The 144,179-nt window shown below is 42.0% G+C and overlaps 3 protein-coding genes and 1 long non-coding RNA gene across 5 annotated transcripts; all 4 read right to left on the minus strand.

The window, feature by feature from the left end:
- Positions 1-4,194: 4,194 nt before the first annotated feature.
- matn3a (matrilin 3a) lies at positions 4,195-39,256 on the minus strand. Of its 2 annotated transcripts, XM_062468328.1 has the most exons (7): positions 39,024-39,256; positions 37,939-38,418; positions 36,841-37,416; positions 35,398-35,523; positions 6,470-6,566; positions 6,155-6,223; positions 4,195-6,079 (listed from the first exon to the last, which is right to left on the minus strand). In XM_062468328.1, the coding sequence occupies exons 1-6, from the start codon at positions 39,181-39,183 to the stop codon at positions 6,166-6,168; spliced, it is 1,497 nt and encodes a 498-aa protein (XP_062324312.1). In that variant the 5' UTR covers positions 39,184-39,256; the 3' UTR covers positions 4,195-6,079; positions 6,155-6,165. The 2 variants fall into 2 exon arrangements, with proteins under 2 accessions (XP_062324312.1, XP_062324313.1); XM_062468329.1 differs by lacking the exon at positions 37,939-38,418 and having other exon boundaries at positions 4,197-6,079; positions 39,024-39,253.
- Positions 39,257-40,215: 959 nt separating this feature from the next.
- Positions 40,216-52,876, minus strand: laptm4a (lysosomal protein transmembrane 4 alpha). The gene is made up of 7 exons (XM_062468309.1): positions 52,676-52,876; positions 51,335-51,455; positions 47,363-47,439; positions 46,030-46,152; positions 44,050-44,145; positions 43,806-43,904; positions 40,216-41,303 (listed from the first exon to the last, which is right to left on the minus strand). The coding sequence occupies exons 1-7, from the start codon at positions 52,802-52,804 to the stop codon at positions 41,229-41,231; spliced, it is 720 nt and encodes a 239-aa protein (XP_062324293.1). The 5' UTR covers positions 52,805-52,876; the 3' UTR covers positions 40,216-41,228.
- Positions 52,877-56,977: 4,101 nt separating this feature from the next.
- Positions 56,978-60,309, minus strand: LOC134025017 (uncharacterized). Its single transcript, XR_009930963.1, has 3 exons — positions 59,897-60,309; positions 59,752-59,863; positions 56,978-57,022 (listed from the first exon to the last, which is right to left on the minus strand). It is a non-coding gene; the product is annotated as an uncharacterized LOC134025017 (long non-coding RNA).
- Positions 60,310-91,833: 31,524 nt separating this feature from the next.
- Positions 91,834-141,280, minus strand: enpp1 (ectonucleotide pyrophosphatase/phosphodiesterase 1). Its single transcript, XM_062468318.1, has 25 exons — positions 140,988-141,280; positions 138,955-139,030; positions 138,478-138,603; positions 137,243-137,368; positions 136,580-136,643; positions 135,404-135,501; positions 135,212-135,291; positions 134,558-134,677; positions 133,695-133,804; positions 133,454-133,519; positions 133,297-133,369; positions 132,875-132,983; positions 131,019-131,150; positions 130,863-130,894; positions 130,558-130,685; positions 130,053-130,122; positions 128,821-128,908; positions 128,432-128,616; positions 97,739-97,778; positions 97,447-97,604; positions 96,876-97,011; positions 96,495-96,569; positions 94,904-95,036; positions 94,642-94,777; positions 91,834-94,307 (listed from the first exon to the last, which is right to left on the minus strand). The coding sequence occupies exons 1-25, from the start codon at positions 141,120-141,122 to the stop codon at positions 94,155-94,157; spliced, it is 2,649 nt and encodes an 882-aa protein (XP_062324302.1). The 5' UTR covers positions 141,123-141,280; the 3' UTR covers positions 91,834-94,154.
- Between the last annotated feature and the right edge of the window lie 2,899 nt (positions 141,281-144,179).

Raw genomic sequence — 144,179 nt, forward strand, 5'->3', positions numbered from 1 at the left:
GTCCACCTCCTCGCTTGTCGAAAGGTCTAGACCTCTGATGGCTGAGTCTGGGGATCTGCAGGTTGACTGTGCAGTCCTGGGTCAGACCGTTGTCAGTTTGGAAAGACCTGAGTGGAGATAGCTGTGCGTTTGGAGTCTGAAGACAGAACCACGGGTTCAGGCTTGTGTGCATGGGGTTTATTAATATGGGGTGTTAACCATGTAATAGTACTGTCATTAGTGTGTGGTGAAGATGGGCCTTTGACACCATCAGGCGGCATAGGGATGATATGAAGCTTAGCTTGTTCTTGAACATACTCCCTCGTGCGTTCTGAGATATCTTTCTGAGATACAGATTTATTGTCTTTATTGTAAGGGACTCCACCTTCAAATTCCACCGCTGCCTCTAAGGCTTCTGCCTGGGCTATAGCTGCGGCTGCTTCTCTATGCAGCGTCAATGCTCCTAGTTCAGCATCCAGTTTAGCCTTTTCCATCTTTAACTTAACTTCCTTTTCAGCAAATGAGGCGCATGCACGTGCTGCTTCTGCCCTAGCAGGGCCCTTGCAGCTGCGCTAGCCGTTGATGAAGATCTTGAGCTAGCCTGAGAGACACTGATGTTGTCTCTGCTTTCTTCCATCGTGAAATTTCGGTTGAGTTCCAACGATGTTAATTAACCAGCTGGTCACTTGCTTTTTCACTGTATTGTCCTCCTTAAGGTGTATGTAACCAGAATTAGACAGCCAGCCAAACTCCTATCACTGACGACATGGGAGTCAGGAATTAGCCTTCTAGCTCCAGATTTATTTAGTTTGGTGTTCAAAATGATAAAGGAGTGAAAAAGCAATGCTTACGCACGGCAAAACAAGCTTTGGAACTCGACCTGTATGTTACGTGAGGCGAACTTCCAACTGAAACTAAATAGCTGCCTGGTAAATAAACCACTGGCCAGCAGGGGGAACTAGAAACTTACATTTACAGGTAAGGCAGAACATTGGGTATAAAAGGAATTGTGAAGCATGTGTGGATTCTTGATCTCCTGAGACCTTCTCCTCAGCTCTGGCTTGTCAGAATCAGAATCAGAATTCGGTTTATTCGCCATGTATGTTATACAAACACGGAATTTACTGTGGCAGGGAGGTGCAAAACACTAAACATATACAAATCTTAAATTAAGTAAAAGTACAAAAGTTTAACTTACGTTTGTCCTACTCCTTCTTCCTCACCTCTTGCTTTCTATCTCTGGTTTACAATAATCATGGTAGAGTACGTAAGAGGTAAGCTTAATTTATTTCATTCATTTGCAATATGATTAAATGATTATATTATTTAACTTTACGTTGACCATTCTTGCTCTGATTTAACCCATAGAGTCAAATAACTGTAATTCCATTGGTATTGGAATTATTTGGTTAGTGTTAATACACTGTTCAGTTTCCCATCTTCCTTCAAACCATAGGGGAGTTAGTTTTGGTTGTTTGGTCAATATTTCCCCCCTACAATCTTGAAATAGATTTGCTGAAACACCAGTTACAGGACGGTACATGGTCACAGGTGAATCATGTAAATTGTAGGAACCATAGCTGATAAACATACTCATTGTTAGATTTCTATTTGTAGGCAATGAAGAAGACCAAATACAATTTCAATTATTTGTCTTTATTTCAGTGCCAAAAAGCATTTGGTCAGTTCTGAGTGCACGTCCACGGCGAGTAACATCAGCGATGTAGGCCTAAGGGCTGAGAATGTTGCTAAAATAAATTACAGATTGTGACGGGAAACGGTAACGTTAACCTAGGTATTCATCAGGGAATTAAAGCACATCGAATCGCAGTCTTAAGATCCTCTCCCTGCGTATAACTAAGCAAATTACATTTTGTTCGAGATCGGTCTGCTGAACAAGGAAAGGATATCCCATGTCTGCCAATGCTATCAGGCTCAGAAAGTGGGAGGGGGTGGGTAGAAACGCAGAGTTTGGCATGGAAAACCTGCTAGTGAGCAGGTTAGTTTCACAGAGTAAGTTACCATGGAAATTTACCAAAAGGTTTTGTTACCTCTCATTCTGGAAAGGGAAACCCGAAGTATGCCACTTTTGAGGGTTAACCAACTCAGGGCCTCATGTACTAACGCTTTTGCGCCCACTTCAGGCGTATTTGTTTCGCAATTTGCGCGTAAAAGCAAGGCGAGGTATGTACAAACATGCCGCACTGAGGTAAAAGCGCAGAGTGCCTGTCGCGGGAACTGAAAATGGCAATTTGCGCTTTTCCGTGTCATGCATATGCATTCACGGGAGGGTCAAGGGGAAAGTGTGAGTTTCCCATAAAGAGATGGGAGGGGATGCGTAAAATGCGCCTAATTATGTATTCCGCGGTATGTACAAAACCCGCTTGTGAAAGCGCAACTCTATTTTGCGGTGAAAATTCTCCGCCTGTTAAAAGCAGGCGTAAACCAGGATGCGCATATGCCTCCTAGTGAAATGGCAGCCGTAACCCGAGCAAGACGAAGACATAGGAAAAATAATTTTTGCCACAAGGATCACACTTTTTGAGTTGAGCGAACACGAAATCATTACGCGTTACAGATTAAGCAGCCATGCAATATTACAGTTACTGGAAGACATCAAAGATTACATCGAATCTCCGACTCAGCGTTCACATTCCATTCCAGCAGTTGTTAAACTCTTAGCTACATTACAAATATTGGCATCAGGATCACTTCAAACAGTCATTGCTGTTTTGACTTTGGTGGCTGATCCATGATAGAGAGAAAGAAGGAGGCCCATTCAATTGCGCGTTTAAATGCTCGCAATGTACGCTATAGTGGGCGGAGAAAGGCACTGATTACCTGATGACCTGCAGGTTTCGTAAATACGACGTAAACTGAAGTATCACAGAGTGCGCAATCTGCGGGTTGGCCATGGCGCTAATAACGCTACGTTTGCGAATGTACGTACATGAGGCCCTCAGAGTTTTCACTAAACCCGCTACCTGGAATACCCCCCAGAGGGTTTTTACCCCGTTTTTCCTTTGTTTTTTGTTGACAGTACTAAGTTGTGATGGTTACTGTAATATTTTCAAATCAAATCCAAAGTACAGTATTTGTATAGCCCTTTTCACAAGCAATGTCACAGAGGGATTCACATACATCCATAGAACTGCCCCTCAGGCAACCTCAACCCTAAAGGAAGAGAGGGAGTCAGGTGGCTGAGCAGTGAGGGAGTCAGGCTAGTAATCTGAAGGTTGCCAGTTTGATTCCCAGCCGTGTCAAAATGACGTTGTGTCCTTGGGCAAGGCACTTCACCCTACTTGCCTCGGGGGGAATGTCCCTGTACTTACTGTAAGTCGCTCTGGATAAGAGCGTCTGCTAAATGACTAAAATGTAAATGACAAGGAAAAACTCCCAGAAAAACTCACTAGAGGAGAAAAAATGGAAGAAACCTTGAGAGGAGCAATTCAGTAAGGGATCCCCTCCTCCAGACACGGTTGGTGAAAGAGAGGTGCAGAACACAGGCTTAACATAGTCATACAGGAGGGAAGTGTCAATGGGTGTTGAAACACCAAAATCCAATGTTTCAAAATCCATTTTCTTTATTGCTAAATGCATTTTCTGTGTATACATAAACACATTTGTCTTTACATGTAACTACATGCCCTGGATGCTGTTTTCTCATTTTTTTTTGTGTTGTGTCTAATGATTGCTCCATAGTGTTTATGTATTAATTTGCTGTGTTTATGATCAGAAAGCATTGTTTGATTTTGAGCACAGGTTAAATGGTTTAGGGGCGAGTGTTTAATTTTGCCAGAAGAGTCAGAGGTTTTTGAAATTTAGTTTGAGATTTGGTTTTGTGTTTAAAGTTTTGAGAAAAGGGGTGACTGTTTCAAGAAATGTTTTTTAACAATTGTGGAAAAACTGTAATCTCTCACTTCCTATATATGGGTTTAGACGGCTAAGCGGTTAGGGAATCGGCGGTTATGGAATCGGGCTATTAATCAAAAGGTTGCCGGTTCGATTCCCAGGCGTGCAAATGACGTGTCCTTGGGCAAGGCACTTCGCCCTACTTGCCTCGGGGGGAATGTCCCTGTACTTACTGTAAGTCACTCTGGAAAAGAGTATCTGCTAAATGACTACAATTTCATTTAAATGTAAAATGTAAATATGCTCCATTCACACCTTGAATGTGTGATTGCCTTGCTGATCAAAGAGAAAACTCACCTAGAAGAAGAGACCAGAGAACTGGCTGTTGCCTAGGTTTGGGGGCTGCTTTATTTCTGGCAGACCAGGAGTGGACATTGACACTCTATGTTAATTCTCTCAGCAAACGACAATATTTGGGGTACTGAAAAAAACTCCCTTCACAAGACACACAAACCCTTGCCTATGGTGTGGAGGTCAACCTGCCTGAAGGCATTGCCAAATATGTGGAGTCTAAAGTAACTTGGATGAGCATGAAGATATTTAAAATCATTTTAATCTGCAAAACAATGTAGTAGTGAAGATGCCAGAATGTCTGTCTTGAAGCCAGTTGAGATTTGTTATTGATGTGCTTCATTGTATGTTATTCCTGACATCTAAAAATTGCCTAATAAATTGTTTAAAAATTGTTTACAACCTCTGGTGTCCTTTATGCTGTCTTGTATTGAAATTAAGCATTGCTGTGTGTTTTTGTGTGATAATGTGTGTGTGAGAATGTGAGTGTATGTGAATGAAAAGGCGCTAAAGCTGGTATTGTTGTGTTGGGGTCATGTGTTTATATTTTGGGATTTGCTGCTCTCCTTATTTGTTGTAGAGATTTTACCAGATGACATGCAACATCTGTTTTTGGTTGTGAGGCATGTGTTGGAGTTGTGAAGGAAAGAGTAAAGGTGAGACTCGCCTGTGAACCATAACAGTTATGTCATGGTTCCCCATGAATTTTGAGAGATGGATGCCAAATCCCTACTTGAATTGCTGTAGACTTTATACGCCATGTAACACTTTGTATTACAAGGTCAAACTATCAGCAATTTTTTTTCCGTCTCAGTGGAGTATGACATACATAATGATTTATAATGGACGGAGAAAGACAAAAATATAACTATATGAAGCCCCTGACATTTTGAGCAAAAGGGAATCTGATGGTCAGTGAGAGGACTCAGACGGATCCAAAGCAGACTTAAGGTAAACGTTAGAGTATTGACCTAGTACCTCACACAGACATAACAGACAGAATAACCACTGTCCAGTGGGTGTCTGACAAATGAGAAAATATTCATTCTGGAGAGAACATGTGAACCGTTCTCATGTTTTTTCGCAACAACCAAGATGTTAAAAGGACATTTAGTTTTTATCCATTTCAGTATTGCTGGTTGGTACACTGGTTGGTACACTGCCAAGATTAATATATCACATTAACTGAGTTGTGGACACCTGCAAAGCATGATTTAACAGGATGCGATTGTCGTAAATGCTAATGAATAGTGAATATTATGTACATAGATGATGGTATTTGACTAGCTTTTCTACAATCAGAGCCAAAGGTTTCTGAAAGGATACACAGTTCAGTCATATATCCAGAGTACATTTTAACATAGCATTAACAGAAATATCATTTCTAGAGGAAGATATTTGACTTTCTATATTGACAGAGAAGCATACTGTAGGTCCTGAAATACACAGTAATGCTGCTATTACATATGAATGAAAACAGTTATAAAGGCAGATCAAACTGTACCTCCCTTGTATATTCTTTACTCTTAGATGTACAATGTGTACAATGTAAACAAACAATATATTTTATTACTTTTTATACAGTGTGTACTTCAGGTTTCCCGAAAACAGCATTCAAACATAATTCCCTATGCACCTATGTAGCTTATAGAAATCAATTAGACAATCAACTAAATTATATCTTTTACAACCACAAATACAAGTTAACTGCTAAACATATACAGTAAATAATTAACAAACAAGCATTATAGATTTTCTGGTGGGAATCAAGAGCCCAAGACACATAAGGAGATGGGAAGACTTCTACATGACGGGTGGGGTGGGAGGTTAAATGCTTGTGTTGCAACGGTCCATGGCTGTGACGCTAACAGGAAGGTCTCAGGCGTTCCTGACCCAGCTGAAGATAAAAGAGCAGAGGTCAGTCTCAAATATGGGAGAATTTTCCTTCTAAACGTGTATCATGAGTACTTACCCCTGTGTCTTCTATGCACGACCCATCATCCCCTCCAGCTGTTCCACTCTGCCTGTCATGTCAGCTAGTGAAAACAGTCAAGGCAATACTATTCCATCGAACATGACAATTATAGTAGTTGACAAAATCCCATATAATTGTAATGTAACTCAATTATTCTTAATATGTCTGATCTTTAACATCAGTTGTTGAAAAAGTAGCATATATTCCCTGAAGCATTGAAAAAAAACAGCCCATGCCTTAAGCAAACTGAGACTAGGGAAAGTTTGTTTTTGATTGACCTCCACCTATGGTGGAATAACAGAAAGGATATGCCTGGCATTGAGTTCTTGGAGGGCAGCCTGCGTCTGTCTCTGGATGGCCAGTCTGGCTTCACACTTACAGGGGTCCTCAACGACCTCCACTTTCACCTCTTTACACCAGTGAGAGGCCACATTTTACAATAATGTAACAGGTTACCCACTCCCTTTACCGATCATAATATAACATAACTAGTGCACAGTGCCCGTGATGCAGTTGGTAAGAGGCCAGTGAAACACACAAATACAGTTTAACTATAGATAGTGCCCGTGATAAAATTGGTGGGACACACACAGATTCCTGGAATTATAGATAGGGCACATTGCCCGTGATGATGTCGGTGACACACATATTTCTGTAATTATAGATAGATAGTGCAGTGCCCGTGATGCCGCTGGTGATGATGGTTCTTCTCAGTGGCTTTGGTAGGCCACCTATATTTCTCAGATCACAATTTTAATTCTCTGTCATCTCTGAAGTATTGCGTAAACCTCCACATCAGGGGCATTGTTAGACCCTTTTTACTGGGGCACGTGCCCCAGTAAAATGTAAAGTTTGAGTTTTAACAATTTACTTTATTAGTCAGTGCATTCATTTAGATTGATAATCCCGGAAATTTATGCAGTATCCCAATCAACGGTTGTAAAATCAAAGCAGTTTAACCGAAAACACAAACCGATGCCAGCAGAATTCCATGTCAAGTGGTAGGAATAGTGCCCATGTTGGTGATGTGCGCTGGTGATTATGATGTTGTAGTTATGTGCGCTGGTGATTATGATGTTGTAGTTATGTGCGCTGGTGATTATGATGTTGTAGTTATGTGCGCTGGTGATTATGATGTTGTAGTTATGTGCGCTGGTGATTATGATGTTGTAGTTATGTGCGCTGGTGATTATGATGTTGTAGTTATGTGCGCTGGTGATTATGATGTTGTAGTTATGTGCGCTGGTGATTATGATGTTGTAGTTATGTGCGCTGGTGATTATGATGTTGTAGTTGATTTGGTGTTAAGAGTTTTGTGCATATTTGCAATGTGCAGGTAGTTTTGACATCAGTAAACACATTCATTTATGTAACATAATTCACGGATCTATCGGCTACTGAAAGTATCCACTTTATATTGTCGTTCTGTTAGCTATCCAGCATTTAATCCATAAAGGGAACCCTTGGAAAGCAGCTGATTCAATGTTATGCTAACAGTCAGCACTGCTAACTAATTGTAGCTAATAACTTTCCAGCTATACATACTAAAATAAACCATCCACTTTAAATATAGTATATCTCTTAGTTAGCTAGCCAGTATTTCAGGGGCGTCGCTAGACCCTTTTTACTGGGGCACGTGCCCCTGTAAAGGGCTTAAAGTATGGCTTAAAGTATTCCGGCACCGTGCCGGATGTCCGGCGTGCGGCCGTGAGGAATCAAATCATAAAAAATTGGGGAGCTTGCATGCGACTTAATATTTTTTTGTCAATTGATTTCACCTACCAATCATATGAGGAACGCAGCCCTAACTAACGTTACAAGCCTATCAGATGCAGAGCGTGGGCGGATCCTGGCAACACAGTGTGATTGAGATCCATACGTCATGTTAACGTTGTCAGTGAAAGCATGGAGCGCAAGTTCATGAAGCCTGGGGATGATGTCCTACCCATAGATAAAGGACTCAAAAATAAATGGTGCTGGGCGTGGATAGAAGAAGTTAGAGTCTTTTGGCAGTTGGTGCCAGAAACTGAGAGCCTCATGCTTGTTTCTGCACGTTTTGCTCGAGGAAGCTACTATATGCTAACAGCGGTAAGAAAGTGCTTGCTCATCATGAGTTAGACCCATAGACTTATATACAGTAGACACAGCAAGCCTGGCGAGGTATCGCAAGCTTCACCCACCCCAGGCGAGTTTACACGGCTGTTTGCGCGTCAATGATGCTTCACTCCGTTAACCTGCGCCTCGTCCGTTACTGTTTACAACGTTAGCTTGGCTACTTGTTTGGCGTTGCCTTTTCAGCGTGAGATATACAATGTGTGGCGTGAGAGCGTGAGAAATGGTTGAAATGCGTGTCACACGGCGAAACAGTGAGAGTTGGCAGCTCTGAACTGAGCTATCATTGCAGCACGTCCAGTCTGAAATACCCCTTGATGGCCAAGCACACAGCTGATGTTTTTAGTAATAGAAGTTCCACATACTGCTTAAGTATTGACTGCTTAAGTATTGTGCCGGATTAAAGAAACTGTAAACTTGAATATCTGGCTCCTCGTTGTTCTAGCTCGGCAAAGAAAGCTAAGTTAAATAGGCATATTATGATGATGATGGGTGTTGCTTTACTATTTCTAGCTTACTGTTATTGTTAATGCCTTGTGGTGTTAACTGACATAACGTTGCATAACCATAACAATATTGTGTCAGACATGATTTATTCATCTTCGTCTTTGCTCCAGAAGAACGTGTCAACAATTTATAATGACGCCTTAACATGCCACAATATCACTAATTATATTTGGCTATTTTTACGTTTGTCATGACATGAACATAATAACGTTCATTACAACATTGTTAAATCTGCTTTAAAATAATGGAAATAAACAACCGTCATGTATGTATGGGAGTCAGGTGGCTGAGCGGTTAGGGAATCGGGCTACATTTACATTTAGTCATTTAGCAGACGCTCTTATCCAGAGCGACTTACAGTAAGTACAGGGACATTCCCCCCGAGGCAAGTAGGGTGAAGTGCCTTGCCCAAGGACACAATGTCAGTTGGCATGACCGGGAATCGAACGGATTACTAGCCCGATTCCCCCACCGCTCAGCCACCTGACTCCCCTGTGCTAGTAATCTGAAGGTTGCCAGTTCGATTCCTGGCCGTGCCAAATGACGTTGTGTCCTTGGGCAAGGCACTTCACCCTACTTGCCTCGGGGGAATGTCCCTGTACTTACTGTAAGTCGCTCTGGATAAGAGCGTCTGCTAAATGACTAAATGTAATGTGTGCAACCATTTGTAAAACTGGCTACAGCAAGGCAGGCGAACTGTAGATTATCAAGCCCTTTCTCCTTGTGCTCATTCAGCTCAGCTAAATCAGCGATCGTCTATCATTCCCTTTTGTGCTTGTGCCCTGTTCGTATCCGCAAGCACATTTCCAGGCACCTTTTCTTGACACAAGCAAATAAATGGGGTGCCCATTTCGGATTGGTTTCAAAAATGATTCTATGAAACAGCTAGTAGTATGAGCCAGGTTCGAGAATCTAACAAAAATTATTGGGGGAGATAGTTTTGGATAAGTTGACTGGAGTTGATAGAATAAAAACGACCGGACGAGTCGGGTAGCAAATCAGAAATGCAATACCACCTACATCCACCGGGGCCGTTGCCTCAAGCCAAGAGAAGGGTCCAATTGCAGCGCTCCCTCTCCAGGCCCCTCTAAACCGGAACTCTCTCCTCAGGCCCCTGAAGCCGGAACTCTCTCCTCAGGCCCCTCTTTACATGTGTATCCAAGGAATTAGCGCCACCGCTGGTCGGAGGATACTGTAGGCTATTTATATTAACAGGCTGACTTACATTGAACTTCGGTTTTAGCATAAGTCAATAGTGTTTAACATAGCGGAAATTAGCATTGTGGCTAGTGTTACGTATGGCGAACATCAGAATCAGAATCACGTTTATTGGCCAAGTACATTTTCACATACAAGGATTTTTTTTCTGGGTTTGGTTACTCTCAATGAACTTAAACTGAAAATATGCAGTATAACACAACAGTTTAGGATAAAATAAATAAATATAACATATAATAATAAAATATAATAATTTGTCAACTGTTCATTAGAGTGACGGCAAGGCGGAAAAAACTGTTCCTGTGTCTGGTGATTTTGGTGTACAGAGATCTGTAGCGCCTGCCAGAGGGGAGGAGTTGGAACAGATTATGTCCAGGGTGTGAGGGGTCTGCAATGATTTTACCTGCCCGTTTCCTGGCTCTGGAGGTGTACAGGTCCTGGATGGTGGGCAGGTCGGCACCGATAATCATTTCTGCAGACCTGACTGTCCGTTGTAGTCTGTTCCTGTCCAGTTTAGTGGCCGATCCAAACCAGACAGTGATGGATGTGCAGAGAACAGACTCAATGACTGCAGTGTAAAACTGGATCAGCAGGTCCTGAGGCAGGCAAGTACATCCTCTGCTGGGCCTTTGTGATGTTTGGCTCCCACTTCAGGTTCTGTGAGATTGTGGAACCCAGAAACCTGAAGGATTCCACAGCAGACACAGTGCTGGGCTGTGTTTCCCGATAACGATGGATCGTAGCTGTTACGAGGGTTCTCTACGATCAAAATAACGATCCATCGTTATTTCTTACGTGCGTTTCCTGAACATGCTCTTAAGGAGAACCATCGTACGTGTCTCTTAAGTTGCACTTAACAAGACGCTGTCCATTGTACTGAAATGTGATTCTTCTGGCGCAACTTTAAGACTTTAAAATGTAAACGTTAACCAAAATATTTGACGAATTACGGTACACAAAAAATATTTTCTGTCGCTACAGAAAACTTTACATTCATTATAGGCTACTTATTTTAGTACTTTTCAATGTACATTGTATGATGCTACATGAAGGCAAAGACAATAAAGTGAACGTGCAAACTATGCTGCATCTGAGTTTTACACCGGTGTTAGGACCCTGCAATCAGCGACACAGGATGCTAAATACCAATAGGAGGTCTTGGAAATTAAGTGGGCTTGTCTCCAAATTGAGGTGAGGAAGCTCTTGTTTGAAGAGATGAAGTTCACAAGGCCCTCCATTTCTGTGCCTATTCGTATTCCCAATTAACAAGGTAGTGTCAAATTTAGGTTACCTTATAGCCTAATCATACAATGTTTATTTAAATTAAGTAAAGGCTGAATTGTGTATTGTATCATATATTCAGTGTTGCCTGTCCAATCCTTACATGTTTACCTTATAGATCCATGTGAGGAGCAGGAAGAACAAACTCCACTAAAACAACTATTTCTCAAATTACTTGTGCCTTGGTTTTTAACTCTTCTTGGTAGGCTACTCCACTTTCCATAGGCAAATATATATATATATATATGAGTCCTATATTTACTATTTGATTGAACTACAAGGTTAAAAACCATGCATATAAATGGTATCACACATGGCATGTCCCAGCTAGCAGCTGGGACATGCCATGTGTGATACACATATTGGCCACAAATGACATTGTGACAAATGACAAACACATAAGTAATGAATACCCCGTCTTCAACATGGAATCATTGTTTCTGACATTAATAATCAACTCTACTTTAATTGATGGTTGATCAATTATACTCATTATGAGTGTAAGATATGTCATGTCTTCAATGGCTTTTATGATTTTTGTACGAGTTTTCACTCCCTCCCAGCCCCTTCACCCTGTGTGACTTCCCAGTCAACCCTGTGGAGTCTTTCCATTTCCTGGGCGCCACCATCTCCTAACATCAGGCTCGGCTCTGCCACCAGCCTCTTCATCCACCGGGCTTGGCGTGCTACCAGCCCTATAATTCTAATAAACATCTTCAATGTTCAATTGTTGTTGTGTTATTGTACTTGTAAAAGCGTTACGTTAATGCCTTTCTAGTTACTATTGCACATTACAACAGCCATATTTCAATTTTAGACTGACATTTGTTTTTTAAATACCTTCATTGCATGCGCCAAACCCACCAAATCAAATTATTTTGTGTAACCTAAATTTACTTGAGAATAAACCGGATTCTGATATTTTTTCGGCACTTAAACTTGTATGGTTCACTAAGAAATATCCCAGTTCCATTGGAAGTAACTTTCAGCATTAGTCTAATGTAGTTTTCATGGTCAGCCTACGTGTGTCTCCACTGAGTCTCTGTGCTACGATGCACTTAGCGATCTACGACTGGTCTGGAGCTCTCGTTAATCTACGAGGATTTTCAAGTGCCTCTTTAGCTACGATGGTTTCGGGAAACGGCCCGTACAACTAAGATCCATCGTACGATGGACGCTTTCGGGAAACGCAGCCCTGTTCAGTATGGTGAGGGAGGGCAGTGAAGGTGTCGTCTGCAAATTTCAGGAGCTGAACAGACGGGTCTCCTGAGGTGCAGTCGTTTGTGTACAGAGAGAAGAGCAGTGGGGAGAGCACACATCCCTGGGGGGCACCAGTGCTGACTGTCCGAGTGCTGGATGTAATTTCTCCCAGCCTCACCTGCTGCTTCCTGTCTGTCAGGAAGTTTGTAATCCACTGACAGGTGGAGGCAGGCACAGTGAGCTGGGTGAGTTTGGTGAGGAGGACTTCTGGGATGATGGTGTTGAACGCCGAGCTGAAGTCCACAAACAGCATCCTTGCATACGTCCCTGAGCAGGGGGCCTGTGATGACCTTCAGGTGGGACAACACCCGTCTCTCAAAGGACTTCATGACCACAGACATCAGGGCCTGTAGTCATTCAGTCCAGTGATGGAGGGTTTCTTGGGAACCGGGATGATGGTGAAGCAATTGAAGCAGGAGGGGACTTCACACAGCTCCAGAGATCTGTTGAAGATCCGTGTGAAGATGGCGGCCAGCTGGTCAGCACAGACTTTCAGACAGGAGGGTGACACACTGTCTGGGCCTGGAGCCTCCCTGATCTTCTGTCTCTGAAAGAGCTGACACACATCTTCTTCACAGACCGTCAGTGCCAAGGGGGAGTTAGGAGGGAGGGGGGAGGTTATAGCAGGGGGTGCAGTTTGTTGGGTGAAGTCTGAGTTGGAGCGGGGTGTGGATGTGGGGTTATCAAACCTGCAGTAAAACTCATTCAGATCGTTGGCTAGTTGAGGGTTCTCTGCAGTGTGGGGGGACGGTTTCCTGTAGTTGGTGATATCCTGCAGGCCTCTCCACACTGACGCAGGATTGTTGGATGAGAACCATTTTTTACGTTTTTCAGAGTTAGGTGGTGATTGATGAAGCAGCATTGGATTAGCAGTATAGATATCCAATGTTTTTTTATGGTATGATAAAGTTGTTTGCGACTATTGGCCTACTGTGTTTGGATCAGTCATACAATCGTTGCCTGTGACTGGAAGTTGAAATCTGCGTCTCTATCCAAAAGTCTGCTAAATGAAACCTAAAATCCTCTCGCCTTTATTTGTATGTTTATGATATAAATGTGGTTCTAGACAGCTAATTTAATCATTTTAAAATAATATTTTGTGATAATGTTCGTAATGTTCGCCATACGTAACGCTAGCCGCAATGCTAATTTCCGCTATGTTAACACTATTGACTTATGCTAAAACTGAAGTTCAATGTAAGTTAGCCTATTAATATAAATAGCCTACAGTATCCTCCGACCAGCAGTGGCGCTAATACATCGGACACACATGAAAAGAGGGGCCTGAGGAGAGAGGGGCCTGAGGAGAGAGTTCCGGTTTAGTTCCGCTGCAATTGGACCCTATTGCAAGCCGAGGTGCGAGGGGTGGGGGTCTGGTGGGGGTCTAGAGCCGCTGCTCGTGCACTCAAACTTACCACAACGTTGCTGGAAGCAACTGTTACAGCTGACACACCGTTGTCTATGACTGACTGTGCCTGCAACTCGTTTGTGCACATTTATTTCTGAACATTTAGTCATTTAGCAGACGCTCTTATCCAGAGAGACATGACTTGTCATTCACAATTTCGCAGCCACTGGTAACCCTACGTAGAAAACTAGCAGAAGACAAAAAAGCAATAACTAGACGTTGGTTTCAAATCAACATGCGAGTTAGCCTACATGAACACCCATGGCATCACACTACATTTTTTTTTGTCTGAGAAGCAAAAAAATGCATGTTCTCACTCAATGTTGAGTGCAGTTTCTCTCCACCCCCCACCCCTCTCCCCCCCCCCCCCAAAAGGTTCTGGCTCAGGAATTTTTTCACTTTGACCCCTGCATTTATATTGATAATCCCGGAAAAAGAAACGCAGAATCCAAATAAACACTTGTAACATCAACGCAGTTTGATCAAAAACACAAACTGAATTCCATGTCCGTGTGCACTTGCTATAGCCACTGCAGTGCGCACACAGAAGTCCAGGGGCCTCATGTATAAAAGATTGCACAGCTTATCAGAAGATGGCGTACGGCCAAAACTTGAAAAGTATACCTATGCACAGAAATATTCACAACATATATGCGTATAAAACCGGTCATACGCCAGGTCCTGCGCACCTTTCCTTTATAAATCATAATCAACGTGAGATTGACCGCATGTGAACGAGCCATTGACCCTTGCCTCCTCCCATAAATTAATATGCAGATGGCCTATAAATGCGTCCCTGAGGTAATTTCTTTGTCTGAATTAAAATGGCTAAACACGCAAAAAATAAATATTTTACAGGCTGTGAGATCGAGGTTCTAACAACAGAGGTGGAGGCGAGGAAATGTGTCCTGTTGTTTGGCGTCTTGTCATCCTATTAGCAAACCCAAAATATTTTGTTCACATTTTCTGCGATCGCAGATGTTCCACAACAGTTTGACGCCGAATATGGTTGATTGAATGTTGACAGACTTTGCAAAAAAGTATTGACCATCTTCAGAAAGATCGCCTGAAAACTCCCTGGCCCTGTCTATTGCTGTAATTTTGGTTGATAAGTGTTTCCGTGTCAATTATCACAGACCTACACTGGTGGCTCTGTTTACAAGTTAAATATTTCGAAAGAATAGAGACGTAATATGAGTCGACAAGTTTATTTACATTTTGCCTCAGACCAATGCATTCTATTTGGAGTTCCGCGGGTTTTCGTCGGAATTCTGCTGGCGCAAATTACGTTTGGGCCTGGGTATAGACCAATTATTTGTTTGTAAACATTCGGGTTGCACGCTCAACATGGTGGCAGAAAACCGGGAAATTATAGCTTTTATAACGGCTAGACTAGAGGATTACATGGATAATACAAATAGTTAAATTTAAAAAGACCAAAAAGTTCGAGAGTTAAGTTAAGTTAAGAGAGAAAGCGATTCCCTATAGAGCTCCGGATGTCACGTGACTTTACTGTTTACGTCGCAATTTTGGCAGGAAAGTAGTGGCTAAAATGAACGGCGCCAGCACGGATTTCAACCTGTCCGAGTTCACTGCCCAATTTAATTCAAAAGACATAGGCGGGTATAAAGCAAAACTTAATTAAACATCGATTAAACATTAGTGATCCATATAATGCTCACGGAGCTATTTTTACGACCTTTACGAGTGAAATGGAAGGCTTCCCTGACCTTCTGTATCCAGATATTAACAACTCTCTATCAACTTTCATTCGTCCTACTCTGGAGTCTTTGAAAGCCTACAAAAGCCTGGAGGGATATAAATGGACGCAATCAGCTGGATTAGTGATGAATATTCAGTTTTGAAGTCTACCGGCTACAAATTGCTATGTGTAGCTAACGTTAATGCAGTCAGTTTTATAACTTGTATAGCTAGCTAGGGTTAGCAATGTTCGTTAACGGTTAGCTACTAACGTTGGCTAACGTAGCTACATTATATCGGTGCACTTTTCATCACAAAAAATGCCATTACATATTTATTACAAATAAGTCATTCCAAGAGACTGAATGATCCTCAGTTGAAGCCATGGGTGGTTGTCAGGAATTATAGGAATTATAATAGATCCAAGATGGCGCCGATGATGGCTGCCTCGGTTGCTAGGTGCGCTCTGTTTTGTCTTGTTTTGTCTGTTAATTCAGTGTTCTGCCAAGATTTCCGGGGTTCTCTAACAAGAGAAGTACTTCTAAACATCAGGACTACAACTCCTGTGGATTTGTTTCCCACTTTTCTGCTTCCAGCGGCAGATTTAGTGGGAATTCTAGCCAGTGCCGCGCCAGGCTTTGCTCATGCAGTGAAACGCCGTAGAAGGGGAAAGCGAGCGGGAGTGTTAGTTCGGCTTCGCAGACGTGGAATCCGAACAGTGCTTCCAAGTTTTTTCCTCTCCAACGTACGTTCACTGTGCAATAAAATGGACGAACTTCAGCTACTGATGGTGAAAAACAGAGACTTTCTTTCATCTTCGGTTTTGTGCTTCACGGAGACATGGCTGTGCGATTTGATCCCGGACACTGCATTACATCTGGCAGGCTTTCAACTCGTGAGAGCTGACCGGGACATTGCACTCTCCGGCAAAACCAAAGGCGGTGGTATTTGTTTCTACATCAACAGTGGCTGGTGTGTAGATGTGACAGTGATTCTGCAACATTGTTCTCCGGATCTGGAATAATTTTTTATAAACTGTCAACCTTTTTACTCGCAACGAGAATAATGCGTCACTCATTTTGGTCGGCGTTTACATGGCACCGGGTCCACAGGTTAAAGAGGCCCAACGCATGCTCGCCGACCAGATTCTGAGTGTGGAGCGAGCAAACCCGGATTCCCTTGTTATCGTACTTGGCGACTTTAACAAAGGTAATCTCAGCCACAAACTCCCTAAATACAGACAATTCATCAAATGCCCAACCAGAGAAGTGAATACTCTGGATCACTGCTACACTACAGTCAGTAGAGCCTACCATGCCGTCCCTCGTGCAGCACTGGGTCACTCTGACCATACCATGGTCCATCTGATTCCTGCATACAGGCAGAAATTAAAGCTCTGTAAACCTGTTGTGAGGACATCAAAACAGTGGACCAGTGAGGCTATGGAGGATCTGCGGGCGTGCTTGGACTGTACTGACTGGGATATGTTCACGACTGCTACCAATAATCTGGATGAACTCACAGAGGCTGTGACATCATACATCAGCTTCTGTGAGGACTGCTGTATTCCAACACGCACCAGGGTGAACTTCAACAACGACAAGCCCTGGTTCTCAGCAGAGCTCAGAAGGTTGAGGTCAGAGAAGGAGGAAGCATTTCGGAGTGGGAATAGAGACAGATTCAAGGAGTCGAAGAACAGGTTTAGCAAGGCGGCAAGAGAGGCTAAACGACTGTACTCAGAGAGACTGAAGCGTCAGTTCTCTGCTAACGACTCTGCTTCTGTCTGGAGAGGGCTCAGGCAGATCACCAACTACAAGCCCAGAGCCCCCCACTCCACTAACGACTCCCGCCTGGCCAACGACCTGAATGAGTTCTACTGTAGATTTGAAAGACAATTGGACTGCCCTGAACTACCCCTTCCCACCCACGGGCCCTCCTCCCTCACCCCCTCTACAGTGACAACTCTCTCCATTCAGGAGGGTGACGTTAACAGACTTTTCAAGAGGCAGAACCCCCGCAAAGCAGCTGGGCCGGACTCTGTCTCTCCTGCCACCCTCAAGCACTGCACTGACCAGCTGTCTCCGGTGTTCACCTACATCTTTAACACCTCCCTGGAGACATGCCATGTGCCAGCCTGTCTCAAGTCCTCCACCATCATCCCTGTGCCCAAAAAGCCAAGGCCAACAGGACTCAATGACTACAGACCCGTCGCCCTGACCTCTGTGGTAATGAAGTCTTTTGAGCGCCTTGTGCTGGCACACCTCAAAGCCATCACAGACCCTTTCCTGGACCCACTGCAGTTTGCCTACAGAGCCAACAGATCTGTGGATGACGCCGTTAACATGGCCCTCCACTTCACCCTACAGCACCTGGACTCCCCAGCATCCTATGCCAGGATCCTGTTTGTGGACTTCAGCTCTGCCTTCAACACCATCATCCCTGCCCTGCTTCAGGACAAGCTCTCCCAGCTGAACGTGCCCGACTCCACCTGCAGGTGGATCACAGACTTCCTGTCTGACAGGAAGCAGTGCGTTAAGCTGGGAACACAAGTCTCTGACTCTTGGTCCATCAGCACCGGATCTCCTCAGGGCTGCGTCCTTTCCCCTCTGCTCTTCTCCCTGTACACCAACAGCTGCACCTCCAGTCATCCGTCTGTCAAACTTCTGAAGTTTGCGGACGACACCACCCTCATTGGGCTCATCTCTGACGGGGATGAGTCTGACTATAGGTGGGAAGCTGACAACCTGGTGACCTGGTGTAGCCAGAACAACTTGGAGCTCAATGCTCTTAAGACAGTGGAGATGGTTGTGGACTTCAGGAAGAATACAGCCCCACTCACCCCCATCACCCTGTGCGACTCCCCAGTCAACACTGTGGAGTCCTTCCGCTTCCTGGGCACCATCCTCTCCCAGGACTTCAAGTGGGAACTGAACATTAGCTCCCTCACCAAAAAAGCACAACAGAGGATGTACTTCCTACGGCAGCTGAAGAAATTCAACCTGCCAAAGACAATGATGGTGCACTTCTACACAGCCATCATTGAGTCCATCCTCACCTCTTCCATCACCGTCTGGTACGCTGCTGCCACTGCCAAGGACAAGAGCAGACTGCAGCGTATCATCCGCACTGCTGAGAAGGTGATCGGCTGCAATCTGCCTACCCTCGAGGACCTGCACACCTCGAGGACCCTGAGGCGTGCGAGGAAGATTGTGGCCGACCCCTCCCACCCTGGTCACTCCCTGTTCCAGCTACTCCCCTCTGGCAGAAGGCTGTGGTCCATCAGGACCAAAACCTCACGCCATAAGAACAGTTTCTTTCCATCTGCTACTGGCCTCTTCAACAAGGCCAAGGACTCCCATTGACATTCATTCACTTATTTAACTATTATAAGTCCATCTAATGGCAATTCAGTATGCATAAGCCACTTTATCTCAGTATCTGATTGCACTATGTTGACCATTCACGCTGCTCATTATTCTTATTTTTATATATATTTTATTTTATATTTAAATTGTTGTATTCTTAGATTGTTTAGTTCTTAGAAATAGTTAAACTTTTGTACTTTTACTTAATTTAAGATCTGTATATGTTTAGTGTTTTGCACCTCCCTGCCACAGTAAATTCCGTGTTTGTATAACATACATGGCGAATAAACCGAATTCTGATTCTGATTATAGTGTTTTTCTCTTTGGATCTTGGGAATCCTATAAAATGCTCTCCCATAATATTTTCCCCGGTGGTTCAGGCATCCCGGCGCACAGCAGCTATCCACCATGTTGAATCAACGTTTATTGAAATAGGCAGCAAATTAAACTATGTATAATATGTATGTAAGTATATATGTATGTACACTGGTGCTCCACTTGGCTCTACACTTTCCTGCCAAAATGGCGATGACGGTGCATGCTGGGAGCTCTATTGATCTGTCACACCAGAATTTTGATTTGGGTCACGAAAGTCTTGAAATTTGAGTGAGAATGTCGCCCGGTAGACCACAGTCTTACAGTGCGTTCACACTGCAGCGGAGCGGGCGGCGCGTGGTGTCGGCTTCCAATTCATTTTCAATGAAACCAGGCGTTGACGCTCGCGTAGGGCATTGTGGGAAGGCGAGCGGAGCGGAGCGGAGCGGAGCGGAGCGTTGCAAGTTGGATTTTCTCAACTTTATGTAAATGAGGAGCGTGAAAACGCTAGCGTTGGCCAATCGGATTGTTTTCTTGTTTCTTGTAACGTAGCAACCTTTGGTCATGATAAACATTTCTAGGTTTCACAATTTCAAGATGGAGGAGAAACTTTTCGTATGTGTCTGCACACCCAGTTCTGTTCAGAACAAAGTTACTAATGTGACGAGCCTGAATTTAAAGATTACATTAAACTAATAATGCATGGTGCATGGTTGCCGATGTCGTCATTGTTCCTAGTGTGTTTTTATAGCCTACTTTTAAATTCAGTCTCGTCACATTACGTGACTGTTCTGTGCCACTGCTAGCCCACCCTACAAACGACTGGTTGAGTGACCGGTGGCGTAACATGTATTCTACTGTAATCTTGCACTAGTAAAATCTTGCACTTACATAAATGTTGTGTAAAAGTGGTATTTTGATCGATATTGTGAGTACATGAACCCAAATCTGCACGCTTGGCCATGACTACAACAGTGACCTTAGAGAACTACAACTCTGTATTAACTTGTCTAACACGCCCCCGAGCGTGGTGTACTGTGGGAAGGCAAGCGATGCAGAGCGTTAAAAAACGCTGCAGTGTCGGCTTCCAATTCATTTTCAATGAAACCAGGCGTTGACGCTCGCGTAGGGCATTGTGGGAAGGCGAGCGGATAATATGGCGTGAAATTAGTGCCAGGAGAGCGAGCTCTGTAAAAACGATTTGTAACTTGCAAAAAGATTTGTGTCTCTGTAGAAAATGATTTGTGTACTTGCAAAAAAAAGTTTTATGTCTCCGTAGAAGAAGGCAAGATTTGTGTACTTGCAAAAAAGATTTGTAACTTGCAAAAAAGATTTGTGTACTTGTAAAAAAAAGTTTTGTGTCTCCGTAGAAGAAAAATATTTGTGTACTTGTAAAAAAAAGTTTCAACGTAGCAACCGTTGGTCATGATAAACATTTCTAGGTTTCACAATTTCAAGATGGAGGAAAAACTTTTCGTATGTGTCTGCACACCCAGTTCTGTTCAGAACAAAGTTACTAATGTGACGAGCCTGAATTTAAAGATTACATTAAACTAATAATGCATGGTGCATGGTTGCCGATGTCGTCACTGTTCCTAGTGTGTTTTTATAGCCTACTTTTAAATTCAGTCTCGTCACATTACGTGACTGTTCTGTGCCACTGCTAGCTCGCTAGCCCAGCCTACAAACGACTGGTTGAGTGACCGGTGGCGTAACATGTATTCTACTGTAATCTTGCACTAGTAAAATCTTGCACTTACATAAATGTTATGTAAAAGTGGTATTTTGATCGATATTGTGAGTACATGAACGCAAATCTGCACGCTTGGCCATGACTACAACAGTGACCTTAGAGAACTACAACTCTGTATTAACTTGTCTAACACGCCCCCCGAGCGTGGTGTACTGTGGGAAGGCAAGCGATGCAGAGCGTTAAAAAACGCTACAGTGTGAACCAAGCCCCCACCCCTCGCCCCTCGGCTTGAAGCAACGGCCCCGGTGGATGTAGGTGGTATTGCATTTCGTCTTTGACTTCCGACTCTTCCGGTCGTTTTTATTCTATTAACTCCAGTCAACATTTGCAAAGCTATCTCCCCCAATAATTTTTGTTCGATTCTCGAACCTGGCTCATACTACTAGCTTTTTCATAGAATAATTTTTCCTGATTTTTGCTAAGTTTGAAACCAATCCGAAATGGGTAAACTAGCACCCCATTTATTTGCTTACGTCAATAAAAGTTGCCTGCAAATGTGCTCGCGGATACTAACAGGGCACGAGCACAAAAGTTCACATTGGCCGATAGCCGATTTACCTGGAGCTGAAAGAAATGGCTTGAGTTGCCTGCCCTTGTAGCAAGTTTAGCAAATGGTTGTCACACATACATGAAATGTTGTTAATATAGTTTATTCCCGTTATTTTAAAATAGATTTTATTTTTCGTAAAAACGTTCATGACATGATGGCAAATATTATATTATGTTAAGCGTGAGCATAGATTGTTGACATGTCTATCTGGAGCAAAGACGAAGATTAATAGTACTTTAACTGATAACCACAATAGGAAATGATATATATATATATTTAAATAATATTAGTCTTGCCTTCAGAAGCTTTTGTTAACACACTCATTATTCGTTTTTTGATCGTGTCAAAGCCAGACTGCTTTTGTGGGACAATGAAGGTCCCCAGTGACTCTATGTTTCACCCCCACTTATATCTGATGGAAACGTCTTGTATATAGTTCTGTTAATATGCCCCTTTCAAAGGCACGTTCAATAAAGTAGATTATATTTTAGACACACTTATCAATTTATTACATTATTACCAAGTCTTGTTAGATCACGTTATATCCATTAATAGGCGTTTGGGTTAGGGTTAACCCTACAAAACCAATTGGTTTTTTAGGTTGAACATATAAAACACAAGCCACATTTCTACACTGATGTTAAATTGAAGGCAGTGTGATTTTCGTGGCATTTCGTTTGTATATAAAGTTGACAGTAAGGTATGGTAAATCTGCATTATGGAAGATTTCTGTTACAAAAATAACTATTAAGCTTTCTTTGCCTGGCGAGAACAACGACGGAGCTAAGTGTTCATGTTAACAGTTTATTTAATCCGATACAATGCGTTGGAAATCATACTCAAATCACGAAGAAAAAAAACAACATATGTGATGAGTTCCATCTAGAATAGCCCTATATTTAGCCCTATAGCCTATTTCTAAAAAACAAGTGAACGGAACACTATACAGTGACAGCATACATTTCCGTAAAGTTTGCATCATGTCTCTGATTCTTATCGGACTTGTACCCCATTCTGCCACTGCAATGCCTTAGCTCACACGCTCGCAACCATATAAATCTATGCTCGCGACTGGTTGTCGCAAAGTATGACGTGTACAGCTAGTTGCAAGCGTGCACAAGGTCTCGGAGCTAGCCGCCATTCTGTTATTGGGAGGGGACTTTAACAACATTTTACATTGTCATATGGATAAATGGCCTCCTGGTAAGCCAAATAGAAACAATACTAGTCTCATAGCTTTTATGGATAGATTTGATCTCATAGACATATGGAGAAAAAAATATCCTGATGATAAATCATTCACGTGGAGTAATAGTACAGGTTCGAGTCAGTCTAGAATTGATTTTTGGTTCATCTCTGGGAGTCTTAACAAAGATGCTATAGAGGTGGGTATATGCCCAACTCCTCTTACAGATCATAAGGCGATATGTTTTTGTTTAAAGTTATCCAATTTGAAAAGTGGGACTGCTCAGTCAAGGTATTGGAAACTCAATTGCTCACTATTACAAGATGATGATGTTAGAACAGAAGTTTTAAATCAGATTTCTTATTTTTGGTCAAAAGCTAAAGAAGAAGAACGATTTAGTAGTAATTGGGAGCTATTTAAATTTGAGGTGGGATTTCTTTTTTTTTGAAAATATGGCTCTATGAAGTCCACATCTCAAAGATCTGCAGAATTAAGGGTAATAACAAGGATGACCTTTTTGTCAAATAAAAGCCCAAATACATTATTAGACGAGGAAAAAGTTGAGTTAGTTAATCTACAAGCTAAATTAGATGTCTTGTATAATCAGAAGGCAAGGGGTGCTTTTATTAGATCGAGAGCTAAATGGTTGGAAGAGGGGGAACAAAATTCACACTATTTCTTTAATTTGGAAAGAGCTCATTCCAATAACCAGAGTATTAATAAGTTGAATATTGATGGGGTTATTACAGATGACTTCAAAGTGATATCCAATTATTATAGCAATTTTTATAAAAAAATTATATAGCTCTAAGTTTTGCCATAGAACTGCGGATAATTACCTGGACTCTCTGAATGTTAAAACTATTGATAAGAGACAAATGGAGATGTGCGATAAGATTATCTCTCTACAGGAGATTAACCCTCGTGCTGCCTTCGGGTCACATGACCCAAAGGTTCATAACGAACCATCGTTGTGTTTACCCAATTTTACCCAATACAAAAACAAATTAAAATAATTTTCTTTTAACCTTTGCAATGTGGGGGGTCTGAGACAGCCTAGCTGTTAAAAGAAAATGCTTCACTTTGTATGCGGTAAATTTGTCGCAATACGACGGTGGGTCACAATGACTGATGGGTCAGAATGACCCGAAGATAACACAAGGGTTAAGAATAATTTGAATCTGCTAAAAAACAACAAGTCACCTGGTACTGATGGGCTGACGTCAGAATTTTACAAGGCATTTGCCGATGAACTAGCTCCGTTTTACGGAATCCTTAAAGAAAAATTGCCTCCCAACTACTATGACTCAAGGGGTGACTGTTTTAATTCCCAAACACAAAGACAAACTGCTAATTGACAATTGGCGCCCAATTTTCTTGCTTAACAATGATTATATAATTCTAGCGATACTTTTGGCTAAAAGACTCAAGATGGTGTTGACTTCTATTATTGATGAAACACAATCTGGTTTCATGGCAAAAAGACATATTACAAATAATATTAGGCTGGTTTTGGACATTTTGGATTATTCAGATGTGATTGATGATAATGGCTTTATTTTGTTTTGGGATTTTTACAAGGCCTTTGATACTGTGGAGCATCAGTTTATTTTGCATTCTTTGAGAAAGTTTGGATTTGGTAATTACTTTTCTACGGCTATTAAAACTTTGTATATGCATAGTAATAGTTCTATTCAGTTAATAGGCGGCACATCCCCTAGATTCAAGGTGTCTAGAGGTATACGGCAGGGATGCCCTACCTCCCCCTATCTCTTCCTTTTAGTGGCTCAGTTGTTGGCTGACCATATTAAAGCTAGTGCTGTGAAAGGTATCTCTCTACTTGGCAGTGAATTACTATTGACACAGCTGGCAGACGATACCACACTATTTCTGAAGAATCAGTTTCAAATTCCTGTTGCTATAAAAGCAATTAAAGAATTTTCAGAGGCATCTGGTCTACATTTGAATGTTAATAAGTGTGAACTTCCGTCTATTAACCCTTGTGTTATCTTCGGGTCATTCTGACCCATCAGTCATTGTGACCCACCGTCGTATTGCGACAGATTTACCGCATACAAAGACAAAGTGAAGCATTTTCTTTTAACAGCTAGGCTGTCTCAGACCCCCCACATTGCAAAGGTTAAAAGAAAATTATTTTAATTTGTTTTTGTATTGGGTAAAATTGGGTTATTATGAACCTTTGGGTCATGTGACCCGAAGGCAGCACGAGGGTTAAGGAGTGCACTTCCTCTTCTCTTTACAATATTCCAATTAAAGATGAAGTTCTCTATTTGGGTATTGTAGTTACCAAAGACCAACATAAGAGAAGTCATTCCAATTTTTCTCCTGTCATTAAAAAATCTCAAAAAAGATTTAATCAATGGCTATTAACCCTCGTGCTGCCTTCGGGTCACATGACCCAAAGGTTCATAACGAACCATCATTGTGTTTACCCAATTTTACCCAATACAAAAACAAATAAAAATACTTTTCTTTTAACCTTCGCAATGTGGGGGGTCTGAGACAGCCCGACGGTTAAAAGAAAATGCTTCACTTTGTTTTTGTATGCGGTAAAGTTGTCGCAATACGACGGTGGGTCACAATGACTGATGGGTCAGAACGACCCGAGGAGAACACAAGGGTTAAGAGATTTATCATTGAGAGGTAGAGTGTTGATTACTAAGGCAGAGGGTCTCTCTCGTTTGACTTATGCGGCTTTGGCCCTGCATCTGGATAATAAGCTACTAAAGGAGATAGACAAAATGATATTCAATTTCATCTGGAAAAATAAGACACATTATATAAGAAAGACTGTTCTTATGGATTCCTATGAAAATGGTGGACTAAATGTATTGGATTTTGGTACTGTAAATAATACTTTTAAGTTAAATTGGCTGAAACAGTTTTTTGGAAACCCCTCTTCAGTTTGGAATATGATACCTCTCCATGTGTTGTCTAATCTTGGTGGCTTAAACTTTTTTCTTGCTTGTGACTATGACATTGACAAAATTCCCGTGAAATTATCTGCGCATCATCGACAGTTTTTTTTTGGCTTGGTCTCTCATATACAAACACAATTTTACTATTTGATCTGGAATAACAAGAACATTTTATATAAAAACAAATCTCTCTTTTTGGAAAATTGGGTCTGTAATAATATCTTGCTGGTAGATCAGTTATTTAATGAGAAGGGTCGTCCTTTCACTTATGAGGAGTGTCTTGCTAAATACAGGATTCCAGTGACACCTGGGGATTATGCAAAAGTCTTTGGTGCAATACCTTCTGGTATTTGTATGCTTTTTAAATCTCAGCCAAGGGTTACTCTCCAAAATTGTCCCCTTGTGCATAATCTGGTTACAGACTCCCCTATAGGCAAAACCTGCTTTTCCAATACTGGTAGAAATAATAATAGATCTATTCGAACTTTGTTTCAGAGAGATATAACTACGGTGTCCTATGTTATTCCTTACTGGAATCGTTTTGTCAATGATATTGTTTGGAAGAATGTCTGGCTTTTACCTAATGTATATTTAGTCACAAATAAAGTGAAGGAAATTTCATTTAAACGTATCCATAAATGTTATCCAGCAAAAAGCTATATTAAGAAAAGATTTAAGAAAGACATTGATGTTGTTTGCACTTTTTGTAATGAATGTGAAGAAACGGTTGTGCATTTATTCTGGTATTGTCCAATTGTAAAATAATTTTGGCAAAATCTTTGTAAGTTTATTACTGAAAATATTGAGGCTGATTTTTGTTTATTTTGGAAGGATGTATTGTTTGGGCTTTTTGACGGTTCCAGGAAAAACACCTGTGTATATATAATTAATCTTATTATTATTATGGCCAAGTATCATATTCATAGATGCAAATTCATGGGAAGAAAACCTTGCTTTATTGCCTTGAACGGAGAGCTCAGACAGTATATTTTTTCAATAAAAAATTCTCTTAAACAAAAGGCCATTAAAACAGTAACAATCTGTAATAATTTAAATATATTTATGTAAAGGTTTATATCCCCTAGCGTTAATTTTTTTGTTATTGGGTGTGCTCAAGCCTTCAGCGAGAGCACAACCTTTGTTCCCACATATATATTATTATTATTATTGTGAGAATGCTGTTAAGCATTCTCACTATTGTTTTCCTGTTTCTCTTTATTATTATTATTATATCAACTTCTTAGTTCTTCCGCCGTTTTTTGGCCTTTAACTCGTTCTGCATACTTTAACCGATTCCTACAACTTTTGTATCAAAACGTTCAGCTCCTTCAGGAGATGATGGCTATGACTTTTGGTATTTCTCACTTTTATACTTTTTAAGACATTAAGGTTTTTGTGCAAATTATTCTCCCATTAAAAGTAATGGTAAATCCTTTCAAATCATTAAAAAGCTTCCTCCTCTTTCAAACGTAACTACTTCAGCTTACTTTCAGCTAGAGACACCATTCAACCTTTAAAATGTTCACAAGACATTCAGCTATTCCCAAATGATTCAGCTTTTTCAAATGTTCAGCCAATTTTGAATTATGACAGTTTGAAATACATTAAAATGTTTGCTCCTTCTTGATTTTTATGAATGAGCAGCAAGCAGAGTGTGCCACTCTGCTTGCTGCTCTTTTTCTGATATTCAACTAATTTGTCAAACAAATTCCTCTAACGTTCATATAGTTTAACTTACAGAAACAAGTTATACCTTAAAATGTAGGAAAGATTGTCCTCTTTCAGCCAATGTAACTACTAAAGAGCTCACATTTACAGATTTTCAGCTATGAGCCTTGAAGCGAGAGCAGCCTTTCAAATTCTCTCACTAACTTCAATGGAGAGGTGAGTAAAATCAGTCAGAGAAAGCAAGAAGGAACAAGATTTTGAAACTGCAGATAGAGTCGTATTTCTGACCGCACAGACATATAAAGGACATCTCTGGTTTCGGCAGAGTCTTGGGTCTCGGAAAATATCCTTATATTTTGGATTGGACGTATAGTTTTGCGTCTAGGTCAACTTGTTTGAGGTGTGGATGCTAGGTAAATGTTCGTTTTTCTCTCTGCCTAGCTCGTTAGCTATCACAGCTGCGCCATCACCGTGGCAACCAAACAAACAAGCACCAGGAAAGCAAAAGGAACACGTTTTTGAAACTGCAGGTAGAGTCGTATTTCTGACTGCACATACATATAAAGAATATCTCTGGTTTCGGCAGAGTCTTGGGTCTCGGAAAATATCATTAGATTTTGGATTGGACGTACAGTTTTGCGTCTAGGTTAACTTGTTTGAGGTGTGGATTCTAGCTACATTAGTTATTCTCTCTGCCCAGCTCGTTAGCGATCACAGCTGCTCCATCGCCGTGGCAACCAAACTAACACGCACCAGGAAAGCAGAAGGAACACGTTTTTGAAACTGCAGGTAGAGTCGTATTTCTGACTACACATACATATAAAGAATATCTCTGGTTTCGGAAGAGTCTTGGGTCTCGGAAAATATCATTAGATTTTGGATTGGACGTACAGTTTTGCGTCTAGGTTATCTTGTTTGAGGTGTGGATTCTAGCTACATTTCTCTTATGCTGTGCCCTCACCGCGTTAGCAATCATAGCTGCACCATCACCTTAACGACAGACACGCACCACTCAGTCTCTCACACAGGTGATTGGTACATTTACTTGACCATGAGAAACACGATTACTAGCTATTGTCGGTTTATACCAATAATACGATTACTCCGTTTACATGTGTAATTAGTTATGCGATTACTCAATAAACGCGTCTACATGATTCTTTTTTATTAATCGTTGTATGCTCCACGGACAAAACTTGCACCATCATCCTTCTGCAACAAAGTGTCGCCGTGTCTTCCTGTATCGGCCCTACTGCTGTATGTTTCATTCCATCAACACATTGAATCCAACTAAGAAAGCCGAGTAAACGCATAGGCTACATCTGCTACTGCTAATACTATCCCAACTATAATTTCATCTGTTAAAACGATAATATTCTTGTTACGACTAGCTAGCCTACTTCTTCTGTTTAACAGTTCAGCTTTCAGCTTCTCCCACATTGTAGGCTATTTTAGCTCTTAGCTTTGTTAAGATGATGCAGTTCAGCTTCCACACTGCCTCTTTTGTGTGACTCACACATTTTTGAAATTCATTTCAGCTTGCGGGTATTTTCTCATTTCTCACTTTTATACTTTTTAAAATATTAAGGTTTTTGTGCAAATTATTCTCCCTTTAAAAGTAATGGTAAATCCTTTCAAATCATTGTTGGAATGCTGCTCCAGCCCCTTTCAAAAATACCTTTCGGTTGCTTTGAAGCTTCAGCTTATAACTTTCTACTAAATTTTCACTATTTTCAGCTTTTTTAGCATGGTCAGCTATCCCCATTCAGGTTTTCAGCATTCTCACTGCTGTTTCGCAGGAACAGCCGTTTCTAGTTATTATTATTTTTGCCCCCCTAAAACTCAGTCAATATTTGGCCTACATAGACAAAGTAGGTGTCAAAAGTTTCGTCTTGGTAGCGATTGAGTTGCTTCTATTGGAATTTACGTTCCGTTGCATGGTTTAGGCTGAAGTTAAGTTTTTGTGGCGAAAAGTGAAGCTAACGGTGGCTAATTTGCTAGCCACAGTCACTGACGTTACTAACGTCACTACGTCACTAACGTCACGAAAACACGCGTGACTACCTTTGGCAGAACATTCGTTTCGCATCTGTTAACTTGGGGGATAGCTAGGCTAACTATAGCTTTACTGCAAGGCAGCTGCAGAAACGCCACAAGCAAAGAGGCCAGGGTGATAACTATTTACTCATTTTACTTTGTGATATGACACACAATTGTGATGTGTAATGTACAATATAAGCTGATATTATTAAGGAAGTACATCTACTTTCGGAAACAGTAGTCTACTATTTCACTGAAGTATTAGCATCATGACGTTAGCCTGTGTTGCCCGGGCAACACATACTACAGTGGTCTATGATGTATCTGTTTTCAATCGTTAAAATAAACATTCCTCACATATACATTTTCGTTGTAGGATTTATTATGACATTAGATTACAAGTAAACGATTTGTGGGTGAAATTATCATTACCTGTGGTTTCAATCCAGTGTATCACTGCAACGCTGTAGCCTACGCGAGACACTACAAAAACATCTACACAGCTGTAGGAAGTCAAACGGCGACAGAACATGTTCGGCACTCCCCTTACTTAAATCAAAAGTCTATATAACTACTAACCTGAACTTCATTGCCACAGCCTAAACTTTGTCAATCTGTTCATGAAAATAATTAATTTCAGCCTAAACCATACAACGGAACGTTAAATCCAATTCAACCAACGCAATCGCTACCGAGACGAACACAGCAGTAACGCTAGTCTAGTACTGTACCGTAGTAGTACAATTTACCGGGGCAGCTTCTCCACACAGGGCTATATCGCATTTTGCGTTGTTACTGACAATGATCGCTACCAGTGAGCTTTTTATGAATGAGCGATTTTCCACTAAATACATGTCAAGCTTATTTACGTTTTGGGGTGCATATTTTCAGTTAGCAGATGGTACTGTTTGAATCGCGATTCCATCTTCTACTGCCGGTAACGTCGTAGAATAATCTTCAAAGGGGGTCCTTTATTAATGAATGAATGCAATGAGTAGGCTAAATGCATGAAAATATCACGAGAAGGGAAAAACTTAAAAGGACGTTTAAGTCATAGAGATTAGGTCAATTTGTACACCGGTCTGCCAAATTTATTCGTTTTGATTCAACGATGAGGCTGCCTCTTGCAGGGGAAATGAAAAGACATCCATTTCATTCTACACTTCACTCGTATTTTCAGTTGTAAATGAGCAGCAAAAAAAAATGCTTTTAAATCTATGTAATCTTTATAAATAATAAGTATGCATTTTTATATAAAATACAGAAATATCAGTTGTAAAAATGTCATTAAAAAACGGACCCCTGTGCAACCGACGCAAGCAAGCACACCCTACAATTTCCCCTGAAATTGTACCCTCTCTAGTTTTAATTTGTATTGATACATGTTTACTCTGAATGTAAATGATGTTTTTCTTACTTTATGTATCTTGTAAACTCAAATGCATTTGATTGTGCATTTATTAGCAATTGTTGAAATTGCTAATAAAATTTAAAAAAATAAATAATTAAAAAAAAAAAAAAAGGTCTCGGAGCTAGGGGAAAAAAGAGCCACTGTTTAAAGCTAGACCGGAAGAGTCGGAAGTGGAAAGATGCGCGGTCCAGTTTCGTACTCTCGCTGGCCTCACTGCTCCACTGAGCACTTTTCATAGAAATGAATGGGGACGCCATCTTGGAAGACAAAAGTTGCTTCCTCTAGTTATTTTAACTCTATGGTGTGAACGCAGCGTCAGGCGGCAGCCATGTCTCTTCTCTTGGTCGCGTCATGTCACAAAGTTCATAATTTTACAGTTCGGTAAATTCTACACCAAAAATGTAGAGCAGGGCAGCTTTCAAGAGATATGGGAATTCTGCTTTTAACCAGCTTGTACACTTATTTATGTGATTTGTGTACAGTAAAACTGGCAATCTGAGTGAGACTGCGTCCCCCGAGGTGTAGCTACTGTTTTGACGTTATAGCCTCAGAGTCAGACTCGGGTAGCTCACTGGCAGTGTGCCACTCCATTCTACACCAAACACGTCAAGGTGGACTCCCTTTTGTAGATACGAGCCTGCTGAAGATAGCCAGCATTTCTATAACCAAGCCTTACTCAGGCATTTGCCTGAGTAAGCGACCTCCGTTAGCCAGGCTAGTTTTGGTTGTTGCAACCATGTGAAACTTGTTGCCTCAAAAAGTTAATGTCAAGCCCTGCAATCCAGTGGCCAGATATATATGATGACCTGATCGACACTCCAAGTGTATTATAGCCTGGAGAAGTTCGTCTTTTGCCTCCGACATGCGCAGTTGAGCCTGCTTGACAATCGTGTGACGTAGGGTGATAATTGGTCTATAAACTTGGAGTGTCGGTCAGGTAATTATATATCTCTGGCCACTGGATTGCAGGGCTTGAAATGAACTTTTTGAGGCACTTGTCCTTTGGAGTCTCTTGACCTCGATACCTTTAAATAGCCTGACCAAGTGATCGGGCAAAACTAGCCTGGCTAACGGAGGTCGCTTTACCACTGCGTTTACCACTGCGTTGTAGCAACATTGCTGGTGGATTAATTTACCCGTTTATGTTGCATAACCTGCTTTCTGGAATACTCCCCAGGACTTCTGTGTCCGTGCTGCAGTGGTTATTTGGCAAGCTCAGAAGAGCATGCTTACATGGAATTCTGCATGCATATAGGTTTGTGTTTTCGGTTGAACACTTTCACAAGCGTTAATTGGGATACTGTGTTAATTTTTTCCGGGATTATCAATCTAAATTAACGCACTGACTAATGAAGTAAATTGTTGAAACGCAAACTTTTGATTTTACTGGGGCACAGCAGATTTATACTGGGGCACGTGCCCCAGTAAAAAGGGTCTAACGATGCCCCTGGGCTGGTGTCTCTATTGTTTCACAACAAACTCCGAAGCTTCATTTGATTGAACTGCCATTATCAATTATTTCTCTGTAGGTATGTTTCTGTTTCGATGTAGTTCAATATTACGTATTGATTATCTTACTATTTAGATAATAAACCTTGTAACTTTCATACACAATAAGAATTCTCTGAGCTAGTCGCATTAATTCATTAATTAACCCTTGTGCTGCCTTCGGGTCATAACGAACCATCGTTGTGTGTTTACCCAAATAAAATTATTTTCTTTTAACCTTCGCAATGTGGGGGGTCTGAGACAGCCCAACGGTTAAAAGAAAATGTTTCACTTTGTTTTTGTATGCGGTAAAGTTGTCGCAATACAACGGTGGGTCACAATGACTGATGGGTCAGAATGACCCGGATAACACAAGGGATAAATAATATGTCCCTTTTTTCCCTATATACTACGAACTCTGGTGCGTTAAAGCGCTTTGTTTCATTTAATTTCGAATGCCTTTGTTAAGCACATTAATTAATTAACAAAACGAAATTAATTAACAAAACAAAATACATACAGCCTCCTACCTGTAGTGCGCATTAGTCCAAGTGATTAGTGAAGCGTATAGTGTAAGCTCAACATGGCTGAAAAATATCCATCGTGAAACTGACGGCAAATTATTTTGGGGAAATGTCAATGCTTATCCAAACAACGTCAAACTCCATTGGAGTATAAAAAGGACACATGCAAAATATGAACTTTGCAGAGTGCCTGGTTCTCGAAATAATCGTGGGAAACTCGTTGCCCTAAAATCCCATTCAAGAAAATACACACACACACAGATTCCTGGCATTATTAGAGAGATTAAACTTAATAATGGTTAGAGAGAAATGTGTCTTAACCAGATGGAACATGGAAAAGTAATTAACTGAAAAATATGGAAACCATATGGATTTGTTGACCACTACTTCTGCAAGTATAACATTTGCACTTCCTTACCTACCATATTCTGTTACTGTTCAAGAAACAGCAAAACCAGCCAAAACGGACTGCCTCCCTTGTGTTCTCTGACAGATGGGACCACACAGTGAGGCATACTCCATTTGCATGGCCATGATAATAACACACTGCTATAACAATGTTGCACTTAACGTTGAAGCAATTCTGCATGTGTTACAATTTGTAATGCAAATGGAAAACCAATGGTGAATCAAAGTGTTTTTGATAGTGCACCAGTTGGATTTAAAAGCTGATGGAAGCTTTTTAATTCACTTCCAGTTAAAAAGAAAATGTTTGAAGGGATTCTTTATCTACATTCACATCAAACACATAATCTTCTGATAAGTCTCTATAATGCATATACAGTTAGGTCCATAAGTATTTGGACATTGACACAATTTTCATCATTTTGGCTCTGTATACCACCACAATGGATTTGAAATGAAACAATCAAGATGTGCTTTAAGTGCAGACTTTCAGCTTTAATTTCAGGGTATTTACATCCAAATCAGGTGAACGGTGTAGGAATTACAACACATTTTATATGTGGCCCCCCCCCTTTTTAAGGGACCAAAAATAATTGGACAAACTAACATAATCATAAATCTAATTGTCACTTTTAATACTTGGTTGCAAATCCTTTGCAGTCAATGACAGCCTGAAGTCTGGAACCCATAGACATCACCAGACGCTGGGTTTCGTCCCTGGTGATGCTCTGCCAGGCCTCTACTGCAACTGTCTTCAGTTCCTGCTTGTTCTTGGGGCATTTTCCCTTCAGTTTTGTCTTTAGCAAGTGAAATGCATGCTCAATTGGATTTAGGTCAGGTGATTGACTTGGCCATTGCAGAACATTCCACTTTTTTGCCTTAAAAAACTCTTTGGTTGCTTTCGCAGTATGCTTCGGGTCATTGTCCATCTGCACTGTGAAGCGCCGTCCTATGAGTTCTGAAGCATTTGGCTGAATCTGAGCAGATAATATTGCCCGAAACACTTCAGAATTCATCCTACTGCTTTTGTCAGCAGTCACATCATCGATAAATACAAGGGAACCAGTTCCATTGGCAGCCATACATGCCCACGCCATAACACTACCTCCACCATGCTTCACTGATGAGGTGGTATGCTTTGGATCATGAGCAGTTCCTTCCCTTCTCCATACTCTTCTCTTCCCATCATTCTGGTACAAGTTGATCTTGGTCTCATATGTCCATAGGATGTTGTTCCAGAACTGTACAGGCTCTTTTAGATGTTTTTTGGCAAACTCTAATCTGGTCTTCCTGTTTTTGAGACTCACCAATGGTTTACATCTTGTGGTGAACCCTCTGTATTTACTCTGCTGAAGTCTTCTCTTAATTTTTGACTTTGACACAGATACGCCTACCTCCTGGAGAGTGTTCTTGATCTGGCCAACTGTTGTGAAGGGGTTTTTCTTCACCAGGGAAAGAATTCTTCTGTCATCCACCACAGTTGTTTTCCGTGGTCTTCCGGGTCTTTTGGTGTTGCTGAGCTCACCAGTGCGTTCTTTCTTTTTAAGAATGTACCAAACAGTTGATTTGGCCACACCTAATGTTTTTGCTATCTCTCTGATAGGTTTGTTTTGATTTTTCAGCCTAACGATGGCTTGCTTCACTGATGGTGACAGCTCTTTGGACTTCATATTGAGAGTTGACAGCAACAGATTCCAAACACAAATACCATACTTGAAATGAACTCTAGACCTTTTATCTGCTCCTTGTCAATGAAATAACGAACTCCCTTTATGAGGGAATAACATACACCTGGCCATGGAACAGCTGAGCAGCCAATTGTCCAATTACTTTTGGTCCCTTAAAAAGGGGGGGGGGGGCACATATAAAATGTATTGTAATTCCTACACCGTTCACCTGATTTGGATGTAAATACCATGAAATTAAAGTTGAAAGTCTGCACTTAAAGCACATCTTGATTGTTTCATTTCAAATCCATTGTGGTGGTATACAGAGCCAAAATGATGAAAATTGTGTCAATGTCCAAATACTTATGGACCTAACTGTATATTTGTAATACATTTGACTGTTAACTGTAACTGAAGTCATAACTGGACTTCAGACTCTTACGTTTCAAGGAACATGTTTTCTGGTCCGGGTTCAGGATATAGCCGTTCCGGCACTTGCAGTAAAAGGAGGAGTTGCTGTTGACACATATGTGCTCGCAGTCGTGTCCAATGGCACAGGGGTCCAGACCTGGAATAAGCCAGGGTTAGGGAGAAAGCTGTCAAGCACGCAGCAAGAGTACAATTTCATTGGCTGGCAGTTTGTTTTTGTGTGGAAGCATTCTTTGTAAGGGCTGAAACTCTGAAACATCTTGTTTCAAACTCATGTAGTTAATTGTTATCAAGTACATTTCTGTACCTAACATTTATCTTTGGGTGGCAATTCAATAGATGTGTTGATAACATCACAAATTGAACCGGAATAGAATAGGATATTGTTGAATAATTATTGCCATAGCCATGTTTGATGAAATAGTAGTTGCAATGGACACATGTTTTGTCTGAGTGTTAACTGCAATATTGGCAAGCTTTAACAAGATGTATGCAAGCACATTTAATCTTTTGACATTTTTGCATGTCATATGATGTGACTGGAAATTGTACACCTTCAGTGTAACTCAGCCAAGGTCCTTTGCATACTGCTAGGTGTCCTTGGTAACACAAAGAAACTCAAGTAATAGTGGACTGTAACATTCACAGATCTTTGGGCACACATTCTGAACATTGAGCTTTCTATTCCAATCATCCAATCCACTCCAAACTGTTGTGGTTCTTGAAATATTCAATATATTTAATGTTGAAATTCCTTATCAGTGCTAGTGGAAGGTGCCTGGGCCACTAGCTTTCTCTAATATTTTAAGGTTTGAATATGAGGGTAGATGATCGAGCAATCTTAGTGTTGAGAATGTTTAAGTAGCCATTATGCTGCAATAGTAAAGATAATATTAGCATTTTTTAAACATTTACAAAATACATTTACATTTCTTTTTACTTACATTACATCATTTTAAACATGATACGATAGAATATTCTGTTTATCGATTATTTTAAATGTTGAGAAGTTGTTCACTTCTGTCAACATGCAGTTGATGAAGTACAATCTAAAATTAAAGAGCTTATTTCAGAGAAAGCTGCCTACATTTTATTTACACAAACAGTCAAGACATTCAAAAATTGACTTTAATGAGATACTTGTCAGCTCTTCATTGTTCAGACATCTGCAGTCCATGAGGGTGTCAATATGTCTGCTCGAAAATATGTTAATATACATGCATGTCTTATCTCTTAATATACTGTTTGTACGTCTAAATATTTGTAGTCCACCAGTCAGAATTATTTTTGTCCACCAATTAAAGCATTTTTTAATGATCAGGGATAAATTAATATGATGGATTGTTAAGTCTCAACCCTCATAGACTATAGGTGCCCTCAACACATTCTACGACTAAAACTTCAAACTAGGAAAGGAAACAAAAGGACAACATATCTCGTGTCCCCCCAGTCTTACCACACAGGGTCTCACGGAACTTGGAGGTGAGCTTCTCGATGACGCCATACGTCTCCACGTAGAAGACGTGGTCCTCCAGAGGGATGCTCGCCATCAGCTGCAGAGAACGCATGTCGGCACGGTCTACCCCAACAGCATAGATCTCGATGCCTGAACCCCGGGCAGCTGCTGACACCTCCTCCACCTGATCCTGGGGTCTCCCATCCGTCACTATAATAGCCACCTTGGAGATGTTCTTGGACCGTGGCCGGGCGCCAGACGGCTCGGTGAAGGCCTCGTTCATGGCCGTCTTGATAGCAAGGCCGGTCATGGTACCTGCCGCCAGGGGCTCTATGCGGGAGATGGCCTGCTTCATGTCCGGCTTGTTGAGGTGGGCCTTCAGCAGAAACTCAATCTTGACTGTGCTGGCGTAGTTCACCACGGCTACTCTGGTAGCCTCAGGGCCCACGTCCAGGGTGTCCACCATGTCTGCCAGGAAGATTTTGACCTTCTCAAACTCGCCAGGGCGCACGCTGCGAGAGCTGTCAATGATGAAGACCAGGTCTAGAGGACGGCTCCTGCACTGAGAGTCTGTTTCTACAGGGTCAAAGGTTTACAAGATCTTTACAAGCCATAACATTTCCACAGCAAGTTAAGACATGAGCATGTATTTAAGTTCACTGTAAGAATGAAACATTTGAAAGTACATTCATTTACTGGGTATTGGTTCCATGAAAACAATTCTGTTAGACAGCAAGGTGGGATACTCCTGGGGATTAGCAGAACAGGAGTGGGAAGAGTTGTGCATTGATTCAGTGGTTATGATGGTTAGACTGAAGCAGAGGTTACCAGTATCTTGAGCCCCATGTGGCGGGAAGCTAAATATTTTCACAAAACATATTCTTTCTAATTTAGCAAACTTTGACACTTCAACATTGTAGGATCACTCCACAATAACCCCTTGTATTTTTACACATCCAAATAAATCCATGTATGATCAATATATGTACAGAATGTCTTATTCCTTACATAGTTTGATTGACTGTTGCTTTTGCTTGTGTGTGTACAACTTGCTGTGAATTGTTTGAATTGAATGAAACCTGACTAGAAAGGTTCTACCTGTCTCCACAGCACTGACGCTGGTGATGATGCCGATTTGGGTACTGACCGGTAGCGTCAGCGGAGGGGGAGTGGTGGGCACCACTTGCAAGGTGTTCGTCACTGGCCCCAAAGTAGTCACTGGCAGAGTTGATAGGGTGGTGTATAGGTATACCACAGGTGTAGTTGGCACTGTAGGCTTTGGGAGAGCCACCGGTGGAAATGGACCTTTGAATTTGTGATGGCTATGCGGTAGGAAGGGACCTTTGAACCTGTGGTGGATTACTGGTGAAGAAGGCCATTCGTGTATGTTGTACACCTGCGGTGGTGCTGGCCCTTTAAATCGATGATGGTAAGGCCCATGTGGCAAGGGGGCAGAGGGTATTTGGTAAGTCATGGGTGGAGAAAGCGGGAGGGAGTGATGGTAAACCACTGGAGGAGACATTTGTGGTGGCTGATGGCGGTAGTGATAAACTCTGTAGTTGTAACCATTGTGAGGAACTAAGGACCAGCACCAGAAAGAAGAAGTGGTAGGGCAAATGCGTTAGTTGAAGTCAGCAATTGGGACAGAAGTGAGTTTGTACGAACACATTGTAAGTACAAATATCAGATGGTAGCTGCTTGGCTCGTTTCGAACAAGGGAATGTGGCACTTGTGAAACGCTCCTTGTAAAATGACGTACATGCAATTTGTTTTTGTCAAATGTGTGGTACGTTAAACTTGAGTGTAATTGTTTAGCCAACAATTAAATAGCATCCTCTCAATTTAACATCAATGTCCATTTAAAATGTTTCTTTATCCATAAATGTCTGCGCATTAGGGACTGATCACCATCTCTTACAGGATAATTCAATTTCACCTAAACCTATCTATGGTTCCCACTAAAAGGGGACAGCTTTAGGCTATTTGCTAAGGTTACTCAATGACTGCTTTACAAACTTCCATTTTCTAAACAGTTTAAATCTTCGCATGACTGATGGCTTTCATGACACATTTGTGGCTAAACAATCCAGTACTAGACCTACAGACAATCAAGTTTTAGATGTTAATGTGACACATGATAATAGAAAGCTGTACGGGAGTGACAGTTTTCTATAAAAACTTACTTGCAATGTTCAATGTCCTCTGCGGTGGTCGGGCAATATTTCTGCTTTGAGCATGACTTTGAGCTGTAATCTGAAGAGGGTCCAATTCATTCAGTCTGTACGTTGCTGATACAGAAGACACAGAGAAGCAGTAGACGAGGCTCCAGAACAAGGACTGCATTGTGCCAGCGCTCTTCTCACGTCCCCTCAACTTCTAGCTTAGTCTCTTCAAGAAACGCAGGCCTCTGTGTACCCAGCTGTACCGTTGAGGCCAATTTGAAGGTCATGGACCATAGCACGTGTGAAAGTCTTGTCCAATCCAGATGCATTACAAGTTTTGACGCACACTTGCTCTTGAGAGGATAGAAGAATTCTGAGACCTCCCATGTAGTTTCATAGGCTCTTTTGTCCAATTTTAAGGGTTGTGTCTTGCAAAACACCTTTCAATCTTACAGCCTATTGTCTAAATTGAATATATTTTCTAAATGTAGAAAATAAAATACTAAATATCTAATTGGCAAAAACTTTTGTCAATATGGGGTAGCCTTGTGTGTCATTGAACAGAATTTTTTGTAATAATTTTTTATTAGACTAATGTTGGAAAAGGTTGGTCAATTATTATTGACCAAAATAATTAGTATTTTGCAAGGCAAAGTATGTTCAAGCCTTTTGAGTCAACAATTATTATTGACCAAAAATAATTAGTATTTTGCAAGGCAAAGTATGTTCAAGCCTTTTGAGTCAACTGTGCCTAAAGGCTATCCACGTTTCCCTGTCACACAATTATAACCCCCCCCCCCCCCCCCCCATTTACAAAATCATGGCACCAGTCAACTTTCCTGGTTGATACAAAACTCAATGTCCTGCATGACAATCTCATATGGATGTAGGTATTCGAGTTTTACACATTTGGCTCAATACATTTTTGTACTGAACATTTAGTCAACAATTAATCATTCTAGTTAACTCATGCATTACCAGTCAATTAACCTTTTTCACAAATGTGCAAGATGCAGGATTATGGTTGTCATTTATAAAAAACTGCTCTACCAGAAGTCTAAAACATGATTCTATGTAAACTTTTTTTGTAGATGTATTTTAGAAGTCCCAAACCACTTTGTTGTATGCCATAAGGTTGTGCCATCTGAAAAGTAACATATTATACACATACTACACACAAGTTGACACAAAATATCCATCAATAAATCAGACGATGGGTACAAATGTTTATTAAAGCCATTTGTTGTCCACAAAGATCAAAACACATGAAAAGTAAAGAAAGGAAGAAAGAGTTGCATGCATCCACTAATGTTCACAACACTCCCCTTCAGGTTCCTGGGAAGCAACTTCAGTGACATTTATCTTCTTAGCCAGCAGTGTAAGGCCTCAATGCTGAAACACTACTCATTAGTTTAGCTACACAACACAGGATCACAAAAGAGAGAATAGGAACATGGCACACAAGTGGGTGGACTGATGGGACATAAAGACATAAAGGCATAAAGACATAAAGACATAAAGACATAAAGGCATAAAGACATAAAGACATAAAGACATAAAGACATAAAGGCATAAAGACATAAAGACATAAAGGCATAAAGGGCATAATGGGCATAATGGGCATAATGGGCATAATGGGCATAAAGACATAAAGACATAAAGACATAAAGGGCATAATGGGCATAATGGGCATAATGGGCATAAAGACATAAAGGGCATAATGGGCCTAAATAATGATAGAGAAGGAAAAAGTGCTACAAGCTTCCCCATCAAACTTGTTTAAACCTAGAATCTTAACATATAATTAACGCATGATTCAACAGTTATCATAAGTGGATTGTCTAGTTTTCTTTTCATATGTTTCACTCATATCAATCTGAGAACTTGGCATTTCTACTGATTGACAATAAGCATTCGAGTGATGGTACTTTCACAATACCCCCCCCCCCCCCCTTTTTTTCTTTTACTAAGACATGGGAGAAAATATAAAACAGCTTGTTTTTTTATACTCTATACTCATCTTCTGCCCCTCTCAGATATCAACAAGACTGTGAGGTTAGGATTGAATAACGGAAGGGGGGGTCAACTACCCTTTTCTCTAGAACAGCATTGGCAGGGTCAAAACAAGTTGTTGGCCACATACACAGTAGATGGTGGGTGTGATAAGTGGGGTGAGGGAGGGCACTAAGTGGAGAAGGTGGTGTGTGTGTGTGTGTGTCGGGGTGCTCAAGCAGGCATGTAGGGAGGGGGAGGCTCCTTGTCTGGCATCTTCATGGCCATCTCATAGGTGGGCAGGATGTACTGAGGGAGCAGAAGAAAAAATGGGATTCAAAAGTATTAGCAAATGTGTTAAGATTACACAACGTGCTTCACAGTGGACCCAAACTTCAGCTTTCAAATCGCCTTAAAGCAATCTATACATGAGAGCTGACCTGCATCAATCCATATGACCGTGTCAACGGGTTATTCTCAAAAGGATAAGAAAAGAATGCCCCCTACTGGATGAACACACTCTTTGAGAAAAAAGTTGCTGACATTAGCAGTCAGTTCCCTGAACCCACCTTTCCTACCCACTCACCCTCTATGACTGACCCAACTAAATGTCTAAACTCTTTTTCTCCCCTGTCCGAGGCAGAGATCTCTGACCTCATTCTCTCTCATCGCCCCACCTCCTGTCCCCTTGATCCAGTCCCCTCCCCTCTCTTTAAAACCATCTCTCCCTCCATAATAACTTTTCTTCTTCATGTCCTTAACTCTTGTCTTACTTCCGGCACTTTCCCCTCTGCCTTCAAACAGGCCAGAGTTAGCCCTCTACTCAAAAAACCCTCCAGTAACCCAGCTGTCCTCTACAGACAGCTGGAACTACAGACCAGTATCACTACTACCCTTCTTTTCTAAAACAATTGAACGCGCTGTATCTAACCAACTGTCAAACTTCCTCTCTCAGAACAACCTGCTTGACCCCAACCAATCGGGCTTCAAGACTGGCCACTCCACAGAAACTGCCCTCCTGTCAGTCACCACGGCCCTCCAGTCTGCCAGAGCGGCTTCGAGGTCATCCGTCATCATTCTGCTGGACCTTTCTGCAGCGTTTGATACGGTTAACCATCAAATCCTGCTGGCCAGACTTTCTGAAATGGGCATCACTGGCACTGCACTTCAGTGGATCTCATCCTACCTGTCGGGAAAATCCTACCAGGTCTCCTGGGGAGGCAAAGTGTCAGGCAGTCCCACAGGGATCCGTCCTTGGACCCCTCCTCTTCTCCCTCTACACCACCTCGCTTGGACCAATCATCACCTCCCATGGCTTCTCCTACCACTGATATGCTGACGACACGCAGCTGTACCTGTCGTTCCCCCCCGACTGATCCGGGGATCTCAGCTAGGATCGAGGCCTGCCTCACAGACATCTCCACCTGGATGACAGAGCACCACCTCCAGCTGAACCTCGCCAAAACAGAACTCCTCATCATCCCGGCCAAACCCTCCATCTCCCACGATCTCTCAATCACACTGGGATCGGTGACGGTGACCCCTTCATCCTCTGCCAGGAACCTCGGGGTGACCATGGATGACGAGCTCTCCCTCACGGCCCACATTGCTGCGGTCTCCCGGTCGTGTAGATTCACCCTCTACAACATCCGGAAGATCAGGAGATACCTATCTGAGCATTCCACCCAGCTGCTAGTCCAAGCACTTGTCCTCTCAAAGTTGGACTACTGCAACTCGCTGCTCGCCGGTCTCCCAGCATGCGCAACCCGCCCTCTCCAGAGGATTCAGAACGCCAGACGCTCCCATGACGCTCCCATGTTACCCATGTTCATCTCCCTCCACTGGCTTCCCATCACGGCCCGTATCAGATTCAAGACTCTGGTACTGACCTTCCCAACGGTGAACGGGACTGCACCCGACTACATCAAGTCTCTCCTCCAGCCTTACACCCCCACCCGCCACCTACGGTCTTCTTCTGACAACCGTCTGGTGGTCCCACCGCTCAAGAGCGCCCGGTCCCAACACAAGCTCTTCTCCTGTCTGGCCCCCCAATGGTGGAATCAACTCCCCACCTCCATCAGGGACACTGACTGTCTCCCCACCTTCAAGAAAAGGCTCAAGACGCACTTGTTCCGGGAGTACAACGGCACTTAGGAATGCTTGGCTGGACCTGATGTTAGTTTCCTCCAGGATCAAAATGACTCGTATTGAGAGACTTGTTGCTCTTGTTGGTTAGTTGTAACGGTTTCAAATTCTTGTACTCGCTGTGAAATGTTTTTACTGTTCTACAGGTACACTCTTGCACTCTTGTGGGGAGTTTCATGTTGTTCAATTGTAACTTGTTGAACTGCATGCTCTTATGGTTCTTCCCTTTGGCACTTATTTGGTTTTCCACAATGTATGCTTCATGTTTTGGCTGCTCGCAATGTTTGAGGCTATCTCGTTGTTATGATCAGTGACCTATGCTCTTTTGTAAAGCTCTCTCTTGGAAGTCGCTTTGGATAAAAGCGTCTGCTAAATGCATAAATGTAAATTGTATGTAAACACAGCCATTTGCCTAAAGACTTCTCATTTGATCTACTGTTGCACTGGTTGTTGTGCAGCTTGTGATTAAGATGTCGGTGAGTTGATTCGGTGTAAACTCAATTGGAGTCTGTGCCCATCAGGGCACATTTGGACGCTCAGGCAGCACAAAATGGTGGCAATACATTTATATATTTAAATGCATATTTATTTTGCGCAAACAGCTCATCGAAACTACGTCACACATTGCACTGCCCTCTAAAGAACCGGAGGGGTTCAGAAACATACCTGAGGGGGGGCCTCAAAAGCAGGGTATACGGCGATCTCTGGCATGTTCCTGTTGTTAATATACTTGTAGCAGTTCCACACGCAGTTGATCAGGTAAGCCTGAAAATCAAAAACAGCTATGTTGAGTGACTTGGTATAGTGACCAGTCTAGGCTACATGCTCTGAGAACAAACTATTAAACAGATACTTGAAGATGATTTAATGATGAAATGACTCAGTCAGGGTTTGGATGTCCCACTCTTACTTTCAGGATGATGAGGAAAGCGAAGAAGACTAGAACAAAGAGCAGGAGACAGCTGGAGTCTAGGGACAGGAGGTTGTCCTTGTAGGGGAAATCCGGCTGGAGGGGAGAGGAGGTGGAAACAGACAAAAGATAACCACAAAAAACTAAACGCATATACAATACTTTTTTGCCATGACGAGCCAGAAGCTCTCAGTTCCACAAGTCGAACACTTTTGTAAAACATTGAAATCTAGCACTATGCATGTTTGTGGTGACTGCAGGTAATGTGTACAAAAGACAATTGAGAAGCAATCGTAAAAAGAAGAAAATATTTCAACCAAATATTTGGACTGTTGAAATAGGCCATATGTCTTTATACAATGCATCCGGAAAGTATTCACAGCGCTTCACTTTTTCCACATTTTGTTATTATTACAGCCTCTGTAAATGGATTCAAGACATGTTTTCCTCAATTCTACACAAAATACCCCATAATATTTTTTATATTTAATGGATTTGCAAAAAATTAAGAACGAACATTTTACAGTTACATAAGTATTTACAGCATTTTCTCCCATTCTTCTTTGCAGGACCTAAAGCTCCATCAGGTTGGATGGGGAGCGTCGGTGCACATACATTTTCAGATCTCTCCAAATATGTTCAATCGGGTTCAAGTCTGGGCTGTGGCTGGGCCTCTCAAGGACATTGACAGAGTTGTCCCAAAGCCACTCCTTTGTCATCTTGGCTGTGTGCTTAGGGTTGTTGTCCTGTTGGAAGATGAACCTTCGCCCCAGTCTGAGGTCCAGAGCGCTCTGGAGCAGGTTTTCATCAAGGATGTCTCTGTACATTGCTGCATTCATCTTTCCCTCAATCCTGACGAGCCTCCCAGTTGCTGCCGCTGAAAGTCATCCCCACAGCATGATGCTGCCACCACCATGCTTCACTGTAGGGATGGTATTGGCCAGGTGATGAGTGATGCCTGGTTTCCTCCAGACATTATGCTTGGCATTCAGGCCAAAGAGTTCAATCTTTGTTTCATCAGACCAGATCATTTTGTTTCTCATGGTCTGAGCGTCCTTCAGGTGCCTTTTGGCAAACTGCAGACGGGCTGTCATGTGCCTTTTACTGAAGAGTGGCTTCCGTCTCGCCACTCTACCATACAGGCCTGATTGGTGGAGTGTTGTAGAGATGGTTGTCCTTCTGGAAGGTGCTCTTCTCTTCACAGAGCAACACTGGAGCTCTGCCAAAATGACCATCAGGTTCTTGGTCACCTCCCTGACTAAGGCCCTTCTTCCCCGATCGGTCAGTTTGGCCGGGCAGCCAACTCTAGGAAGAGTCCTGGTGGTTCCAAATGTATTCCATTTTTGGATGATGGAGGTCACTGTGCTCATAGGGACTTTCAATGCTGCAGAAATATTTCTGTGCCCTTCCCAAGATCTGTGCCTTGATACAATCCTGTCTCGGAGGTCTACAGACAATTCCTTGGACTTGGTTTGTTCTCTGACATGCACTGTCAACTGTGGGACCTTATATAGACAGGTGTGTGCTTTCCAAATCCTGTCCAATCGACTGAATTTACCACAGGTGAACTCCAATCAAGTTGTAGAAACATCTCAAGGATGATCAGTGGAAGCAGGATGCACCTGAGCTCAATTTTGAATGCCATGGCAAAGGCTGTGAATACTTGAAACATTTGATTCTTTAGTTGTTTTTTTAATAGCAGAAATTTCAAAAAACTACTTTTAATCTTGTCATTATGGGGTATTGTGTGTAGAATTCTGAGGAAAAAATGAATTTAATCAATTTTGTCTGTAACATAAAATGTGTAAAAAGTGAAGGGCTGTGAATACTTTCCGGATGCACTGTCCATTCCTACGTTACAAAGTCATGTTAAACAGCACTATAAAAGAGACTCCCATTGTCAAAGAGCACCACTGCTGTGGAATTAAATCGTTTTTCCAACTCTATATTTCTCCATATGTGTGTCCGGGTGAGACTGACCAGCTGGTCCAGGTAATCCTTAATGCGGGGCAGGTATGTGAGCGAGCTGACAGCCACCAGGCAGCTCAGGACAAAGTCAAACAGCTGATAGCAGAAGAAAGGGATGAGCCAGCCATCACGATGCTGAGAAGACGGGGAAGAAAACAGGGAGACATTTCTTACCATCAACCTCTTTTCACACACCCATGGCCCTACTGTACAACACGTCACCAAAACTAACAGACTCTTAACGGGAACAAACTAGTTTGGGTATTTGTATTTTGAAAGAGAAACAGATCCCTGACCCACAAGAGATGTTGTAAGAAAAAGGGGATAAATATGACCATGCTTTCAGTGTCAGTTTCTAGGCGTATACAGATGTTGCTGTACCACATTGATATGCATGAGTGCTTTGTTAATTGGTTCTAGCAAGTGTTGAGTGTGAGGTCACATTCTGGAGTCTACCGTAATTCTATTGGAAGCAGCTACTGGGTATTAAAAGAAAGTTGAGAGAAAAAGAATACATACAGTAAATAGAAATAATATATTTAAGCAGATGTTTGTATCCAAAGCAATATTTAAAAAGAGCATTACGTAAGTGCAGAAGTTAAAGGAATGAAACAGCATTACATTGGATATTATTTTAAGGAGTTTGTCTATAAGTGCACAACTGTGTAGGGAACCGTTGATTCTACAGCAACAGAGCTTGTCAGTGAAGACGGGTATCCACAGGGGTTACCTAAGAGAATGTAGCTGACGCAGAAAACGCACAACGCTAGCACAGACCACTGACCCAGACCAGCAACAAGATGTCATTGGTTGGCTGCACCCGGCTAATTTAACTAGCGATTAGGATGAGTTCTACGTCAAATACTGGAGCCATCCAACCTGTCGTGTGTTGAGGTCATCAAGCAGGCTTGGGAAGCAAAGATCATATCATAAACATGACACTAACTCACTCTCCTTAACCTTCATCTGGATGGTTGGAATAAACAGTTCATATACAGGTGCGTTATCTTTTATACCCTAATTTACCTTCATATGTTTGATTCTTGAAATCACAAAATAACAAAAACCAGGGTGGGCAAAGTTTAGAATAGCTACAATCACAGAGCTGTTTTTAGATGACATGAGAACAAAGCTCATATACAGTATGTTTTATAGGTATTTGAGTCAATTTTGAACAAATAATCTGATCCTGCAGTCTCATCTCCCTAAGCTGACATATTAGTGACTGAATTGAATTTTAAATGGTGTCATAAATTCCAATGTGGACAAAATGTAGATGAATAAAAAATCTAATAAAAAGAAATGCACACACTTGTGCTAAAGTGTGGCACACGCACACACTTACGGTAATGGCTCCATACACCATCATGGAACTGATGGTGAGCATCAGAAGAGAGATGGCAAATCCAACACAGGCATTCTCTACAAGCAAGACAGAGAGACCATTGGTTGTGCTGTCACAAATAACGTATTGACTAAATAAACAACTAAAATGCTAATACATTTTTAGCTAAGTATTTTTTATTATGTTTGTGGCCTTTTTCAGCTTGATTGGGCTAGTAAGAGAATAGACAGCAAATGTAGGGGACAGTGAGATGGGAAGACATGCACAAAGACATGGAATGCACTGTACCCAAAAATGCTGATAACATTTTAAAGGTCCAAGGAGGGGTTGTGTGAATTGGTTTGTTAATATATTAAGCATTTGGGAAAGCTCGAAAATGAATATTCGTGAAAAATCCCCCATCTGCAACTTTTACATATATTTTTTCTTTTAATATAAAGAAATGTGCTACAGCTGAAATTGGGGATGTGTACTTACTTTTAATTTACCAAAGAGTACTTAGCCCAGTGTGTACCTTAGAGTGGCCATGTAGGAGGATTGATCACTATGTAACTGGATAGTCTCTCAGGCCGTGACTTGCTGACTAACTGTCTTTTAAGGGCCAGCTCTGGGGAGCTCTTACTGTTTCGCAGCCTTTCACTCAGCATCAACATAGGATGTACAAGGGCCTAGCGAGGATAAAGTAATCTGCATCCTCCTGGGCGTGTCAGCCTAGCACCTCCCAAAACTCACACACAGCTGGAAATGAGTAAGAACAAGCGTGTGCTCCACAGAGGTGCAGAGCCAAAAATGTATTCACACAAATGAGCGTGAAGCCAGACGTCTAAAACGACGCATGCGGGTGAAACCTGCCGGTTCACAGATATATTCGACTCTGTCCTCTTCGTAGGCCCCATCCATTCACTAAAATATGTCTAGACATCCTGAGACGAGTATATGCCAACAGGATGTAACTGTATTTACATTTTTATGCCTGTGTGAAATATAATATAGAGGAGAGAAAGACGGGTAAAAAATGTTTTACAAGTAAGACAGATAAAATTATGACACTCCCAAATGTATAATTAGGACAGGACGTCCCAAATTTTATAATTTTGTATGTTGTGAAAAAGATAGTGTAAGAAAACATTTTTGGGGGCTTGAACATATCTTTTCTCATACACTTTACTCTCTGAGTTTTGTTTTTCATATTGTCTTTCCCGCTAGGGACCCTTGGAGGTTCACATAACCGTTTGTTTCCCTGTAAACAATACACTCCCATAATCATCAGTATGACACTGATTGCTGTACTGAGGAACCCTAGGCACAGACAAGGTTACTATTCGTAATGAGTAACAATGAGTTCGATTGCTGAATGCTGACATTGTGTAGCACTGGGTGCATGCTAACCTTCACCTGTGCTTATGATGGTAAAGTCTGGTTCAGTTACCAACCTCTTAACTCTGAGTAAGTCAAGTTCTAGGAAAGTCACAGGCCTTTTGCAACCGAGCTAACTGAACTCAACCCCCAAAAAATAGGAAAACACGTTCAGACATAGACCAAACTCTAGATAGCTAAGTCATTCAAAAAATTAGGAACTGGGCATTTACTTCTAGTCATCAGGGCTGCATTAGAAGAAGTTTGGTTCTTGAGTGCAGCAGTGTAAGAGCGAGGGGCTGAATGAATAACACCAAAATGGCTTTTGAATGTGCATGCTTGCTTGTTTGTAGTAGGGTTGGGTGTACAAATGTCCTTTTTGACAACCGTCACTGCTTCAATCGTCGACTGCAGGTGTATTGGCCAATTTGTAAGTAGTGGTGTAATGGCCCCTAGTTGATCAAGTAATTGCAAAGTTTAACCATCATGTGAAATACAAGTCTGCCGCTGTTACTTTTAAAGTACTAATTCCTTAAATCTCAAAGCAGAGTTGCAGTGATAAAGACAAGACGTGTTGTGTATTTTACTCATGTGCTAATTTGAAAATTCTGAACTTCACAATAGCTGTGACCACGTACACTCATGCATTTCTTGTGGACCACCAACAGACAGAGTGAGCTAGTTAAAATTAAATTGTGTGTTGAGAACAGGGCATGTTGAATCCCAATGAATCGATTTGGGATGCGTGCGTTGTAAAAGGAAAGTAGTGAGAGAAAAAAAGTGCAGTCACAGTCCAGGCTAGCTGAGGAGTGGTAGAACTTGAAAAGCCTTCCAAATAATTTAAGTTTCATAAAGTTATTACTAGTAATATTCCAATACACAGAAAGCAAAGTTGTCTTCCTTTTTCTGCAGAAGAATGATCCCATATGTGACTCAAAACCGATTCTGTGAGTGTTGTAATCTGTCGCACCCAGGGCTGCCAACTCTCACGCATTGGCCGTGAGACACGCATTTCATCCAGTTCACAAGGTTCTCACGCCACACTTTGTATTTCTCACGCCGAGTAAGTAGTCCTGCTAAAGTTGTAAACTGCAATGGTCGAGCCGCAGGCACACGAAGTGAAGCAACATACCGTATTTTACGGTAAATAAGCTGCATCGTGTACAAGCCGCACCCCCCCAGAATGAGCACTTTGTGTTTGTAAATCAGAGTATAAACCGCACTTTATAAGCAAACAATGTTACCATTGCGTGAACATTGCTGAAATGCTGAAATATGATCACTTGCACGTTCATGCTATGGTTGCGGACAGCTTGGATAGCGATCTAACTAGACAACATTGCCAATCAGGGTGAACACTCAAATTATCTAAACTATAGACCATAGCATTACACATATCAAAACAGAACAAACACAACAATAGAACTCCAAAAAATGCTTATTTAACTAAGCTAATGCCCTTAACTTAGTAGCTTTTCAGCTTGCCGCAGGGCATTCTGGGTACCAATAGCAATGCACGAGTATAGGCGATCTTACAGCATTGTGTAACACACTTCGTTTGTGGATAGTATGTCCAGAAATAAATCCAAGTCACTCATTTAGTGGCAGAATCCATTGTTATGTCTACAAAATGATTTAGATATATTATACATTTAGCTAGCTTGCAAATCCTGAGGATAGCTTACTGCAGAAGACCTTTCTATGTGACAACGGACAAGGGTGTTTTGTCCCTCGGGAGTTGCCGTAGGCTTGATGCTGAAAGCATTACGTGAAATCAGTGACGGCTGTTCGAATGGCGATGTCAAGAAGAGCAGTGGTAAAATACAAGTTATGAAAAGAGACCGCGTCCGTGTCTTATTGTCCACAATATCATATACAATTATATCTAAAGACTACCAAAGTTGAATTAGTAATGTTGTTAGCGATGCTAGCGTTATTTTGCTAGCTAGCCTAGCCTATAACATTTCACTGGGTTTGCAGCTGTTTGATTAACTGAAATTATTATGAAATGTTATGTTCTACTAGCCATTTGCCTACTTTAGCAAGTCACTGTATTTCCAAGCCCTGATAGTGAGAAATGTTATTATTTATTATTATTTACTGAGAAAACAGTAAATAATTCCTCTTTCAAGTAATAAGCCCCCGTTCAAGTGTTGAGCATAAAATTAGCTGCACGGTCAGTAGAGATCTTGAGAGAAGCCACTTTTTTGTTCTATAACCGGACTATAAGCCGCTTCGAAATATAGCCGCACAAGCACAAGAAAACTGTAAAATCGGAGTACAAGCCATGGCTTATTTTCCGTAAAATACGGTAGACGCGCGAACACCCGTGGTCGTCTCCGGTGGGGTGGGGGGGGTTTAAGTTAGTAACTTGTATAGATCAAGTTAGTAACTTGTATACCCAGATATTAATCTTAAATACCTTTGCTAAAGAATATATACTTACCAAAGAACATATATTCACATTTAAATAACCAACACTAAGACATAAAAGATACAAAAAATGCACACAACGATGGATTCAGCCCACTGTCCGTTCCCAATATATTCATCATATCGCCCAACCGTAGTGGCACACAGTTTGAGTGTGTATAGTGTCGTAGTGCCTTCACTTACCTGACACCCTGTCCGAGGCAAAGTAATGCTCGATGACCTCATACTGCAGGTCCACTGTGGGCACTTTCTCCGGGTGGGTCACTGCCACTGTTAGAAGGATGCCCATTAACAGGTTCACCACCTGGAGAGACAGTGAAACATTAAGCAAGAGAGATACATAACTAGATTTTTTACAAATGTTAGGCTACATCTCTGCCTAATAACCCAAGTTAATACAACTCATCAGTCAGTTCAGTTGGGAGACAAAAACCCTAGTGCAACACTTGATATGCAAACACTTTGAATTAAGTTTTTAGCAGAGTAGTGAAGCAAACACCATTAACGGAAGTTACACAGTTTACACATATTATTAACTTCAATAAGTAATTCCAGCTGTATGGTCCTCTTCAAATGGTTGAATAATCCTCTTTTACAGGTTATGTTCTGACTAACTAGGGTTATGGATTCCTCTGATATGCGTACATAACTATGTTGTAGCTACTTGGTAAATAGCCATCGTTTGATAGGAGTGTGCTGTTAGAAACGGTTTTGATAAAGTGTTACCAACTCAAAATCTATAAATGACTCGCAACTAAAATTATAATTGTCTATGGTGGGATATCGTATCATGGCTCAAGAATCAAACGGGTACACAAGACAATATGGGCTCTGCAGTTACTTCAATTTCAAGGCCTGCAGACGAGTTTCATAAACGCAGGGTAGATATTGCCAACAGCGGTTGCGTAACATAGGATGCCCTTAGGGATTAAATAAAAATTCCAGTCCGACCACTAGCTAGTGCCTTTCCACAGGTGTATTTCACGTAACATTAATTCAAGACAACCTTGTACCGTAAAAAAATCTGACAAATATGGAAGGGACCCCCTCATATTGAAGATAGACAGCTAATTAACTTCAGCCCCAACTACTATACACTGAAATACAATAACCGGCTAACAAATCATTTTTGGTGTACACGTTAGAGACAAGTTGCAGATAGCATTGCTACTAGTGAGCACTAATAATAAATGATCGGTGATTATTAGCTAGATAGTCTAGCTCTATAATATAGCTAGTCTACAGTAGCTAGCTGCCAGTCAACTGTCAGTACAGTACAGTACTAGGCTAGCTTTCATCCAAAATCGAATATGCTAGAAATGGACTAGACTACATCAGCATTGATAAACGAATAATTTGGTAGCAAAAACTAAACATTTATCCTTGGTGGTGTCTGATGAAAACTGAGCCAGATTTCGGTAGCCTGAACCGAGATGGCAGGACAGGAAGGAAAGCTAAGCAGCTAGCTAATCTGCTAGCACCGAACAGCTACTGTACTGTAGCTCAGTCGACCATTTTACGTACCATGTACCATGTCCCAAGAATGATTGTTCCCGTCCTCACATGGCAACACCCACAACATCTTGTGGTGTAGAGCCTGTCTCGACTTGGTTTAAAAGTATGCATGTCGTCCTGTAAAGTGGGGAGAAACATCGGGAGGTCTACGCGATGAAGACAATCTTCTTCACCATCAACAACATCGATGATTTGGGAACGCCCACTTAATGACTACCGCGATTTTGAAAAAACGAGAACTTTACTTATTTTGACAAACATATCAAATTGACCAATAGTCATGCAGGATTGAGCAGCATTGAACCAATCGTCTGCTTTACAGCTCATTCTTTTTACGTTAATCGATAGTAATTCGTTTGTCCCCTGTGGCAGGCTGGCTCAGCCAGATGTTTGTAATGGTGGAAGTCCTACATCATCAAAGTTTACTTTTGAACGACTATATGATATTGTTAGAGTATGTACATAGTATGTACATTAAAGGCGAGAAAAAGTTGTCCGTGATCGCACAAATCCACTGTTAATTTTATTGGTGATCGATTTCCAAGCTGATTGTTTCTGTTTGTTTGTGTTGATATTATTACATTTCCCCGTGAGCACGCTTCTATTCTGAGTAAACAACTCTAGAAGTTTTCTAATTTCTCTATCAGTAAAATGTATTTTTATTTTCTTTCTTTTTTAAATCCATGGCTTGTTTTGAAGGGAGATAGGCTAGCTAAGTGCGCTTTGGATAGGCTCTTAAATGTGTTGCTTGGCAACGATCGACGCTTTCGCATTTTCACAAGGACGCGCATCTTAAAACCAGGCGTAGCTACGACCGTGGCCTGTCAAGCTTGGTGCACTCGGTGTAAATTCAAATCACAAAGTCGGACGTAGCTAAGACCGACGTAGGAGTTAAGACCAACTTTTTTACGCCCAGCTGGTGCACTCGGCTCCTGGTGTCCAACCCGGATTCAGCCTGAAGAAAGGACACAGTTCACCTATGTTTATTGAGCTGCTGGTCTTTTGAACATGCAAAAATATTAATGTGACTTTAAAGTTAATCCAATCTGATCTCACCAGCAGAAGCAGAAGACAACACCTATAGTCCGACTACTATTTGATTGATATTTGATATGTCAGCAACGTTAGATCAGAGGAATGTGCCCATATTGTGTACAAGCTTTTACCTTTACATCTCATGTGCAAGGGATAAGTAGTTATTAGAGGGGGCAGGTATCAATGTAATGTTTTATGTGAAGCTATTAAATGAATCCAAAGTCACATTTATATTGTACGAATTATAATCGCTTTCTTTTAATAAAGTTTGTTTGCAATACACCATCTCCATTGTGTTTATTTCATTGTATTCATAAAATTGATCATATCTGCATTTATCTTACTAGCTAATGGATTGTACTGTGCCCTCTAATTATTTTGGCTGTCTATTCTGTTGCTGCGGGTTCTCCATTGCATCATCACTGTGGGGATGAGATGGGTTGTCCATGATGGCCATCAGCTACTCACATCCTCCTTCTCCAAGCTGTCCAGCATGATCCCCAGCAGAGAACTCACCTTTGAAGTATCTTGTTCGTCTTCATTAACAGAGACTAAGTTCAGTTCTGTTTTTTTTATATGTGACTAAAGTATTATTGATCTGCCGATTGGGAGAGAAAACAGACCTCTGACAATAAATGATGGCACAACACCAGGCTTAGGTCTCAATCGTGTCTCCCATCTTCAAAGGTCGGAGGATCATGTTTTATAGGGCCAAATAAAGTCAACATAGCTGATAGTTAGGCATTAATGGTGTTACAACAGTCACAGAGAAAGATTCACAGCTCCCAGCCCATGACCACTTAGGGCAGAGAGAGATCATAGGTGGCGCTCTCCCCGTCATCACAAGGGACGTTTACCCAGTACTTTCTCGTGACCCTGAACATCTATTCAACCTGACTACAGACAATCTACTCTTATCAATAACAAACTCATACTACATACTAACTTAGTATCCAATGACATTTCCTATTTATTTGTGAAAGTTCTATTGATTAGTGAATAACTTAAGTACATGGGAATGTACATAATGCATGTACAGTGAGACAGACACAGTGATGCAATGTGTGTCCAAGTTGGGACTGTAATTGGAATGCTTAATAACACCCATTGGAAATGCCAAAGTCCTAGGAATTAATGACTGCATCTTTTGTTATGAACTGCATCATTTCAACATATTTGTGAAATAATAAAACACAATGCCTGCCTTTTCCCTCCCACATGAACAACATAGGCCTACTTATGTAAAATGAGCTGGTTTTGGATTGTGTTGGACGGTTTAGCATCTATAGCTCCAAGAGGAAAGTTTAGTAGTTTTATTACAAATAATTGAAAGCTTAATGTATGCCAGTAGTGCTTGAAAGACTGAAATTCTTTGTGTCTATTCCAACATGTAATGATGGTATTCAATGACACAGGTCTGTGTTCTAGAAAGAGTGGTCTGGAGTCGCAGAGGTCCGATATTATCAGCTTTAATGCAGCAGTTGGAAATCAACAAGTACAGAGCTCTGGGGTTGTCTACGTTTTCCTACCCGCGACAGAGTTTTGGTTGGTTCACAAAGTCCAACTGGCTATCTGTCCCTGCCCCAGCATATATTATACAGTGCAGTAAAACAAAAACACAAGAAGAGGGTTGAGCTTGTTCTCCTGTGCAGCAGGGAGTTGTTCTTATACGCGTCCCACCTGCTCGGGTGCCGTCTCCACCCGGTTTCAAGGTTGTTTCTGAAAATGAAGAGATAGAGACACAAAGAACAGCCTGCTTCCCACACCCAGTGTGAGACCCAATGTTTAAGCCTGAGCACACTTCTAAGTTCATAAGACAGAACTTTAATAAGCACAATGCATAACTTTAAGCCAAGGCCAACAGGACTCAATGACTACAGACCCGTCGCCCTGACCTCTGTGGTAATGAAGTCTTTTGAGCGCCTTGTGCTGGCACACCTCAAATCCATCACAGACCCTTTCCTGGACCCACAGCAGTTTGCCTACAGAGCCAACAGATCTGTTGATGACGCCGTTAACATGGCCCTCCACTTCACCCTACAGCACCTGGACTCCCCAGCATCCTATGCCAGGATCCTGTTTGTGGACTTCAGCTCTGCCTTCAACACCATCATCCCCGCCCTGCTTCAGGACAAGCTCTCCCAGCTGAACGTGCCTGACTCCACCTGCAGGTGGATCACAAACTTCCTGTCTGACAGGAAGCAGTGCGTTAAGCTGGGAACACAAGTCTTTGCGGACGACACCACCCTCATTGGGCTCATCTCTGACGGGGATGAGTCTGACTATAGGTTGGAAGCTGACAACCTGGTGACCTGGTGTAGCCAGAACAACTTAGAGCTCAATGCTCTTAAGACAGTGGAGATGGTTGTGGACTTCAGGAAGAATACAGCCCCACTCACCCCCATCACCCTGTGCGACTCCCCAGTCAACACTGTGGAGTCCTTCCGCTTCCTGGGCACCATCCTCTCCCAGGACCTCAAGTGGGAACTGAACATCAGCTCCCTCACCAAAAAAGCACAACAGAGGATGTACTTCCTACGGCAGCTGAAGAAATTCAACCTGCCAAAGACAATGATGGTGCACTTCTACACAGCCATCATTGAGTCCATCCTCACCTCTTCCATCACCGTCTGGTACGCTGCTGCCACTTGCAAGGACAAGAGCAGACTGCAGCGTATCATCCTCACTGCTGAGAAAGTGATCGGCTGCAATCTGCCTACCCTCGAGGACCTGCACACCTCGAGGACCCTGAGGCGTGCGAGGAAGATTGTCGCTGACCCCTCCCACCCTGGTCACTCCCTGTTCCAGCTACTCCCCTCCGGCAGAAGGCTGCGGTCCATCAGGACCAAAACCTCACGCCATAAGAACAGTTTCTTTCCATCTGCTACTGGCCTCTTCAACAAGGCCAAGGACTCCCATTGACCATTATTCACTTATTTAACTATTATAAGTCCATCTAATGGCAATTCAGTATGCATAAGCCACCTGCTCTCAGTATCCGATTGCACTATGTTGACCACTCACGCTGCTCATTCTATTCTTATTTTTATATCTATTTTATTTTATATTTAAATTGTTGTATTCTTAGATTGTTTAGTTCTTAGAAATAGTTAAACTTTTGTACTTTTACTTAATTTAAGATCCGTATATGTTTAGTGTTTTGCACCTCCCTGCCACAGTAAATTCCGTGTTTGTATAACATACATGGCGAATAAACCGGATTCTGATTCTAATAAACACAATATATTCTTTATGCTTCGAAGTATTAGGTGGTATAGTCTCATACATTTTCGTGCGTATGTGACCTATGTGAGATGTCTTCTAAATCACTCGGAGCCGGTCAGTTGTTAACATCCAGTTTTACTTCTGCATTTACAATTGGAAAAACGTGTGAATGTAGACGGACAACAGCAGGCACGCTCCGTCTTGGAGATGGGTATGGCTGCAGCCTGCAGCCTCCCCTCTCATGCCCTCCCGTCTCATGCCCCCCAATCTCATGCCCAGGCTGTCCAACGGTAAGTTCAGAGGGTCAAAAATACTAAATCGCGAATTATTTTACGGATGGAGTTAAAGGTAAGTTCGTGAGCACGTTTGTTGCAATAAATTGAAAAACTTGAAATTGAAAAATGTTATCCATATAGTTTGCTGATTTCTGGATGTTATTGTTCTGTCCCTGATCTTAACGTATATTTGATGAAACCTGCGATGACCTTCATTTAAAACTGCATCAGCGTTTTATGTTGACATTTGTTAGCGAATACCTACCTAGAGAGGTACCTACCTAGCGAATAACGTTACCTAGAGAAATTTATGGTTGCAGACTTTGATGGTTTCTTTTTGTGATTTTCCTTAAGGTAGGCTACATGAGCGTCTTTAAAAAAAAGAACACATCGCAGGTGACAAAATGCGCGGTGTGCTGTACCGACCATCATTGTCCCCCAACCGTCGTGGTTGTGCCTAACCTTAACCTCGACCTCTGTGCTCTTACTTGACTCTGCTTGCTGACCTTAACCTCTCTCCTCTGCTACGACTCCTGGCCATAAACTAATCCTAACCTCAACCGTCGTTGTGACGCCTAAACTCAACCGGGCCTCCCAGGCTGCAGCTGTAGAATGGATTTTTAGTTTGTAGTCTAGCTTAAAAAAAACACGTACAACAAAGTAGGAAGGAGAAAAAGCGGACCAGACGAGCTTTTATTTTGAAAAGTAGAAGACGGGAGGGCATGAGACGGGAGGGCATGAGACGGGAGGGCATGAGACGGGAGGGCATGAGACGGGAGGGCATGAGACGGGAGGGCATGAGACGGGAGGGCATGAGACGGGAGGGCATGAGACGGGAGGGCATGAGACGGGAGGCTGTAGCCAGAGCCATAGAAAAAGAGAGTTGCGACACTTCCATAGACTCCCATTGTTATCGAGGAATGCGGAAGTAAAGCGTGTCACATGCGACCTGTAGTTCCAAACATTGCATTTTCCACCGTTCAACCCCATTCATTTTCAGTGTCTCCGAAGCAAGTTAGCTGGTAAATTGATGAAAATCCTTCATTTTTTCATATTTTTACCACCACATATCAATTGTTATTAGTAGTATTTCATATAGCTAGCTTTAGATAAAGTGTATCGTAAGATTATAGCTTGTTTGATTCGAAACGCAGTTAGAGCTAGACTGTAGGTCTAGTATCTAACATAAGCAACACTTTTACTGAAGCTAGCTAGAGAGCATGTGTATCATAACCAGAAGTCAGTTGGCTTATAGTCTGTCAAATTAGTTCTAATTATTGGCGTTCGTTGGCATACAAAGTAAGTCTTCTATATATAGCTCTTATTAGCGTAGTTAGTAGAGCTAGCAACAATGAATTGCAAATTAAGTGGTCAGAAGCAAGTTAGCTGGTAAATTCACGAAAATCCTGATTTTTTTCATATTTTGACCACCACATATCAATTGTTATTAGTAGTATTTTATATAGCCAGCTTAAGTTAAAGTTTATCGTAAGCTTGTTAGATTCTAAATGCAGTTGGAGCTAGACTGTAGGTCTACGTAAGCAACACTTTTACTCTAGCTAGCTGTACATGTATCATAGCCAGAATATCACCGGATCACTACAAACAAAAGGAGTGGAAGAACACAGGACATATTGTACAATAAAATGTTTTATTGAATGCAGTTGGTTGCCTTGTTTATTCTGTTCTATTTACCAAACTCCTTTCTTGTCTTAAATTGAGCAGTTGCTGGTGATGATGGTTAGATTCAACTTGCATCAAGTACTACAAATATAAGTGTTGTTAATGTGGTAGGCTAAATTGTAAGTGGGCTGATGAATAAAAAAACGTTTAACAAGACCCATTTACTTCAACCGTCTAAGGTTAAACGTTAAGTGGAACAATATAGTCCTCATTAGGCTACTGTTTGGTATGTACAGTATGGTACAGTACCGTTTGTACAGTATGGTAGCTAGCATAGCCATTTCTAGCTCTGCTTCACAATATTGCGTTATGTATAAGTTCATGTAATACATACATGTTAATAAAGTATCAGACATACATGATACAACACACCAGTAACCAATTGACATTATGTGTTAATATACCGAAAATGTCCGTGAATCGAGATGGTGCTGCCGTCTGTCCCGCCGAAAACCATTCAAACAGGTTGACAGCAGTGGGGGTTTTGTTTAACTACAGGGAGCTACCGGAACCACGTGACAAAAAAGCTCTAACTTTTTTCCTGTGTTTCACTGGCAGTGAGTGTTCACAATGTTGTATTTCACTCCATTCTACACCAAACACGTCAGGGAGGACTGCCTTTTGTAGATACGAGTCTGCTGAAGATAGCCAGAATATCGGATTTCTTTAACCGAGCCTGTTTCATTCATCATTTGCCTGAGAAAGCGACTTCCGTTGGCCAGCTTCATTGAAAACCATTCAAACCGGTTGACAGCAGTGGGGTTTTTTGGAACTACAGCGAGCTACATGAACCACGTGATCACGTGTCGGCGAGATCAAAGCGTGTCGCAACTCTCTTTTTCTATGGCTCTGGCTGTAGCCATATACTCTTGGAAATTCCCCACAATGCCACGCTATAGCTACTCGGAGCAGGTACACATTTGAACAGTAGATGGCGAAGTTCTCCCAATTTAGTGGAATTTAATCTGAACCCAGATAACTATATAGTTACACACATCCTGCCCCTTGACACATATGTTACACGTACAATACATTCATAAAAATTAGGACAATGATTACGTTTTTTGGGGTCTCAAAACATCCAATTTAATCAATTTTCAAAATCATTGTTGAACTAAACCGAACGCCAACGGATTGCAAAGTCTACAATGGCCGCAGTGGGCAACGCTCTTAGCGTAGAAAATGTTACGCCTTTGCAAACAGAATTTACGTAGCCTGCCTACTCCCGCCCACATGATAGTCATTAGCATACATTGTTGATATCCAGAATTCAATTCTGGATATCAAGAATTCGAATTGTTGATATCCAGAATTGAATTGTTGATATCCAAAATTCGAATTGTTGATATCCAAAATGCAATTCTTGATATCCAAAATTCGAATTTTGGATATCAAGAATTCATTGGTTAAATGATAAAACGGCTTGCCATACCTACCTGTAGTCTCTGAGTGTTTTGTCTTTGCATCGTACCAGCTGAGTAACAGAATGCAACCGTCTGTGATCTGACGTAGATAGGTCGCTGTGACGTAGATAGGTTGGGTTTTTGCCCCGCCGATACAAAACCTGAGCTGAAAACGGGCAAGAAACTGTTAAATGGTCTAACTCCACAAGTTTTTGCGCTTTGCACATGCTTTCAGGAAGTCATTTTACACATATATAATGTACTGAGAAGCAAATCATGGAATTTGCTTTACAGCATCTTTAAAGATGCACTTTACATGTAGAACCATTTCTGTCACTCATACAACAAACATACTTATTAGTGAGATGTTTTGGTGCAAAAGTGGTTTGTAATTGTACATTTGAAACAAACTGGGGATCAAACCTGAAAGAACCTCCTCTGGATCTAATGTTTCCATTTAGCAGACACTCTTATCCAAAGTGATGTCCAGTAGAGGACGGAAATTTGTCAACAATAAAATGTCTACCTTTCCAAAATAGCCACTAAATAATAGTGGTGATAAATGGCTGTCCTCTTTAAGAGGGACCGCTACACTATAAAATGAGCGAAGCAGGTTCAGGCAAGGCACTCGGGCAGCGCGCGTCATACCACCCATCGCCGTGCCCTCAGGCCATAGGCGTAGCTCGATAGGCGGCGCTATAAAGCCGCTCCATGCACGCACACGCATTGTCGAACCTGCCGTCTGCGTTGCTGCCGTTGCTTTGCGGTCCGCGGTTTGATCGTCTGTCTGGTCGTTGTCTTTGCGTTGTCTCCCTTTCGTCATGTCCTCCTCGGATCTGGACGATGCGGGTGGTTCTGGGGATCTGGTGGATTGTCTCGATCAGCCCCCTGAGGAGTCTCCTTCGGAGGATCTCTGCGCGGATGGCGAGGACTCGGGGATCCGAATCAGGCGTAGTTCGCGTTTGGCAGGGAAACCGGCTAACATGAAGAACTGGCCGGTGTACAAGATCCTGGACGCCCTGTACGCCAAGGGAATAACACCACCCCTTGGATGCAGCCACGAGGATCTGTTCGTGTTCTTCCTGGAACATGGCTCGGCTGCTCCATCCGCACCCCTGGGTGCTCCCCCGGGAAAAGTGTTGGAGAAAGGGAAGCGGGGCTCCCGTCCTACTGCCGTGCTGCCTGCGAAGAGGGCTCGCTTCCGGGAGCCAAGCCCGTCCACAAGCGCCCCCCGTGATCCTGTGCTGGCCGCCCTCTCGGACATTCAGCTTTCCCTCGGCGAAATGAGTTCCCGCATCGCCGTCCTGGAAGCCGGGGTGTCAAGGGATCCCGTTCCGACCTTCTCCGAGTTCGTGGGTGCTCCTGCGGCCTCCGACCGAGACGTGGTGCCACGGAGGGGCCTGGCCTCGGCTGTACCGGCTGCGGCCTCCGGTGTACCGTTCTTGTCCCCCGCGGCTGGCGTGTGCGTACAACTGAGGAGCCAAATCCTTGCAGGTATGGACATCAACTTAGTCCAGATATTGCTTGGTGCGACTGACCTTCTGGACCGGCGTGTGGTCGACTGCGGGGAAGTGTCCGTGTTCCTTAAGGGCAGCGACCCCAGAATGTCCAAGAACTTGACTTTGGCTGAATTTTGCGTGGCATTCGGGGTGTACCGTGACACGTTATGCGAGGCGTACCCCGAGCGTCGCGTCGAAATGGATGACTACCTGGCTCTTATTTGTGATCTGGCCCTGCGCTACGGTGGTAGTTTGTTCTACGAGTACCACAAATGTCTGTCCGCTAAGGCGGCCTTGCACCTCCAGAAATGGAATCAGCGGCTGGACTGGTCAGTGAGGGACCTAGATTTGGTGAGCCGTGTGTTTACCGGGCACATGCCGCTCTCTTGCTCCGTGTGCGGATCTCTGGCTCACACTGTAAACCTGTGTCCCAGAACCGCATATGCGCCCGTTCCTACACCTGAGGCGACCCTGCAGGCCGTGTCTAGAGGTGGTCGGAGGAAGGTAGGGCCCCTTCAGTCATCCGCGGCTAACCCACCACTGTGTATACACTTCAATGAGAATGTATGTTCTTATGCTAACTGCAGGTACCTGCATGCTTGCAGTTTCTGCGGGGACGCTCATCCCCGAGCTGTGTGCCCTCGTCGGGCCCGCCCGGCTCCGAAGGGCAAGTGAATAAATTGGTGTCAACCCCTATTAACATTGAGAGACTCAGAATTGCTCTGGACAAGCATCCAGATCGGTGTTTTGTAACGTACCTTTTGAATGGTCTGACTCATGGGTTTCGTGCTGGTCTATCTGAGCTGCCAACTGTCAAATATGAATGTAACAACCTGCAGAGCGCACTTCGTGAGCCGGGGGTCGTGGACACACTCCTTCAAAAAGAGACAACTAAAGGGTTCATGATCGGGCCTTTCGATGAATCCCCTTTCTCCTCGTTCAGGGTTAGCCCCATAGGCGCGCGCAAATATTCAGGCAAGAAATGCCTGATAGTGGACCTGTCGGCTCCGCACGGCTGCGCGGTGGCAAGTATCAACAGCCTTATACCGCGTGGGCCTTTTTCTCTTTATTATGCCAGTGTGGATAACGCAATTCATATGATTAACCCTTGTGTTATCTTCGGGCCATTCTGACCCATCAGTCATTGTGACCCACCGTCGTATTGCGACAACTTTACCGCATACCAAAACAAAGTGAATCATTTTCTTTTAACCGTTGGGCTGTCTCAGACCCCCCACATTGCGATGGTTAAAAGAAAATTATTTTTATTTGTTTTTGTATTGGGTAAAATTGGGTAAACACAACGATGGTTCGTTATGAACCTTTGGGTCATGTGACCCGAAGGCAGCACAAGGGTTAAAATCGCAGGCGCTTGGCTGGGCAAAGCGGACGTGACCGATGCGTTTAAGGTCATGCCACTCCACCCCTCTCAATGGCATTTGTTCGGTGTGCGCTGGCGCGGGAAGCTGTATTTTTCTGTTTGGTTAACCTTCGGCTGCCGCAGCAGCCCGCGCATCTTCGACACGCTGTCGGAAGCGCTGTGCTGGATCCTGTTAAATGTGCTCAAATTGCCTTTTGTCCTGCACCTTCTGGATGATTTTTTAGTGGTGGATTTTCCTTGTTCGCCTCCGGCCCGTTGCATTTCCGTGTTGCGAGAGACTTTCATACGATTCTGCCTGGCTTCAATTTTCCACGTACTGCAGTGCTTTCTCTGTGAGCCCTTTGCCTGTGAATCTGTCCGTGCTGTGCGCCTTCATGGTGCACTGCTTCGAATCCCGTAAGCTGCAACCATCGTCCATCAAGGCATTGGTGGCAGGTGTCCAGTTCCACCTTCGGTGCGTGGATCCTTCGGCAGGCAGCCTTCTGGGGAGCCCGGCTGTCCGCCTCCTCATGAACGGTCTACGCAAGCAGAGGCCCGAAAGGAAAGACAAACGTCTCCCCATCACACTCCCCATACTGCACAAACTGGTGTCTGCTCTAAGACGGGGATACTTCGGGGTGTACGTCGACGCTCTGCTCGAAACGGTGTTTCTCACGGCATTCTACGGGTTTCTGCGGTGCGGCAAATACACCACTAGATGCACTGCCTTCGATCCTTCTCGAGATCTCACCATGTCCGATTTAATAATGGGAAGTGGGGTGTTCACCATAGTCCTGAAACACAGCAAAACGGATACAACATGTAAGGGCACTCCCATTGTGATTGGTCAAACTAACTGTGCCTTCTGTCCATTTTCCTCTATGTGCCGGTACCTGTCATGCCGCCCTCGGGCAACACCCGATGAGCCCCTATTCGCCAGCGACGCGGTTGGGAAGGCCATGACCAGACCATGGTTCACCCAGCGGCTCCGGAACCTGTGCGAGCACTGTGGCCTGTCTCCGGAGCTGCACACAGCGCATTCCTTCCGAATCTGGGCGGCCACCTCGGCCTCTGCGAAGGTGCCCATGTCAACGCTGAAACTGATGGGCCGTTGGTCGTCATCGGCGTACGAGCGCTACGTGCGCCCCAACGCATCGGACGTTGTGGATGCTCAGAAGCTGATGAGCGCATGAACGGACACCCATGTGTAGACTGCGTGAGCCATGTCTGTACAGCAGTTTCGCAAGAAATAAAACAAGTAATAATCAGTCATTGGTCAGTGGTCCAACGTAGACGCTCAAGCTGAGCGGGTCTGAGAACTAAGCGACCAACGCGGTCTGCACGTATCCGGTGGTTGGGTGGCTTTGTACATTGCTAATGCTAGAATGTCTCTTCGGATCTCCGTGCAGCAGTGGTGATCCGCAGACGTGCTCTGATGCGCTAGTGGCCATCAGAATCCACGTTGCTTGCATGGAGATATCCGTTGAGATGCCCTGGTCTCCCAGGGAACGGCGGATGCGCCGCCGACACATTTTTCTCACATCCTCACGTAACACCCATATTTGGTGCACGAACACAGGCGCCTTTGCGTACATCCTGGGGTCGCCGACGGGCGCTAGAGGACGGGTCTCTAGAGGTAGCATAAATCTGCCCCGTGCAGGATGAGAAGGCTACCGGACCGTTAGTGCTAGAATGTCTCGTGGGAACTCCGCCGCCAGTGCGAATGCAAGCTGCACGCTCTATTGTAAGCGGGGAGTACCTCAGGGCCCCGTTCGTCGTAAGGGTTGAAGCTAAGTTAATCAATTGTCCCTTTAGCCCGTTAACATTAGCGAGATGAGTGAGAACAGCAAATATCGGTTCGTCAACGGCTGATCCGCATCCAAATCATGTGGTTAATTTCAATCAGGCTAAACTTATCAGAAATTGCACGTGCACGTCCTACTTCAAAAGGCAGGAAAGGTCGATCACCAAAACCGTGATTTTCTAACGGTATGATGGCGGAAAAGACGAAAGAGAGAGCGGTGATAGGCTATTCTCGCCATCCGAGCAAACTATTATAATGAGTCTCTAGACAATAAGCATATAATCATGGCTAAGTCAAACACCGCCACCGCTGCCAGAGCAAAACAAGCAGCTTGGGAAAAAATTGAAATGTATAGGCTCATCTTAAGTGCCTCATTACCCCAATCAATCAGATCACATTTCTTTAATTGTGCCTGCTGGTATAGGCTTAATGGAAATTAATAATCGAATTAGATCTTGCTAGCAAAAATAATGATCTCAACTCTTTCAGAATAAGTAGGCTAAATAAAAACAAGGCCAAAGAGTATCTAATTGATACGAATTCATAGACAATTATGAGGATATATGTAGGCTACTGCGCTTATATCATGTACTATATATGTGTATATGCATGTAGGCATATGTGTAAATCCCTCTTTGATGTCATTGACTGGGACATGGCCAGGGAATATGATGAATTGATTCATCAGGTGGTTAAGCGCCAAGTACACTTTTCTTACAGCAACGCATGCTGCGGCTTTGCCAATGTTTTCTGCATTGCCTATAATGTATAAAAATGTAGCCTATAGCCTACCTGACGCAAAAAACCTCAAGGCTATGCAGTCTGAAGCACAGTTAAAGTTTCAAGTAGCTTTATTGTCAATTTCTTCACATGTCAAGACATAAAAAGGAATCGATATGACGTTTCCCACTCTCCCACAGTGAAACATAAAAAGCACAGGCACAACAGATAAGACAAGACATTTCATAAACATAGCGTTACATATTCACATACAGCAGCATAAGCTCATAATAAAGCATAAAGCTTGCTGCGGCGTGTGATATTTGCAATGTGCGGCCCGAGAAGGTCTTGCAAATAAATGAGTCCATGTCGGCTGAATCGATATCGCTCAAACAAGAACTCATCCGTGTGAAATAAAGGATCTTGGCAATCGCGAAGAACTCTATTGGTATGGAAAGCTAATCGAACTAAATTATAGCTCCTTGGTCAACTGGGTCTCTCAAAAAGGGAGCTGCCATGTTATTTTCTGGGGGTGTGGCAAGCTTATCCAGCTACACTTACGTTAGCCTGCTCTGGAGCAGGTTAGTGCTAATTGATATGTTACTATGGTGATTTATCGAAAGTTGCTCCCACAAACCAAAAAGAGGGGCGTTTTTTATCTTAGCCTGAAAATTAGCTCGCTAAACCGCTTAGCGAGCTACGACGAATACCCCCCAGGAGATGCCCGGACACCGGCCGGGATCAGCATGTGGAGGCGTGGCGCCTGTGTGCTTTCACATTTCTTTTGTGTTCCTTCCCACTAGATAACGTATCCCCGTTCCGGCATGGTGCTGCCTTCCCGTACATCCATCTTTGCGTCGGATGAGAAGGATACCGGAGTGATGGGCGGCGCGGGGGCGGTTGCGGGCGCACGTCGCGTTGAGCGCTGGGTCTTGACGGAACGTGCGCCGGCTCCGCGGACCGCACATCGGATGGTATGCGACGTTAAGGATACGCACACATAGCCGTAGTCACTGTAATGGTAGCATGACCGGGCATCCAGAATTTTATCACCAGTAAATGGTGGGATGTCATACGGTCTCAAGAGGAGCGACGCTCCGCTCTACACAAAGTATAGACTGGCGGAGTGTCGGTGTTTGGGGATTTAACTCGTTGCTCCCTGCCTCATGTCTTGCATATACAGTGAAGGCGGGGAGCGCTTCCCCATGTACATCCATTCCGCCAATGTAAAACCATTTGTCATGTGTAAGAATAAATGGTGAAATCAATCACGTGAGTGTCTTGACTGAACTGCTCCTTCCTCGTAGGTTTGTCAAATCCTCCATTTAAAGTGGTGAGCTGGTGCTGGGTGTACTCTCCAGCATGTTTCTTCTTAATTAATGCTACTAGAGTCATAGCCAACACTGCTCCTACCACCACTCCAGAAATGACACCTGTATAAAATATAAATATGCAAGCAGCGATGCGGGTTCCTCCGCAAAATGGCAAAATATTATAAACATGTACACTGTTGAAGATGGAGAGTTGGACAACAAGAGAGCAAAACTACTTCATGTTTGGCCAACAACAATAGGCTGAATGGGGATTTGAACTCATGAGCATAAGGTCACAAGTCAGTCTCTCTATCCTCTCTGCTACACACCAACTGTTGAGACTGTATGAGTAGAAAGGGCACAGTATGAGCTTTGGTCAGCTTTGGGACAAAGGTTAAGAAACGGTTGACATTTCAAAGTAAAATTGCATAAAATTGCACATGGTACATCAGAATGATGTCACCTTGAAGCCAATAAGGTTTGAAAAACCATCAGTCAAAATTATATTTGATTTATTGACACAAAGATATTGAGGCAATGTGGACACTTACATAAATACACCCCTTTCAGACATTTTGTATTGCATTTCTCATTCCATTTCACCCTATATAAAGACACATCTGGACGCAACCCTATCCCCATCCATGCTGTTTCCCTCTCTCCAGGTCATGCCAAAGCAGAAATGCTGCAGCAGCCGCATGAGGTTTAGATGAAGTCCAAAAATTACCTCCCACAATCAATACATATCAACCGCAACATTGTTTTCAAACTTTCTCAAAGATGGCTTGACAACCACGGATTTTCACTTTCTTCTTGAGTAGATCTCAAGAACAGCCTCATCGGTAACTGGCTAGGGTACAGCCCGGGTACAGCCCGGGTACAGGCCACGTGCAGCTCCTTGCGAGTGTAGCCGTAGAGGGACCAGAGTGGCCGACTCTCTTTTCGTATTAAACTACACGACATGCACACTCAGGGTGACCAACAAGATTATATTAACTAACAAACGATAACATTACAAACATCTAACTGAACGAACACAACAACTGAAATCCCTCGCATGGCCGTTGTAACCGAACTATTTTCCACAAGTCTGCGTTTTTTGACATGCCGCGCTGCATGCTACTCAAGAGCGCTGACAGCTGATTATCTAGCTGTGCACCGACTGCGTGATATGACGAGATGCTAGTGACGTGCTAAGGTCTCTGAGTCTCCTGCATTAACAAGTTCTGCTCAATTAGCAAGCTATTTTTACTAATGTTTTGTTAGCTATTGAATGGTAATGCAAGCTAGCTAAAAACAATGTTAGTTAGCTTGGCTAAACTGGTTTTCATAGCAACAGATATCAACAAATCAGATCAGTCGAACTTTATTCAGAAAGGGGGGGATGTGTATTGTTTACTCTACTCTAACGCATGACTATGTTTAACTTAATGTCTGCACCTCTCTGTCACCAACTGTCTCTGGAGTGGAGGGTGGGGGCTTCATATCCAACAAATTACACCCCTGAACTTTTAAAACAGATCTAATGGCCTACTACAATTGTAAATGTAACGCTTGTTCTGCTTTACTGCTTATGAACAGCGCCTAAGTTTGTTAACGTACACTCTAAACTGTGTAGACTGGGCTAATTAACCCTAGTATGAGTATGTAAATAATGTGTAACAATGTACATGGTCTACAATAAGTGTAAAGTGTGTGACAGGCTACTTCAATCCAACATATATATAAAAGAAGATGATGCAAACTTAACTGTAAATAGGAACATAGAAACAAGAAGATTACATTGAAAAGGATGACCCCTTTAATGATTCGGTGGGTCATAAAACTATTAACGAGGTCAATAGTCACACGATGATTAAAGCTAATACCTTTCCCGTATTAAATACGAAAAGAACAACAACCATCCATAAGTGCTATTAAGCAAAACAGTCGGTTATCACATGAACATAATTTATACAGTAATAAACACAGTTAGGGGCCCCCAATAAACAAACACATCAAATACACAATACTAAAGCCGGCAATGCTATTTATCAATAAATGTCCCGACTCGGTACCGAGTGCTAATAAAAGGTCTCTGACGGTGCAGGCCTGATGTGGAGAGTCGGGGCAGCCCAAGCTGCTGTGCGAAAGCGGCTAATGTTACACGCTCAAGAGCGTGTAGGCCCTACTCACCCACCCCGAAGGTTTTAATGGCACCCCGCAACAATAGCTCCGGGTGCGGAAAGAAAGTGGCGCAAACTCCGGGGAACCAAGCAAACAAACTTCCAGCGTTGCACTCCCGGGTGGATTTAGCCGACTGAAACAACAATCCAGCGCGGTCCTCTCAAATGCTAGGGCAAACGGGTCCAGCGTTGTCCTCTATGGGTAGATCTTCTGCTCTAGGTGAAAAGTTATTGTAACTTCCACTGATGTCAGTCCGTTAACCGCTCCCAATAGAGGATAGCCGTACACCAACATAGAAGTTAGGTTTAGCTAGCTAGCTCCTCAAATTGACGTACACGAGAGCTAACCGTCCAGCCTCTCTCGTGAGTGGTCGCGTCCCAAGAGCCCAAAAAGAAAAACAACATAACATATATACAGTGTCAGTCAAAACAGGGCGTAACTTCTCTTGCTTAAAGTCTCTTGCTTATCTGGACTTGCAGGGAACCGAACCAGATGACCTATGGGCAGAAGACGGTCTCTGTGGAGAGTCTTGACAATGACTCGACCCTTTTCTGGCTTTACTCTGTACACGGGCAGGTTGGACAGTTTTTCGACCACCACATAGGGACTTGACAACCACCTGTCTCCCAACTTGTTCTTCCCCGGCACACCTGTAGCTCTGATAAGGACGCGGTCTCCTGTTTCCAGGGCTTGGTTTCTTACTCTTGTGTCGTAGTGTCTTTTGTTTCGTTGATGTACTGTGTCTGCAACCTCTTGTGCCAACTGGTAAGCTTGCTGCAACTCTGCTTTGAGATTGTCAACATACTGCAGGTAAGTCTTGTCATCTTGACCGTCTGGAGACGTTCCGAAGCAGAGGTCAACGGGCAAACGAGCTTCACGGCCGAACATTAAGCGGTATGGTGAGTAGCCGGTTGCGTCGTTGCGCGTACAGTTGTAGGCGTGCACAAGTAGGCTGATGTATTGACTCCACTTCTGCTTTTCCGAGGGGTTAAGCGTTCCCAGCATAGATAAGAGTGTGCGGTTGAAACGCTCTGGCTGTGGGTCACCTTGGGGGTGATAGGGAGTCGTTCTTGATTTCTTTATGCCAAGCAAATGCAGGAGTTCTTTGATTAGACGGCTTTCAAAATCACGCCCCTGATCCGAGTGGATTCTTGCTGGCAGGCCATAGTGCACAAAGAACTTTTCAACAAGGACCTTGGCTACAGTAGAGGCTCTTTGGTCTTTAGTTGCATAAGCCTGTGCATATCGGGTGAAATGGTCCGTGACCACGAGGACGTTGGTCACACCTTTGGAGTCTGGCTCAATAGACAAAAGTCTATACAGACTAAGTCGAGTGGGCCTGTACTTGTGATTTGGTTCAGCGGTGCTGCTCTGTGAGGCAGAGTCTTACGGGCAATACATCGGCCACAGTTCTTGATGTAGTCTGCGATGTCGGGGACCATCTTGGGCCAGTAAAACCGGTCTTTCAGGAGATCCACGGTGCGTTCGACCCCAAGATGCCCAGACTCGTCATGCAAGGCTTGAAGTACTTGTGGCTTGAACTGACTTGGGAGGACGAGTTGGAGAACTGTGTGGCCGCCAGGTCTGCTAATCCTTCGGTGCAACACGCCATCTGTGATGAGGAGCTTGGTGCGTTCTCTTTGAAGGAGCACCAGATCTGGGTGACTGTTACCTTGCTGGGGCCAGGAACCAACTGTCACTGCTTTCTTGGCGACAGAGATCACAGGGTCACGGTCTTGAGCTTTGCTTAGGTCACCTTTGCTAAGCCTTTCAAGAGGGGTCAGCTGCAGATGAGAGAAACAGGCAAAGACATCAGGAACTGCACTTGGAGAGGGCCCTAGTTGGTCAATGAGCCGACTGGAAGAATCGGAAGCCTGAAAGGTCCAGACAGGATGGCATAGGGCTTTGACACCAGAGGTCGAGATGCGTCTCCATCCATCGTCATCACTGGCGTTTCTGGACAACCAGTCGGCATCCACGTTCTCTATGCCTGGCTTGTACTGAATGTTGAAGTCATAGGTGGTGAGGGCTGCTAACCATCGATGACCTGTTGCGTTTAACTTAGCAGTGGTAAGTACATAAGTGAGGGGATTATTGTCGGTCCTCACAGTAAAGCGAGCCCCGTAAAGGTAATCGTGAAACTTGTCGACTACAGCCCACTTCAACGCCAGGAATTCTAGCTGGTGAACTGGGTAGTTCTTCTCAGGCTGGCTCAACTTACGACTGGCGAATGCAACAGGACGCAGGCCATTAGAGTGTTCTTGGTTAAGGACTGCCCCTAGTCCGTCCAGACTGGCGTCAACGTGGAGGACATATGGCTTGGTGGCGTCAGCAAATGCCAGGACTGGCGCCTGTGTGAGGCAATTTACTATTTTATTGAATGCCTCTGAGCACTCAAGGGTCCATCGTTCTCCAAACGGCACAGATGGACAAAAGTAGGTGGTTTCAGTATCTTTTGAAGCCTTTCTTTTCTTTTGAGTTGGCGGGTACCCCTTAGTCAGGTCTGTGAGAGGATGGACAATTGCTGAGTAGTTGGCAATGAACTTCCTATAATAGACACAGAAACCAAGGAAGGACTGGAGTGACTTGAGGTTGGAGGGAGCATTCCACTGAGCTACAGCCTTAATCTTGTCCGGGTCTGTGGCAATACCTGCTGCTGAGACGATATGACCGACATACTTGACTTGAGGCTGGCAAAACTGACATTTATCAATGGAGAGTTTCAAACCTTGCTCTGCAAGACGGTCAAGGACTTTCATAAGGCGCTCTTCATGCTCTTCTAAAGTGCGGCCGAAGACAATGAGATCGTCCAGATACACGAGACACTGAAGCAGGTTCATATCTCCCACAGCCTTCTCCATTAATCTCTGGAACGTGGCAGGGGCTCCTGTGATGCCTTGGGGCATGCGCTCGAACTGGTAGAACCCCAGAGGACAGATGAATGCCGTCTTCTCTTTATCTTCTTCTGCCATGGCAAGTTGGTAATAACCACTGCGAAGATCAAGCACAGAGAACCAGCGACTTCCTGTGAGACTGGTTAAAGCATCGTCGATTCTGGGGACCGTGTATTGGTCTGGTATGGTTCTGGTGTTTAGGGTGCGATAGTCAATGCACATTCTTATCTTGCCGTTCTTCTTTCTCGCCACGACAATTGGCGAGGCGTAGGGAGAGCGAGATTCTTTAATTATACCAGCTGCCAACAGTTCTTGCAGGTGGCGACGGACATCGTCTATATCTGCTGGGGCCAGCCGTCTTACTCTCTCTCTCTGTAGGGTCTTTCGTCTTTTAGTCTGATGCGATGCTCCACCCCTTGTGCTAGTCCCACATCCCACTCTGATAGTGAGAATACTTGTGGACGCTCTGCCAGTTTCTGCGACAGTCTTGTTTTCCAGTGTTCCGGAATAGGGGAATCTCCAAAACTGAAAAGTGTTGGATCAAGTCTTGAACTGGGCACTTGACTTGGCTGAACTTGTGTGACGATGTCTGCTTTGTGGACCTGCGCGAGAACCGTGCCTTTGGGAATCGACTTGGCCTTGACAGACTCATTTTTTAGGAACAATAAAAATCTGTTCTTGTCCATTTCGGTGGAGAGAAGAACACAAGGGGGCATCAGTACTCCAGTAGGGAGTGCGCCTGTAGAAGGAGTCTCAATCACGAGGATGCTGTCTTCCAGTGGCTCTGAATTTGACACTTTACAGATAGCTGAAAGTTCACCACCTGGCGGAATAGTCAGCGGACCAGGCCAAGCCCATCTCACTTGAGCCACGACGTCACTGTTGGTCAGCACGGACTTGGCGGGTGGACTAGACTGAGTGAAAACACGCATGGACTGGGCTTTGTTATTCTTGGAGTGGCTTTTTGGCTGAGGCTTGTGATCAAAAGCACGGGCATTTGTGCCAATAATGATGGGCAGCTGCTCTGGGCCATTAGGTTTTGGGCAGACAAGGGCCAAAAAGGTCTTGGGCTCACTCTGGGTGTTGTCATCAGGAAACTGTATTTGAGCAGTGATGAAGCCTTTGTAGGGATAGCTGTTCTGGCCAAGGCCCCAGAGGTCGACACTGGAGATTGGGTGCAACGGCAGGTGAGACAGATGCTTGGAGTACCACTCTTCAAATATGATGGAGACGGTAGAGCCACTGTCCATTAAAGCTTCACAGATCTTGCCTTCAATGATTATGCGGCCAACTGTGGGTGCCCCGATTAAGCCGGTAGGAATATGGCTGGACTCCGGAGGACCAACTTGACTTGCAGTAACTTGGCCGCCTGGTCTTTTGGAGTGGGAGGTGCCTGCAGTGGCCTCTTTTTGGCTGTTCTGAAGCTTGTGCATGGACTGTATGAGCTTCCTGATGACTTTGGAGGGATTTTCAGAGCTGGCACAGTTAGTGGCAATGTGCCCATCTTCACCACAGCGATAACAGAACACCTCTGAGCCGTCTTTAGGCATCTTGGCAGGCTCTTTGATACTGTGTGGCTTTTGGGAGAAGTTTCGTTTAGGTCTTGCTTGAGCAGGAGGAACTTTGGATGGCTGATCCCTCCAACTGAGCTGGTGTTGCAGGCTGAGGACTTGCTCTTGGAGGGCATGCACATCAGGATCTGAGTGAGCGGCGGAGGTGGCGAGAGCTCTTGTCTGCGGAGATGCGCCTCTGACTGTTAACTGCTGTACTTGACTTTGCAGAGTTTGAATCTGGTGCTTAAGATTGTCTATTTCAGATGGCTTCATCTTTATGTCTGCAGCAGCCAGATGACGCACACTTGAACTTGTATGTTGTCTTGTCATTTTTTGATCCTCTTCAACACGGATCTCGCTGAGCAGAGTCATGAACGAAGGGGGTTGGTTGAGTCTTTCTTTTAGGCGTAGCTGCAGTAACATGATGTCGGACTCCACTGCTCCTCTCAGCAACTGCTCAACACGCGCACGATCTCTCAGGAAATGGGAAAGGCCACCTTTTTGAACAGCTTTGGTGAGCACTTTCTCAAGCCTTCTCACAAAATCCGAGAGTCTTTCATTTGGCTTTTGCTGCATGGATCTGAACTTGAAGTAGAGATCTTCACCAGACACGGAGGTGCCAAACACGTTTTCAATGGCAGTGAGGTAGTCTTGAGGGGTTGCTGCTGGATCATTGTAGCGTATAGCTTGGATAATCTCAAGTGCTGGCCCTTTTAAACTTTCCACAATCCTCTTTTTCTTTTCCTTTGCTGAGCAATCACACTCATCCAGCATTAATTGTGCCTGCTCCATCCAGCTGTCCAGAGTCTCTTCACTGGCAGGTGTAGGGTTAACTCCAGAGAAGACACGCAAGCGGCGAAAAGCATTACTTTCTTGTGGGGGCCTAGCTTTTTCCAACAGGTCTCCCACAGCACGGATAATGGATGAAGTGTCTTCTGGTTTGACTTGTCTTTGTTGCCCGAGTAGCGGTTCAATGTCTGCCATTGTCTTCCCCTCACTCTCTAGCAGTTGTAGTAGCTTGGTTGAAAACTCGTCAGATTTGGCTGCATTTTCCATTAGCAGAGTTAGCTTCCACGGTGACTCACCAGTAGTAGGGATTATTTCAGGAGGAGCTCTGCCTGGGTCAACTCTGATGCGAGTTTCACACAACAACACGTCCTCTGTAGGAAAAGACTTCTGTGCTCTGACTCTGACTCTTCCAAAAACTTTGACTGTTCCGAGTACTTCTTCAACATCAGCAAAACTTGTATCACTTGGGACACCACTCACAATAACTGCATGAGCTGGATTAACTTCAGTTTCACTACACCAGGTTTGGAGTTCGGAGAGCAGGAGTGGACAGGTACAGTCAGCCATATTAGAAACTTGCACTTTTTCTTCGTTCTTTTGTATTATATATATAGCACAGTCACTCAGTACATCTCAGCAGTGCCTCCATTTTATGTAACGCTTGTTCTGCTTTACTGCTTATGAACAGCGCCTAAGTTCGTTAACGTACACTCTAAACTGTGTAGACTGGGCTAATTAACCCTAGTATGAGTATGTAAATAATGTGTAACAATGTACATGGTCTACAATAAGTGTAAAGTGTGTGACAGGCTACTTCAATCCAACATATATATAAAAGAAGATGATGCAAACTTAACTGTAAATAGGAACATAGAAACAAGAAGATTACATTGAAAAGGATGACCCCTTTAATGATTCGGTGGGTCATAAAACTATTAACGAGGTCAATAGTCACACGATGATTAAAGCTAATACCTTTCCCGTATTAAATACGAAAAGAACAACAACCATCCATAAGTGCTATTAAGCAAAACAGTCGGTTATCACATGAACATCATTTATACAGTAATAAACACAGTTAGGGGCCCCCAATAAACAAACACATCAAATACACAATACTAAAGCCAGCAATGCTATTTATCAATAAATGTCCCGACTCGGTACCGAGTGCTAATAAAAGGTCTCTGACGGTGCAGGCCTGATGTGGAGAGTCGGGGCAGCCCAAGCTGCTGTGCGAAAGCGGCTAATGTTACACGCTCAAGAGCGTGTAGGCCCTACTCACCCACCCCGAAGGTTTTAATGGCACCCCGCAACAATAGCTCCGGGTGCGGAAAGAAAGTGGCGCAAACTCCGGGGAACCAAGCAAACAAACTTCCAGCGTTGCACTCCCGGGTGGATTTAGCCGACTGAAACAACAATCCAGCGCGGTCCTCTCAAATGCTAGGGCACACGGGTCCAGCGTTGTCCTCTATGGGTAGATCTTCTGCTCTAGGTGAAAAGTTATCGTAACTTCCACTGATGTCAGTCCGTTAACCGCTCCCAATAGAGGATAGCCGTACACCAACATAGAAGTTAGGTTTAGCTAGCTAGCTCCTCAAATTGACGCACACGAGAGCTAACCGTCCAGCCTCTCTCGTGAGTGGTCGCGTCCCAAGAGCCCAAAAAGAAAAACAACATAACATATATACAGTGTCAGTCAAAACAGGGCGTAACTTCCGCCCTACCAAAATTAACCGAAAACCAATTACAACAGTGCAACTGCCCCCGATTGACACGTTCATTGACCAAACACATAACACAAACCCACCGGCAGTATTAAATAATAGGTGCTTTAGAATAAATGCCAAGGATGCCAATACGGGTAAGAAATTTAGATATGACTCACTAAAAGTGAACATATGTTTAACAAGAAATGTTTGTGCACACATAAAATAACCCAGGGGGTTACATATATATCCTATGGCTTCTTCTCCAATTGGGCCTCGATACAATGTCATCTAATATTTTCTGCCCATTCTGCACAGTTTTTGGGGACTTTCCACACCAGCAACCTTTGCCCAGTCCCTCTATTCTGCCCTACTACATGTGTTTTCCAACACCAGTTACAATCACTCCTGGGCAGGGACGGCGCCAGAGAATTTGTAATACAGGTGCTGAGGAGGTGCTAGATCATTGACAGGGGGAGCTGCGCAATTATATATACATAAATACTATTAATAAAGAAGCAGTACTTCTCTTGAGTGGTTTTTATTCAGATGAATAATCATTGGATTCAGGTCAAAAGTCTATCACTTGAACTGGTTTCATCAAAAGTTCAAGTGAAAGGCAGCACTTCACTTTGTCTTATAATAAGTGCCCCTTGCAGTGATGAAAAAGAGATATCCAAAGTGCCCTTTGTAAAAACTTTGGACTCTAATATCTTGACAAAATGAAACAAGGATTTTCATTCTGTCTTCATGCAATGTTCTGATTTCCGTTCTGGAAATGTATGCAAATTATATCATATTTTACAACTTAATGCATCATTTGCTCATTTAAACATAAATTTACAGGAAACTAGTAATGAAAACAATATTTGACCTAATATTAGTTATAAACTGGGGAGGTTTCATGTTGATATGTTATCCCTGGGGTGTCTCCCCTTACATTTACATTTAGTCATTTAGCATCTTATCCAGAGCGACTTACAGTAAGTACAGGGACATTCCCCCGAGGCAAGTAGGGTGAAGTGCCTTGCCCAAGGACACAACGTCAGTTGGCATGACCGGGAATCAAACTGGCAACCTTCGGATTACTAGCCCGACTCCCTCACCGCTCAGCCAACTGACTCCCTATAATGTCTCCCTACTATGTAAATGTAATGATAATTTCACTACTTTCATTGAATTTGGATGTTTCATTCACTTTTATAGCATTTTTCAAAAAGAATAAATAGGACATTGAAAGAAATGATGAAAACCCCCACAAAAGACTCAAAATGCACAACAAAAAAAGCCACAAAAAGGTATAAAAAGACCAAAACGTAGAACAAAGTTTAACAAATACATCCTTATGTGTTCTCCCTTCCCTAGGAACACAGAAACGCCAGCCTTGTTTTTTTAAATTAAAAGCCTCTTATACTCTATATCGAGCTCCAGGGTTCTTTTATACAGGGCCCTCACATTGTCTGCTCCAACCTGAAACAAAGAACATTGTCCCTTTGCAAGGCACACTTGGAGAAAGTTGAAGGTGTCCATTTGACTACTGTGTTTCAAGGTTCATTGCTTATAATATGTGTCTTTGTCTTGGCTTTGAAGTGGAGGCCTATAGGCTCAGGGGGAGGAAAACGTTCCTTTAACACCACAATTTAATCAATTGAGTCATATTTGAAATGAGCACTGTAAGGACTTGTGTCTCATGTTCAGACCACCACCATTAGCAAGTCATTACAGACACTTCAATCACAGCCACACGTTCACACACTTAGACCATCTGTGTTGCAAGTGGTAAACTAGAGAGGGTACAATTTCTGGGGAAATTGTAGGGTGTGCTTGCTTGCGTCGGTTGGACAGGGGTCCGTTTTTTAATGACATTTTTACAACTGATATTTCTGTATTTTATATAAAAATGCATACTTATTATTTATAAAGATTACATAGATTTAAAAGCATTTTTTTTTGCTGCTCATTTACAACTGAAAATACGAGTGAAGTGTAGAATGAAATGGATGTCTTCTCATTTCCCCAAGAGGCAAGAGGCAGCCTCATCGTTGAATCAAAACGAATACATTTGGCAGACCGGTGTACAAATTGACCTAATCTCTATGACTTAAACGTCCTTTTAAGTTTTTCCCTTCTCGTGATATTTTCATGCATTTAGCCTACTCATTGCATTCATTCATTAATAAAGAACCCCCTTTGAAGATTATTCTACGACGTTACCCGGCAGTAGAAGATGGAATCGCGATTCAAACAGTACCATCTGCTAACTGAAAATATGCACCCCAAAACGTAAATAAGCTTGACATTTATTTAGTGGAAAATCACTCATTCATAAAAAGCTCACTGGTAGCGATCATTGTCAGTAACAACGCAAAATGCGATATAGCCCTGTGTGGAGAAGCTGCCCCGGTAAATTGTACTACTACGGTACAGTAGTAGTACAGACTAGACTACTGCTGTGTTCGTCTTGGTAGCGATTGCGTTGGTTGAATTGGATTTAACGTTCCGTTGTACGGTTTAGGCTGAAATTAATTATTTTCATGAACAGATTGACAAAGTTTAGGCTGTGGCAATGAAGTTCAGGTTAGTAGTTAGATAGACTTTTGATTTAAGTAAGGGGAGTGCCGAACATGTTCTGTCGCCGTTTGAGTTCCTACAGCTGTGTAAATGTTTTTGTAGTGTCTCGCGTAGGCTACAGCGTTGCAGTGATACACTGGATTGAAACCACAGGTAATGATAATTTCACCCACAAATCGTTTACTTGTAATCTAATGTCATAATAAATCCTACAACGAAAATGTATATGTGAGGAATGTTTATTTTAACGATTGAAAACAGATACATCATAGACCACTGTAGTATGTGTTGCCCGGGCAACACAGGCTAATGTCATGATGCTAATATTTCAGTGAAATAGTAGACTACTGTTTCCGAAAGTAGATGTACTTCCTTAATAATATCATCTTATATTGTACATTACACATCACAATTGTGTGTCATATCACAAAGTAAAATGAGTAAATAGTTATCACCCTGGCCTCTTTGCTTGTGGCGTTCCTGCAGCTGCCTTGCAGTAAAGCTATAGTTAGCCTAGCTATCCCCCAAGTTAACAGATGCGAAACGAATGTTCTGCTACAGGTAGTCACGCGTGTTTTCGTGACGTTAGTGACGTTAGTAACGTCAGTGACTGTGGCTAGCAAATTAGCCACCGTTAGCTTCACTTTTCGCCACAAAAACTTAACTTAAGCCCAAACCATGCAACGGAACGTAAATTCCAATAGAAGCAACGCAATCGCTACCAAGACGAACCTTTTGACACCGCCGTTGTGTATGTAGGCCAAATATTGACTGAGTTTTAGGGGGGCGAAAATAAACAATAATAATAAATAATAATATGTGAGAGAACAAAGGTTGTGCTCTCACCGAAGGCTTGAGCACACCCAATAAAACTCAAAAGTGTACCCCCAAAATGCTCTCTGAGCAGGCAGACACAGTTTCCTGATCATCTAGGACCTCCACTTGAGAAAGTAAATGGCATATTTGATCAATATTCAGCAACCACATATGGCATACATACTGGCGTATGACTATTAGTTTCACTGTTACCTCTTTATGGCACAGTGGGACAACAATGGGTGGTGGCAGCAACACCACTGTATTTCCTGTCACTGCAGAGAACAGTAATACATTTCACTCCTACAATATTCATAAATAATTGTTGAATGAACATGGTCACATAGACCACATAGATAGTCACATACTTGAAACATACATATGCTTGGGTTTCCGAGCTGCTGCCACCAGGGTCTGAAGAAATGCCCCCTTCCACTCCTTCCATCATGGGGCGACCCTGATAGCTGGAGAGGGCCAGCTCCTCAGCAGGAGTGAAGTCCTGTGGAGGAGGGCCCCCCCACTTTTCATGCCTTATTTTTCTTCCTGTTGGCTGCAAGCAATTTCATTGTTCTATAGGCCCTTTGTAACTATACCAATATCCTACAAAAGGGACTGACTCAGGCAATTCAGCCTTGTACTTGTTAGCCTTAAAATATGTGCAAGTAGGTATTGCCTACTGCTACTTACCGTTTTGAATTATAGTTTTATATTTATTTTTTATTTGCTCCCACGATCGTTTGCCACTGCCAGGGTTGCAACTCAAATAATACAGCAACAAAAGTTTAACGTTATGGAATGCACACGTGTAATTATGGTCACATCTTGTGCCTGGGGCACAAGATATCAATAAGTTATGTAGCTTACGCATTTACAGCGTCTGCTATTTTCTGCCAGCTTGGCAGCAGCGACTTTGTTGATTTTTGTCTGTATTCCTGATATGTTTGTATTACAATATTTCACGCAGGAGGAGTAGACAAAGTTTGGAAGATTGTTGTCGGCTCCTCCTGCGTGAAATGTGCGGCTCTTGTTTTGTCCATGTTTGCGATTGGACATACGGTGCAAACACCGCCCCTTTATGTGAACGCGCACGTCTCTCGATTGGAAAGATCTGGGTTGAGTTAGAGAGTTGATAACCGCCGTTGTGATACCACTTATCGTGATTGCGATTGTTACGCTTCGCGTAGCCGGGTAACTGAAAGTGATCCAGAGCATGTTGATCTTGATTCGTAGTACAGGCCCCTGCTCGACCTTTGCCTGTAAACAGTGATTCTGACTGTCGGAGACCTTTAAATGGCCTGACTTACTGAAATTGGAAAAACTAGCCTGGCTAACGTAGGTCGCTTTCTCAGGGCATATGACGAATGAAACAGGCTCGCCTTGAAAAATCAGATATACTGGCTATCTTTAGCAGGCCCTTGTCTACAAAAAGCAGTCCTCCCTGACGTTTTTGGAGTAGACTTGAGTGAAATACAAAATTGTTTACACACTGAAAGTGGGCCAGCCGAGTCTGACTCTGAGGCTAACGTCAAAACAATGTACCCCCGGGACGTAGTATCACTCCAATTGCAAGTCCACAAATCACAAAAATAATCGGAGCATCTGGCTAAAAGCACAATTCCCACATCTCCTATAGGCTTCCCTCCTCGACCTTTTCGTGTAGACCAGGGGCCTGTACTACGAATCAAGATCAACATGCTCTGGATCACTTTCAGTTACCTGGCTACGCGAAGCGTAACAATCGCAATCACGATAAGTGGTATCACGACTGCGGTTATCAACTCTTTAACTCAACCCAGATCTTTCCAATCGAGAGACGTGCGCGTTCACATAAAGGGGCGGTGTTTGCACCGTATGTCCAATCGCAAACATGGACAAAACAAGAGCCGCATATTTCACGCAGGAGGAGCCGACAATAATCTTCCAAACTTTGTCTACTCCTCCTGCCTGAAATATTGTAATACAAACATATCAGGAATACAGACATATAATACAGACAAAAATCAACAAAGTCGCTGCTGCCAAGCTGGCAGAAAATAGCAGACGCTGTAAATGCGTAAGCTACATGACTTATTGATATCTTGTGCCCCAAGCACAAGATGTGACCATAATTACACGTGTGCATTCCATAACATTAAACTTTTGTTGCTGTATTATTTTAGTTGCAACCCTGGCAGTGGCAAACGATCGTGGGAGCAAATAAAAAATAAATATAAAACCATAATTCAAAGCGGTTAGTAGCAGTAGGCAATACTTGCACATATTTTAAGGCCAACAAGTACAAGGCTGAATTGCCTGAGTCAATCCCTTTTGTAGGATATTGGTATAGCTACAAAGGGCCTATAGAACAATGAAATTGCTTGCAGCCAACAGGAAGAAAAATAAGGCAAAGAAAACTGGGTGGGCCCTCCTCCACAGGACTTCACTCCTGCTGAGGATCTGGCTCTCTCCAGCTATCAGGGTCGCCCCATGATGGAAGGAGTGGAAGGGGGCATTTCTTCAGACTCTGGTGGCAGCAGCTCGGAAACCCAAGCATATGTATGTTTCAAGTAATCTATGTGACCATGTTCATTCAACAATTATTTATGAATATTGTAGGAGTGAAATGTATTACTGTTCTCTGCAGTGACAGTAAATACAGTGGTGTTGCTGCCACCACCCACTGTTGTCCCACTGTGCCATACAGAGGTAACAGTGAAACTAATAGTCATACACCAGTATGTATGCCATATGTGGTTGCAGAATATTGATCAAATATGCTATTTACTTTCTCAAGTGGAGGTCCTAGATGATCAGGAAACTGCTCAGAGAGCATTTTGGGGGTACACTTTTTAGTTTTATTTACCACTTGCAACACAGATGATGAGAGTGTGTGAACGTGTGGCTGTGATTGAAGTGTCTGTAATGACTTGCTAGTGGTGGTGGTCTGAACATGAGACACAAGTCCTTACAGTGCTCATTTCAAATATGACTAAATTGATTAAATTGCTATGGTGTTAAACTCAGCAGGAAGAGGAACGTCTTCCTCCCCCTGAGCCTAGGGCCTCCACTTCAAGGCCAAGACAAAGACGCAAATTATAAGCAATGAACCTTGAAACACTGTAGTCAAATGGACACCTTCAACTTTCTCCAAGTGTGCCTTGCAAAGGGACAATGTTCTTTATTTGTTTCAGGTTGGAGCAGACAATGTGAGGGCCCTGTATAAAAGAACCCTGGAGCTCGATATAGAGTGTAAGAGGCTCGATATAGAGTATAAGAGGCTTTTAATTAAAAAAACAAGGCTGGCTTTTCTGTGTTCCTAGGGAAGGGAGAACACATAAGGATGTATTTGTTATACTTTTTTCGACGTTTTGGTCTTTTTATACCTTTTTGTGGCTTTTTTGTTGCGCATTTTGAGTCTTTTGTGGGGGTTTTCACAATTTCTTTCTTTCAATGTCCTATTTATTCTTTTTGAAAAATGCTATAAAAGTGAATGAAACATCCAAATTCAATGAAAGTAGTGAAATGATCATGTATTTAACTTGTGAAGAGCATGGTATGGTACCATACACATTGTTCTTTTTGGTTTGAAATGTTTTGGTTGAAAGAAACACACATTTCTGATATGGAAATGATTAGAAAAAGGCAAAAAGCAACCCAAGGACAACAGAATGGGTTAAGGGGAGACACCCCAGTGAATAGGGATAACATATCAACATGAAACCTCCCCAGTTGATAACTAATTAGGTCAAATATTGTTTTCATTACTAGTTTCCTGTAAATGTATGTTTAAATGAGCAAATGATGCATTAAGTTGTAAAATATGATATAATGTGCATACATTTCCAGAACGGAAATAAGAACATTGCATGAAGACAGAATGAAAATCCTTGTTTCATTTTGTCAAGATATTAGAGTCCAAAGTTTTTACAAAGGGCACTTTGGATATCTCTTTTTCATCACTCCATTAATCAGACTATGGTGGCAACAGCCATTGAAGAAAGTCCTTTGCAAATTGCGCGGCAGACCGTGTTCTTGCTCAGGTTCTCCGCATCACCCACACTATAAAAGTAGGTAGCGAAATAACAAAACGGTATATAGTCTGTGGGACTGTGAGCGCACGGCTTCGATGTGTCGCATTGGCAACATACGGCTCAAGAAGCTGGCAAAGATACGTAATTTCCTCTGCTGAGAATCTATATCTTTCATAAAGATACTCAACAGTGAAGGACTTAAAATGTATGTGTCTATTCCAATATGTAATGATGGTATTCAATGACACAAATATGTGTTCTAGAAAGAGTGGTCTGGAGTCGCAGAGGTCCGATAATATCAGCTTTAATGCAGCAGTTGGAAATCAACAAGTACAGAGCTCTGGGGTTGTCTAAGTTTCCCTACCCGCAACAGAGTTTGGGCTGGTTCACGAAGTCCAACTGGCTATCTTTCCCTGCCCCAGCATATCATATACAATGCAATTGAAAACACAAGTATCAAAAAAGGGTTGAGCTTGTTCTCTCGTGCGTCAGGGAGTTGTTCTTGCCTACACGCGTCCCACCTGCTCGGGTGCCATCTCCACCCAGTTTCAAGGTTGTTTCTGAAAATGAAGAGATAGAGACACAAAGAACAGCCTGCTTCCCACACTCAGTGTGAGACCCAATGTTTAAGCCTGAGCACACTTCTAAGTTCATAACTTTAATAAGCACAATATATTCTTTAATCCCTCTTTTGATCTCTGAAAACACCAGAAATCTACATAGCCCGGACCAACCACCGCCTCCTCGTCCTGGTCAGCCAGCCCCAGCAACGGCATTTGGAACCCCTTCGTCTGGTTCTCCACAGCCGAGACAATGATCCGGTTGCACATGGACCTGATACACGGGATACAGCAACAATCATGTTGATATTGATATAGCACACTCTTAAGTAAAATAGCGGAAACCTTCTTAGTCCAGTACAATTCTAGTGTGGTCAAGCAGTATCACTCTTGACCTAGTCGTAACCCTCTTTTCCGGACTCTCACATTCGTAGCAATAGCAAACGGTTCACTGCCCCCCCTGGCCCTTCTCCACCAACTCCTGGAACGTATGACTGGATTCTGGAGCAGCACAACACATGCTCCAGTGGTACCACGTACTTCCTTTCCCCAGCACCCTTAGGGCGTGCAAGGTTCTCTCGATGACCTTGAATGGTCCTGTCCATAAATGTACAACAGGCTTCCCCGAACATCTGATGATGTATTGGGGCAGGTGGGACAGGGTCTTCAAGGGGAAGGGGGGGGGGCAGACCACTCATAGGTCTGATGAGGCATAGGGGCAGATGGGGCAGGGTCTCCAAGGGGAAGGGGTAGATCATCCAGTGAGAAAGGGGGGGACATGGTCTCCAGGGGAATGGGGCCTTAGAACAGGGGTTGTATATCCAAAGGTAGTCAGACCCGCCGGTCTGACTCGTCCTGAAGCAGAAAAGAGTTACAGTCCCAGCATCACCTTATCTCCCATGATCAAGCAGTAACTGAGTCAAATGAGATGCGAACAGTCGAACACCAATGATTAAACACAGATATTGAAATCAAGAACCCATTCGAGGATTTGAAGTGGATATTTTTAAAGTTCAAATAAATCCCTCCTTTCACACCCTTTTAGGGTGTGACAACAAACACAAATTAAAAAATATCCCATTACTGATTACACAATGTTGACATACAAATCAACAATAATGATGAGACTATGCAGCATTATGGCCAAGTGGTGAGGACACACTGGACACAGTGGGAAAACCCTAATGATGTTATAGGGGAAAACCCACCGTCACTCCGCAGAGTGGACATTCGACATCCACGTATCCACGGCAGACCTGGACATACTCACAGGCCCCCTTCACCACATAGATACAACTTCAGCCAAGCTTTTAGAATTGTAATAAAATAAATTCGAAACATATAGAAAAACCAGAAATTAGACAGGATATTTTAAAGTTTTCATAAGATTCCTCCTTTCATTGATAACTTTAATCAATACCCAATCTCCTCGTTTGACTCCTCCACTCTCTGGTTTACTGCTTCACCTGGAACAGAATTTAGCAGAAGAGAACTCTTTTCTAGTTAGCATTTTTTATAAAATTGGTTAACCATTTGATTTGCCTCTTCATCATGCTATGTGAAAGGTTTAAGTTGTGGTATTACATATGATCTCCAATAAATCAATTCAAATGGTGTTATGCATCTGGTATAGGACTGGGAAAGACTTCAATTCACATAGTAAACATACTGTATCTATATTTACCAGGCAGTATTTTCCCTTCAGTTTTCTTATTGTTGAGCAAACACATGTAACAGCATCTAATAACGAGCCCCCGTATTCAACTCCTATTAGTCATGCCTAGAAATGACAATCTGTTTCTTGGTTCCCTTCTTTAGAAAATCAACTGTTAGTCTAATTTCTTTCACTCCAAAAAACCTTTTCTGTCTTTTAAAACAGTTAAGTTTAAGACCTATATTGTTTTAGATTCTCTATTTTACCAAATCACCTCTTTTTATCAAAGATATGATAAAACCAATTTTCATTATGTCAAACCAGAATCCGTATGCTTCTTAAATGAAATATAGACTAAATAATGTTCTTAATGTAGCTATTAACCAAACATTTTTCCCAACTATATTTTCTATAAAGGTCAGATAGGTAGAACTTCATAACTCGTTTTGCTGCAGTTCAAAACGAGCCAATTAGCTCAAACCATCATAACCACAATTTATCAGACTTGATGAGTCTTCCCAAATTATTTCAGAACTGAATGTTATAATAACCCTCTTCATAATACCATTTATTAATACAACATGATCACAGCCTAACTGTTTATCCCAAACAGTATGCCAGGCTCTGATAAAACTCTCAAATAAAACTTAAAACCAAATTACAATTAAACTCCAAATAAAAGTACATTTAGTTATGTTCTCTTTCTCATTTTTAACCAAATTATATCTAATACCTTTATCAAAACTCTTAAAAACCCTAGATTTTACTATTTTGACTTAAAATGTTATCCCATATACCCTCAAAGTATATTCATAGTTTCCTCTTCAAAACATCAGTGTTTAAACCAATCATCTCTTCACATCCACAAAACGTTCTCATGTTTCATTTCATAACCTTCCATGATCCTCTCTAAACCAATCTTTTATGTAACTTTACAATTGCTTCCTCATAATTCTTCACATACATTTCCTCAAACCATTCTTTGACCAACACAGCTGGTTAGCGTTTACCGTCTATTCACTTAATTTTGCTCTAGTATAACTCTTTAAATTGTATTAGAACCAATTTATAAACCAGGGGTTAAATTTCTGCATTTTTACCGAATACCATCACACATCACAGATTTTCCGCCTATAAATACAAGTTCTGGTCAGAAAGGCTTAAAAAAAAAAAACTCCCCGTTTGGCTAGGAATTATAACAAATGTTGATCACGCATTTGTTAACCACCAAACTTGGAATTCATCTAAATGAACACATCTATCAGCATTAATACTCACATAATTATGCAGAACTACACCCTCTGGGATAACCTTTGTAAGATCTCAAGTAACGGGACTCTTTTAGCCCCCACCTTTCTCCATCTCTCCTCGGGATTTCTTTAACTTCTTGGTCAAAGGAAAAAACACACCACACTCCTCTCTATTTTTATTCAACTCAATCTGACTCCACACAAATAGACAGTGTTCAGGGACTCTAACCCTTGGAGAGGACTCTAACCTCCCTCTTGACAAAGACAACGTGTTCACTGACTCTAACCCTTGGAGAGGACTCTAACCTCCCTCTGGACAAAGACAACGTGTTCAGGGACTCTAACCCTTGGAGAGGACTCTAACCTCCCTCTGGACAAAGACAACGTGTTCAGGGACTCTAACCCTTGGAGAGGACTCTAACCTCCCTCTGGACAAAGACAACATGTTCAGGGACTCTAACCCTTGGAGAGGACTCTAACCTCCCTCTTGACGTGTTCAGGGACTCTAACCCTTGGAGAGGACTCTAACCTCCCTTTGGACAAAGACAACGTGTTCAGGGACTCTAACCCTTGGAGAGGACTCTAACCTCCCTCTGGACAAAGACAACGTGTTCAAGGACTCTAACCCTTGGAGAGGACTCTAACCTCCCTCTGGACAAAGACAACGTGTTCAGGGACTTTAACCCTTGGAGAGGACTCTAACCTCCCTCTGGACAAAGACAACGTGTTCAGGGACTCTAACCCTTGGAGAGGACTCTAACCTCCCTCTTGACGTGTTCAGGGACTCTAACCCTTGGAGAGGACTCTAACCTCCCTCTGGACAAAGACAACGTGTTCAGGGACTCTAACCCTTGGAGAGGACTCTAACCTCCCTCTGGACAAAGACAACGTGTTCAGGGACTCTAACCCTTGGAGAGGACTCTAACCTCCCTCTGGACAAAGACAACGTGTTCAGGGACTCTAACCCTTGGAGAGGACTCTAACCTCCCTCTGGACAAAGACAAAACTTAAACACGGTTGATTTCCCACCACTGTTGGTTTGATTAGGTACGATGAAACATAGTAATCGTCTAAATTTGGTTCTCAGTTCCGAATAGCAGTACTTTGAATTAACAGGTGTCTGCTTACCTTTTCTTATGTTGAGGCGCCTCTGACGATTACGTCTGCCTCCTCGTACCGGTGTATGGGTCTTTCTCCCGATCCGTCGGTCGGGCCGGAACCCTCTGGACTCCCTCTTTTCAGCGTCGGGGTCACCAGTTGAAGGACTTAAAATGTATGTGTCTATTCCAATATGTAATGATGGTATTCAATGACACAAATCTGTGTTCTAGAAAGAGTGGTCTGGAGTCGCAGAGGTCCTATAATATCAGCTTTAATGCAGCAGTTGGAAATCAACAAGTACAGAGCTCTGGGGTTGTCTAAGTTTCCCTACCCGCAACAGAGTTTGGGCTGGTTCACGAAGTCCAACTGGCTATCTTTCCCTGCCCCAGCATATCATATACAATGCAATTGAAAACACAAGTATCAAAAAAGGGTTGAGCTTGTTCTCTCGTGCGTCAGGGAGTTGTTCTTGCCTACGTGCGTCCCACCTGCTCGGGTGCCATCTCCACCCAGTTTCAAGGTTGTTTCTGAAAATGAAGAGACAGAGACACAAAGAACAGCCTGCTTCCCACACTCAGTGTGAGACCCAATGTTTAAGCCCGAGCACACTTCTAAGTTCATAACTTTAATAAGCACAATGCATAACTTTAATAAGCACAATATATTCTTTAACAGGGAATGCGAAAGGGTTTTGTCGGTCTCTAAATGTTCTGGCTCTTCTGAGCGTACCTCTCACTATCCTCGCACCGAGCTCCACAGGATCTTCTATGAACGGTGACGGCATTATCCTCAAGAATGAGTTAGTGGGCGGGACTTTTATACCTGATCTCTGATCTCCAACTTAACCTGCTCCCGACCAGGTTAGCCGTTCAGCATGTGTTACCATGGCGATCTACCCCGGTAACAAGTGATCCTCCGTCGTAGTACAGAAAACCCTGGGTTGAACCTGAAGTTACCTCGCTAACGCCAAATCTTGATTCGTAGTACAGGCCCCAGAGCCATAGAAAAAGAGAGTTGCGACACTTCCATAGACTCCCATTGTTATCGAGGAATGCGGAAGTAAAGCGTGTCACATGCGACCTGTAGTTCCAAACATTGCATTTTCCACCGTTCAACCCGATTCATTTTCAGTGTCTCCGAAGCAAGTTAGCTGGTAAATTGATGAAAATCCTTCATTTTTCCATATTTTTACCACCACATATCAATTGTTATTAGTAGTATTTCATATAGCTAGCTTTAGATAAAGTGTATCGTAAGATTATAGCTTGTTTGATTCGAAACGCAGTTAGAGCTAGACTGTAGGTCTAGCTAGTATCTAACATAAGCAACACTTTTACTGAAGCTAGCTAGAGAGCATGTGTATCATAACCAGAAGTCAGTTGGCTTATAGTCTGTCAAATTAGTTCTAATTATTGGTGTTCGTTGGCATACAAAGTAAGTCTTCTATATATAGCTCTTATTAGCCTAGTTAGTAGAGCTAGCAACAATGAATTGCAGATTAACCCTCGTGCTGCCTTCGGGTCACATGACCCAAAGGTTCATAACGAACCATTGTTGTGTTTACCCAATTTTACCCAATACAAAAACAAATAAAAATAATTTTCTTTTAACCATTCCAATGTGGGGGGTCTGAGACAGCCCGACAGTTAAAAGAAAATGCTTCACTTTGTTTTTGTATGAGGTAAATTTGTCGCAATACGACGGTGGGTCACAATGACTGATGGGTCAGAATGACCCGAAGATAACACAAGAGTTAAGGGGTCCGAAGCAAGTTAGCTGGTAAATTCACGAAAATCCTGCATTTTTTCATATTTCGACCACCACATATCAATTGTTATTAGTAGTATTTTATATAGCCAGCTTTAGTTAAAGTTTATCGTAAGCTTGTTAGATTCTAAATGCAGTTGGAGCTAGACTGTAGGTTTACGTAAGCAACACTTTTACTTTAGCTAGCTGTAGGCCTACATGTATCATAGCCATAAGATCACCACAAACAAAAGGAGTGGAAGAACACTGGACATATTGTACAATAAAATGTTTTATTTAATGCAATTGGTTGCCTTGTTTATTCTGTTCTATTTACCAAACTCCTTTCTTGTCTTAAATTGAGCAGTTGCTGGTGATAATGGTTAGATTCAAACTTGCATCAAGTACTACAAATATAAGTGTTGTTAATGTGGTAAATTGTAAGTGGGCTGATGAATAAAGTCCCATTTACTTCAACAGTCGAAGGTTAAACGTTAAGGGGAACAATATAGTTAGTCCTCATAAGGCTACTGTTTGGTATGTACAGTATGGTACAGTACAGTTGGTACAGTATGGTAACTAGCATAGCCATTTCTAGCTCTGCTTCACAATATTGCGTTATGTATTATAAGTTCATGTAATACATACATGTTAATAAAGTATCAGACATACATGATACAACACACCAGTACCCAATTGACATTATGTGTTAATATACCAAAAATGTCCGTGAATCGAGATGGTGCTGCTGTCTGTCCCGCCGAAAACCATTTAAACAGGTTGACAGCAGTGGGGGTTTTGTTTAACTACAGCGAGCTACCGGAACCACGTGACAAAAAAGCTCTAGCTTTTTTCCTGTGTTTCACTGGCAGTGAGTGTTCACAATGTTGTATTTCACTCCATTCTACACCAAACACTTCAGGGAGGACTACCTTTTGTAGATACGAGTCTGCTGAAGATAGACAGAATCTCAGATTTCTTTAACTGAGCCTGTTTCATTCATAATTTGCCTGAGAAAGCGACTTCCGTTGGCCAGCCTCATTGAAAACCATTCAAACCGGTTGACAGCAGTGGGTTTTTTGGAACTACAGCGAGCTACATGAACCACGTGATCACGTGTCGGCGAGATCAAAGCGTGTCGCAACTCTCTTTTTCTATGGCTCTGGTGTAGACCTAACTGTAAAATGGTGAACTTATGAACATGACGCGACCAAAACATGGCTGCCGCCTAAGCCTATGCGGTCTCCCTGGCGCATAGGCTTATTACAAAGACTTTCACGCCCCAAATCAAAATTCTGAGCCGACAGGTCTGTGGGGAATTGCTTTTTCTCCTAAAGGCTGCCCTCCTCGACCTTTTTTATGAACAATTCGCCGAGATGCAAAATGACTCACTAATGAAAAACACAGAGGAAAAAAGCTAGAGCTACAGTAGCTACTTTTCGAGTTCGGTTTTCCGTCACTTCAGACTCACGATCTAAAGGTCTAAAAGGTCTAAAACCTTCACCATAATTCAAGAGTAGTGTACTTTCACAAACCCAATCATTAATTCTAGCTTAAAATGTGTAAAAATAGGACTTGGGGACCGAACGTGGCTGCCTCCAACACTATCAGGCGATTCCAGTTGAAAACAACAATGGCCGCCGAAAAATTATTTATATTCGTAACGGCGAGCTGCGATTGGAAGCGAAATGAAACAGGAGCTAAAAACAGAGGGTGGGGGCTTGGTCAGCAAACAATTTCCAGAAAGGATGTGTGTGCGTCTCGCCAAGCTCGCGCGTGTCAAGTAGGGTGACCACCTGTCCCGCTTTGCGCTGTATCGCACAGCATTTTCAATATGGGACGTGCGGGACAAGGGGTGAAAATGCTGTGCGACACAACGCAAAGCACGACCCTAGTGTCAAGGAATTGGAGCATGCGCGCTGTGGAGCAATTCAATTGAATTCAATCATATATTGACATATCAAGGTGAAATTGCGTATGGTACTTCAGAATTATGTCATCTTGAAGGCACAAAGGTTTGAAAAACCATCAGTCAAAATTATATTTGATTTATTAACACAAAGATATTGTGGCAATGTGGACATTTACATAAATACACTTCTTTCAGCCATTTTGTATTGCATTCCTTATTCAATTTCACCCTATAGAAAGACATGTATTCTACAAATCTGTAACAATTTCAAGTCGATTGGTACTATGGTTCATGAGGAGAAGGGTTTTGAAGGTTGTACCAAATTTGGACAGTACAGAAAAATCTATCATGGCGGACCTTATGGGTTCTTGAGGCTTTTTTGTTCCCCATGAGAAATAAGGCATGTATAACAATTTTCAGGCATTTTGGAATAATGGGGCGCTGGGGAAATCACATAGACTTTGGGCGTGGCTTATAGCGCCACCTATGGGCGTACATGGGCCATTAGCGGTCTGGGAGTAGTGAGTGACCTGTTGTATCATTGGGCCAAATTTGAAAAAATCGGGTCAAGGACTTTTTGAGCTATTGGGCCATTTAGCGGAGAAATATAATAATAAGAATACTAACAAAAACAATGGGTTCCCTCTTACCGGAGAAACCCTAAATACTAACAAAAACAATAGGGTTCCTCCTACCGGAGGAAGGATTGCTTGCTTGATATTTCAGGCATGTTGAGCAGGTCGTCACCTCATTTGCCACATGTTCAAATTCCTTGGGTCCATGCAAACTCTTGGTTCTCTGTTCTTTTTATTCACTATGACAAGCAAACTCACCCAGTCAGTCAGCTCATCAATTTTTTCAATCACATTAAGTCCTTCCATTCTGTCTAACTCCTCTTTCAGTGGCTTTTGAAGAGCCTCTTACCGGAGGATCCCTAATAATAATAAGAATACTAACAAAAACAATAGGTTTCCTCCTACCGGAGGAACCCTAATAATAATAGGAATACTAACAAAAACAATAGGTTCCCTCCTACCGGAGGAACCCGAAATAATCTTCTTTTAACCTTCGCAATGTGGGGGGTCTGAGACAGCCCAACGGTTAAAAGAAAATGCTTCACTTTGTTTTTGTATGCGGTAAAGTTGTCGCAATACAACGGTGGGTCACAATGACTGATGGGTCAGAATGACCCGAAGATAACACAAGGGTTAAGAGAGTGCTGGTAGTAGACAGTGACCAAGAAATGTATTATGATGAACTCATGAGAGAGTACAGTGACCTGTTCAAGGACCTACGATGCCTACCTGGTGAGCACACAATCAGAGTGGACAAGAAGGTGCCGCCAGTAATCAATCCATGTCAGAAAGTGCCATTTGCTCTTCAAAAGCCACTGAAAGAGGAGTTAGACAGAATGGAAGGACTTAATGTGATTGAAAAAATTTACGAGTTGACTGACTGGAGGAGTTCGCTTGTCATTGTGAATAAAAATAACAGAGAACCAAGAGTTTGCATGGACCCAAGGAATTTGAACATGTGGAAAATGAGGTGACGACCTGCTCAACATGCCTGAAATATCAAGCAAGCAATCCTGCCGAGTCGCTACTGCCGCACCCAGTGCCCGACAGGCCATACATGAAGGTGGGCGCAGATCTTTTTGTTTGTGCTGGGAAAGACTATGTTGTAGTGACTGATTACTATTCGCTGTATCCAGAGGTGTAGACTGAGCTCCACGACAGCAGAGGCTGTGATAACAGCCATGAAGGCAGTGTTTTCCAGACATGGCGTGCCAAGTGAAGTGTTTACGACCACAGTTTTCCATTTCAAGCTTTAGACGCTTTGCAGATTAATGGAATTTTGTGCACACAACATCGACTCCTCACTACCCACAGTCTAATGGGTTAGTGGAAAAATCTGTTCAGACGGTGAAGAGACTGCTGTACAAAGCTAAGGATGATGGGACAGACTTTTACCAGAGCTTGCTGGTATACCGCACAACACTACTTGACTGTGGTATGTCACCAGCGCACCTCCTCATAGGACGTAGGCTGAGATCAACCTGCCCATTCAAGAAAGTCTGCTGAAAATAGGGTTGTAAAGTCTGCTGTAAAACTGTCTCTTGATAATGATGTCTTTAGGATGAGGTTTCCCTGTTTTATGCTCTTACAGAGCAAAAGGTCATTTAGACTCCCCTTACTGCTGCCTGTATTTGTTGTCACTGCCAACTTTCGAAATCTGAGTCAAAAACATTGGCAGACATAACAAAGTATGGCAGAAACAGACATTTCCAGAATGTCTAAGGTTTCCTGAAATGCCCTGGCAATAATAAAAAAAACGTTAACAAAACTTGTGTGCTGTAGTATAAATAAAACCCTGTGGGTCTACTATGCACAAAATCATAGAATTACTTATTTTTGACGTAATAGCTTTCTTTGTGTCTCTGATCCTATACAGTTTGTAAAACAGTTTTGAATTGTAGCGTCTCGGCTACTGATATCCTGTCGTGGTAAAAGCTCAGTCCAGTCAGGAGTTCTACGTCTCGGACTCGCGCAGCATGGAACTGAGCCCAGTCTTGGACCCACTGGAAGTCTGATCCATTCTACAGGAGAAAAGACGGAAGAAGAGCAGGGTAATATAGGAGCTCATTACATTTTCTACAGTGCTGCCTTATAACTTTGGCATGCATTAAGAAGCTGTCTTTACTTATAGGCTGGTTCAAATTTGTCTACTTTATAGAAATCTAGAGAGAAGATCTTATTTGTTCCGTTAAACGAGAGATCTGTATTTGAGTCGATTTTCCACAGAGTGGACTGCAGACCCACAAAAGGATAGAGTGGGTAGCTAGGCAGCCAGACTAGGTAACCAGGTGGGAAAACAGTCAGCCAACCAGACAGACAGCCATTCAGACAGACCTGAGACGGGGGTTTACTCACAGCACAGGTCTCTGTGTGGTCGGCCCTGTGGGGGAGGAGGAAGGACCGGGCCTGAAGGGGACCCTCACAGTCCACAGGGGGGAACGATGAGTTCCCACAGCTGGTCAAGATCACAAAGTAGTGAGTGGGCATGTTCCTGTACAGGGATGGATGAGTGGGATTACTGCCAGGTAGACTGGGGTCACGGGAACATTGTACCTATTTACTGAAAAATGCTATACATGACTCATGGGATGTTATTAATCAGACGCAACACACTTACACAGAGTTTGTTGAAAAATCATCAAAGTTTCCATCATAGTCATTGTCAAAGACAGGCCCACTCATCACATTGACTCCATTCAGTTGCTGTGAGTATTTTGGCACAATGACATCATGAAAGTAGGTCCATACATCTGCAAGGATGAGATACAATTATAATAAAGTAATATTCAATAAACCAACATGAGATGGCCTGAATATCTACCCTACCACCAGAGGGCACTGTCTCTACACTGAACCACTGAAGATGAGTCAGGGCACATTAAGGATGAATCAATCCATCTTTTAGGCCACAACAATTAACACAAGTACTGACAAAAACATTTCAGTGCTTGACAAACCTTCATTATTGTCTCAACCACCAGAGGTACATGTATTCATATAGAGTATATCATTCTAACCAGTGGTAGCATTCAATGACTTAATTTCTCATCGAGCTAAATGCAAGTGAGAACTTCAGCCTTGGTTGGCTCAAACCCAAAACCACAAGTTTTTGGCTTTGTTGCACTACACTTAACAAATAAAACCATAATGTACTATTAAATTGTCAAACTGTTTAGTCTATAATGGAAATAATTATCCCTGTACACCCTCTACAGTGCTGTGGCATTCTTAACCAAGTTGAATACACTTGGTTAAACTCCTACAGGTTAAAGCCGCACCATCAAATGTTTAGCTTGTAGGTGGCGTAGCTGACTTAGGCTATGTTTGTGAAAAGTGGTTGTTGCGTGGCTGAGTTAAAGAACCCTAGTTTGAACTCTGGAGTGGACAAGTGAGGAAGTAAGTGATACTGACAAGCGACACAATGACACCTGTGACACATATAAAGTGCCTTTGTTAAACTATTAAACTGACCTTTGCTGAAGACTAACAAGGTTGAAGGAGACCATTACATTGATCACTGAGTTTCACTGTCCAACTATACTGTCTCTCTGTAGAGATCAGACTCGGCTCCAGAACAAATTAAATGGGGGGCTTTTTTTTCACAAGGGGGGCACGCATTTTTCAAAGCATGTATGAGAGTCAAAATAAGAGCAGACCTGCATATTCTGCAGGAAAGTGTAGCCATCTTGATATTTAATTTATAGCCAATTCTTATTTATACTTTAACCAAATTATTGTTTGAGGGGACACAGCATTCCACTTGGAGCCGACCCTTATGTTCCTATGTATAAAGTAACAGACATGGTCTGTCTGCCAAATCGACAGCTAGTACAGTAAAGTTTTGTCATAACGTAAAGAGCAACATTAATGTGGAGACCATCTGTAGTAACATCTAGGATGTCTGCAACCCTCCTCCCCCCGCTAGATGAAAACGGTCTGTTCTGGGAATCAAGTTAGGTTGGAGTGTGCTGTACTGTGCAGTTTGTAAAAAAGTACGACTCATTAGACAAAACCATATTTAAGACTAAACATCTGTGTAGGAACAGCCTGTACAGAAGGCATGGCATGAAATCATGTCTGGTCCATGACCTAAATGGGTTAGGGTTAGCCCCAAATCTACAAACTCTAATAAATATCTTATCCACTACATTTAAGCGATCTAGCTTTGCTGCTGGCACATATTGTACATTGTTCACAACACAACTTACTTTGGAAAGCAGGGAACATAGGTGCCATGTTGCTGGTGATGAGGGAATCTGCTTCTGAACCATTACTGCTCAGATCTGCGGATTGAAACCAAGGAGTAAAGATGGATGCTGCGACATCATTCACAACTAATAAAGATTATTTTAAGTTGTCAAAATTATTTTATGTGTTTAGTTTGAAATAATGAATACTCCTGGAAAGGAAAGAACACATCAAGTATATATACAGTCTCAGGTCATAACCATTCAGTGTAGAAGATGAAGCTGGGGTGATTCACCATTGGGACATCTGTGTGTGTGTAGGTGTTTTCATGTGGTTTTAGCTCATCGTTCTAATTTCAGCCTGACGGGTGGTGGGGGGAGGAAGGCCTCCAACACACTCACTGGGAGGGTGGAGCAGGCCGAAGGACAGGTCTGGGTCATCGCTGTAGCGCGTGCACGTCTGACTCGCTGTCGCTGGGACACGTACGTCGGCACGCACGCACGCCAGCCGCTCTGGGCTCAGAGCCTGGACATGGTCCTGACAGACAGAGAGAAGTACTGTGAGACTGACAGGGCCAGAAAGAAAGAGAGCCTGGGTCATCACAGCAGGTTCTGTTGACTCTGTACTCTACTTCCGTAACCCTAAGGTCAAATTTTTTCTAATCACATTTGAAATGTAAAAAGCTGTGAGAGATATAAAAAAAAAGGACATGCAAGTACAACACAATGACACTGACAAAAAAACATTCCAAAATATATTATTTACATTCACCTCATAATGAGTGCGACAAGAGCAGTGAAAGCCAGCACGAGCAAGGAAGGGTCCAGAGAACACCAACCATCCCTTTCACATAATGAACACTCTCTTTGATGTCTCAACCAAGCCCTAACCACGGCAGAAACACAGGCGACTAGTCTTAAGTTGAACAAGCCTATATTTAAACATGAAAGGTTCCCCGTACACAGGACCCACCAGTGGCTGAATGGTATATGCCACCCAGAGGGGCATGCGAAGGTCTTTGCTGTAGCTATTGATGTAGTCAGTCTGGTGCAGGAGACAGTAGTCTGCGTTCTCCATGAGAACTCTGGGGGTTCCGTATGGGAGGTGATACCGAAGCTCCGCTGTGGAACCTGGGGAAGGACAGGAGATGTTTCCAGAAAGACATGAGGAAGACATACACATATTAAGGCGATAAACGTACTATACAATGAGATCCATGGCATCGATTCAAGATAAACACCACATCAACATACTCTATACTCACTAGCATTAGCTTTGAGGAGCTGCTTGTTCAGAGTCTTCTCCTGAAACAAATAATTTTGATAGGTTGTCATGAAATTGGTGTGCTTTGCTGTATTGTCAATGGAAAACTTGCCATATACCAATGTACACTGTGTAAAATAAGGCTGTCCAATCCTGTTCCTGGAGATCTCCTGTCCTGTAAAGTGATTTTCACTCTAATCCCATTTGTGACACACTCTGGTGAAAAGGGGCTGTTGTCATTTCTCAGTTTTTACGGATTGTGAAAGTGCAGATTGTAAGCTTTCAAATTATGTGTCATACATTGAAATCTGTAAATAGTTAAAAAATACTGTTACATTTGCCTGAAAATGCCTAAACAGCATACCCAAAGTAAATTGAAAGCTGTTATTGAACCATTTAGAGTACATGCATGTAAATGGTCTCTTTTGAAAAGTGACACTCAGAAGTTATTTCCCCTGTTGTCAGGACCCCTGTAAGTCCTACTGATGTTGAGTAATATAAGCTTGAACACAAGGAAACTGAAAGTTTCTATCTCCGCCTAGATTTTGTTTTGAAAACAGAGGCCTGAAGAGGCCTAGAGATGGTAGGTAATAGCTGGAAGACAGAATTGGACCACAGCTTGAAGCCTTACCCAATTCAAGTCAAAAGTCAAACATAATACCACAATATATTCATATTTGACACATGTTTTTATAAGAGTACATCAAAGCATGCTTTTTGGCCTTTTTATAAGAGTACATCAAAGGGCCTTTTGGAGACTCCAAAACGACCCTTTGTAACCAAGGTCAAATACATAGGATAAAAATGAATTATTTTTTATAATTGTTATCTCTAATGAAAGGTGGTACTTAGAACTATCATATATAATAGCTAAATCCCCCATTAGTATTGCTGAAACACAAAAACTGAAGCATGAACACATTGGAGTGCTTTATCTGATTCCCAAGAAATGCACAAGAAACACAGCTTGTGTATATCTATATTACGCCCGGGACTTTTATTTTGAAGGCTCCACAGATACCTAGCATGTTGGGTATTAGCATTTTCAGCATCTCATTAGCTGCAAGGCTAACAAGCTCATTTCAAAAAGCCAGTCAAAGCCAGTTTGAGAAATGTGTTTAGAACGAGTGTGTGTGTGTGTGTGTGGGGGGGTGGGGGGGGGGGGCACAGACCTAGTTGGCTGTAAGTAAGTAAGTAAGACTTTATTTATATAGCACATTTCATACAAGAATTGTAGCTCAAGGTGCTTTACATAAAATCAATAAAAACAATAATACAAGTGATAAACAATTCAAACAAAAATAAAAATCCCAATAAGATCTCTGTTCAAGAGAGAAAACAACTTTAAAAAGTAGGAAAACCCTTTTGAGATCAAATTACTTAAATGCTTCGGTAAAAAGGTAGGTTTTAAGCTGTCTTTTAAAAATGTCTAGAGTGTTTGCTTCCCTAATATTTATGGGTAATTTGTTCCATAGTTTTGGGGCGTAATTGACAAAGGCCGAATCACCAATCTTCTTATGACTGCTTCTGGTGACCTCTAATAGGCCTGCATTTGATGATCGCAGTGTTCTAGCTGGTGTGTAGTTTATAAAGGAGTTAGCAATGTAGCTAGGTCCTTGTCCGTGTAGAGCTTTGTATGTGAGGAAAAGGACCTTAAAGTCAATTCTGAAGGTAACAGGGAGCCAGTGTAAAGTAGCTAGGACAGGACTAATGTGTTCTCTCCTTTTAGTTTTGGTTAATAATCTAGCTGCAGAATTTTGAATGAGCTGTAGTCTTTCAGTGGTTTTCTTGGGAAGACCAGTGAAAAGTGCGTTACAGTTGTCCAGCCGGCTGGATATAAAAGCATGAATTAACTTCTCTGCATCATTTTGGTTTATGAATCGTCGTACCTTTGCTATATTCCTCAGGTGAAAGAAAGCTGTTTTGGTCACTTTATTAATGTTAGAGTTGAAAAACTTGTCACCTCTGGTTTAAGACAGGGGGTTAAGCCTCCAAGATTCTTAATAAGCATCTCTCTTTTGGATTTGGGGCCACATAGTAGGACTTCGGTTTTGTCTTCATTTAATTTAAGAAAGTTATCATTCATCCATTTGTTTATTGCCAACAGGCAGTTGGTAATGGAATTGATGGCCGTTGCATCGTTGGGTTCAGTGGATATATATAGTTGTGTGTCATCCGCATAGCTATGGAAATCTATGTTATGTTCTCTGATTATGTCGCAGAGTGGTAACATAAAGAGAAAAAAGTAATGGACCTAAGCAGCTTCCTTGAGCAACCCCGTAGCAGTTCTCATGTTTCTTGGACATATGGTCACCTAAACTAACATAAAACTTCCTTCCTGTGATATATGATTTCAGCCAGTTCAATACACTATCCGTGAACCCAATAAGCTTTTCCAGTCTATTGATTAGGATGTCGTGATCAATTGTATCAAATGCTGCACTGAGATCTAACAGGATAAGGATAGAGACTTTATTTGCATCAGAGTTTAGTCTGAGGTCGCTAATTATTTTGGTGAGAGCAGTTTCAGTAATGTGATATTTCCTGAAACCTGACTGCGAGACTTCCAGGATGTTATTTTCTTCAAGAAAAGAATTTAATTGGACTAAAACTATCTTTTCCAGTACTTTACTAATAAATGGAAGGTTTGATATTGGTCTGTAATTTGCAAGTAGACTGTTATCCAATTTGGGTTTCTTTAATAGGGGCTTTACAACAGCTGTTTTGAAGGCATCTGGGAAGACGCCAGTTCAAAGGGATGTGTTTATAATCTCTAGCACCGGACCTGAGACACTATCAAACACTCGCTTAAAGAATGTTGTGGGTATAGGATCAATATCTGAGGTTGTGGAGTTAGATTCGCTGGCAATTTTGGAAAGTTCACTAAGTGTGATACAGGTAAATGTGCTCATGGTTATGTTGCAGAATCTACTGATGTCAGTTTCGACCCCACTATTAATAATACTCGCTCTGATCAAAGTTATTTTGTTCTTGAAGAACAAAGCAAGCTCTTCACATTTAACTGCTGAGGATGGAGGTGGGGCAGGGACAGTGTTTAGCAGCTGGTCAATGGTGGAGAAAAGAACTCTGGAATTTCTGGCATTTTCTGTAATAATGTTGGAGAAATATTCTCTCCTTGCTAGACGGATGGTTTTGTTATAGGTGGTTAGTGTATCTTTGTAGATATTGTAGTGGATAGTGATCTTTGTTTTCCTCCATTTTCTCTCTGCTGCACGGCATTTTCTTTTTGTTTCACTAACATTTTTATTTCTCAGCCATGGGGAGGTTCTGCTTGTGCACTTCTTTTTGGTTTTCAGTGGTGCAACAGAGTCTAACACAGATAATAGTGCATCATTGAGGTTCTCTACCATTTCATTCAGAGAGCAATCATGGTTAGTCGGCTCATATAGAGCAAATTGTTCAGAAAATGTCATCATAGCTGTATCGTCTAAATATCTTCTATGGACTAAGAATTCTTTTTTGGTTTTGTTAGGATAATTTCCACATTAAAAAGTATATAATGATGGTCTGAGAGGGGTAGATCAGTTATTGAAATATTATTGATATTTAGTCCAGTTGTTATCACTAGATCTAGTGTGTTTCCGTGCCAGTGTGTTGGGTCTGTTATGTGTTGAGTTAGATTGAAACTGTCAAGGAGATTTAAGAGCTCAATAGTTCTTGGGTCTGCTTTTTTATTTACTTGGATATTTAAGTCTCTGTTTAAAACTACTTTGTCATATCTAGTGACACATAGTGATAATAGTTCAGAGAATTCTTGTATGAATATTGGCGAGTGCTTGGGTGGCCGATATATAATAACAAAAAGTATTGATTCGGTTTTGAGCTCTATAGCAAGATATTCATATGATGTGAATTCACCTAGCTCAGTGATTTTGAACAACAGTTTAGAGGAGAAAATAGCTGCGACTCCTCCACCTTTTTTTGATGTCCTTGAAACTTGGTGAAAGCTGTAATCAGGCGGACACGCTTCTATCAAAGTTGCTGTTGCCGTGTCATTGTTTAGCCAGGTTTCTGTTAGACAGATGCAGTCTAAGTTGTTTTCTTTGACCAGATCATTAACTAGAAATGTTTTGTTATTTAGTGATCTAACATTTAGAAGGGCCAGTTTCATCTGTGGGGTATTAACAGATAAAACAGGGGTAGATAAATCTGTTGGAAGAATATGGATAGTTCTGTGACTTCTAACACTAGTTTCAGGTTTGTAACCATGCATTTTACCATGCCATTTTCTGTTTGTGATGATGACCGGTATGTCCAATGAAATAGCATGGTGGCTGTCCTAGCGTAGCTTTTCTTTGGGAAAGTCTCTGTCACTGAGCTGTTCCATCACAAGGGCTGTAGAGGGCTGTCATCCGGGCATGGATGGCAAATATTTACTCTCCGATTGTAAATATTTGAATCACAGCTCTTTGTATGAGCGATAGTGCGTGAGAGAGTACGGAAATTGAAATGGCGAAGGAAGAATGAAGCAACAACTTTGTGGCTATGTTTGGATATAAAGTTGGATATAATGTTGAACTACTCGACTTGTTAGATAGTTTGGACCTTTGGGAATGTAACCAGTCAATTTTTGTTCGGATTCTTTGCATACCAGGGGCCTGTACTACGAATCAAGATCAACATGCTCTGGATTACTTTCAGTTACCCGGCTACACAAAGCCTAACAATCGCAATCACGATAAGCGGTATCACGACGGTGGTTATCAACTCTCTAACTCAACCCAGATCTTTCCAATCTAGAGACGTGCGCGTTCACATAAAGGGGCGGTGTTTGCACCGTATGTCCAATCGCAAACATGGACAAAACAAGGGCGTGTAAGAGGACATAGGCCTGCTACGCCCTCTACGGGGGGTGAGGAGGAGTACAGGCGTCGCCAGAGTGACCAGGTGGGGCAAATCATGCTAACGACTGTGTTTGTACCCTGAAGGTGCTGGCTGAGGCTACAAGAGGGGGGAAGAAGGACGGAGTAGGGGGGATGTCTCTCCAAAGTTATGATGTGTTGAAGGAAGGACGCACATAAAATACAGCATTTTCTTTATTTCGAGCCTCGTCTCTGGTTGTTTCTTTCTTATTACACTGTCACAGTGGAGCTGTATAACATATATGAATAATACAAACGCTCACATTGGTAGAGAATGCGGGCAGGTTGACTAAATTCCACAGATAAGGACGAAGAACGGCCGACCAACATGGACGAGGCAATCCTGAACCAGCTGGCAGCGTGCGCCGTCAAACAGACGCTGTTATTGGCGGCAATCCAACAGGATATGGAGAAAGAAAAGCCAGAACCGCGGAGGAACCCCCCCAAGCATAAACAACCTCATCCCCAGACTGTCCAGGGAGGATGACATCAAAGCGTACCTCATAGCGTTCGAGAGGACCGCTAGAAGGGAGGGCTGGCCAGGCGACGAATGGGTAGGGCTGATCACGCCTTTACTAACGGGACCAGCGCAGGCAGCCTATTATGACTTAAGTGAGGACGCCGATGTTCACTATCACCGCCTGAAAACTGAGATTTTAGCCCGGTATAACCTAACACCCCGGGCACGGGCACAAAGGTTCCACGCGTGGACCTATACAGAGGGTGAGTCTCCGCGAGGGCAACTCTACCAGTTGACACAGCTGGTTAAAGGCTGGTTGGGGCTGGCCCAATCAGTAGCCGCAGCGTTAGAGACGATTGCAATCGACAAATGTTTGAGGGAGCTACCAACGAGTTTGCTCAGAACGGTGAGTCAGAGCGACCCACAGTCCATGGACGCCCTTGTAAAGGTTATTGACTCATGTGGTGCCACCGAAGCTCTGGTGAAGGCAGGGAGGCGAGAGAGGCCAGCGACAGGACCACCAGTCAGAAGAGACAAACAAGAAGGAAGGCTTACAGCAGAAAGAGAGAGAACAGGAACTGCACCTACCCCATGGCCCTTACAGTGTTTTCGGTGTCAGGCATTTGGACATATGCCTCGGAACTGCCCTATGATAGATGAGCCGATGCCAACAGAGGCCCGCATGCCGAGTCCCCCTCCCCCAAAGGCCAGAACCCCGCAGGTTCAAGGGACATGCTGGCATACAGAATTGGCACCAGCCCAGAAAACACCGGTGAAGATTGGGGGAATGGAAACATACGCGTTCTTGGATTCAGGCAGAATGGTTTCCCTTATCCAAAAGACTATGACTCACGACAGGCAGCGGTAGAGGGGGAGGTGGCTGTCTCATGTATACATGGGGACACTCAAGTCTACCCAAGAGGTAAAGTAAGAATGATCACCCCTGTGGGACGAATCACTATGCATATGGGGTTCTCCACAAAATTAACGGTACCTGTATTACTGGGACGGTATTGTCCCATCTTTGACAAGCTGTGGGCGAACGCAGAGAAACACAAGAAGGAGAATAAGAAAAAACGAAGCAACCGGTTGCACACGGGTCTGGCCCATAGCCCTACGAATCAACACAAACCAAGGGAAAAGAGAAAGAAACAAACAGGACGCTGTGAGGGTTTCTTAGGTGAAAAAGAGGAAGAGGAAACTGCCCGAAACCACCCGGTACGTTCTTATTTTGGACGGTACGTTTATTTTCTGGGGGAAAATCGAGACATAATTTTAGAAAATTCCATGGATTTTTTTCGGAAGGGAAGATAAATTTGAACTCTTTGATGTGAAAACGTTAGCTACCTTAGCTAGCTAGCTACTGGCAAGTAGCTTACATTAGCTAACAACGTTAGCTACCAACTGAAGGTTGTCAGTGCAAGCTAGTAAATGTTAGCCAGAGCCTCATTATGGCTCTGATGTTAGCTCTAGCTACTGTACACTCACATAACGGTTCCAATTCAGCACACTAGCATGACAGTCACAACCTATAGACAACGAGCCTCTCATCGTCAAATAAGAGGTGCTGCGAGATGATGTCATTAGAAATATCACAGTATATCACAATATCACAATATGCACGGCAGTCGTGTCTACTATAAGTTTGTTGAGGTATACCAGTAGTCCTTTAAGTAAGGCCTTTACTGCTCTAATGTATTCCACAGGTCTCACTCAGGTGGTTTCCAAACCTACCCATCTTCACTCGCATACATTAGATTTAGTTCTCACGCGGGGAATCAAGATTAGTGACGTCATTGTCCACCCCCACAATCCTATATTATCAGACCATTGTCTGGTCACCTTCAAAATGGACCTCTGCCAGAGCCTTGGAGGCACTAAGAATATTTCTACTAGCCGCTGCATAACCCCAAACACAGCTCTGGAACTGGCTAATATTCTACCCGCTGCACTAGAAGTCCTTGACGTCCCAAATAAATCATTAAATACTAAAACGAGGGATCTGAATTTGGTTCTTCAGCTATCCCTAGACTCTGTTGCCCCTCTCAAACCAAGGAAAAGAAAGGACAAGAAACTGGCTCCATGGTATTCAGAGGAAACCCGCACTCTCAAGAGGTTCACTAGAAAACTAGAACATAAGTGGCGTACCACTAAATTGGAGGTTTTCCGCCTGGCCTGGAAGGACAGCCTAATGGAGTACAAGCAAGTCCTCATTAGGTCCAGATCATATTATTTCTCTAGGTTGATTAGTAAGAACAAACACAACACTAAGTTCCTATTTGACACTGTTGCAAATCTCACTAAGAAAAGTACACTCTGTGTTAGTTCAGATTTCTCTCCCAATGATTTCTTAGATTTCTTTGACCAAAAAATGTATGCAATAAGGGACAAACTACAGACTAGTCCTGGAGTAGTGGCCATCAACACTGAACTTTCCCCTATACCAAGCATGCTGCATGTTGAGGCTCTCACTCACTTTAACCCTATTTCTATGGAAGCGTTCATCGAGCTGATAGACTCCTCGAAACCCACTAGCTGCCTTCTCGATCCTCTCCCTGCCAAACTCTGTAGGGAACTTCTCCCTATTATTGGACCACCCATGCTTAGTATTATTAATGAATCTATTGTAATTGGCCAAGTCCCCAACGATTTCAAACAAGCTATTATTAAGCCCCTTCTTAAAAAACCAAACCTGGATCCAGGTTGTCTTAGCAACTACAGGCCAATTTCAAATTTGCCATTTATCTCCAAAATTTTAGAGAAGGCTGTGGCACAACAGCTCACTGAGCACCTCTCCTCAAATCAGCTTTATGAACCTCTCCAGTCTGGATTTCGTCTCCACCACAGCACTGAAACTGCATTAGTCAAGGTAGTCAATGATCTACTGTTAGCCTCTGACGCGGGTTCTTTCTCTGTCCTGGTTCTTCTAGACCTAAGTGCAGCTTTTGACACGGTGGATCATGAGATTCTCTTGGAACGTATGGAGAACTATGTTGGGATTTCTGGTACATCACTTCAGTGGTTTAGATCGTATCTATCCGATAGATCACAATATGTCCACTATGATGGCTGCTCATCCAGGAGCTCCACTGTAAAATACGGAGTACCACAGGGTTCAGTTCTAGGCCCTCTGTTATTTTCTCTCTATATGCTGCCTTTAGGAAACCTAATTAGAAGCTCTGGGGTAAATTTTCACTGTTATGCAGATGATACTCAGCTATATATGTCTATAAAGTCTGGAGAATTTCCACATGCTATGGAAAAATGTGTTTCTAGGTTGAGAGCTTGGATGACTGCAAATTTCCTACTTCTAAATTCGGATAAAACCGAGGTTCAAATTTTCGGTCCTAAAAAATATAGAAATAATTTTTCCAATCTGACCTTAGACCTAGACGGCGTCAAAGTCTCTCAAAGCCAGCTAGTAAAAAATTTAGGAGTCACAATGGACCCAGACCTTTCGTTTGAGTACCATATTAAGCAAATTACTAGAACTGCATTTTTCCATCTACGTAATATTGCCAAAATGCGAAAATTTCTCTCAAAGGATGATGCTGAAAAACTAATACATGCATTTGTTACGTCCCGATTGGACTATTGCAATGTGTTGTTCTCTGGCCTCCCAATTACCCACCTAAAAAATGTACAGCGGGTGCAAAATGCTGCTGCTAGACTATTGACCAGAACAAGAAAGTTTGATCACATAACATCTACTCTTGTCTCTCTACACTGGCTCCCTATCCAAGCCAGAGCTGACTTCAAAGTTCTACTACTAACCTACAAATCTCTGCATGGATTGGCACCACTGTACCTCTCCGGTCTCCTTGCACCCTATTGCCCCGCAAGGACACTTAGATCTCAAGATGCCGGCTATCTGGTGGTTCCCAAAATTAAGAAAAAAACAGCTGGAGGTAGGGCGTTCTCATATAGAGCGCCTCTTCTCTGGAATAAACTACCCGTCTCAATTAGGGAGTCTGATACTGTTTCGACGTTTGAAATTAGGTTAAAAACGTTATTGTTTAGTCAATTCTACGACTGTTAAAGGTAAGTATGTTACTAGTTGGAGGCAACGGGGGACGGGTTGTTTCCATCCTTATTCTTTAAGTATAACTTATTTTAGAGTTCTCTTCCCCTGGAACAGATTTCATGTTCCAAATGAGGGGGGCTGTCGCTGTCTTGGTGTGTGGGGTTGCATCAAATTCCCCTTTTTTGCTCTGTTAAATTGCTGCACCAGTCCACACTTGACCGGTGGGGATCTCATTCTATTATGACTGTAACTGTTAGCTGCTCCTGGCATTCTCTAATCCCTGCTCTCCTCTCTCTGTCCCCCCCCCACACACATCCCTTGTGGTGTGGGGGGTTTGAGTTGTCAGCACCTGCCTGGTCGTCGGTCAGCCAACGCTGGACCTGGTCGCGAGTCTCCCGGTCCTGTCCTACATCTATAAAGTTGAATAATGGATTTTGGTGTTTTAAAAACCCATCGACACTGTATGACTATGTTTAGCCTGTGTTCTGCTCCTCTCTCCCACCAACCGTCTCTGGAGGAGGGGATCCCTCTCTGAATTGCTCCTCCCAAGGTTTCTTCCATTTTTTTTTTCTCCTGTTGAGAGTTTTTTGGGAGTTTTTCCTTGTCTTCCTTGAGGGTTTAGGTTGGTTGAGGGGCAGTTCTATGGGCATATGTGAAACCCTCTGTGACATGCTTGCGTGTAAAAAGGGCTATACAAATAAATTTGATTTGAGTAGTCATGGCATGTTTGTTATTTGACAGATTTGTAACTATGTATTTCCAAGCTACAGGCATTGAAGTATTTTCCTAGCAATGCTTTATTTGGTAGTGGTTGTCATGTTGACTGTAAGCTGTTTTAGGAAAAGTGATAGTACTAGTACATGTACAGTTAGGTCCATAAATATTTGGACATTGACACAATTTTCATCATTTTGGCTCTGTATACCACCACAATGGATTTGAAATGAAACAATCAAGATGTGCTTTAAGTGCAGACTTTCAGCTTTAATTTCAGGGTATTTACATCCAAATCAGGTGAACGGTGTAGGAATTACAATACATTTTATATGTGCCCCCCCCCCTTTTTAACCCTTGTGTTATCTTCGGGTCGTTCTGACCCATCAGTCATTGTGACCCACCGTCGTATTGCGACAACTTTACCGCATACAAAAACAAAGTGAAGCATTTTCTTTTAACCGTTGGGCTGTCTCAGACCCCCCACATTGCGAAGGTTAAAAGAAAATTATTTTTATTTGTTTTTGTATTGGGTAAAATTGGGTAAACACAACGATGGTTCGTTATGAACCTTTGGGTCATGTGACCCGAAGGCAGCACGAGGGTTAAGGGACCAAAAGTAATTGGACAATTGGCTGCTCAGCTGTTCCATGGCCAGGTGTATGTTATTCCCTCATGGGAGTTCGTTATTTCATTGACAAGGAGCAGATAAAAGGTCTAGAGTTCATTTCAAGTATGGTATTTGTGTTTGGAATCTGTTGCTGTCAACTCTCAATATGAAGTCCAAAGAGCTGTCACCATCAGTGAAGCAAGCCATCGTTAGGCTGAAAAATCAAAACAAACCTATCAGAGAGATAGCAAAAACATTAGGTGTGGCCAAATCAACTGTTTGGTACATTCTTAAAAAGAAAGAACGCACTGGTGAGCTCAGCAACACCAAAAGACCCGGAAGACCACGGAAAACAACTGTGGTGGATGACAGAAGAATTCTTTCCCTGGTGAAGAAAAACCCCTTCACAACAGTTGGCCAGATCAAGAACACTCTCCAGGAGGTAGGCGTGTCTGTGTCAAAGTCAAAAATTAAGAGAAGACTTCACCAGAGTAAATACAGAGGGTTCACCACAAGATGTAAACCATTGGTGAGTCTCAAAAACAGGAAGACCAGATTAGAGTTTGCCAAAAAACATCTAAAAGACCCTGTACAGTTCTGGAACAACATCCTATGGACAGATGAGACCGAGATCAACTTGTACCAGAATGATGGGAAGAGAAGAGTATGGAGAAGGGAAGGAACTGCTCATGATCCAAAGCATACCACCTCATCAGTGAAGCATGGTGGAGGTAGTGTTATGGCGTGGGCATGTATGGCTGCCAATGGAACTGGTTCCCTTGTATTTATCGATGATGTGACTGCTGACAAAAGCAGTAGGATGAATTCTGAAGTGTTTCTGGCAATATTATCTGCTCAGATTCAGCCAAATGCTTCAGAACTCATAGGACGGCGCTTCACAATGCAGATGGACAATGACCCGAAGCATACTGCGAAAGCAACCAAAGAGTTTTTTAAGGCAAAGAAGTGGAATGTTCTGCAATGGCCAAGTCAATCACCTGACCTAAATCCAATTGAGCATGCATTTCACTTGCTAAAGACAAAACTGAAGGGAAAATTCCCCAAGAACAAGCAGGAACTGAAGACAGTTGCAGTAGAGGCCTGGCAGAGCATCACCAGGGACGAAACCCAGCGTCTGGTGATGTCTATGGGTTCCAGACTTCAGGCTGTCATTGACTGCAAAGGATTTGCAACCAAGTATTAAAAGTGACAATTAGATTTATGATTATGTTAGTTTGTCCAATTATTTTTGGTCCCTTAAAAAGGGGGGGGCACATATAAAATGTGTTGTAATTCCTACACCGTTCACCTGATTTGGATGTAAATACCCTGAAATTAAAGCTGAAAGTCTGCACTTAAAGCACATCTTGATTGTTTCATTTCAAATCCATTGTGGTGGTATACAGAGCCAAAATGATGAAAATTGTGTCAATGTCCAAATATGTATGGACCTAACTGTATGTTTGTAACTAGACAGCCTCTTTTTTTTACTTTGTAATAACTATGTATTTCCAGTGGTTTTCATGTTATGTTGCAGTCATGTTGACTGTAAGTTTTTGAGGAAAAGTACTACCATATATTTGTAACCAGACAGCCTCTTTTTTGAAATTTTCTAACAATGATTATGTATTTCCAAACTACAAGTGTTGAAGTTTTTTCCTAGCAATGGTATATTTCCTGTCCATTTCTATTCCTGATTGCAAGTGACAGTAAAAGATGCGCACTTACACTGGTATGAACACATTTTGATAGCATATGGACACAGTTTGCATGCTGATTTGGCAATTTTCCGGGGGTACTTTTATTCCGGGGGGTACTTTTATTTGGGTGATAAAAGTATACATATTTTGCTATACATATAAATCTAATTTAGGTTATACATAATATTATATATTTATATTTCACAACTTTTTACAGATTGTGAAAGTGCAAATTGTAAGCTTTCAAATGATATGTCATACATTGAAATCTGACGTGAAACATTATATTTAAGCATACTTGACTCGAGACCAAATCTGCCGATTCACTACCTGATTAGGAGGGGGGATGGTCCGTACTTTGTACAGACAAACACAGCCTACATACGAAACATTACAGTTAGTACCACCACACTAGCATAAGTAGCCTAGGGCAAAAACAGCTGCAGTGGCTTCTTCAACACTTAATAATAATTACTTAATAATTTTTGTAATATGCAAGAAAATAAAAACTGTAAAAAAATATTTTCGGCTTCTAGCGGACAATACGGAATGCCGACAAGAGCCTCTTTTCATTGACTGTGTCAAATTTGTGCAAGGGAGTCCTTGCTACATCTGCTGATAGAAAAGCGAATCACAGCCTTAACCCTTGTGCTGCCTTCGGGTCACATGACCCAAAGGTTCATAACGAACCATCGTTGTGTTTACCCAATTTTACCCAATACAAAAACAAATAAAAATAATTTTCTTTTAACCATCGCAATGTCTGAGACAGCCCAACGGTTAAAAGAAAATGATTCACTTTGTTTTGGTATGCGGTAAAGTTGTCGCAATACGACGGTGGGTCACAATGAATGATGGGTCAGAATGACCCGAAGATAACACAAGGGTTAAAAGAAAGGAAAAAATGCTTGATTGTGCAGCCAGCAGCAATTGAACAGAAACAGGAGGAAAATAGCTTTAAACCAGCTTTTTCAGGTGTGATTTTGAACAGACTGGGTGATGAAACACATATCTAAAAAAAAGTCAAGAAAGCAGGGTCCTGGAATTGGATTGAATGCGAAGATACATATATTTTTCTCTTCACTGCGGTGAAATTACCAGCACTCTAAGGATTAACACAAAAACAATCAAACCCTGTCTGAAGGCGTGAAAAGGTCTAGAATCTTTCAAGGGGGATTTCTCTACTAGATCATTCCAGGTTTACGAACATTCAAATACGCGTATATTCTTATTATCTTATTTATCTTTTGACTAAACTTGTCTCACCAAAGACAACAGAAAGTCAGTGTACTTGTATTGAAGTATTGGATTTGTATTCAAATCACAAATGTTGACTTACTAAAATGACTAATGTTATTGTCTTAATTTCATCCTAATGCCCAGTATGGCCGCCCACACTGCCCATTTAAATGAGAGAGAGACAGAGATATCTCGAGAACATTTAAATTTTAGGCTCCGATCCTTAATTGTTACCCCCAGTTTTCTGTTGTCCCTTATTATCTGCCCCAGGCTTGCCCCAATTGGCTTTCCATGACAGAGCTATAAACATTTATCATGTGCATAACCTCTCCCCATACAATGGGGATAGCTTGAAGGCTTTCCAGTGTACAGATGCTTATCAATATGCTGTAGTGATGGACATACCGGCTCTTTTTCGTGAGCCGGCTCGTTTGGCTCAGATAACTGAAAAGAGCCGGCTCTTTTGGCTCCCGAACGGCTCTTTAAAAAATAAATGTTTTAACTATGAATTTGACTATGATAGATGTGTAAACAATTTGCATTAAATTATTAAATGAAATCATACTATACCTTAACCACAACGTCTTTAAAAATGCATTGATTTGTTATGGCTGTCCTCTGAGTTTCGACTACTCGTCTAACTGAGTGTGTACGAGTTGGCTCGGCCCTACCTCATGCAGTATAATTGGTGGACACCGCGTGTATGATTGACAGGAACAGAATGTGAGGATGATCGCATGCACCTTTAGGCCTACAAGTATTTTTTATTGTTCTTTTTATTAGTAAATTATTTTAAATACAATTAAACATTAACATTTTTATTATGTTTGAGGTATAACTTGTCCAGTGGGGCTGAAGTACATTTTTCTTCCAACCAAAAAAATCCACTTGTCCCGGACAAGATGTGTCGAGCCCTGAGGTGTGTTTATGTACGACATATTGCAGGCATGACTGAGACCGAGTCGGTCGGTAAGATGGCAGCGCAAAGCTATACTTACGTCATGTGACTCAAATGAATACGTTGAAGGGAATTTGAGTGACCAAATCCATTGATTCACTACGCGATCAATCATGACATGGGGAATGGGATACCGCACCTTCCAAACAGCCTGAAAGATGTATTCACGGTTTACCAGGGAAAACAATGAATTATTCATCCTGTGCACAATGCAATGCCTGAGATTAGCCTTTTCATTCTACTTAGTCCGTGGATGTAGGCTAAGACGAACGTTTAACAAAAATGTAAGCTGAACACACAAAAGGCATGCTTGAAAGTTGACAAAACTTGAAAAACTATATTTAAGGATACTTGACTAAAGACCAAATCTGCCGATTCACTTGGTGATTAGGAGTTATAGCTATTATAGGCTGATAGACTATTGGAATTGCTCTAGAAATATAGCCTACTGAATGGAGTTGAGAAATAGGGATAAAGTTTGCTTCTGTTATGACATCATGTTAACTGTCTATTATCTATCCTTCTAGTTGTTGTAGATTGGCTGCCAACTTGATTAATCAAATGCAAATTGTGTTTGCACACATAAGATCCACACTGGGACCTGGGGCCAAATGTACGAGGGAGTGTATGCATTAAAGTGTGCGCAGAAACATGTGTGCGGGTGTTTCTACAGAGTTTCAGATTCATGAAAAAACACGTGGCATGAGATCTTGCATACCTCTGCGCACTTAGGAACCCATGCTATGTTTTGAGATGTGATACGGCGACACAGTGACCGAAAGGTAGAGAAAAAGTGCATGCATAACAAATGTTTTACTTGATCGACAATAGGAGTATATTGTATAGGCTATATACAATTTATGCCAATCATCTTGCTTTAGCCTATTTAGCCAGAAAGAAAACGTGTGAATTTAAAGGGGTCATTGACTGGGTTTTTTGGGTATTTCACATTGTTCCTTAAGGTCTCCGAATAGGGTATGTAACATTTGTTGGGCTGAAAATGGCCCGGGTGCTGTTCTATGCCCTCTGGTGCTTCCTGTGTAATTGTCCTGGGGAAAACGCTAGGTTTCCCCCTTTTATGGTATGCTCATGAATATATAGATGAGCTGCGCGCTGATTGGTTGGTTTTCAACGAGTGAATGGCGCGGACGAAATTAAAAAGAAAGAACACAGGTCAAATTGTTCAAAAAAAGTTTTTTCCGTTTGGCAGTTGAAAAGAACACAGTGCTCTGAATGTTGTTGTATATTGCTTGCTGAAGGTAATAAAGAGCTCAACTTTTCTACACCCAAGCAGGGCCGGAGTGGGCCCACTTTTCAGTCCGGGAGTTTCAGGCCCAAGACCGGCCCTTTTTTTTGTATACCAAACAGGGCCGGATGCAGCCTGCTTTGACTGTGGGTGCAGTGAACTTTTATGGGGGGTATCATGATTACAGAAAGGGATTGTATTATTTTTTATATTGATACCATTTTTGAGACTGCTTAACGATCTGAGTGTTAATCAGGCACGGAGCCAGACGTTGTAAACATTCGGAGCTTTGCCCCAACCTAGGACGTATGGGTCTGATGTGATGCAAGATAGGCACTTCTACACTTAATGCTCGCGCGCAAAGCGAAAATTTGTGGCCATTATTTGAGCGCTACATACTTTTTTGAGCTTAATGTAAAATAAACAGACCTTTTTCAATTGGTAAAACCTTGTCTTGTGATGCCATCACTCCGGCCCTGCTCCCATCCATCCTCCCTGACGTGTATCGTTGCGGTAGGGCCGCCCGTCCCAGATATCGGTAGCCGATCTGAGAAAACCTTTTGGAAAAGACGCGCTATGGACCCAACCAACTCTATTTGGGAGGGGAGAACTGCCTCAAATGGTACAACCCATGCAGAGGCTGAGGTGTCAGAATGCGGAACGTGTGTAGCCTACTTTAAGAGAAGATAGACTAAGATAGACGATACACTAACGTGACAAATGTCAACAACAAAAAAATCCTCAAAAGTGAAGCGGCCCACCGGCCCAAAAGTGAAGCGGCCCACCGGGAACTCTCCTGATTCTCCCGATTACCCACCCCGGCCCTGCACCCAAGTGTCTTGGAGTGGTGCAACACTGGCAGTTTTGACATCAGTAAACACATTCATTTATGTAACAAAATTCACTGATCTATACTGAAAGTAGCCTATATCCACTTTATATTTTTGTTCTGTTCGCTAGCCAGACCCTTTTAAAGCAGCTTATTATCGGTTGTAAAAGCGAATTCGCTTCATTTAATTGCAAATGCCTTTGTTACTCACATTGCGGTAGGCTACTTAGTAGCTTTAGTTTGACATCAGTAAACACATTCATTTATGTAACAAAATTCAATGATCTAAACTGAAAGTATATCCACTTTATTAATGTTGTTCTGTTAGCTAGCCCCTTTGAAAGCAGTTTGGCTGTAAAAGCGAATTAGCTTCTAAATAACAACAAATAATTTTCCTTTTTTCCTTACTACGCTTAGTTTAATTTAATTGCAAATGCAATTAATGCAGTTAATCGCATTAGTTCAATCACGGTAGCCTACTGCACACTTAGATTATAAAAAGGACACCTTAAATATTGAATTTGCAGAGTGCCCAGTTCTCGAGATGTCAGGCCAGACCCGCTGCAGACCAGAGGACCAATCAGAGTGAAGGGGCTGGGACACGAAGAAAGCAAGCCAAACTGGCGGCAAATTCTTTAAAAATTATTTTATGTTGAAATGCTTATCCAAATGTCAATCGCGGCAGTGCACTCCGTTGGGTTATAAGGAGGACATATGCAGAAAATGAGCTGATTGTGGGAAACTAAACCCATTCTAATTTGTACACACACACAGATTCCTGTGGCCTGTTCCATAAAGGCCGCTCAAAAAAGCTGGACTTCCCAAATCCCAAACCTGACTTGAATTAACCTAACAAGTAGGTTGGGGCTAAAGCGGTTCCATAAAGGACGATTCTAGTTCACGCAATCCGACTAATTCAAGTCATATTCAAGAAGTTAAGATAATTGCACGTGCACCCTATTCTTAAGCAGCCCAAAAGGTAGAACATTGATCATATCGATCCACCACTGCAAAACGCAATGTTCACGGCCACGTGACTTCTTCCTGAAAGAACGTTCCCTTTAAGCCGTGTACTATGTCAGCTCCCTCATCCACCACTTAATCAAAATAAAATGACACGCCATGATTGACATGAACGATAGGCTACGGAGGTCGAGGTAAAAAAATATATAGATTTTTTTTCAAGTGTAGGTCGAGGTTCTTTTTTTATAGACCTTTACGTCATTGATTAAAAAAACAGACACCCTCTAAACACATCTAAATTGACATTGTTTTAAATAAATAGCCTAGTATTAATCAATACATTATCTAATAGCCTAACTTTTTAACATGGTTTTTGTGTCGGGAAAATGGAGGATAGATGTATGGATTTAGGTTTGTTTTGCAACAAGGCTACTGTTAACAATAGAGATATAGGCCTATGCCTGTTGCCTAAACACTTGAAATCACAAACTACGTTTGACTTAGCTAGGCTATGTAGGTTTGTATCATTCTGAAATCATTGTTAATCATTGTTTAATGCATTAGGCTAAATGTTGTAGCCTAATGTATTTAAGTTGTTTTTCTATAAATGTACCCTACATATTGAACTGCTAGTGATTTTTTGTTGTTGTTGAATGCCCACGGTAAATCATCGTTTTCCCGTTGTGTTACAGGAACATCTGGTTACATTTAGTAATTTAGCAGACGCTCTTATCCAGAGCAACTTACAGTAAGTACAGGGACATTCCCCTGAGGCAAGTAGGGTGAAGTGCCTTGCCCAAGGACACAACATCATTTTTGCACGCCGGGAATCGAACCAGCGACCTTCTGATTACTAGCCCGATTCTCTAACCGCTCAGCAACCTTCATTTCTACATCCAAACACTGAGCAACTGTTATGCTTCGTTCGTTTGCAAGCCATGATGTCTCTCGAGGAAAAACCGATATCGCACTTGCATGGTTGTAGCTCAGATTCTCATGGGCGGGCCAGAGAAAGGGGAGGTAACCTTCCTCCTTATGACAACATAAGGAGAAGATTTTCAAAACCGAGCGTTAGAGCTTTCATTTTCTCAAAGTCGGAGAAGAATACCTAGGGCTTGGTTTACACCTATCAACATTTCTAGCCACTGGGGGACCAAAGGCAGACTAGGGGAACTCATATTCATGTTAAATAACCTCCTAAAGTGACATTTTCATGTCATGGGACCTTTAAGACAGTCTAAGGCTAAATCTAGTCTTAAACTAAGTTTATGCAACTGGCCCCAGGCTAGTTTCGCAGCATAAGTTGCCATAGTAGCTGAGTTAGAACTGGCTTTATGGTACTGAATGAACTACGAATGAGGGAGTCAGGTGGCTGAGCGGGTAGAGAATCGGGCTAGTAATCAGAAGGTCACTGGTTCGATTCCCGGCGTGCCAAATGACGTTGTGTCCTTGGGCAAGGCACTTCACCCTACTTGCCTCGGGGGAATGTCCCTGTACTTACTGTAAGACGCTCTGGATAAGAGCTGCTAAATGACTAAATGTAAATGAGTCTGACTAACTGACATAAGCCTGGCTTAATCGGTAAACTCACTTTATGGAACAGACCTCTGGCATTATTTGAGAGATTTATTGTTCACAATGGATTAATTGAGAAGTTTATTGAGAAACCTGACAAAATATGTGCGTTTCAACAACCATGTAAGGTAAAATATGGGAGTTGATGGGGTGTAGACAACGAGCTCGGTCACATGCGGACATCACAGGATAAAGGTGACATGAGATGCTGTTTTTGGATGCTTTTATATAGGCCTTAGTGGTCCCCTAATACTGTATCAGAAGTCTCTTTCCCGAAATTCAGCCTTGGTGCAGAATTACAGCCACTACTAGCAGTAGTGTTTTGGTGTCTGTAGCTTTAAATGCTAATGAGGAGCGTAGGGGCGGCACCATGCGCTGATGTTTACAATGGATGTATCGCAATGGCTGTAGCCCCGTTGCTGTAAGATGCCTCGAATTTGCCCATTCTCATCTGATAACCCTGGTTTGCAGAGGTACACACTCAGTCATTTCAATGAGGGGAAAGGCGGATATCGCGCGCGCCATAACACCAACAGCAGAACGGTTATCCAAATAACAGTGTGTACAACAGTCACGTTACAGCATGTGTATTCACACACATACTTGATGCTATCTACCTTTACATTAGCGACAGTAACTCAGCTGTTAGCTGCAGAGCTAATGTTACAGCCACATTCTAAGGGTAGCAAGCTAGGTAACCATATACAGTAAAGCTACAAAATGATATAGCATTAGTTAACTTACTTGTCTGAGGTTAGTAGCTGGACGAAGGAGAGTTCGTACTGATCCAGAATTTAATTTCAGCAAGGCCAGTTTTGTATTAGCTCAAGTTGAGGAAACAGTCGTGGCTGAAGTGTTTGGCGCAGACATACAAAACAAATGCGCCTACAACAGAAGTTGTGTAGGCGCATTTACAGAGAAAATAAAATTAGGATACTGGGTCTTCAGAGGCTCGGATGAAGGAACTGTAAAAAGATTTTTGTTTTCTTTTGTACATCCAAACTGAGCAAATGTAATGCTTTGTTCGTTTGCAAGCTATGTCTCTCGAGGATAAAAACACTTGCACGGTCGTAGCTCAGTTTCTTATGGGCGGGCCAGATTCTCTGGGTGGGCAAAGCAGAGAGAGGGAAGGTAACATTCCTCCTTGTGACGTCACAAGGAGGAGATTATCAAACAGAGCAATTGAGCCTTCATTTTCTCAAAGGCGGAGAATAACACCCAGGGCTTGGTTTACACCTATCGAAAAGTCTAGCCACTGGGGGACCAAAGGCAGGCTAGGGGAACTCATATTAATGTTAAATAACCTCCTAAAGTGAAGTTTTCATGTCATGTCACCTTTAAGTGGAATCTATGAAGACAAACGTGTGATATCGGTTGCGTACGCAGTGTTCATAAATCTGAGAAAAGCATTGCGTACAGAGTTTTCCAGTTCTCTATGCATACTTATGGATAATTTACACAGAGTTTGATACATTTTGCCCCTGAAGTGCCAAAGTTACAGTAATAAATTCAGGAATTTCAGGAGAAATTTGAGAAGTAGAAAGGCTTACTTGGACCATGCCCTGACTATAAATGATGAACAGCAAATGTTTTGCCAGGATAACTGGATCCATCAGACCATTGAATCTTAATGGTGTCCCTGTATGTTTGTATGTTTGACTCGGGATAACAACGTGATCATTGTCAGCTGACAATAGAATGTTGATAATGTCGGGCTACGCATTTATAGACCAACTGCAATCTAACCCTCAACATGTGTGACATTCTTTATAATACATCATATTTTGCTAAATGATTGAAGGGCTAAACAACAATTGTTCTAATGAAATAGTCCAAGACTATCAATATGGAAATGAATCACGATGAGATTGACGAAGGCCACTTCAGTTCTTTTTCAAATATTTGCTCGGTATCTCACTATGGGAAGCGCCTCTGGGCCTGCCCATTGCCCTCATGACTTATGAAGGTCTGACAGTGACTTTTAAAGGGGGGTGGTACCCTAGGGGTCACTGTCATGACCTGTCTGTCAATGACAAACGTTTGAGCTTCCGTGGCTGGGCATGCCCAGGGGCGCTTCCCATAGTGAGATACCTCACTCATATTATAATAATAATGAATAAACTGGGTTACATAATAACATCTAAAGTTTCCGACCTTGCCTTGGCTGCATGCAAGAAGCACCATCTAGCAATCATTTGTGGACCATTGAACCCCTATCCGCGCTAAAAGTAGCCTATAGGGAAAACCGGCTGCACCTTGCTGCAAATCAAATCACATCACGCATGACGCACCAACACAACTCAACTGGAAGCTTAGGTAAAAATGAAAAAAGAAAAATAAACTATTTAGTGATCCTAAGCATGTTGTTTATTATATTGAGTGACTTCTTCAACATTTTAACTTTTATAATGTGCAAGAAAAGGAACACTGTAATAATAATTAAAAATATAGCTGCAAGCAGCGATGCGGGTTCCTCCGCAAAATGGCAAAATATTATAAACATGTACACTGTATAAGATCGGGAGTTGGACAACAAGGGAGCAAAACTACTTCATGTTTGGCCAACAACAGGCTGAATGGGGATTTGAACTCATGAGCATAAGGTCACAAGTCAGTCTCTCTATCCTCTCTGCTACACACCAACTGTTGAGATTGTATGAAGAGAAAGGGCAGAGTATTAGCTTTGGTCAGCTTTGGGACAAAAGTTAAGAAACGGTTGACATTTCAAGGTGAAATTGCATGAAATTGTGCATGGTATTTCAGAATGATGTCATCCTGTTTAACTAAACAGATAATCAAAATTATGACAGGCCAAAAGATAATGGCTGGAATCCAACCAACTACCTTATACTTTACAGGTCACCATGCCAGCCCATTGAGCTATTCTCAGTGTTGAATATTGTCATGTTCAGTTACTGTATAAAAAAGTAAGGTGTTTCTCCTGTGGTAAGCGTTGTTAGATTCAGCCAACGTTGAAACAGCTTTAATTCAATCATATTTTGACATACCAAGGTGAAATTGTTTGTGGTACTTCAGAAAGATGTCATCCTGTTGAACTAAACAGATAATCAAATTTATGACAGGCCAAACGACTATGGCTGGATTCCAACCTACGACCTTATACTTTACAGGTCAACATCCCAGCCCATTGAGCTATTCTCAGTGTTGAATATTGTCATGTTCAGTTACTGTATAAAAAAGTAAGCTGTTTCTCCTGTGGTAAGCGTTGTTAGATTCAGCCTAAGTTGAAACTGCTTGTACATTTCCAATAAAAACGGGACAACGGGATGACTGGTTGCTGCTGTAAAGAATAACTTTCTCATCGTTTTTTTAAACAGGTTGTTTGGAGTGCCATAACTAAAAAGGGAATTTTAAATCATGCCTAGCATTAGTGGGAATGTGTCCTGGCTTAGGTTACTGAAATGAATTTGTGCAACAGGCAAGGGATCCACCTGAACAATCAATTTACTTCATTAGGGTTATCTCTACCATGCGTAGACTACAAGTAGTTAGCTACTGTGGTGAACCTGGCTTGTTTTGCAGTGGTTTACACAGTCTCGCTAAACAGATGATCAGAGTGTTGTGATGGGCTCAAATAAACACGCATTGCTATGTTTTTACAACCGGAGGATTGATCGGAAGACTAGAAACCGTTTTGTCAGAATAAAAAATTAAAAACTATGCCTCTGACTGGTTTTGAACCTACAACCCTTTGCTTACCAGCACAACATCTCAGCCAATTGAGACATTCCCAGACAGGGATTACACAAAACTGGATAATAAAAAAAGCTGTTTCTCCAATGGCGAGCATTGTCAGATTTGGTCGAAGTTCAAACAGCTGTAATTCAGTCATATTTCGACATATCAAGGTGAAACTTTGCATGGTACTTCAGAGGCATGTCACCTTAAAGCTTATTAGGTTTGAACCATCCTTCAAAAATACATTTGATTTAGTGACACAAACATATTGAGGCAATGTGGACATTTACATAAATACACCCATTTCAGCCATTTTGTACTTGATTCAATTGCCTTAAAAACGTTTTTAAATACGTCAATGATACATATCTGTACCCAATTTCAAGTCAATTTCACCTTTGGTTCAAGAGAAGAAGAATTTTGAGGATTTCCCAAATTATCACAGTACAGGAAAATCCATCATGGCGGACCTTATGGGTCCTTGAGGCTTTTTTGTTCCTCATGAAAAATGAGGCATGCACACCAAGTTTCAGAAGAATTGGAGCAATGGGGTGGAAATGCCATCACTTTGAAAATCGGACTTTTGGGCGTGGCCTGTGGCGCCCTCTATGGTCCGATGTGGCCCATATTTGGTGAGGGGCTACCCACTTGGATGTAGTATCAATGTGCCAAATTACAAAATTTATGACTAGGGACTTTTTGAGATATTGGGGCGCAAGGAGAAGAAAAATAATAATAAATATAGCTGCAAGCAGCGATGTGGGTTCCTCCGCAAAATGGCAAAATATTATAAACATGTACACTATCGAAGATCGAGAGTTGGAAAACAAGAGAGCAAAACTACTTCATGTTTGGCCAACAACAGGCTGAATGGGGATTTGAACTCATGAGCATAAGGTTACAAAGCAGTCTCTCTATCCTCTCTGCTACACACCAACTGTTGAGATATAGAACTGTTTCTTTGAATAGAAAGGGCAGAGTATTAGCTTTGGTCAACATTGGGACAAAGGTTAAGAAACCGTTGACATTTCAAGGTGAAATTGCATGAAATTGTGCATGGTATTTCAGAATGATGTCATCCTGTTTAGCTAAACAGATAATCAAAATTATGACAGGCCAAAAGATAATGGCTGGATTCCAACCTACTACCTTATACTTTACAGATCACCATCCCAGCCCATTGAGCTATTCTCAGTGTTGAATATTATCATGTTCAGTTACTGTATAAAAAAGTAAGCTGTTTCTCCTGTGGTAAGCGTTGTTAGATTCAGCCAACGTTGAAACTGCTCTAATTCAATCATATTTTCACATACCAAGGTGAAATTGTTTGTGGTACTTCAGAATGATGTCATCCTGTTGAACTGAACAGATAATCAAAATTATGACAGGCCAACAGACTATGGCTGGATTCCAACCTACGACCTTATACTTTACAGGTCACCATCCCAGCCCATTGAGATATTCTCAGTGCTGAATATTGTCATGTTCAGTTACTGTATAAAAAAATAAGCTGTTTCTCCTGTGGTAAGCATTGTAAGATTCGTCCAAAGTTGAAACTGCTTGTACATTTCCTATAAAAACGGGACAACAGAATGACTGGGTTGCTGCTGTAAAGAATAACTTACTCATAGTTTTTTTAAAAAGGTTGTTAGGAGTGCCATAACTTGTCAAATTTCAAATCATGCCTAGCATCAGTGGGGATGTGTCCTGGCTCAGGTTACTGAAATGAATTTGTGCAACAGGCAAGGGATCCACCTGAACAATTAATTTACTTCATTAGAGATAACCATTAGAGTTATCTCTACCATGCGTAGACTACAAGTAGCTAGCTACTGTGGTGAACCTGGCTTGTTTTGCAGTGGTTTACACAGTCTCGCTAAACAGATGATCGGAGTGTTGTGATGGGCTCAAATAAACACGCATTGCTATGTTTTACAACCGGAGGATTTATCGGGAGACTAGAAACCGTTTTGCCAGAATAAAAAATTAAAAACTATGCCTCTGACTGGTTTTGAACCTACAACCCTTTGCTTACCAGCACAACATCTCAGCCAATTGAGACATTCCCAGACAGGGATTACACAAAACTGGATAATAAAAAAAGCTGTTTCTCCAATGGCGAGCATTGTCAGATTTGGTCGAAATTCAAACATCTGTAATTCAGTCATATTTCGACATATCAAAGTGAAACTTTGCATGGTACTTCAGGGGCATCTCACCTTAAAGCTTATTAAGTTTGAACCATCCTTCAAAAATACATTTGATTTAGTGACACAAACATATTGAGGCAATGTGTACATTTACATAAATACACCCATTTCAGCCATTTTGTACTTGATTCAATTGCCTTAAGTAACGTTTTTAAATACGTCAATGATACATATCTGTACCAAATTTCAAGTCAATTTCACCTTTGGTTCAAGAGAAGAGGAATTTTGAAGATTTTCCCAAATTATCACAGTACAGGAAAATCCATCATGGCGGACCTTATGGGTCCTTGAGGCTTTTTTGTTCCTCATGAAAAATGAGGCATGCACACCAAGTTTCAGAAAAATTGGAGCAATGGGGTGGAAATGCCATCACTTTGAAAATCGGACTTTTGGGCGTGGCCTGTGGCGCCCCCTATGGTCCGATGTGGCCCATATTTGGTGTGGGGGTACCCACTTGGATGTAGTATCAATGTGCCAAATTAGAACATTTATGACTAGGGACTTTTTGAGATATTGGGGCGCAAGGAGAAGAAAAATAATAATAAGAAGAATACCAACAATAACACTAGGTTCCCTCCTACCGGAGGAACCTAATAATAAGAATACCAACAATAACAATAGGTTCCCTCCTACCGGAGGAACCTAATAAGAATACCAACAATAACAATAGGTTCTCTCCTACCGGAGGAACCTAAATATAGCTGCAAGCAGCAATGGCGGATTCCTCCTTCAAAATGGCAAAATGTTGTAAAATTGACATAATACACTGGGATTAACTAGAAGACTTGAAATTGTAATTTCTGTCAGAATAAAATTAAAAGTTTATACCTCTGACTGGATTAGAACCCACCACCCTTCACCCATCAGCACTGCATCTCATCCTACTAAGCCATTCACAGACTTGACATTTAATTGTTCCATTTTTGTATCAGAAAATAAGACATTTCTCCAATGGCACGCATTGTCAGATTTGGTTAAAGTTCAAACAGCTGTAATTTAGTTTTATTTATATATGGGACATAAAAACGGGACAATGGGATGACTGGGTTGCTGCTGTAAAGAATAGCTTACTCATAGTTTTTTAAAAGGTTGTTTGGGGTGCCATAACTTGTCATGGAAGGGAATTTCAAATCATGCCTAGCATCAGTGGCGATGTGTCCTGGCTTAGGTTACTGAAATGAATTTGCGCAACAGGAAAGGGATCCACCTGAACAATCAATATACTTCATTATAGCTGACTCGGTTGTGAATCTGACACTACCATGCGTAGACTTCAAGTAGCTAGCTACTGTGGTGAACCTGGCTTGTTATGCAGTGGTTTACACAGTCTCGCTAAACAGATGATCGGAGTGTTGTGATGGGCTCAAATAAACACGCATTGCTATGTTTTACAACCAGAGGATTTGACCGGAAGACTAGAAACCGTTCTGTCAGAAGAAGAAAAAAAAACATAAAACAATGCCTCTGGTTTTGAACCTAGAACCCTTCACTTACCAGCACAACATCTCAGCCTATTAAGCCATTCACAGACCTGGACTTTACTATGTTCAGTAACTGGATAATAAAATAAGATGTTTCTCCTAAGGCAGACATTGTCAGATTTGGTCCAAGCTCAAACAGCTGTAATTCAGTCATATTTTCACATATCAAGGTTAAACTTTGCAGTGTACTTCAGGGGGGTGTCACCTTAAAGCCTATTAGGTTTGATAGGTTTGATTCAAAATGACATTTGATTTAGTGACACAAACATATTGAGGCAATGTGGACAGTTACATAAATACACCCCTTTTCAGCCATTTGATTCAACTGTCTTAAGTAACATTTTTAAATACATCAATGATACATATCTGTACAATTTCAAGTCAATTTTAGCTTTTTTTTTAAGAGGAGATCGATTTTGAAGTTTTTCCCAAATTATCACTGTACAGGAAAATCCATCATGGCGGACCTTATGGGTCCTTGAGGCTTTTTTGTTCCCCATGAGAAATAAGGCATGTACACCAAGTTTCAGAAGAATTTGAGCTATGGGGTGGAAATGCAATCACAAATCTGACTTTAGGGCGTGGCCTGTGGCACCCCCTACAGTCGAAGGTGTCTCATATTTGGTGTGTACCCACTCGGATGTAGTATCAATGTGCCAAATTAGAAAATGTGTGACCAATAACATGTTGAGTTATTGTGGCGCAAGGAGAAGAAGATTAATAATAATAGTAATAATAAAACTAACAAAAATAATAGGTTTCCTCCTGCCGGAGGAACCCTAATAATAATACAGTTTTTCACAATTGCTAAAACACATTTCTTGAAACAGTCACCCATTTTCTCAAAACTGTAAACACAAAATCTCATCTTCAAGCAGTATTTACAAAACCACTGAATCCTCTTGCAAAATGAAACTTTTGCCTCAAAACAGATTTACCTATGCTCAAAATCAAACACTGCTCTCAAATCATAAACAAAGTGATCAAAATTATATACACTATCAAGCAGTCAGTAAACAATACACCAAAAAATAGAAAACACATTGTTCAAAACATAGTTCTCAGGGAGAAGTACATTTTTACTTAATCTCGAAACAAATTTCATATTTATCCGTCATTGTCTTTTGATGAACAAAAACATGTTCTATCATAGTAGCTCAAAATTTATCAGAAATTACTACTCTGCTTTGCTCTTTGCAATTGTTTTGTTCTTTCTCCTCCTTGTACCCCTATACAGTACTGTACCCTGCATCTCACTACTCACAACTCACTCTTGTTCTTTGTTGATATGAACTTGCAACCAGTCAAAATCTGTTGAGCAGTCAGTACTGTTACTGTAACAAATGGAAAGCACAACGTTCAGGGCCATACAATTTGTTCATTGTACAGTATACAGCCTACAATGCACTGTACTACAGTATACAATACTGAAAGGGACAAAAATCAAAGGAGTAAACACGTGATCAATGTGCTTCTTCTTGTCTTTGGGCTGGGTTAGGCCAGAGCACTTTGTGGACATCACAAGCACTATTTTCCCACCTTCAACAACCTGTTTGCTCTTTGAACTGGCTTATATTGGTTGTGTCACATCATTTGAAACAAGTGAAATCAATTTTGAGTGGTTGCGTTTAGTCAATGACATGTTTTCTCTATTTGTATTTGATTGTTGCAATTTGTGTTTACCAGTATGGATGACGTGCATTAGAGTGCAGAATGTGTTTTAAAAATGAGAATCTGTTTAGAGTTTTGCTGAACAGTCTAAGTGAGATGTTTTAGCAATTGAGAAAAACTGTAATACCAACAATTACAATACGGTTCCTCCTGACGGAGGAATCCTAAAAAACAGCTTCTAGTGGAAAATACGGAACGCCAACAACGACCCCTTTTCACCAGATTGTGTCACATTTACAGTTTTTCTCAATTGCTAAAACACTAAAACCCATTGGCTGAACAAAGTTCTCAGTTGCCTGAACTCATGTAGCTAATTGTGCAGTCTGTTGTCAATACCTTAAACCATTTCACATTGTAAAACACAATTTGCAGATGTCACTTAGACTTTTCAGCAATACTCTAAACACATTATCATTCTTAAAACAGTCTGCACTCTAATGCACATGTCATCCATACTGGTAAACACAAATAGCAACAATCAAATACAAATAGAGAAAACATGTCATTGACTAAACACAACCACTCAAAATTGATTTCACTTGTTTCAAATGATGTGACACAACCAATATAAGACAGTTCAGAGAGCAAACAGGTTGTTGAAGGTGGGAAAATATTGCTTGTGATGTTGACTAAGTGCTCTGGCCTGACCCAGCCCAAAGACAAGAAGAAGCACATTGATCACATGTTTACTCCTTTGATTTTTGTCCCTTTTAGTATTGTATACTGTAGTAGCCTACAGTGCATTGTAGGCTGTATACTGTACAATGAACAAATTGTATGGCCCTGAACATTGTACTTTCCATTTGTTACAGTAACAGTACTGACTCCTCAATAGATTTAGACTGGTTGCAGGTTCATATCAACAAAGAACAAGAGTGAGTTGTGAGTAGTGAGATGCAGGGTACAGTACTGTATAGGGGTACAAGGTGGAGAAAGAACAAGAACATTTGCAAAGAGCAAAGCAGAGTAGTAATTTCTGATACATTTTGAGCTACAATTATAGAACATGTTTTCGTTCACCAAAAGACAATGACGGATAAATATGAAATTTGTTTTGAGATTACGTAAAAATTTGTATCCATATAGTTCTCCTTGAGAACTATATGTTTTGAACAATGTGTTTTCAATTTTTTGGTGTATTGTTTACAGACTGCTTGATAGTGTATATCATTTTGATCACTTTGTTTATGATTTGAGAGCAGTGTTTGATTTTGAGCACAGGTAAATCTGTTTTGAGGCGAAAGTTTGATTTTGAGCACAGGTAAAACTGTTTTGAGGCGAAAGTTTCATTTTGCAAGAGGATTCAGAGGTTTTGTAAATAATGTTTGAAGATGAGGTTTTGTGTTTACAGTTTTGAGAAAATGGGTGACTGTTTCAAGAAATGCGTTTTAGCAATTGTGAAAAACTGTATAACTGGTAAAGCTACAAGTAACCAGCACATCAAATCAGGTGTGTTAAATCAGGTTTGGAGCAAAAACCTGGAGGATGAAATAGTCTCCAGATACAGGGTTGGACAGCCCTGGTATACAGTGCTTGTAAAAAGTATTCACCCACCCCCATGGACTTTTTCATGTTTTGTTGGTTTAAAACATTGAATCACAATACTGATCAACAGAAAATGACTAATGTCAAATTGAAAACCAATCTGGATTTGATCTGAAATGTAAAACACGAAATAATTTTTTGTATAAGTATTCACCCCCTCAGGGATAGAATACAATAATATTTCCACCGCACCGAATATCCCTTGGGATGCAGTGAAGTCAATTCTAAAATGATAACGTCAATTATAAATGGAAGAGTAGCTTTAAATTTAGGAAAATTTGAGGGTTTGTGTGACAAGGGCATTAGTCTAGGAGGTCACCAAGAGGCCTATGGCACCTCTGAAGGAGTTAAAGGCTTCCATGGCTGAGAAGAGAGGGTCTGTGGATACTACAACAGTTTCCCTGGTGTTTCACCAGTTTCAGCTTTATACGAGAGTGGCAAAGATAAAGCCACTTTTGACATCTCGGCTCGTGTTTGCCAAAAGACATGTGGAAGACTGAAACAAAGTGGAAGAGGGTTCTATGGTTTGATGAGACCAAAGTTTAGCTTTTTGGTCTTAACACTAAACGTTATGTTTGGCGTAGAAGCAGAGAAGCTTGATGGTGACAGCATCATGCAGAGGGGATACTTCTCTGCAGCAGGGCTTGGAAGGCTTGTGAAGGTAGAGAATAAAATTAATTCAACAAAGTACACAGAAATCCAGGAGGTCAACCTGCTACAGTCTTGCAAGAGAACTGTGACTTGGGACAAGATTTGTTGTTGATCAGGGTCAAAAAAGCTTTATTAAATCCACTGTGATTTAATTCTATAAAACAAAACATGAAAAAGTCCATGGGGGTGAGTACTTTTTACAGACACTGTACAGACATTGTGGGTACTGGTCGTACCTGTAGCTTGGTGCGGGAGCTGCAGGAGCAGCCCAGGTTGTCTGTGGGGGCGAGGCTTCTGCCCTCACAAGGTGAGTCATGGGAAAGTTCAGCAGGGTAGACAGGCAGGAAAGTGGGGTTTCGGAGGAGGTGGTTGAGACTGCCATGAGTCCCGTTGTTGGGGGCAGGAGGGATGCCTAACAAATCTGACAATGAATATGGAGATTTCAGATATCAGATATTGCTCCAGTGTAGATGTTCGGGGTGTTTGGGTGCAGGACTGTGATATGCTTCAGCCCTGGTCTGCACAGCTAAATCCCCTAAAAGTCCTATCACAATATTACAGAAATGAAAGTTTCAGATTCACTTCCCTCAGCAAACAGATGCATGTTTGTGAACAGAGGTCTTACCGCACAGAAGGTTGTAAACTTCTATATTTTCGAAAGGTGGAACAAAGGTTTTGTACTTCAGCCCTGGGCCATAACCCATGAAAATAGTCTGAAAAAGACACATTTAATATTCTGAGAGAAACACAGTATTACATTAATCATTACACATGATTGAACATGATACAACACAGACTGTTTTTACATTGCAACAGGATCTTGTTATTATAATGTGCATAATTGAGGAGAACAGAGGACCACCTTCAGAACCTCTGGCTTTTACCTGAATCCCCACCCAAACAGTATAATTTAAACCTAGAAATGGGCCTTGTGTACATACTTCTTTATCAGTAGCATAACAAAGTAAACAGCATGGAAGTGTTTTGGAATGAATTTAACCGCCATACATGCAGGTGCAATATAGTCAGCCAACAGACACCAAAATAATTATAAGATCTGATTTCGAAAATGGGCTGCTATTACGTAAGATAGTAAGGTAACTGTCTGCTGTGCTGTCTAAAAAAGTCCCTCGCTGTCTGCAAAGACACTTAAGAAAACAACGTTTCAATATAAACTTTCATGCACCTGTTTTTTTTTAAGAAGTGAGTAAATTCCATGGATAATTATACCAAAGCAAACCACAATCTAAACTACCACAAAGACCAACATGTAGATGGCAGTAAAAAGTACTGTCAAGTACACCATGGCCCATCTAGGAAAACAGCACAAACAGCAGATATCCAAAGGCTGTACTGAAAAGCTGCTGGTATTTCAGCCTGCTTCGTTTCCATTTGAGAGATTTAGTCTGCCTTTAGTCTGAGAATTTTAACTCTTCCTCAAGCTCAGAGGTTGAGTCTGGGCTTGAGGGGATGATTGTTAGGAACCATGGCAACTATTGTTCTCCTATAGCCCACCACAACCCAAAAACTTATTATGGGTTGTGGAATGCATTACATTACATTACACAAATCCAATAAAATGAAACTGTATTGGTTTAGCCATTTTTACAATGTCAATAAATGCTTCACTGTTGCCCAACAATAACCAACCTAAACCCTCAGATGACAAGAAAATACTTAGATAGGACTGTAAAAATGTGCTACAGTACTGTATGTAATTCACTGTGTGTGACTGCTGCTTAGGCTGGTGAAGCCAATCTGATGTTTTTTCTTCCCTTGTGTTTACTGGGGTGTGTATTTTTGGCATACAACTGTATGGTGTCATACAGGGTATCAGTTGACAGACTGGACACTAACCTGCATGTTTTTGAAAACGTTATCCGAGCCATGGAATCCACCAGTGCAGTACTTGATTTCCTTAGGCTGACTGTGGAAGAGAAGAGAGAAAAACAATAATATCAAAGTCTATACACTCACACGTGCACATTTACACACACACAAGTAGTTTCCACTGTAGATACCTCAGTATTCTGTATTTTAGTATTTCTAATATTACTGCTCAATCCCAAGGACGGGTTGGGGATACTTGTATATTTAAGGTTCAAGTTAAGTTTAGAGATGATACATTGTACTGTACTTATTTATTAAAATGTATTACATGTTAGTTTTTTGTACAGGTCCAAAATCACTACTGCTGTAATAGTTTATAATAGTTAAATTATTGTAAAACAATAAACACATCAGGCTTAACAAACCAATTTAAATGTGATCACATTCTCTAAATAAACAGGCTTTCCAGTACATCGATGGCCATTACTATGCCAGTATGTGTCAGCAGTAGGGTTATGTGAGGGTGTCTTACAGTGCTGCCTGCCAGGCAGGCTTCATGTAGAGATGGGCCCTTTCAATCCGCACGTTGTTGGCAAAGTGCATCCGTTTTGGTAGGTGCTCCTTCAGGAAGGGCCTCATGGGCTGGTCTGGGGTCTTGCACTGAAAGACAGACAGACAGGGAGGGATGTAGACAGTTGTGTGGAGGAAAGAGTGTGGGAAGGGTGATTGGGGGGTGGTGCTTTGTTTGACATCTGGTCAGCCAAGTGGATAATTCTCTCATTCATCGTCTGTATACTACATGTTAAGCGGAGCACTGGAGAAAAATGCCTCGCATACCGATATGTTCTTCACCAGCCCCTCATAGTCAACTGCAGGAGGGACACAGAGACAAAGCAAAAATGTCAGACACTGAGAATTCAAGTGAAGGACAGGGATGTGCTCATGGCAGGAAGTGGATGGAGAAGGGGACAGGAAATTACGCGGTTATCTTACAGGAGAAGAAGTCTTCGGGCAGACGCACAGGTCTGATTCTGGCCGCGGGGCCCTGGATGACGGTGAAGTCCTGGATGTTTTCTTGGTAAGATGAGACGTAGGCGGCCTTCTGACAGGAAGCCTCTTCCATTCCTGCGCTCACAGGAAACACAGTCACTGTTACTGCTGACACTTCAAATTGCACAAAACAGATTTTACAATCATTCTCACCAACAGTAAGAGAGCTTGTAGAAAAAAGTTAATTATATCCATATTTACTTTTTACAGTTTGTCAAATATCAAATCCTGACTACTATTGCCAGATAAACTATGATCTGTTTGCTCATCATTGCACAATTCCGTAAATGTTCATTAATAAACCAGAATTCATAGATAAAATGCAGAAATAAAGAACCCAACTGACATAATTCAATGGCCACAGCATACTTACTTACTTATCCATATGCATCAACTATCCTGTACATGCAGTTCCATGACCATTCCATTCCATCACCATTCACAAACTATAAACTAATTTCACTAGATTAAAAACATTTTTGATCAACAGCCTGATGCAGAGCTTATTCCAAAGCCTGTTAAGTGGTGGCCTGAACCACATTTGTCTAAATTCCCGGATGCTAAACATTTCTAATCACAAGTGTGTCTAATCATTAGACACACATGCAGTGCAGATGTTAAAAGCATTTACATTTAGTCATTTAGCAGACGCTCTTATCCAGAGCGACTTACAGTAAGTACAGGAACATTCCCCCGAGCCAAGTAGGGTGAAGTGCCCAACGTCATCTGGCACGGCCGGGAATCGAACTGGCAACCTTCTGATTACAAGCCCGCTTCCCTAACCGCTCAGCCACCTGACTCCCACTACATTTACTTTCACTGTGGTGAACTGCTCTCCCATTAGGCTGTTAAGACAAACATATAATAACTTCTACTTATACATAACTTATACTATGGCTCAACCAAGACAAACAGTGGGGCCGACAGTCACTGTAGCTTCTGCACATCCCCCACAAAGGAGGGCTGATGGAAGTGAGGGCACATAGTGTAACAATGCAACAATACAACAGTACAATTCAAACAAATGGACCCCTTCAAACTAACTGAGTTTTGCAGCATGAGTTATTTAATTATGTATCAGAGCAGCAAAATACAATTCAGGCTGCCCACTTAATGTTGTTAGTGTTGTCATGTAGGGCAAAGGATACGTTGCTTAGGGCTGTATTGCTGTGCTTAAAATACGGTTGCCATTTTTCATACATAATGTATACCACAAAGACCAAGTATGTAATGTTTTTTTGTTACCACTGGCCCCCCAGTGGTGGAATCAACTCCCCACCTCCATCAGAGACACTGACTGTCTCTCCACCTTCAAGAAAAGGCTCAAGACGCACTTGTTCCGGGAGTACAACGGTACTTAGAAATGGTTCTCTTGACCCGATGTTAGTTTCCTCAAGGATCACAATGACTCTTGCTTAGAGACTTGTTGCTCTTGTGGTTAGTGGTAACTGATTTAAATTTTTGTACTCGCTGTGATATATTGTTTTTATTATTGTTGCTTGCTTTTTCCACAGGTACACTTGCACTTATAGCGGTTCATGTTGTTTAATTGTAACTTGTTTAACTACATGCTCTTATGGTTCTTCCCTTTGGCACTTACTTTGGTTGTTCACAATGTGTGCTTCATGTTTTGGCTACTCGCAATGTTCTTGTTGTTATGATCAGTGACCTATGCACTTTGTAAAGCTCTCTCTTGGAAGTCGCTTTGGATAAAAGCGTCTGCTAAATGAATAAATGTAAATGTACCAAAAATATTGAGGAATCCGAAGTAGGACACAGTGTGTGTAGCTAGTCCTCACCGTGGTCAGACAGCAGGATGATGTTGACACAGAGGTGCAGGTTTCTCTGTTTGAGCCCGTCCATCAGCAGCCCCAGCAGCCTGTCCACCTTCAGCAGAGCCTCGATCACCTGCACACACACGCTCACTTACACCCATCACCCAGCATGGGCCTGACTACAACTCCATTGGGATTTTATTAGGATTACGGGTAATCGTGTTTTTTTGTTGTTGTTTTTTTAAGGCATGTCACCCATTTCAAATATGGATTTTATACTGTATATGGATATGTGTTACTGTACTGTATGAAATATACATTTATGTACATAAATATGTGTTACTGTATAAGTGTTAACTTTGCAGTTTCTGTCTATGTTTTGTCTGCTTGTTGCCAGTTATTCAGTACAGCATATTCAGCTGTTCACTGGTTACAGATGGTCTGACCTGGCTGCTCATCGGCCCATAGCGATGACCTGAAGAGTCCGGCTCTTCTAAGTACAAAGTGTAGAAATCAGGCCTGCCATCACAAACAGCCCAGAGGTTAGAAGGACAGACGGCATGCATAAGGAGGATGTGCAATGTCTGTCAGGAGAAAGTCTACCTTTTCCCCTCAGTCAAACTCAGCCATTCAAATAAGGTTGTGATTCTCTTCTCAAATGGAATAACTCTGAATAAAAACAAAATGTATTTATTCTCCAGAGAAATTACAATCAATATAAAAACAGTTTCTATTAAAAAAAATACATTGACAAAAAAGTATTTATATATGTGTATATAAGTATACACATATATAAACATTCCATATGAACTATAAACAAGTTAATAGTCTATTCATTCCTTACCTGTCATACTTTTTGTAGTAATCTGGGAATCTTCCTTTGATGTCTACATCCGATCCAGGCCAGAAGAAAGTGGCTGATTTCAGGTTGTTGTACATGGCAGTCAACCAGATCTGCGCTCAGAGTAACATTAGATGCTTTCACCATCAATCCCAATAAGTGGTCATGGGACATGTAGTTGTCTTTCTGAATCAGACTCAGGCTGCTTCTGGACATAGGCCACGTTGAGTGTGAAGGGGGAGGGGAGGCGTTTGAGGTTGGGTGGGGGGTCTGGGCGGGGGTTTGTATGACACTGAGCTGGAGGATGGCATGCAAAGAGAGTCTCAAACTTCATAGAGAGAGAATCCAAACGAGGGAAGCCCACAGCTCGTGCAGCCTGTCATTTTGCGGAGGCAGAACTTATATTTATTTCAAGAGGCCTCTTATGTGGGACTGAAACCCTGCCTCCCCAATCTCACTGAGATTCAACTGACTGCTGTCAACAGAACAGCCCCTTGTGGAGTTTGTGGAGGGCAAATGACAGTAAAATAATTAAAGCACGATAACTTCTGTTCCCACCCAATCCATATATCTTAACAGTTCTGCCCTAAGATATTGTGTATTACTTCCAGTTCTGGGATGTTTTTCAATGATACTTGTACAAGAGTTTAGGGGAATTTTAGAGTAAGACCAAACGAAATGTTCAGAGGCGTGCTCTATCATGTTTCTGTTCCCCTGAGCCTCAATGTTTATAGTATCGATCTGGGAAACGACAGTAACAACAAAAAGAGAATAACAAACCATCAATCTTTTTTCTATATCATTGTTTAAGGAATTGTCTAAAGAACGGCAATACCCAACAGAATTTCAAGAACACAAGCTCTCACCGGCTCGCCTTGGTACCATTTGGCATTGAACTTCTCTGCAGCTCTTAGACTGAAGCTGGCATTCAGAGTCACATCGTACATTTTGTTGTCCACAATTCCATGAGACTCAGGATAAAGGCCCTGCAGAGAGGAGATGACACACATACACACACACAAATACACAAACACAAATATACACACACACACACACACACACAAATATACACACACACAATTACACACACCCAAGCTGAGTGTGGAACACATATGGCGGTGCTTGCAGCTGAAGGGCTAACTTGGGTTATCTCTCTCTCTATCTAATCTTCAGTGTCTCCCAGGCTTCCTCCCAGATAGAAAACCACAGGTTCACCCACCCTGTGCTGAAGGAGGAGGGTGGTTGCTAATTAAAACGGTAGAGTTAAACTGGTAAAGATGTCTTACCAGCTGTCTGTCCTTGGACGCACATGTAATCCATCATCACACACACAGTTTTGTTGTTATTATTCTACCCTTTTGTTTGTACCTGTTTGAAAGGATCTCATTGTCAGATTGCCAAAACAAGAGTACGGCCTTCACTGAGGTTTACCTAATGGAAGTCTGAGTAAACAAACAAGGGAATGTGTATTTAACTCTGGGGGACTGGGGAGACTAAATTGAGATGAATGACTGACTCACAGTCACGATGGTGTAATGATTAGGAAAGGTTTTGGTCGGGTAGGCAGGTCTCATGTGTGGGGTAGATGTCCCGCAGTTGCCTGGAATACAGGGAGGTTTGGTCAGAACTAGCTCAGACAACTGTCCTGTGGCTTGTTGCCACCACATAAACAGTGTTTGTCGAGCAATGATGTGCTAAGTACTGTAACTTACGTAACTTGCTGATGACAGGAAGGAGGCTGCCGTAAGCCTTCAAGTACCCTGCTCGGAACCCATCCATAGACACCAAGATGAGAGGGGGTTTGGAGAAACTGAAGAATAAACAAAGAGAGAGCATTTATCAACCCTTTTGGGAAAATGGGGAGATTTGAGTTGTGTCTAACTATAGACTAGAGTCTACACAAGTTGATTCTGCATGACAGTGCCTTGTTGTAAAAAGTACGGTAGAGCTCCATTGACTTGATTGAACAGGCGGTGCCAAATGGAGAATCTGGATCCATTGTCGTGACAGAGTTTCCTCCATCCCGCTCAAAATAAAAAAGTTTTCCCCATGCCTTTTTTCTGGAATAGAAAAGCTACTTTCTAAAGCCACATTTATTCCCCATTTCAGATAGGTTGCAAGTCACTATTCTTACTCCTACAGAAAAAAGAGCTGCAGCCAGGCCAGATATGGGAGTTATTTTAGTCTCTCCGTAGTTGAGTAACAGCAGTATTAAAACAGAAGGTATTGATTAGTGTGAAGACGTTTGTGTGAGAGGACATTCCTGTGTTAGAAAGACTAACCACTCACAAAAAATTACATCCAAAAGAAACCTTGTGTGGTTGACTCACATTGTAGAAAAAGTAAACAGTTAATTAATTTGTTTGGAAAAAACTTAAACTGTCCTTAAAATAAACTCTTAGTTTAGTTTTCCGTAGTCTAATGAATCTAGGGTCACACCCTTCCAGTAGTGCAGACACACTCAGGGAGTCAAACGTGTATGTTTCCATGAAGACACTGATGTTCTCTTTGGTGTCTACAGTCAATCAGTCCAGTCATAAAAGACAACGCTGATATCTTAATTGTGTTTTTCGAGTACTTTCACATGCAAATACAGCTTCAGCTTCATTGTACTACATTCATTTCAAGAATCTATTACTCTGTTTCAACATTTAAAAACAGTGAGCGGTTAAAAGACCCTGCGATCCCTGTGAACTGCTCTCCAGATATTGTGGTGTATTACCCAGTATTACCCAACAGGACATAAGGGTATTGAGGTGAATGAGTATTACCCAACAGGACATTGGGGTGTTGAAGTGAGTGAGTATTACCCAACAGTACATTGGGGTGTTGAGGTGAATGAGTATTACTCAACAGTACATTGGGGTGTTGAGGTGAATGAGTATTACCCAACAGGACATTGGGGTGTTTTGATGTCCTCACACTCATCCTCCAGCCACGACTTCCCACCCACTAGAAAAGACATACAACTATCAGTTACAATATCACCACAGTACCTACACCGTTTATACACATTTCTCAGTGTTAATCTGGCTACAGATCAAACCTACAATGTCATCTAAATGATTACAGCAATTACTTTGTTGAAAAAGCACATTAGCAAAGCCAAGGAATATGAATGATGTCGTAAACAACCACGGCTCAGAGACTAGAGAAAGGTATTTAAGATAGTTAAAGCAATGGCTAACAGAAGCACAAAGGGAGGTTTTCTACCACAATGGGGAGCTAGAAAAGAGAAAGATCAACCAACCCCATAAATGTAATACATGCAAATCTATCTAAAGAAAATACAAATAATTATAGTGTTCCAAACTAAATAAAACATGATCTAGCAGAGTCATAATAGACAATTTAAGTAGGACGCACACACAGTGAACTACACATCCTACACTCTAACATCTGGTGCAGTTTATGTTTTTTTTTGTACAAACAACGTCGAAACTAAGCAAACAAGCTCCTACAGTGGACCATGCTTAGACTGACTGACTATGGTACGCTAGTGGGCCATCTTGCAACTCAGGCCTGGGGCTTGGTTGAGCCTGCTCCCTTACCCGTGCACACACTGTAGTAGTTAGAGCAGCAATCTCCCGTTGCCTCACAGCCTCCTGAGCAGGAGCACAGACTGTAGGACAACCTTTCCTCCCCACAGCGAAATTTGGAACAGGTCCAATGCTGACCTGGTGGGAAATAAACAACACCCAAAGTGAGGGATGGGAGAGAGAGAGAGAGAGAGAGAGAGAGAGAGAGAGAGAGAGAGAGAGAGTTTTGCAAAAGAGGCTGCCTGTTCACCCTACCATAGCACAGTTGACCTGTAAGACGTAAGACAATGAAAATATATTTTCTCAGAGCTGAATATTTCCACTGCCTTGCCTTTGACAACCAACAAACCAAACACCAACAACTCATTATTGTCTGATAATAATATAATTGTTAAATCTATATGTAATAAATCATTTTTATAATCCTAGGAGACATGCTTGACCAACAGCAATTTTGGAACTGGAACATTTTGGATTCAGAAGACGCTTCAGTCTCAATCTACTGAACACCTTATGGAGCAGCTAGGACAACTAGGAGGACGGAGGGATTCTAGCATGTTTATGAGAGAACCCCCCAACCCCAACTCCAACTCATCTTTCCTCTCTCTCTCCATTTCTCGGACTGTGGTCATGTGAATGGTCTAACAGGTCTGCACTGTCTCCGTGTACAGTTCTCAAGAGAAAAAAGCCTTTCCCCGCCTTCCCTGCACATGGATGGGCCTCTCTAGGGAACCAGAGGCACATATGGCTGCCATGCTGACTAGGTGGCAGAGATAGATTCCTCAATGCATTGGGAAACTACACAGCAGAGAATTGCACCACTCCCAGATACGCCTGCCCACAGTAAACGGGTGAGGCCCCTAAAAAGATGTTTCGGTCCTGTGATTTCCATGTGAAAACACTGATGGGGGCTGACCAGGGTTAGCCAGATGGGTTCTGTGTCACACTCAATCTACTCCAAAGTCTGTCTCAAAGTTAGTATTATAGTCTACACTTATAGATTAGTGTGTATAGCCCTTAAATGTCCAGGAAACCCATTTAGGCACAAAAGCACAGAAGGCATGCAGTGTGCAAACATTAACACTGAAACCTCCTCTCCCCATTTTTGAATACAAAATCACATAATATTGTACCAGGTCAGCATGAATAATATCTTTATCTAGCCTACTGTCACCAGTTGTAAATCGGTCTAGCGTAAGGTTGAACTAGAGTTTCTGGGGAGAGCGTGTTGGGCAGTGAGGACGTACCAGGCTCTACACACACTTCCTGGTAGTCCAGGCAGCAGGTTCCCTCCGCCTCACAGGAGGGATCGCAGTGGCATGTTGCAGACTTGTCCCTGCTCCCGGTCACACACCTGTTTCTACAGCTGATCACTACAGAGGCATGTTGGGTGACAGACATACTGCACATGTAAATGAGTTACCTTAAGATCATGTGGTACAGTTATGCATGAACATGAGGGAGTCATTAATGTCATCCTGGGAGATAAATTCCACAAGTGTGAAGGTACCGTGAAGTGTATCACGGTATCACAGCTCAACAACTGTTCACAGGAGAGAAGACTGAAACAACTTTAAAATGGATGTACTTTTCATGCTACAGGAGAATACAGGGAGTTTCAGTGGACTTTTGTGTACCTGTGCCAGTAAACTGTGTTTTGCACAGATGCCTGTGGTTAGACATGGACCACATAGACAGCTGGTTTAGTTTACGGTTGAGATTACCTTCTATGTCACAACGCTGCCTCAAGGCAAACACCACTGCAAGAATGAGTACCACCAACAAGCACAGCAACAGCACCTGAGAAGCACAGTAGACAAAGACCACAACATGTTTTGATCAGTTTGATCTCTACAGCTAAAATGATAAGAACAGTGTAATCTGCCTTCTGAAATCTTTACATCGATGCTAGTTTGGCACCCTGCTTCCACTGCTCTCCAACACATCACAGCTTGTCTGAATCGAGTCGGACACACTTTGAACCCTTATACTGCAATCTGCTCTGATGGATGATCATTCTGTTTAGTCCGTCTTTTCCCTTATCTGGAGCTTTCTGCATCCCAAGAAAAGCATGCTGCCTTACCAAAACACTAGTATATAAAGACCGACGAGGGACTTCACAGACAGAGAAGTATTGTTTAAAGAGAAGAGCTACTTTCCTGACTGAGCTTTTGGCTCTTAGTACTGCATCTTGATCTCCATTTTTTATTTCCTTTTTTATACAAAGTCTTCTTCCCAGTGCCAAACCACATGACCTAACCCTAACCCACGCTTACGTTGAAAAACAAGAAAAGGGAAAAGACTAATGCTGTTTACTTTTAGAAAAAAATAAATGCTGAATTCTAGCCACATAAAGAAGTACTCCGCACAGATTTGAACTAAGATCATGTTAGAAAGAGGGATATTCAGCTGTTTTAATGTCTCAGATGTACAGTCTAAATAGCGGTTATAAGGGAATCCCCACATTACAAGTAATGCCAAATTGGCATGTAACTTTCAATGTGGATTAAAAAATAACATAATAAGGAGCTTGCCTTTCAACGAGGGTTCATGGCCTCATTCTGAAGTGTTTGAGAAATTCTGAACATAGTGCTCTGTTTGGTATGGCTTTGCACAGTGGGTTTATTTAGTGTATGTGTGGCTCTTTTTTACTACCCGTGTGGGGACCCGATATTCCAACAAGAATAGTAAACTTGTCCTATTTCCAGTGGGTATAGAAGTACATTAGGGGTTGGGGTTAGGAGTTAGGGTTTGCTCTGGGATAGCTTTAGAGCTTTGATAGGATTACAATTCAGATTAGGTTTTTAGGTTAAGGTTAGGACTAAGGTTTGGGGTTAGAGAAAACAGGATTTTGGGACTGGATTTTAGGTCCCCACAAGCATAGCTATACACAATGTGTATGTGTGATGACTGCATCCAGGTGTCTATTTTCAGATTGGTGCTTTTTCACCCTTGGTTGGTGTCTAAAGCCTTTGGACTCCAGGACGATCATCAAAACAAACAGTGTCTGGTGGAAACCTACAAGTTAGTGGACAGACGTCTGAAGACGGAGGTTGATACAGTAAATAGAGTAGGCCTATCTTATGGAAGCTATTGAGATGCGCAGGTTTTAAGATTGAACACTGGCAACTTAAACCTATAATTAACATGACAGTTTTTAATAAATATTCATCCAGTTCGTGATTCATTTTAATCAATGGCAAATAAATAATTTATTGTCTATTTCTAGGTCAAGTCTAAAAGCTACACTAGCGAAATGTTAAACCGTTTATAGACCAATCAGTCTTATCAGACCTGGGAAGCATCGGTTCGACAAGGTCAGCATACACTTTGCTACAAGATGTGTTATTTTATTTTACAACTCATTTATGTGTCAATATGAACCAGATGTTGCAAAACATCCCAAAGGAATGTAGAAAGCTGCGTCTGACAAGCCACGACTATTGTCCCGACAATTGAGTCCACACAAACCATCTATTGAGACGATGACACTGACTCGCCAATTTATGACATTCTTTAAAGTAGGAATTTAGCACAGCATAGGCCTATACTGGCAGGCTGATAGATAGGCATGTGTACAAGGCCACATAGGCTACATGTATACATTGGTTGGGTAAATGTCCGTGACTTCAAACGCCAGATAGTCTACATGTGGCATACCTAGATAACACAAGCTGAATTCGGTAGTTTAAATTTACAATTAACTTTAACTTGTAAAATGTTAGCGTAATTATTGTAGATTATACAAATAACTCACCCCAAGAATGATTTTGCATTTATTGGAGTTCCTCTTCACTTTATCACTGTGTCTCATCTGATTATCAAGTCTCGACGACCCTAATAACGTAGCTGCATGCTCTGTAGTATGGTCATCCCCTTTGGATATTTCCATACTGTCGCCGCTGACAGCACTTGCAAAGATCAGTTAAATTATTATACTGCCTAAAGTCTCGTCAGACACTCTTTAGCCTTTGGACTTTGGTGCCAATGTAGAACCGCCTCTTTTTCAATTGACGTCTCAATATGTGTATTGTAGTCTATCTAATGTCCGCATGTGCAGTTACCATACCCTGCCTACAATAGGCGGTACAATTATTGGACAAACCACGGCGAAGTCCAGCCTCCGGCCAGGGAGGTGTGAAATATAACTCCACCAGCCTTCCTGAGCATGTGTTTATTTTTTCCTCCATGCAGGATTCTACAGATGTACCTATGTTTTAAATCGTTTTGGGACTTCAATAGAACAATACTACTGTAGGCTACATCAGAGACAAAACAGTCATTCATGTCTTCATATGAATACAATATTATACATTTTATATAATACGCTATCAACGTATCTGTCTATGAAGTGTATACTGGTGCAATTCTGCCGCCACCTGGTGGTATTATAACTTTCAAACAGTCATCACATGGAGTTTACAGTTTTTTTCAACTGCTGACACACTTTTTTTTTACCTTTCCTCTTTTTTTCAAAACTTTAAACACAAATCCAAGAATTCCACACACAGAATGCAAAATGCCTCGCATCTCTTGCAAAATGAAGCACTGCATTCAAAATATCACAAACACGTTTCAAAAGCAAACATTTGTCTTACGTTGCAAACACCTTTGCCATAATATTACATTTTTGGATATATCATATACACACAGTTATTCAAAACCTAAAACTCTTCTCTCCTATGTACATTTCTGGAATGGCAGAGATGTTGAAAGATTCATAGTAAACACGAAAACAAGATTGAAACCAAACTTTTTTGGTTGTGAATACACAGTACGAAAGAAAAAGTGTAGTAGGACAGAAACCAAACCTAATTTTGAAAAAGGTGATTACGGAATGGTGTGTCTGTGTGTGCCATGAACTGTAGCATACAGTAATATATACTATTTTCTACAATATTGTCAGAATGTCTTCTTACAGTCACTGTACTGTTGCACAGTATGATACAGTAATCCACCAGACTGTGACCAATCATGCAGTGCACTGTAGTCAATGGATGCATGGGTGCTTAAACATAAGTATGTGTATAGTATACCGTGTGTTGAAACAGCTATCATGTGTACATTAGAACATGTGTACATTACAGTAGATTGTTACATACCTGTTATAATTTCTACAGTAAAGGTTCAAATTATTCTAAAGCCATGATTGGTTTGGGTTGAGTAAAGCAATAAGTGTTTGCACATGTGAGGAGTTAGTGTGAGGCACTGATGAATTAGTGTGGCATTTTGATTGGTTGTGTTTGAAAAAGGAAATCAAGATGCTTCCTGTTAGAATTGTGTGTGTTACGGGGAGAATTGTGTGTTGTGTTTTGCAAAAAGTGTTTTATGAAATTGTCAAAGGCCAAAAATGTGCGTATGGTTTTGCAGATTTGAGGTGTGGTTCTGGTGTTTGAGTGTCAGGTTTCAGAAATTGTGTGACAAGTAAGGATTTTGTGTGTAAGCAATTGAAAAAAAATCTAAATAGGCCTTTTAAAAATATAAATGGAACTCCAAAGTCGATGCTTGCTGCTAAATAAATAATGTGCAAAACCTATATGTATATAGGCCTATTAAAACCTCTCTTAAGAATTTAGAAATAGCTGTTTCTGTAATAACAGTCATTTAGCTATTTGCCATTTATTGCAAGCATTGTATATAGTGCTGTATGATATTACTATTCCTTGAAACAAAGTAGAAGTTGTTGTTGAAACAGAAAAGGAATGAACTAAAAAGCACTCCGATGAGTTGATTTGCGGATGGTTTCCTTTCTACAACAAGATGGTAGTGTGGCACTTAACAATAAAGTAAAATGCAGACTGCATCGACTTAAATATGTATGTACAATGAGATTCCCTTTATAATCATCCATTTCCCACAGTGTTCCAGTTTAAGAAAGTCCAAGCCTGAGAATAATCTGTCCGTGTCCAATGAGGGGGTTGGGTCTCCCTCAGAGCCAGTTAGAGCTCATGTAAAGGATAATGCCCGACGAGGTGTACAATATAAAGGTTAGATGCCTTACGGCTGAGTCTAGAACGTCCGCACATGGCGGCCATCTTGCCACAGTCAGCTCGCTCACCCATAACTTTGTGTTGGTGGTACATGTACTTTTTAAATAACCATAACTTGCTCAATTTTCAACCGATTTTTAAACGGTTTGGTTTGTTATCAATGTCAGAGATGTAGTTATGCCACTGCATACTTATATTCTATTTTTTAGAACATAACATAACTAGAGAGAGGATACAATTTCTGGGGAAATTTTGTGCTTGCTTGCGTCGGTTGCAGGGGGGTCCGTCCCCACAAGTTTTTTCCCTTCGACCAGAGGGTCCAACCAAATCTCAGCCGCTTCACAGTTGCTGCCATCATTAGAACCTTTAAAATGCAGAACAGGTATGAATTATATTTGCCTTGTGTACTGAAATACTGCATATCTATAGAATACAGTGTGCTCACTGTATTTGTATTTTGCAGGACTGAAAGAGAACCACACCGTGGAGGAAGAACATGTACTTTCACAGCCAAACAGGAGACTGACATTGTGAAAATGGTTTGTGAAAACAATACTATCATACTCCGACAGATACAAACCAGGATCCTGGCTGTCCATGCCTCATTCAGAAACATCCAGACCGTCAGCCTCTCTACACTGGACCGTGTTCTCCGCAGGAATGCCATGTGGATGAAACAAGTGTACAGGGTCCTATTCGACCGGAACACAGACCACATCAAGGAGTTACGGCAAGAGTTTGTGCTTGTAAGTCCCATACATTCAGCACTGACACATTCATGTATTGTACCTGTAATCCAATATTGTTCCTTTTCTACAGTGTCTCACTGTAGCCCACTGTGTTGACCCATCTGTGTCCATACTATAACTTGCATTATCATACTGTCTGTTCCAGCGGATCCAGGAGCATGACACAGCTAATGAGCTATATGAATACATATTCATTGATGAGGTTGGATT

Source organism: Osmerus eperlanus, chromosome 8, assembly GCF_963692335.1.
Source record: "Osmerus eperlanus chromosome 8, fOsmEpe2.1, whole genome shotgun sequence".
Classification (NCBI taxonomy): domain Eukaryota; kingdom Metazoa; phylum Chordata; class Actinopteri; order Osmeriformes; family Osmeridae; genus Osmerus; species Osmerus eperlanus.

What these genes read in the sequence shown, in the direction of transcription:
- matn3a (XM_062468328.1), bottom strand. Translation starts at nt 39,183, where the DNA reads ATGCAGTCCTTGTTCTGGAGCCTCGTCTACTGCTTCTCTGTGTCTTCT. An exon ending in GAGGACATTGAACATTGCAA is followed by an intron (nt 38,419 to 39,023) that starts GTAAGTTTTTAT and finishes GCTGGTCCTTAG; the next exon opens with TTCCTCACAATGGTTACAAC. An exon ending in GAAAACATGTTCCTTGAAAC is followed by an intron (nt 6,567 to 35,397) that starts GTAAGAGTCTGA and finishes ACTGGTGTAAAG; the next exon opens with AGGTGAAAGTGGAGGTCGTT.
- laptm4a (XM_062468309.1), bottom strand. Translation starts at nt 52,804, where the DNA reads ATGTTTCTCCCCACTTTACAGGACGACATGCATACTTTTAAACCAAGT. An exon ending in TTCTTGGGACATGGTACATG is followed by an intron (nt 51,456 to 52,675) that starts GTACGTAAAATG and finishes CTGTCTCTCCAG; the next exon opens with GTGGTGAACCTGTTAATGGG. An exon ending in TGCCTCGGACAGGGTGTCAG is followed by an intron (nt 47,440 to 51,334) that starts GTAAGTGAAGGC and finishes TCTTGCTTGTAG; the next exon opens with AGAATGCCTGTGTTGGATTT.
- enpp1 (XM_062468318.1), bottom strand. Translation starts at nt 141,122, where the DNA reads ATGGAAATATCCAAAGGGGATGACCATACTACAGAGCATGCAGCTACG. An exon ending in AATGCAAAATCATTCTTGGG is followed by an intron (nt 139,031 to 140,987) that starts GTGAGTTATTTG and finishes TGTGCTTCTCAG; the next exon opens with GTGCTGTTGCTGTGCTTGTT. An exon ending in CTACTACAGTGTGTGCACGG is followed by an intron (nt 136,644 to 137,242) that starts GTAAGGGAGCAG and finishes TGTCTTTTCTAG; the next exon opens with TGGGTGGGAAGTCGTGGCTG.